At 37.6% G+C, this 121,896-nt stretch overlaps 12 protein-coding genes, 1 long non-coding RNA gene and 1 other non-coding gene across 27 annotated transcripts; 5 read left to right on the forward strand and 9 right to left on the reverse strand.

Moving 5' to 3' along the window:
- Positions 1–7,876: 7,876 nt before the first annotated feature.
- Positions 7,877–10,110, reverse strand: LOC106171829 (uncharacterized). Its single transcript, XM_013552304.2, has 4 exons — positions 9,949–10,110; positions 9,509–9,751; positions 9,269–9,345; positions 7,877–8,462 (listed from the first exon to the last, which is right to left on the reverse strand). The coding sequence occupies exons 1-4, from the start codon at positions 10,025–10,027 to the stop codon at positions 8,076–8,078; spliced, it is 786 nt and encodes a 261-aa protein (XP_013407758.1). The 5' UTR covers positions 10,028–10,110; the 3' UTR covers positions 7,877–8,075.
- A 3,999-nt stretch (positions 10,111–14,109) lies between these two features.
- Positions 14,110–36,837, forward strand: LOC106171815 (uncharacterized). Of its 2 annotated transcripts, XM_087015384.1 has the most exons (23): positions 14,110–14,235; positions 14,726–15,213; positions 15,456–15,512; positions 17,009–17,252; positions 17,572–17,717; positions 18,191–18,376; positions 22,512–22,755; positions 23,436–23,731; positions 23,889–24,074; positions 24,370–24,559; positions 24,927–25,039; positions 25,470–25,631; positions 25,965–26,177; positions 30,120–30,250; positions 30,565–30,725; positions 31,081–31,223; positions 31,601–31,782; positions 32,125–32,242; positions 32,476–32,669; positions 33,194–33,352; positions 33,802–34,017; positions 34,347–34,951; positions 35,247–36,837. In XM_087015384.1, the coding sequence occupies exons 2-23, from the start codon at positions 14,751–14,753 to the stop codon at positions 35,530–35,532; spliced, it is 4,695 nt and encodes a 1,564-aa protein (XP_086871510.1). In that variant the 5' UTR covers positions 14,110–14,235; positions 14,726–14,750; the 3' UTR covers positions 35,533–36,837. The 2 variants fall into 2 exon arrangements, with proteins under 2 accessions (XP_086871510.1, XP_013407741.2); XM_013552287.2 differs by lacking the exon at positions 15,456–15,512.
- On the reverse strand, positions 18,916–22,448 carry LOC147761060 (uncharacterized). The gene is made up of 2 exons (XR_015335039.1): positions 20,572–22,448; positions 18,916–19,712 (listed from the first exon to the last, which is right to left on the reverse strand). It is a non-coding gene; the product is annotated as an uncharacterized LOC147761060 (long non-coding RNA).
- A 71-nt stretch (positions 36,838–36,908) lies between the features above and the next one.
- LOC106171828 (scavenger receptor cysteine-rich type 1 protein M130) lies at positions 36,909–52,590 on the reverse strand. Its single transcript, XM_013552303.2, has 19 exons — positions 52,488–52,590; positions 50,217–50,561; positions 49,705–49,842; positions 49,114–49,296; positions 48,590–48,898; positions 47,901–48,242; positions 47,394–47,720; positions 46,646–46,969; positions 45,874–46,006; positions 45,196–45,380; positions 44,534–44,685; positions 44,133–44,346; positions 43,133–43,378; positions 42,476–42,694; positions 40,831–40,984; positions 40,152–40,272; positions 39,766–39,903; positions 39,105–39,348; positions 36,909–38,359 (listed from the first exon to the last, which is right to left on the reverse strand). Exons 1-19 carry the CDS (start codon positions 52,561–52,563, stop codon positions 38,082–38,084), a joined length of 4,128 nt encoding a protein of 1,375 aa, XP_013407757.2. The 5' UTR covers positions 52,564–52,590; the 3' UTR covers positions 36,909–38,081.
- Positions 52,591–57,099: 4,509 nt separating this feature from the next.
- Positions 57,100–70,824, reverse strand: LOC106171832 (histone deacetylase 11-like). Of its 11 annotated transcripts, none has more exons than XM_087015391.1 (13): positions 70,673–70,717; positions 69,171–69,217; positions 65,939–66,089; positions 64,779–64,940; positions 64,319–64,419; positions 64,006–64,038; positions 61,468–61,584; positions 61,047–61,226; positions 60,819–60,915; positions 60,555–60,624; positions 60,187–60,295; positions 59,469–59,655; positions 57,100–59,000 (listed from the first exon to the last, which is right to left on the reverse strand). In XM_087015391.1, exons 3-13 carry the CDS (start codon positions 65,997–65,999, stop codon positions 58,786–58,788), a joined length of 1,332 nt encoding a protein of 443 aa, XP_086871517.1. In that variant the 5' UTR covers positions 66,000–66,089; positions 69,171–69,217; positions 70,673–70,717; the 3' UTR covers positions 57,100–58,785. The 11 variants fall into 11 exon arrangements, 9 of the variants coding, with proteins under 9 accessions (XP_086871517.1, XP_086871513.1, XP_086871515.1 ...); XM_087015387.1 differs by having other exon boundaries at positions 64,779–64,945; positions 70,673–70,716; XM_087015389.1 differs by lacking the exon at positions 69,171–69,217 and having other exon boundaries at positions 70,673–70,824.
- On the forward strand, positions 70,757–75,251 carry LOC106178268 (protein lin-37 homolog). Of its 2 annotated transcripts, XM_087015397.1 has the most exons (9): positions 70,757–70,923; positions 71,345–71,423; positions 71,717–71,776; positions 72,155–72,273; positions 72,477–72,646; positions 72,929–73,072; positions 73,461–73,534; positions 73,807–73,885; positions 73,929–75,251. In XM_087015397.1, the coding sequence occupies exons 1-9, from the start codon at positions 70,896–70,898 to the stop codon at positions 73,938–73,940; spliced, it is 765 nt and encodes a 254-aa protein (XP_086871523.1). In that variant the 5' UTR covers positions 70,757–70,895; the 3' UTR covers positions 73,941–75,251. The 2 variants fall into 2 exon arrangements, with proteins under 2 accessions (XP_086871523.1, XP_086871522.1); XM_087015396.1 differs by having other exon boundaries at positions 73,807–75,251.
- On the reverse strand, positions 74,898–78,232 carry LOC106171834 (selenoprotein K). Its single transcript, XM_013552312.2, has 6 exons — positions 78,076–78,232; positions 77,296–77,383; positions 76,803–76,821; positions 76,436–76,491; positions 76,061–76,110; positions 74,898–75,752 (listed from the first exon to the last, which is right to left on the reverse strand). Exons 1-6 carry the CDS (start codon positions 78,092–78,094, stop codon positions 75,715–75,717), a joined length of 270 nt encoding a protein of 89 aa, XP_013407766.1. The 5' UTR covers positions 78,095–78,232; the 3' UTR covers positions 74,898–75,714.
- Positions 78,165–84,115, forward strand: LOC106178266 (uncharacterized). The gene is made up of 7 exons (XM_013561385.2): positions 78,165–78,251; positions 78,686–78,738; positions 79,119–79,348; positions 80,904–81,097; positions 81,517–81,630; positions 82,026–82,193; positions 82,613–84,115. The coding sequence occupies exons 1-7, from the start codon at positions 78,204–78,206 to the stop codon at positions 82,736–82,738; spliced, it is 933 nt and encodes a 310-aa protein (XP_013416839.2). The 5' UTR covers positions 78,165–78,203; the 3' UTR covers positions 82,739–84,115.
- LOC106178265 (pseudouridylate synthase RPUSD4, mitochondrial) lies at positions 83,996–89,764 on the reverse strand. Its single transcript, XM_024077439.2, has 9 exons — positions 89,636–89,764; positions 88,458–89,092; positions 88,055–88,099; positions 87,650–87,806; positions 87,394–87,519; positions 86,904–86,988; positions 86,201–86,333; positions 85,572–85,711; positions 83,996–85,201 (listed from the first exon to the last, which is right to left on the reverse strand). The coding sequence occupies exons 2-9, from the start codon at positions 89,029–89,031 to the stop codon at positions 84,851–84,853; spliced, it is 1,611 nt and encodes a 536-aa protein (XP_023933207.2). The 5' UTR covers positions 89,032–89,092; positions 89,636–89,764; the 3' UTR covers positions 83,996–84,850.
- LOC106178267 (protein LLP homolog) lies at positions 89,697–91,755 on the forward strand. Of its 2 annotated transcripts, none has more exons than XM_013561386.2 (4): positions 89,697–89,821; positions 90,217–90,451; positions 90,811–90,858; positions 91,192–91,755. In XM_013561386.2, the coding sequence occupies exons 2-4, from the start codon at positions 90,307–90,309 to the stop codon at positions 91,356–91,358; spliced, it is 360 nt and encodes a 119-aa protein (XP_013416840.2). In that variant the 5' UTR covers positions 89,697–89,821; positions 90,217–90,306; the 3' UTR covers positions 91,359–91,755. The 2 variants fall into 2 exon arrangements, with proteins under 2 accessions (XP_013416840.2, XP_013416841.2); XM_013561387.2 differs by having other exon boundaries at positions 89,720–89,826.
- On the reverse strand, positions 91,660–100,755 carry LOC106178264 (actin-related protein 8). The gene is made up of 12 exons (XM_013561383.2): positions 100,557–100,755; positions 99,408–99,578; positions 98,740–98,850; positions 98,248–98,352; positions 97,699–97,872; positions 96,986–97,096; positions 96,456–96,571; positions 95,789–95,942; positions 94,811–95,047; positions 93,428–93,716; positions 92,944–93,110; positions 91,660–92,582 (listed from the first exon to the last, which is right to left on the reverse strand). Exons 1-12 carry the CDS (start codon positions 100,614–100,616, stop codon positions 92,439–92,441), a joined length of 1,839 nt encoding a protein of 612 aa, XP_013416837.2. The 5' UTR covers positions 100,617–100,755; the 3' UTR covers positions 91,660–92,438.
- Positions 100,756–101,536: 781 nt separating this feature from the next.
- Positions 101,537–104,916, reverse strand: LOC106178248 (IgGFc-binding protein). The gene is made up of 4 exons (XM_013561364.2): positions 104,072–104,916; positions 103,275–103,555; positions 102,642–102,964; positions 101,537–102,321 (listed from the first exon to the last, which is right to left on the reverse strand). Exons 1-3 carry the CDS (start codon positions 104,208–104,210, stop codon positions 102,656–102,658), a joined length of 729 nt encoding a protein of 242 aa, XP_013416818.2. The 5' UTR covers positions 104,211–104,916; the 3' UTR covers positions 101,537–102,321; positions 102,642–102,655.
- A 674-nt stretch (positions 104,917–105,590) lies between these two features.
- LOC106178269 (tubulin alpha-1C chain) lies at positions 105,591–117,774 on the reverse strand. The gene is made up of 8 exons (XM_087015395.1): positions 117,613–117,774; positions 110,886–111,105; positions 109,459–109,607; positions 109,055–109,207; positions 108,254–108,557; positions 107,556–107,816; positions 107,050–107,190; positions 105,591–106,616 (listed from the first exon to the last, which is right to left on the reverse strand). Exons 1-8 carry the CDS (start codon positions 117,613–117,615, stop codon positions 106,492–106,494), a joined length of 1,356 nt encoding a protein of 451 aa, XP_086871521.1. The 5' UTR covers positions 117,616–117,774; the 3' UTR covers positions 105,591–106,491.
- Positions 117,775–120,567: 2,793 nt separating this feature from the next.
- Positions 120,568–120,641, forward strand: Trnai-aau (transfer RNA isoleucine (anticodon AAU)). Its single transcript has one exon. It is a non-coding gene; the product is annotated as a tRNA-Ile (tRNA).
- The last annotated feature ends 1,255 nt before the right edge of the window (positions 120,642–121,896 follow it).

Consider the following 121,896-nt stretch of genomic DNA (forward strand, 5'->3'; position numbering starts at 1 on the left):
GTGTAGGCCTACAAAGGCAGGGGACTCCTGTTTAAAATTTAAGGGTGTTAGGTGGTTATAAAAAAAGGCAGCGGGGACTATTTAAGAGCTACAGACCACTATGAATTAGCTGTATGTGACATTCTTTCTTTCTATCTCTCTCTCTCTCTCTCCCTCTTCTCTCTTTCTGACACACACACACACACACACACACACACACACACACGCACGCATACACACACACACACTAAGTTCATACATGTATAAACTTTAAAATTAAACATTCTCCATCGACAGCAACAAGACGCAAAAGATTGATGTTCAATTAAACCACGTGTCACGAATTAACATAAATTGGTAAAAGCGCGCGAGAGAGAGAGACAGAGAAAGACAGAGGTTTGTGGTTTAGAATATCGTTCTATTATACCTGATTGAAATTAATGTGATTCACTTGACCAGAAAATGCCTGACATCTTTTATTTCCGTATAATTTAGAGCCGTGATTTTCTGAGACATGGGGCAAACTCAGTCGGAGAAAAACAAATTTAAAATGGCATAAAGCAGTTTGGAAAGCAACCAGCTGATCGAATTTGATAACAAACGAGATATTTTACAGGAAACAAGATGAAACAATGCCTCCAACCATTGCCAATGCTTTTAACTGGCAAGAATACTGTATATGGAAAGTCTTGTGTCGATGAGCTTCTGTGGCAGAAAAAAAGAGCACACAAATTATCTAGACGCTGCTTAATCAACGATTTCATTGCCAGCGAGACAGGAAGGGCTCTCCGCTAGGAACCGTAGTCTGCTTTACTGACTTTACACGGGTGAAATTCTTCCCATATATGAATCCCTCATCTTCCGGCTTTCCCAAAACTGCACTGATCGTATAAGACCCCGAACTTCCATTCTTAAGACTACCATTCCTGTCACACCGGGTTATTAAAAAGTAAAATCCCCATTCTACCCACAGTGGCACGTCTTTGCTGAGTTTTTTCTAGAATCTATTGGAAAAAAAGTCCCATAGACATGTTTTTGTGTTTGTGTTTCAGTTGAATAACGTGCAAAAACAAAGTAGAGATACGGGGAATCTGATTCATATGTTAACCAAAGCGGAAAAGAATGCGGCCTTCTTGTATTGATTGTATAACAATGATGGTTCGGATTACAAGATAATACCGAAAAAAGAGGATTATGAGAAGTAAATGCGGAGAACGCGAAACCATTATTACCAGACATGGAAACTAATTATTTGCCGAAATAAAAGATCGACATGCTAGAGACACGGCATTACGTGACAAAAAAGATTGTAACAAAATATTTCATTTTTCAGAAAATCTTCATCCCGTGCCGTATCTTCACTTATTGGCTACATGACATTTAAGGCTACGAAACCCGCCTTGGTCTAGTTTATAGACAGAAGGAAAAGTGTTGTTGGGTCCGTTTTAAGATTTTACAGTACTGGCGCCAGTAAATAACTTTGTTGACGTGCATCATTGTTACTGAAACATGGCTTGTCATGTTTGTCAAGTGGAAATTCATAGCTTTTCATTTTAAAGAGGTAATAAAGTGCATTACAAGTCAAGATTAAAATTGAGAAACCCATAACATTTACGTAAAAGTGAGCTAGAGAATACGTTTTTGATTAGAATTTATAAAGAGGGCTTGTTTCTCGCCTCATGATTTACTGAAGATATACATGTTTGTTGTGATACTGTACCTATCCTTAAATGTGATGTGCAAGTATGGCATCTTGGACTGACCAAGTGCCAAGCTGAAAAAATACATTCAGTCCAAAAAAGTTTTTAAGATACTGTATCCAACCATCTCGCATTACAAAAAAAAAAAACAAACTCTGTCCCTTTTTCCTAATTTGCAAAACAGGCGCAACGCTTTATGCCGTAAAATCTGTGCAATGTTTAGGCCTACGAGTATGTGTACGGAAGAGAAAGAATCAATTGTTACCAAAAGTTGAAGAGCATTCGCATTCCTTGAGACACATTCAGAAATTTTAAATATTAACTGTTAGATCTGCAGATACTCATCCCATGGACCCTCAGAAATTTTGGTGTAGGCCTAGGTCTATAAACTTTAAACAATTTTAAAGAAACTGATTGATATAATATTTCGATAATTGAATTCTTTTATGTTATTCAACTATTTAAAAGAAGCGGTTAGATTTTATATTTAAATCAGTGAATTATTTTGTTTTAATGTCGTAATGTGCATTTGTAACTTTTATCACTCTTTTATAACTTACATGAAGGCCCTACTTGTAGTTGCAAGAATAAATATTATTATTATTATTATTATTATTATTATTACGAGCGAGACAATTTATAAAGCCTGTGTGGCACCTTTATCCTAAAGCTAATAGCATCTTCAATCATAATCACTATTTTTGTTTGGAAATCGGTGTTTTCAACACATATTTTATCACTCTCACGATTTTTGTCCGTTTATTTCTTGGAAAGCAATTTATAATAATGAAATTTCTCCATCACTTTTGTTGGTTGAACAAATGTAGAATTGTATGATTGATTTACATACTGTTTTTCGTTTGTCTTTTTGTGAGGACAAATGAACCTTAATGCAACTGATGTCTGGAAACGGATCAACTTTGCAGCGTTTCTGAGAACCCGTTTTAGAGATGTGAAATTTGTCATCAGTAGCCATGTTAACGCTCAAAAGGTGTTTAAGTGGATATAATTGCTGTATAAAATCATAACCCTACAGGCTATCAACCTGACATGCCTCTTGCCCAAACAACAATACCCATACAATGAGGAAATCAATAAACTTTTGTCTCCAGGGAGTCAAACCAGGCATCATGTCGCAGCAGCTTGGGGCATCATTAGGCCATAACTCAAAATAATTGACTTTCGTCACAGGAGGTTAGAAGAAGCAGCTTTGGGCTAACATCCTTCTAAGATCTTTATTTTATGACACTTCAGACCCATGTATAGGTTGCTCTAGTCGTGTGTGTGCGTGTGCGGGTGTGTAATTTTTTAATTGGGGGAGGGGGCAGGATTTAGTGAAGATGGAGTCAGAAGAATTGACAGGTCATTCTTTTCCCCTCTTTCTCCAGTCCTTGATATTTATGATAGGGCAAATAATATGAACAGAAAAGAGCAGTGCTTTTCAAACGAGCCAGTAAGTCGGTGGCGATTCAATTTAATTACCAATTAAATGAGTATTGATTGCCGCCTTTCCATGCACTTTTTTACTTTCTTTTTATCCGAATGCACAATTTCGACAACACGCTCACACAAATAAAAAGTACTCAAATTCAAAGGGCTTGTTTAACGGAAATTTCCTTCGTTTTGAATTGCATATCACAACAAATAAAGCAAATAGCATTCAGGGGACGAGGTCGAATATTTGCAATTAATTTGATCGATATGCCCCTCCTGATTGAATTTCATGGGTTCGAAATTAATGGAAGATTAAATCCAATTCAATCACTCGGATAAGTCACCGGGCGTTTTTTTTATCCCCTTTTGTAAACGTTTCAGGTCACCGATCAATCATTTTTACACTCAAATAGGGTAATAATACTGTTATCATTTTCCGCTATCTGAAAGCAATGAAAAGTTTAATTTCTGGGAATGGTGGTTTCGAACTGACAAGACACGACACGGGGGACGTGATTTGCGGTCCCTCACTGCATAACTACTAGATCACGTCTACGTGTTGAAATGATCAACTCTTTTAAAGCATTTGCTAATAAAATGTAGAGGAAACGCATACACTTTATCGGAAATATGTAACATGTTCAGATTTTCATTCGTTTTGTAACCCAGCCGTTTTTTTCTTTAGTACTCGTGCATCAGGCCCAAAGACCTCTAGTTTATTTTTCAATTAAAATGAAAATAATGAGAGGACAATCTGTTATGGACGTTATTTTGTGATTGTTGTGAAATCACACCAATCTGCAGTATATACCTATATACCTCTGCAAGGTGGGAAAACTATATGCCTATATACCTCTGCAAGGTGTGAAAACTATATGCCTATATACCTCTGCAAGGTGGGAAAACATTTTCCGTCAACCAGAGTTAAAGACGTGCCCATTAGTCTCTCATAAGATTAGGATTCAGCCACCACTTTCATAACGACTGAATTATAAGAAAACAATAAATGAGACAAGACATCAATCATTAATATGAGCAAGAGAGGTCAAAAAGTCTACGAAGAAATATAGGGGGAATTGATTCTAATGAATTGTATTGAGTAAAATGATGACTTATGTACTCTTAATGTCCTTTTATGTTGTAAAATCATTTGCCTGACATGAGTATATCCAATTTATTAAAAAAAAGTCACTCTGTGCTTTATGATGTTATATTAGAGTAAAAACACACAACGTGGTTTGTTGAACAGTTTCATCTGCAGTGTTATTCAAATGTACAATGTTATTTCATTCTGAACTATCAAAGCGTTGCTCAGATTATTCCCCTCCAAATTTTGTGTAATAATAAATGTAAAGATACATTTTTTGCTATGTTTGGTAATACCGTTATTTCTAGGGGAGTCAACCGGACGCCCTATGATTATTAAATAAGTCAAATAAAATGGTTACATAATTCTTTTTTTGAAGGAAAAAACGGAGTCATGCCTGTAAAGGTGTATTTCAGGTTCGACTGCCTCAAGCAGTTCACCATCTACTTTCACTCCGTTGTTTGTGGAGATGTCATGCTGCACGTCAGTTCGTTCAGAAGCGACAAGGGGATCATAAAGCTTAACAACCTGGGGCTTGATATGAAAATTTGCGTGTTGTGACGCTATATAGACAATCTAATGGATATAACTACAGTATACTTGAGATGGTGGCATACACGATAGAGCCCATTCTAAAAAAAAGGTGTCTTGCAAACGGATTAGCTCACATGCATTAGTTTAATCCAACCCAACTGTTTTCATAGCGTGCATCTACACATTTGGTACATACCTGGTACGTTATAAATGCATTCATTACATACGGATTACAATTGTCAGGTGCACGGTTAAGATGACTGCATTCTTCGTGCGAAAGCCAGATAAAACGAATACTTACCGGTAGTATAGGTCTTATTCACCTATCTTTCAAAATGCCTAACCACAGCTACCTTGCAGCTGGAACTGACTCACTGCCCTGTTGTCTGTTTTTCAGGCCCGTAACCAAGGGAACGGGGTGACGAACAAACAGCCCTTTTTGCCGAGAAAAGGTCCGCTCTGGGTAAAATTTGGCATAGGTACACGAAGGTGTCGTGTACACGTGGCGCTTAAATTTAAACCTTTAAGCTTTGAGCTTTATTCCAATTATCATGCGAAGTTGGAAGCAAATTCTAAGAAAGCGGCTGGGAATTCAGATAAAAATGAGCGACCAGGGGATTACTCCCACTCTTTGCCCTACTTCCTTCACTAATGGCTAACGTGGTTCAAAAATGTATGAGCTAATTCTTTTCCCAATTCCTAATTCTTTTCCAGCTCCAGCTTCTACGCATTTGTGCATCTTTTAAAAGCTACCAGCAACTATCACGCCAATTAAAGAGATTTTGAATATGCTCAAATACTCTGTAAATCTACTAATCCCCAACCCCCCCAAGTCAGACCTTAAAACGATATCATTAAAGACTCAAATTAAGGTTTATCGAAAGCGTACATATTGTACTCGATGTCGATACTTTCTTAAGAAAAGTCAAGAAGACACGACCGTCAAAATGAATTATGGTTCATTATGAACGAAGGTCTGAAGTGGTACAAGTTGAATCAAAGTCCAGAGGCAGATCGAGTAATGATTCATGAGAAGGAAAAATTTATTTTTATTCTCAAGGAAAATTGGGTTTTATCACGAAAATCCCATACAGAAATACATTGAAACACTGTTCAACTGGCCAATGCATGGATTAAGATATGCACACCCAACGTGACCTTGCATAGAAAAAAAAATAAATAAATAAACGATTTGATCTGCTGCCTTTTTGGGATCGAATATAATATTTTCTAACATTTACAATAAAAACACTGTCACGTAAGCTATTAGAGGGCATGTTCTGTTAAACCAGAAGCAGCTACTGTCTTTAAAATATTCATTTGAGCCTAATGTGAACCCTCTTTGTTAAGGGCACTCTTTTTAAGGACAAAGTATGCCTATAGATTTATGCTTTTTCAGAAGAAAGTTAGATTAATACCATTAATTACGTCAATTTTCGAGTTTACCAAGAAAAGCATCAGCAACCTAATTGAAATAATGAGAACGTATGTATCCCTGAAAGATTTTATCAAATCGCTTTACAGATTCAGAAGATTCGCTGGACAAAACAACGTAAATCACAGAAATAATATCTGTAGGTCGTTAACACATACCGAGTTGTTCAATCAGAAAGTTCAAGCATCCTCCAAGAAGAAACACTTCACAGCAAGATTAAGTCAACGTTCCCTAAAAAGTGATGCAATTCTGTTCGAGTATCCATCAAGGCGGGTCAATCATGCCATGCCCTCAAGGGTGTCTTCCAGGCTGACGCAATCTGCATTTAATTCTGGGGAAACACGACTGTGATAGTTACACAAGCGAATTATATATCTTACAAGCATGTGTACAGTACATGACAATTGCATCTATTGCGTTGAACCTTATAATGATGAACGATGACTGAATTCGGAGTTAACGCTGACGGCGGTGTTACAGTGGTTATGATATAACATTTATATATTCACTCTCTGTATCAAATTGCATCATGTATTTACTTCTTTATCAATTTATTTGTGTAATTGTAATTTCATAATTATATGTAGCTTGATAATACCATGTTCACTGTGGTTTTTATCAACAAGTTCTTCTGTAACACCTTGTCAATAGATGGATAGAATTTCAATTCAAAGGAATAAACAAAAGGCAGATGCCTAAGATCTACGTCATATTCAGATATGTTCAATTTTTTAAACAAACAAGATAAATAAAATAAAGACAGCAAAGTGAAAGATTCGGGACTGATTTAGTGCATCGGATATTACCCCCTAATCACTCATTCCTCGCGCACTCCGGGTTTTATTTATTTATTTATTTATTTATTTATTTATTTATTTATTTATTTATTTATTTATTTATTTTCTTTCTTTCTTTCTTTCTTTCTTTCTTTCTTTCTTTCTTTATCTATTTATTTATTTATTTATTTGTAAAGAATTTCCTGTCGTAATGAATTGTTCCTCATCGACTTCACATGCGGCACGATAAGTTTTGATCAACAAAAAAATAAAAGAATAAAAATGTGCTTACTTCCAGACAAAACTGTTTCTGGCGTGTTTTACGAAGTAACCAATGATACATATACCACTGATTAAACTAAGAATTTAAACGAGGGTTTTTCTTTTGCACCTAATTTTAGTGTGCTTATTGCTGCCAATTCAGAAACTTTTGAGAATGTTAAATCGTATGAAAATGTCTCAAAATACATGTATTAACCACGCACCAAGAATTCACCAAACATATCCCAACTTTTTTCAGACGCCTTAATAAAGCATTCCAAAACGCCCGAAGAATCTTGGCATCGGTATTGTCTGGTCTCTAATAAAGGTTTTAAAGTACAGAATTATTTGGGTTAAAGGTCCAAGAGACTATACAAACGTTTCCCGTAAAAAAGTGCCTTCGTTCCCAAGGCCAGTGTGTGACTGGGATGTGATGCTACAGATGAGAAAACACATTTGGACGACGTAAGCATGGTTGTGCTTTAACGTTTGATCTAATGCAATCCACATTTCACCGAATCATCCAACTGACGGTCATCCAATTTATGTTTCTTTATATTTCTTTCATTCTATATAATAATAATTATTATTATTATTATTATTGCCGTTGTTGTTGTAGTTGCTATTGTTGTTGTTGTTGTTGTTTTAGAAAGGAAAGGCACTCAGAAAATAAATTTATATATTCCATTTATTATCCCATGGAAAAATGAGTACAAAATGGTTATCAAGTGGTCTTTTATTAATCTGTAAATGCTGATCAAAGCGATAAAAAACACTGTATCGTATACCCATTATAGACTATTTTGAAATAAATATTAAATACCATTCATTATTTTTATAATGAAAAAAAAATCCCCTAGTAAGTATATTTAGTAGTATCCAACAGGGCCTGGAGCTGGAGCTTTCCTGGTTCCGTACTTGAAGGCCATGTTCAGGTACAGGTTGCCGTAGTAAGGCGTCTCGTCGAGTTTGGTATCGTATGCTGGGGAGGTCTTGTAGTTGTCGTAGGCGCGGTAGTCCAAAGAACGGGCGTTACAGGTGTAATAGCTGTGGGTGGGCTGGGAACAGAAGACGCGCACTTCGTAATCCTTACAGCCCTCGTAGTTGTCGCTGTTGAGGCACAGGAGTCCCTTACGGGGCTCACAGGCAACGGCCAGCTTTTGTCCGGTGGCCCACCATGGGATTTGAGTTTTAGCCTCTCTGCATTCGATGATTGGGCTCACCTCAGATCCGGGGAAGGCGAGGTTGCACATTCTCTGGAAGTACACAGATATGCATGAAGGACAACTATATAAGATCAGCGCGTTTTCAGTTGAAACTGTTAATCGTGCAAAGAGTCTTTAATATACAAGGCAAACCTAGAGATAAATTAGCATGTGTGCTGAATACATTATGAAAATTCAAAAAAAAAAAAAAAAAAAGCATACGAAAACTACTGGATTCGATAGTAATAATTAGCAAGCGATTTTTGTGCGTGTTCAGTCATCCCCTGTATTTGGAAGGTGGGTCGTTACCCAAATGTATGCGTTAGCTCAGAAAATATCCCTAATTTGTCGAGCACACAAAAACTCTCTCAAAAGTTACCAGAAACGCATTTATCTATGTAGAATGTTTTAAAATACCCCAACCAGAAATCGTTTTTATGCATACATACAATCATAGTATCTTTACATTAGTGTCTGTATTTTCTACTGCATGGTTTCAGAGCAAGATCACAATTCAATTTATAAGGGCGCCAATGAGTTCGCTAGCGTATAAAATTAGGGGAGGGGGAGGCTGTTTAGGTGAGGCTATTCATACTCATATGTAGGCGATAATTTATCACCATCTTTCATAATTATAAAAAAATTAATGCAAGACGGTTTTGGAAATGATCCTATCTGCAACTATTCTGACGCTAGTTCAGGAAACTCCGTCTGGCCATGACAAAGTGCCCTTGGGTGGCAAGAATGTTTTTTTGGAATCCCCTTTCTCTTCAAGAACTATTCATTTTTAAGTTCACTGCAAGGCTGCTGTATTCAAACCATAAGAACACGTGAGAGAGTACATGTATAGGCCTTACCTGTGCATCATGCAACAGCTCGTTGTCACCTCGGGATCCGTACTTTGGAGACTCAAAGTTCACCCAAGAGGTGAAGCCTTTAATATAAAAATGAGACGTTCATTAGCAAGGACGTACACACACATGTGCGCGCGCGCACACACTCTCGCACACACAGCCACTTTCGTCGGCACAATTTTTGAAACTGTTACGGAGATTTTACTTTCGTCAAAATTTTCAGCATTTTTAATGGTTGCCTACCTGAAGCTCTTCTGTAGCACTGGCCTGGGTAGTCAGCGGTACAAGCCTTGTCAATGACACCACAGATGGGGTACTTGGTGTAGGAAGGTCCACTGACGAATCCCTCGTCGGAGCGAGCGCCATTGGCACAGGACATCTTGCTGGCCTTAAGGTTGCCGAAGTTGTCGGCGTTCTCACAGCGGTAAAAGATGTTGGAGTACATGGCGTCAGCAATGAAGTCTCCGAGTTGGCAGCATTCAGTGACTGCAAAGAAAGTGCCAAGAATAATCAAGAACGCCTCTGTGGCAAATAAAGTAAATAAATATTTTAAAAATTGTTAAAATTGGAGACATACTTGAAGGTGCTAAACAAAAAAAAAAAATTGAATCTAAAACTGTGCGAGTGCGAATTTTTTAATAAATAGTTTTTTTTTTTGTTAGATTTGAAATAAGGTACCTTACCTGGATAAGAAGAAGGATTTTGCGCCTGGACGAACAGGGCAGCACTAAGAGCGCACAACAAGGTTGCAAACATGGCCATTTTTCCTCTCGCAGCGTCTGTCTTCTCAAACAAAAGCACCGGACCGAAGTGTCAAAACCGTCGCCTTGCTCGCTTTAAATAGACGCCTCGATGACAAAGAATTTGATTCGAAGTTGATGATGATTCGGTCGCCATGGCCCCATAAACTTCTGATGTGAATCCGACACGAATGCTGGTGGCCGTAAAAACACGTTCACACAGTGCTCACATTGAGCGCATGCAAAATGATGTAAATAACGCTTAGGCCCGATTCACTCGTGTCAACCCGAGCTATATCCTCTTCTCAGCAACGCCTCACTCTCAAGTCGTAAGATCAAGAAATTATCATTATATTTAGTTTTTTATTGGTTATTACAAATGTCATCGTCTACGTAATTTGGGCCTTCTGGTGTTCGGTCTATATTAGGCCAGTGTGAACGCACTTTTGTGGCTCTCAATCTCATCTGCATTAAAACAATTAGTCCATGGTGTTTGTAGGCCTATTAATGAGTTTCAGTCAAGCATACCACAGGACAGTCCGTCCATTTGATTTGATTGGTCGCATCATTGTTGTTAAAGGCTGTCAAGTGTATCGACAATGGAGAGCTCAGATGTACGCGACCCTTAACGTGTCCTTACACGAGAGACGCGGCGTTGCTGATTGAGGCGTATTGTCTTTATTAAGACCAGTTACCACTTGACACCTGTCCTGAGAGCAATAGACTATATACTAATTGACACGAGACGGCAGGTTGCCTCTCTCTCTCTCTCTCTCTCTCTCTCTCTCTCTCTCTCTCTCTCTCTCTCTCTCTCATAAGTTCATATACACTATTAAGGTAGAGCTCATACTGCTCTTTTAGTTCTTAAGTCAGAGGGCGTTCAAGCAGTACATGCCCCTCTGTTTGCACTGAAACCCCGCAAACACACGGTGTATCCTCTCTAGTGCATGTAATAGGTACGGGCCTATCGCCCAGTCTCTATAGCCAGGTTATGTGACGAAGTGGGGAGACGTGTGAATGATATAACCTCTTGTACTCTGAGATATCAATGGTTTGGTTGCATACAAGTGCATGAGCTGGCAATTGATTTATTGACTCTCGATACACAGTAATTTGTTTTGGGTCCATTTTTTGATGAATTTTTTCCCTTAATTCCATTTCCCAAATCTTCCTCTGCAGATTCCAATAAACCTGTCATATATTTAAAGCCCTTTGTCTTACTAGTTACACAGAAGTCCCATACAGAAATAAAAGGGTAATGTATTACCCCCCCCCCCTTCTCTAGGGGATAAGCTTTGCAGTGGCGGACTTAGGGGGTGTCATGGGGGGGGGGCTGATCCCCCCCTTCGATTTCTGGAAAATAAATCACACCAATGGTCCCCTCTTGAAATTAAGGATTTTGACTAGCTGAATCATAGTTCGAAACCGTACCAAATGGCGCCGTACGCCCTTTTTTCGGGGCCTTTCAGCGGGCCCCGAACCTCACGCCAAGAGGGTGGGTGGGGGTCGTCTTGCATACACGGACACCCCCCCCCCCCCCCCTTCAAATATCCCTGGATCAGCGCTGCTTTGGGCTGATGTGACACGGGATGTTAACATTGGCAAACAGGCCTCAATTAAACAAATCGGGTTAGGACACGTGCTACGTACGCCCGGTAGTTTTGACAGCCATCATATACATAGCCTCTACATTACTTACAAATTGCCCTAACCCGCGCGTCTCGCAGCTGTATAAGATCGCCGATAAAAATGCCCCAAAAAGGAAATTCATATTTTTGTTCACGAATGCGACAAATTTCCACACATGGCATCTCTTTTGTCTACATTAGGTTATCTATCTATTACACTTTGTAAACGACCATCATACGTGAATGTAGCTCCAAGATAAACTTACGATTCACAGTTCTTAATCTTAGTGTCACCTGAAATTTTAAAATAATTTTTAGCAGTCACGTCATTATTTTGCAGGAAAAGAGTAGAAATAATAATTTAAGAATGTAGAGGGGCCAGATTTACTACAGTTTGGTATACACCCAATGACATTTACACAATATGCATCATTTTATTCTATTTTTTCTCTTTTATTTTTCCGTTTATTTTATTTTTTATTTAACATGCACCATTCTTTGTAACATAATTTTAAACGTGTGTGTGTATAATTACATACTGCATATGATTTTTTGTTTTTGGAAATCCAAGTACCCATGTCTCTAAAAGAAATATGAGAGTAAGTCATCCCTATCGTGTAAGCGAGACATAAAGAAGAATAGGTCAACCTTTGTTTTCCGATACCACGTTAAAATTGTGGTAAGTACTTTTACCTTAATGATTATAGGCTGAGAAGTGTGCAGCTTTTACCGTCAATTATTTATTCACTGCACTATCATTTAGTTTTGCACAGATAGTGTCTTGGTCATTGACATGATATATACATTTTGTCAGCTCCTTTTCCTGCACAATGGGCTCATTTATGTCCACTAACTATAGTAGTGGTTATCTATTCATCCATTATTCCTGTTTTTTATGAAAGATAAACACTAAGTTCATTGTATTGATGTTAAGTGGGGTTTCCCTGCATGACATCGCACTTGATCACGTTTTATGAAATGAATATCTTTGTGCTTTTTTACTTGCTATATACTGAGGATACGACAGTATATAGTAGTAGGCTTATATCAGGGGCGGATCCAGCATTATTTGAAGGGTGGGTCCGCGGATGGGTGGGATTTTAGAGGGAGAACGGTGCCATTTGGTAAGGTTTAAACTACATGTATGATTCAGCTAGTCAAAATTCTCATTTCAAGAGGGGACCAGATCGAAGTGGGGGGGGGGGGGGGGGGAGGCAGGACCCCTCCCCCCCTCTAAATCCGCCACTGTAAATACATGTATAAAATTGCGCAAAAGATAAAAAAAAAAAAACGATAGGCCTACAGAAATTGGCAATTTTGGCATTTTTTCAGTTTGCACAATTGAATCAGATTCAACTCCTTAGAGAAAAATTTAGCCCATCAACGAAGACCAAATGTAAAAAAAATGTTGATAGTCCCTATAAAATGCTGCTCTATACACCAACGATCGTACGCCAGGGAGTAGGCCCTACTAGCCCTACATGTACACGTATAGTGGAGTAGGGCCTACCGGTACCTCTATAAAAAGGGCACTTTCCCCCCACACCCATGGCCAGAAAAATAGACAGCATTAGTGAAAGGAGTTAGATGATCTCCTTTGGATCCGTTTATGTTAATCATCGCATACAAAATAAAATAATAGAACTGGGTACATGTATAAATAAATAAATAAATAAATAAATAAATAAATAAATAAATAAATAAATAAATAAATAAATGGATAAGAAAATTAAGTAAATAAGTATATGAATAAATAAAGTAAAATAAAAAAACGAAGATTGGGAAAGCATAATTAAGTGTAATGTTTGAAAGAACTATTACATTGACAGTAAGTTAATTGACTTTGGTTTCTAAGAGAATCGGGCAAAATATTGAAAAACGCTATAATTAAAAACATTTTCATTTTCGATTCCCCCTCTCCCCCCCCTTTATCGGTGGGCAGATCAAGGGGCAGTGTGGTGGTACAACAACCTGTACTCCCCCCTCCCTTCACTAAAAATTAAGCAATTTATTTGTCCCTGTAATTTATGTACAGTGTAAACTTTAACCTCACCCCCCTCCCCATCCCCCCGCAATAAAAAGCCTGGGTCATCCCCTTGATATCTGATATCAGTTCGATGACAATGTTTTTCATTTTGAAAGTAACATATCATAATGTTCCCATTTATATGTGATAATTTTATCAACACAGATATCATAATTAATTGTAACATCAGCTTTTACTTCGGAAAGTATATTATCATTGGCTTATCTTGATAGCCGCGCCATCTTTTGGATGTTGTGTTGTTGTAGCAACACACTCAACACCCATGTTGTAAATTATTGCGCATGATATATAAGATTACAAAGTTTGTTATTGAAAATGACGAGAGCTATCCAATACATAATAAAATTACAAGAAAATGTAACTTTTACTACTTGCACGTAATATTGCCGAAAAGATGCGACCTATATCTGGGAACTATTTTGTTGAACGGAACGTTCGATGTTTACATGATAGCTGTGGTAGGGTCACAGGCGGTGTATGAAAGTTTCGACAAAATGAATAGAAGATGACCCCTAAAAAGTAGCTTCTACTCAATAGTTTGATTTGATATAATTGGTAAGTATAAAGTTTGTAACAATGTTCCTGTGCATCAATGTAAATAATATTGTTTTAATTATGTATGGTTTATTTTTTTGTACAGAAAATAGTGGTAGCTTGTACGGTCATAGCCACTGTTTTTGCCACTGGCTTATTCGAGTAGGGGAACTTCACCAACATTACCCCTGTGAGAACTTAGAAATCTAAGAGAGTTATGTGGGGAATCTTGCTGTTAGGGGTTCGAGGGCTATGTTTTTTATTCAGCAGAATATGATTATTGACACTAGTACTAGTAAACGTACACATAGATTTACAACTGTACAGTGCATGGTGACTATACTGCGTAGCATTTTACATTAATGTTGAATTATTAGCATGCAGTACCAGAAGAATGTCACTGTTTCATTGTTGATTGAGATATGGGTTCTTAAGAAGCGGAAATATTAATTGAAAGGTTACTGACACTGGCAATAATGGCACTGAGTACTAGTATCATATAATGTTTCAGGAAAAAAAAAGAATAAAAAAGAAAGATGGAAGAAGAAAAGGTAGAATCCCAAGAAGTTGATACTGACAGTGCTAATCCTGAGGTTGCACCAGAGGAAACAGAACAAACTGAAACAAAAATCAAAGATGATGAAACAGCTTCTGAGAAAGCTGTTATCGTGTCTGGGGAAATTACTGTTGAAGAAGGTGCACTAAAAGAAACTGTCAAGGATGCTGATCAATTAAGTGATGTTAAATCTACCAATCTGGATGAATCTGTGTCCAGACCAGAGAGCCCAGCAAAGACTGCATCAAGCCGACCAGGAAGTCGCTCAAGTCGAGGGAGAAAGTCCCCTTTGTATGACGAAGCTGAGAGCAGTGTTGGGCGACAGAGTCGTGCAAGTGGGGAGGCTGTATTTGAGGCGCGCAGACGAGGCAAAAAGGGACCGTTACCTCCAGATGCTCACAAAGTGACTTTTACAATAGCTACTGCTTTAGCAGTGCCAACAGGTAATTGTTTCTGTATAAAAATTCTGTATGGTTGTATTTATAAAAACTTCTTGATACCTCAAAAGCTGTTCTCATTTGGAATTGTACTGGATATTCAACAATCTCAGAAATTTAAAATCACAACATGCTCAGCTATATTATTATTATTATTTTTTCTTGTATGGCTTTTATGGCTTAACATCACAATAAATTTTTAAATATAACCTGGACATGTAAATATGAACTGTTATGCATTATTTTAGTCGAAGAAACACAAGAATCTGACATAGGTTCTATGTCAGGTGACCAATCCAGACAAGGTAGATAATCTCACGGGTGCCATATATTATGTTTTAAATAAGTCACATGCCATGTCATGTGACAGGAGTGTTGCACATTTCCCTGAAGTGATATTTGTAGAAGCACAACCACGGGATACATTATATGTAATATGAACTGCTCTTTTTCAGCACTTGTGGTGGGCTTTTATTTTTTCAACTAGGAAGTGAATATTAAACTAACTCAAAACAATCACACAGCACATTTTGAATTGGTTTATGCACTGCTATTTCAGACACCAAATCAATACTAATAATCTCTCAGCACTCTTTTATGCACTGCATTAATTTATAATTGCTTTTGAGGGGGAAGAGTGCTACTCATGCCATACGCTGTGCTTTCATTTACTGTCAGATTTATTTACTTCTGCATTAAGATTTTCAATGTTTTTTTAATTATTTTTTTTTTATTTTTTTTTATTTATTTATTTTTTTTTTACAAAAAGAACACCACACAGCCAAACTGTCTACTTTCCGTATAGGTAAACATAAAGAAAAGTCAACATGAACCTACATAAAAAATTAGTTGCCAATGATTATGCTAAAACAAAAATGGCCCAAAGTCTGGCTTTCATCACATTCATCGCCTAGTATTCCTTCACAAAATCATTTTATATTCATTTTATGTTTTACCAGTCTGTTAATGAACATTACTGTGTGCATTTTACGTACCTGAAGTAGATCAATAAATCACAACTTCTCTGAGCTGCAACTATTATAATAGCAGCACTCTGGGAGGGGTGTATTGATTGGTGAATACACATAATGTTATGGGCAGGAACAAAGTAGTCTTTGTGATTTGTAGATTGATTCATGAGTTCCTGTAGATGGTAGTGTGCCCCAGGGGTAGGTCTAGATATCTAGACTGGCAGACATCTACAGCAACAAAGTAAACAAACCAAATAAAGTAAAATACTCATTTTTATGTATTTGAAAGTTTTTTTTTAAATAAAACTGACCAGCATTGAGGACATGTAATCTAGATGACTACTAGCATAAGAACTGTACAATGTTACAATGTCCTCTAAACTCACAAGGTTGAGTTATTTGTTGGTAATTAATACATGTAGCAGCTTTTTTAATGACCTGGGTTGAATATAATGTTTTATCCTTCTTGACTATGAGATTAAACCAAATACACAAATAGACTGCTCATAATAGAATCTGGTTTGCATATGCATAAAACGAAACAAGTGGAAAAGTACCAGACAAAGATTTACTCCAGGATGCTATTATTGTGCTTGATGTTTCGAACACTGCCATAATGTCACTCTTGGTTTATTTTTGTATAACTTGAGAAAAAGAAATAAAAAAATCCTAGTATTATTAATTCATTTTATATGCAAGCAATTTTATTCTTGCATGATGGTTTTGGTATACCAACAGTGGACACCGAAAAAAAAGCCAAAATGTTTGAAACACAAAAAGTATCATTGTGAGATCATTTTATAGAACATTTCACATGGCATTTATTTCAGCTGACGACGAAGACATGCCAGATTTCACAGACCTGGTGCGACGCAAAAAGCGCATCGTGGAGGCACCGCGTGCACAGGGGTACTACCACTGCGAGTATTACCTGATGCCCGATGATGACGAGCCGGTCAGGATTGACGTGGTCACTTACGGGATGGCCGCCAAGATCTACCCGGAGAACCTGGACGCTAAGGTGGTCAAGACATGGCAGGATGGGGAACAGACATGGGTGGCCTGGACCTTAAAGTGAGGACTGATTAAAGTCTGTTTGATTGCAGTGATTGAAAAAAAGTGCTATTTGATATCTATTCTAAAGAGACTGAGTTTAGTTGTTTTAAGGACTGCCGTCGACTGCACAACATCATTTGATTGAAACTGTAGACTATCCGTTTTCTTTTTTTCTTCATTTTAACTCTAAAGAGAAAAAACAATAAGATAATATTAATAAATAAAAAAATGAAAAGTCTGCATGTGATGTGAAGTTTAAAATTAAAAAAAAAAACAACTGAAACAAACAGGAGAATGAATATCAATAAATTAATGATGCATGTCTTCTTCTGTTAAGGCACACTATGTACCTGACCAAGGACTCCCTTTTGAAGCTGTATAACCACACCATGGAGCTCAGGATCTGGGACACCAAGGACAAACTTGGCATGAGAGCCAGATATGACAGACCAAAGGCTTTCAAGCTTCCCACTGCCAAACCAGGTACTTTTGCCAGCAGAAATTGTTCAAAAGTCTGAATATTTTGGCAATTTTTTTATTCCATAATCATTATATTCATAGCCACTCAAGGTCAATATGCCCCATTGTGATTTATTTTATGATTCCTATGTGAACTAGGGCAAAACTGAAATGTGAAGAAGGTTATATTGAATCTAGATTTTTCCTCTTATCTCATCATAAATCAGAGAGACTAACAGCTTATTTCAACTGAACAAAAGTATCAGTAAGATTTATGACAGGCACTCATATCCCACCCTAGTAGGAAATTGAATTAAGTATTTCTTCAGATATCATATTTCAAAGACAACATCTACAAACCTTAATTAAACTTAGATCATTAATTGCCCCTTGATAAAGGTACGGCCACCAGCATAAATCCTCTGTTAATTGCCTTGATCAATACTGGTAATTGATACCAGCCCAATTTTTTCAAAACAATTTGCTTCTTAATTCAGGCACCAGTCCAGATGATATTGGAGGGGTGAAGCAACTGGTGATGAAGCAGTCCAACAACTACCTGAAACTTCAGCCCAAGAAGCTGTACTTAGACCGTCCCTTGCCTTCCCAACCTGAGCTCAGGGCAGAGTGGAGAGAGAGCAGACTCATGAAGATGGAGAAAGAGAAAAACAGGAAGAACAAAGGTGGGTATTACTTGATTTGAGGAATGAGTCAGACATTTATGGCTTCTTTTGTAAATTGATTGTAAATTATATTAAATGAATATTTAAAAACCTTTCATCATTTAAGTGATGAAAATATTTGAAGAAGTAGTTTGATTTTATATATTGCATTGGGTGTTTGTAAGAATCCAAGGGATATCAAAGTCAATACAGAGCTAGAGATGATGGATTGATTTCTAACAACATAAGACCTAGTGCATTTAGAAACATGAATATGAAGAAATGGCAGGTTAAATCAGAGGAAACAGATTTATTGAACTTCAAAAACTTATTCTTACTGTCTCAGTCTTGACTCAACAGACCAATGTGTTATGTCCCTTGACATATACATATGAGATGAATGTCCTAAACTTATATAATTTTGTACGCTTAATTCAAGCGTGGGCTCGAAATAGGACATTACGTTTTAAACTTACTCAGTGGATAACGCAATTCGAAATTCCACGGTTCGTGTCAGATTTACGTGATATCGCGCAAAGAAAACCCAAGTCCACATAATGACCTGTTTAATGGTTTATTAGTTGATGATCCCTAACTACATGTTCTACGTGAAGCCTCCAAGCTCTAGGCCGTCTCCCATAGCTCCGTCGAGCGGTCTCCTTCGAGTATTCTTCAGTCTGTCCCCTCAATATTATTTCTAGACGTCTTTTATACCTATTTCTTATCTATAGGTGGATTCTGTGCTGCAGTATTTGGCGGTACATATTAATTTTAATTATTCAAATTGCACACGTCCACTTAAGTTACATAACTACAGGTAAGGCCATAAAACGAGTCGAGTGCACAAGCAATCGACTCTAATCAAATTAATTTACATGTCTGGGAATTATATTTGTGAACACTACACGCCTTCCCTTTTTACCAGAAAAAAAAATACATTTTTTTTTTCATTTACCACGTTGGAGACATTCACTCTACATTATATTTACAACATATATATATATATATACAAAGCGAAGCACGTTAATAGAAGAACACGTTACAGACAGGCCCGGAGGAAAACCAGAGATAAAACCCTTTAATTTATATCTTTCTTTATCAATTTAAGGAAAAATAGCTCTGGAAACCGGGCAAATGAGCGCCTTATATTTTAAAGTCTTTAAAATTCATTTGAGTCTTTTAGTGTTTAGTCTTTCAATGGAATCATCGGCAAAACGGCGGGGTCCACCACTCTCGGCTGTAGAGTTACTTGGGTTCCAAGGCGCAGGACGGATCGGTCTAATGGATCAGCCTTGGATGCGCGGCGGGTCGGAGGCGATGACTCAGGCACGGCGATGCAGGGACCATTCACTGTCACCTGAAACGAGACACAGGGGAAAATAAACTTTCTTCGTTATAATAAAGTTTCATCGTCTTTTTGTTTGTTTTTTTTTTTTTCATACTTAAACCTCCCTTCGGTTGTATCTACGTTCAACATACATCTTCCATTACTTCTTTTTTTTAATATGCATATACCGTATAAGCATTAATTCTAGGGAAAAAATTCTAACCCATTTATTCCAGGGAAACAATTCGAATCACAAGCTCGCCACAATAATAATATTAATAATAAACAAAGTCAATCAGGGCTAATATGAAGAGGAAAAACACCACCTATCATCCCAGACAACAGGAAAATCCACAGTTAGACCTAATCAAGCTACCAGCACCATCACGACCGTATCAAGCTACCAGCGCCGTCTCGGCCTGCCTCATCAGCAACACCTGGCCATATGCTGCAGATAAAACTGTGTGAGCTACCAGTGCCGTCATGGTCTGTCTGCCAGCAATATCCGGCACATATTGCCAGCAAAACTCTGTATGTTTCCGAAGTCACAGAACACCCGTCGTATCGATCATCATGGCTGGTTACTCAAACAACAACAAGATATTAGCAAGACAAAATCTCTACCCAGTTCCCACAGAACACGGTTCTGCTACCTATCCCTTCGTGGGCAGGCATCAACATAAAAAATACCTGGTCTAAAATACCAGTCCCGACACTCCAACGTGGAGCATGGTACCCTTAAAGAAATTATCTGGTCTAACTTGCATTTATCCATCGGTGGACCTAAATTAACAAGCAGCCCTACGTCGCTAGGAACATACCAGAATTTTTCGCTCCCATACGGAAGCAGGGAACCATTTTAAATAAATAATAAAACATCTGGTCTGACTTGCATTTATCCATCGGTGGACCTAAATTAACAAGCAGCCCTACGTCGCTAGGAATGTACCAGATCTTCTGCTCCTATTACTTAACAGCAGGATAACCTTAAAAAATAAATACTGGGTCTCTAACCTCACTTCGAGATAAACTAACCTGTTTTCGCCATATGAGCCTCCTTCCTTCATTACCCGTCACGACGTTTAATTGTCCTCTCGCATAATATAAAAGTCCAAAAGTACACGTGTTTGTCTGTCTGTGTGTCCGTTTTTAATTACTGTCTGCCTACGCACGTGCCTTGCCTAAACCAGTTCGGTCCGGTTTATTTCGACACCCGTTTTTAATATTCCCATTATAGACCAAAGCTTTGATATTGCCTCTATATTCAAATTTGCCTAAGAACACGTTCCTTATCACCACGAATGCCGCTTCTTATCTATGTTACCAAATTCTGATGTAATCTCCAACTATTACATGTAATTCGATCGACGCAATTAGCAAACACTTGAAGTTCTTTATCTTACCGCTTGCCTGTGTCGGCCCTTGCGCGACAGTATAGGCAATTATAATTAATAGCACAATAGCCTGTACATCTGAACGTTACAAATTTAAAAATCCGATCAAGACCATATCAACGTAAAACCCTTATTTTACTACGAAGAAATTTCGTCAATCACCGAATCAACGCAACAATAACCCGAAAACATGTTAAAATACAACAACGACACCAAAAGACGATATATACTACCAACAACGCAAAACTTATCTTAATTTTTTTTTTCCGCTACGCAATCCTGAATATAACCCTTCTACGACTGCCACGTAACGAACACGTAGCTTTTCCCGAAAATTGCATTTTTCATGCACTAACGATCTCTTGCGTCTTACAAAAAAAAGTAAGCAATCTGCCTAAACATTTCATGTGCCGTAATTACGTGGCCCTTAACCAACAATTTTGCAATTTACATATTAAATCGACTTAAATTGGAGGAGCCGTTTATTCCTCTCTTACTATCAACATTTTACTTAAAATCGGCAAGTCACCCCTACTTTGCACTGAATTTGGAAAGTTTTTAATTAATCTTAACATGAACAGGCCCTACCACGGCACGAAAAACCGTTAAAAACTAACAAAATTTTACACAAAATCCGACATTAAAATACTTGTTACTGCAAGATATAAACAATAGTTCATACTTACCGGCCGGTAGGTGATACTGCCTGGCCGACCGATCTTCGCTGCGCGAAGACATAACCTTTCTATACTTACCTCCCCGTCTGGCCATTTTGTGTCTAGTCAGGTCTTCCTTGTGCGCATTGGAACGTAAACTGGCGAAGCTCGGCCAAATATGTTATGTACCTTGACATATGCATATGACGAATGCCCTAAACTTATATAATTTTGTACGCTTAATTCAAGCGTGGGCTCGAAATAGGACATTACGTTTTAAACTTACTCAGTGGATAACGCAATTCGAAATTCCACGGTTCGTGTCAGATTTACGTGATATCGCGCAAAGAAAACCCAAGTCCACATAATGACCTGTTTAATGGTTTATTAGTTGATGATCCCTAACTACATGTTCTACGTGAAGCCTCCAAGCTCTAGGCCGTCTCCCATAGCTCCGTCGAGCGGTCTCCTTCGAGTATTCTTCAGTCTGTCCCCTCAATATTATTTCTAGACGTCTTTTATACCTATTTCTTATCTATAGGTGGATTCTGTGCTGCAGTATTTGGCGGTACATATTAATTTTAATTATTCAAATTGCACACGTCCACTTAAGTTACATAACTACAGGTAAGGCCATAAAACGAGTCGAGTGCACAAGCAATCGACTCTAATCAAATTAATTTACATGTCTGGGAATTATATTTGTGAACACTACAAATGCTTTGATAGTTACCAGCCATCAGTAATTCAATATTTTTGACTGTTTCCTGATTTCTCAGCTGCCAGAGACAGGGAGCAAGGGAAAGACCAGCAGCAGCCAGTGCAGGCTACAGGAAAAGTTGAACTGTCAGTGACTAGGGCTGCATCTCCTGCTAACACCAATACCAGTGCAGTCACACCTAGTGTGCCTGTCCCCCAGCAGGGGGCAGCACCCACAACACAAGCCGGGACACCTGGGACACCTTACACACTGGTGTCTGTGAAGAATGAGGAAACAAAGGAAGATGAAAACCAGGAAATGAGGTTTGAAGCATTTTTCTAGTGTAAATATGTTATAAACCCTACAATAAGAGCCGTGTTGTTTGGATTTCATGATATAATGCCATAAAGCAAAATAAGTGAAACCAGAAACCAAATTAAAGAACCAGGAAATGATATTTGAATCTTTTTTTTTTTAATGTTGATATATTATAACCCCTATCATAAGAGCTGTGTTGTTTGGATTGCATGATATAATGCCATAAAACAAAACTAGTGAAACCAAAAATATTTGTATAAATGTGTACAGTACATGTTATACAGCTGTATGTGGTACGAGATTTCTGAATCAGATTGTAAGATCATGTACAGAGGTTACTGAGAGCAAGAGATGATAAAGAATTCAGTCAATCCAACTTTAAGTTATACAAAATAGTACTTGACACATAATATTTTAAGTCACTCTATGAACATTTACATGACATAATATTGTATGATATTTTTCTGATTATTTTGAAAAACAAGTAGAACATACAGGTAATCTATGAAGCTTGTCAGTGTACTGAACTCAAATACACCTTTTCTAATAATAGGGGAGTAATAATTTATTGTAGCTAAACACACCTCTGCTGTAATGATTATATACAATCCGTAGGCATAATTATCAAGTGAGCTGAATCAAAGATTAAACCAATATATTAATTTTAAATACTTAATAATCACAGGTCATATAGCCGACTGGGCAGGCTGGCTGGAGTGGACTCTCCCTCAGCTGCTAAAGAGCTGAAGAAACAGAGCCCAAAGAAACCCAGGGGCAGGGTGTCCAAGAGTGGACATGCAGGGGAGAAGGAAGAGCCCAAGGGCCAGACCAGAATGTCCCGTAGCCAGAGCTTACCTCCTCCAGACATGAAGAAAGATAGAGCTGCATCTTCGTCGTTGTCGCCATCAGGGCGCCGTGAGGGACCGTCCTCAGCACAGTCCTCACACAAGACACAGGGCAAGTCTGTGGCTGGCAGTGATAGTAAGTGTCATCACCCCCATCTGCCACCCTCCCACCCACCCATTAACATGTATCAACCTGTGGCACCCTGTATAAGCCAAGATATGTACCTAGTGCAATATATGCAAATGTATTGATGGGTTTATAAGTGGCCTTATACCTTTCCTTTCCATTCCAGATGGCACTGCTGCACCTAAGAGCCCAGCAACTGTTGCCACGACGGCTGTCTCTAAGGACTCTAAGGAGGGAGAGGCTCCCAAACGGAGACGTACCAAGAAAGCCGAGGCAGAGGCTGCAGCAGCCGAACTGGCAAGGAAGTTTGGAATATGCTGTGTGCCAGTTAGAATGGCTATTCTCTTTGGTGGTAGGTATAAAAAACTTGCTAAGAACTCATATTGATTGTGTTAGGTGAGATAAATGTTGAACCAATTGCTGTGGTTGAGATGTACTCATATTTATATTGATACAGTGTTGATTGGATATTTAATATAAAAATGAAATTGATTTCAAACTAGAAATGTCTCTCTTATGAGTAACTTAAATGGTAAATCTTGAAAAAGTAATATGCTGAAATATGAGGTTTTTGAAAAAAAATCAAGTAATGACCACCAAACCGATGGCTCTGTTTAAATATAAAGCCATGTTGTCTACCCTGTCAGGTATGAAGAGCCTCACCAACAGAATAGGGACCCCTGTCCCTGGGGTGGAGGACCTATTCTTTACTGTGACAGTGGACGGTCCACTCATGTCCGAGGAGCAGCACCGGGCACTTAACCCTATGATTATTAAAGTGCATTCTGCCACCAACATGCCTGAGACCCCTCTGACTTATTCACAACTCAAACAAAAGTAAGTCTTGTTTTGAATCTGGATAAATCAAGTTTTGCATTACTTATTTGCTTATTTATTTTTTATGTCTCTTGTTTTGAATCTTAGTAAATCAGTTTTATTTATTTATTTATTTATTTATTTATTTATTTATTTATTTTACTCCATATCAATTACCTCTCTGTTTAAGAATTTGATTGGAAAATGTTGCTATAATTTTTTCCTCAAATGCACCCTCAATTGTGAACTGTAGTCTTGATATTGAAGGGTCTCTGAGAGACAGCAAAAAAACTTACTTTACCCAAATTTGCAGTGATTTTTCAAAGTTAACAGTATTGAAATGCACATGCTTGTCATATATACTGTATTCTCTCTCTCTTTTTCTCAGATGTGATCCAGCCTATATCAAGTACCAGTTTTACAAACAGCCGTGGCACCTGAGTGTTGGGAGGGAGCAGGGAAAGAGCATCTACTGGGATGACCTCAATGTGGTCCTCTTAGGTGAGGAATTACTTACGGCTAGTTTACTGCACTTTTTTGTGTACTTGTGCTAAAAAATATAGAAACTGTCATTACAAGAAAGTTAATCATCTAAGTGAGATGAATAATGACAGTAATTTTTTTTTTTTTTTGTATATTTGTCTGCCACTATACTGAAACAAGATGAACTGCTGAGAAGCAAGATGTAAAACCTTCTAGGTGGATATAAATAACAGTTAACTGCAGTGAAAATGACATACTTTTTTATATTCATATAAAAACAAAGTTGTGATAGCTAAATATACAACTGTTATAATAACATCACAAGCTTTCAAAAGCAAATCAAAAAAATTTTTTTCACCCGCGTTTCCCCCGTGAGTAAAATCTTCAGTCCTTCAGTGTCAATACTTAGTTGCAAGATTGAGTTTCACCTCCATGTTGTCTTTGCCAGGCACAATTCCACCTTGTGAACTGAGGGAGCTGCTGAATGGCCCTCCCCTGGAGATAGGAGTCCATGACAGAGACCGCATCATTGAGAAGGAGAAGTTGAAAGCTACCTTATTCGGTGATGACCTGGAGGATGAAAAGATCAACAGTGTAGGAGCAGTCTCAGGTATGTATTCTATAAACTTAAGTTGGTGAGTCGCTGTTGTCCTGATAATTTGATTTTTACTCATGTTATGAATTAAGAAAAGCCATAACAATTATAATGATAATTTCAAAAATTTTGTATTGAATGATAATTGATGTTTTTTGAAATAAAATGGAAGATTCAATATGGACCTTCTTTTTTTTTTATATCCAAAGAGCTCAGTTTTTGGCATTTGGTGTGTTATTTGTCTTATCTAAGATAAAAACTGATGGTAAAGCTTTAAACAACATGAAACTGACTCACTTGAAGCAAACAAGTTTTACAAGTCAGAATAAATTCATATAATAATTCCAGGCAGGAGAACTCTGTTCAACCCCCTGAAAGGCCGCCCCAAGCCCTGGGACCCGTACGCCGTGGGAAAGTTCGACCTGTCAGAACTCCTCCTGGGGGAGAGGGTGATGAATCTTAAGGTGCCCCTACACAACTGCCCCCCACCTGACCTCCTGGGTATGAAGAACACAGAGGAAGGGAAGGTGTTTGGTGTGGAGGGGGCTGTGGATGGACCAGGTAAGTTGGTGTACAGTGCAGGGATATGGTGATTCAAGTGATACCCTGATGACAGAGGGTTATATTCTGACCCAAACACATGGGATTGCCTTGTAATGCATGGAATTTAAAAATTTTCCCTGATTTCGGGGGTCTTTTACTGATTAATTGTACCACCAGCGTAGGCGCTGGCGGTACCCATGGTTTTAGTCCCGACCCGTATGTTCCGCCGGCTCCTGCGGCTCCTGCGGCTCCTGCGGCTCCGCCGCCAAGTCACCGTTACCGCTTCTCCTCCTAGACGGTAAGGGCCCCTGTACCCATCTCTTGGATTTAGGTCACCTATAATCTCAACTCGTTCCACGTAAAATTTGGGCTTTGTCGGTATTGGGGTCTAGGTGTGGCACTCATTGCAATGCACCCTTGTCTAAAAATGGCAAAATTAAATGCTAATTATCTACCCTACGGAAGGAGTAATGGGAAAAATTTCTACAGACAGCTTTCCAAAAGTCATATGTGTAGATTTCAAATATGCCCTTGGATTTGACCTTTGACCTTTATTTCAAGGTCAAACGGGCCAAAATTTTCAAAAAAATGAAATTTTTTACGAAAAAAATTTTTTTTGCCCTGTTATTCAGACACCACATAGACTTTACCAATGATATTATTGGAAAGTGTTACCCTTCGGGTCATCTTTCATCTCCGTGAATTTGGGGTCAATCGGTGCATTTTCACGGGAGTAGCGGCCATAAAGTACCTAAACTGAAAACTGTCTCTAATTTGGGAACCGTTAATGCTAGAGACCCATTCTTTTTTGCATTTTGTAGAGCATGTAAAGCCCAACACTGGAGGTGGTCTCCGTTTTTTTGTATTCCATACGGTTTTCAAGTTACGCTGTATAAAAAAGTACATATTGGTGGTGAAAGCAAAATGTGCAGTACGGTAATGGATAATAAATTTTGAACTCTGGAAAAATAATACAAAAGGCTTGGCAAAGCAGACAACTTGTGGTCAAAAATGACATTATTTCATCAAATTTGAACTTCTGGAACTTCAGAGCACCTCTTATTTTAAGAATTTTGACCAAAGTGATGTTTTCTTTATTTTAGTTAATTTTTTTCTGTAGGAAATTTATGGCACATTATGGTAACTCCAAAATTATAACAATTAGTCCCTTATGTCTCCAAAACTGGCAGAGATAGGTCCATAGTTACTATTAAAGTTGAATAGGAAGTCATATAGTGGCAATCTTACTGTGACCTTGAAATTGACCTTTGACCTACTTTTCACCATGAACTGAACTTTGCAAATTTTGCTTCCCTTTTATCTCCAAAACTGGCAGAGATAGGTCCATAGTTACTATTGAACTTGAATAGGAAGTCATATACTGGCAATCCAAATGTGACCTTGAAATTGACCTTTGACCTACTTTTCACCATGAACTGAACTTTGCAAATTTTGCTGCCCTTTTATCTCCAAAACTGGCAGAGATAAGTCCATAGTTACTATTGAAGTTGAATGGGAAGTCATATACTGGCAATCTAAATGTGACCTTAAAATTGACCTTTGACCTACTTTTCACCATGAACTGAACTTTGCAAATTTTGCTTCCCTTTTATCTCCAAAACTGGCAGAGATAGGTCCATAGTTTCTATTGAACTTGAATGGGAAGTCATATACTGGCAATCTAAATGTGACCTTAAAATTGACCTTTGACCTACTTTTCACCATGAACTGAACTTTGCAAATTTTGCTTCCCTTTTATCTCCAAAACTGGCACAGATTGGTCCATGGTTACTGTTGAACTTGAATAGGAAGTCATATACTGGCAATCTAAATGTGACCTTAAAATTGACCTTTGACCTACTTTTCACCATGAACTGAACTTTGCAAATTTTGCTTCCCTTTTATCTCCAAAACTGGCAGAGATAGGTCCATAGTTACTATTGAACTTGAATGGGAAGTCATATACTGGCAATCTAAATGTGACCTTAAAATTGACCTTTGACCTACTTTTCACTATGAACTGAACTTTGCAAATTTTGCTTCCCTTTTATCTCTAAAGTTACGCTGTATCAAAAAATACATATTGGTGGTGAAAGCAAAATGTGCAGTACGGTAATGGATAATAAATTTTGAACTCCGGAAAAATAATACATTAGGCTTGGCAAAGCAGACAACTTGTGGTCAAAAATGACATTATTTCATGAAATTTGAACACCTGGAACTTCAGAGCATCTCCCATTCCAAAAATTTTGACCAAAATGACCTTTTCTTTATTTTAATTAATTTTTTTCTGTAGGAAATTTATGGCACATTATGGTAACTCCAAAATTATAACATTTAGTCCCTTTTATCTGCAAAACTGGCAGAGATAGGTCCATAGTTACTATTGAACTTGAATAGAAAGTCATATACTGGCAATCTTACTGTGACCTTGAAATTGACATTTGACCTATTTTTCACCATGAACTGAACTTTGCAAATTTTGCTTCCCTTTTATCTCCAAAACTGGCAGAGATAGGTCCATAGTTACTATTGAACTTGAATAGGAAGTCAAATACTGGCAATCTTACTGTGACCTTGAAATTGACCTTTGACCTACTTTTCACCATGAACTGAATTTTGCAAATTTTGCTTCCCTTTTATCTCTAAAACTGGCAGAGATAGGTCCATAGTTACTATTGAACTTGAATAGGAAGTCATATACTGGCAATCTAAATGTGACCTTAAAATTGACCTTTGACCTACTTTTCACTATGAACTGAACTTTGCAAATTTTGCTTCCCTTTTATCTCTAAAGTTACGCTGTATCAAAAAATACATATTGGTGGTGAAAGCAAAATGTGCAGTACGGTAATGGATAATAAATTTTGAACTCCGGAAAAATAATACATTAGGCTTGGCAAAGCAGACAACTTGTGGTCAAAAATGACATTATTTCATGAAATTTGAACACCTGGAACTTCAGAGCATCTCCCATTCCAAAAATTTTGACCAAAATGACCTTTTCTTTATTTTAATTAATTTTTTTCTGTAGGAAATTTATGGCACATTATGGTAACTCCAAAATTATAACATTTAGTCCCTTTTATCTGCAAAACTGGCAGAGATAGGTCCATAGTTACTATTGAACTTGAATAGAAAGTCATATACTGGCAATCTTACTGTGACCTTGAAATTGACATTTGACCTATTTTTCACCATGAACTGAACTTTGCAAATTTTGCTTCCCTTTTATCTCCAAAACTGGCAGAGATAGGTCCATAGTTACTATTGAACTTGAATAGGAAGTCAAATACTGGCAATCTTACTGTGACCTTGAAATTGACCTTTGACCTACTTTTCACCATGAACTGAATTTTGCAAATTTTGCTTCCCTTTTATCTCTAAAACTGGCAGAGATGGGTCCATAGTTATTATTGAACTTGAATAGGAAGTCATATACTGGCAATCTAAGTGTGACCTTGAAATTGACCTTTGACCTACCTTACAATAAACTTAAATTTGATTGTACCATTTTTAGTTTCATATATTTTTTGCATATATTGAAAATTCTTGTTGATTGCATGTTTACAGCTTGTCAAGCACAAGACTGGGGGCTGTGTCCCTTATTTTGTGTATGTGGGGGTCTATACGAATGCGCTTGCTCCAGCTGGTGGTACAATATTCGGAGGCGGTATCGCCTCTCTGATCCTCTAGTTCATTTTTAGATTCACAGTATATAGATTTGCATTAATTATAAGGTTATAAGGTTTTTCTAATCTGTGAACTGCCAGATGTGAATTTCCATCTTGATAATCATTTTTCTTCATTCCTTCCTTATCAGCAAGCTTCTGCTGGCCTAAACATCCCATGCTTATAGTATCCTATAATCTTTGAACCTCAGGGTGAACATTTCCAGTTTGATGACTATTTTAATATCATATTCCTGTTTATATATTATACTATTTTTGTTCCTTCCAGTGGACACTCCTCTCCCTGTGGGCCACTATCTCCAGTCTCACGCCATGTTGAAGGTGCGCTTTGAGCTGGCCTACCCACTGGTGACTCCATCTGAGCTGGCAGCCAAGGGGGAGCTGGAGACAGCATTTGAAGTGAGTGTAAGAGAACATTAAACAAAAAGTTTTAGGCTGTGTTCAGAATAGAAGATATTGTACTATCGTGCCAGACAATAAAACTGATTACATTGACTGGGCCTTAGTGAGATTTACTGTTGAGATAGGTTGATCCTGCTGGTGTGATAACTGCTTAAAATGTTAATAAATAATAATGTAATTTAATAAGTTGTTAGTTAAAATCAGATTAAACACCCCACTTTATTTTGAAACCTACAAAATAGAAAAAATACATATATACATTGTGTTAAGTCATTAATTATACAGTAACTGTTCTTGTTTTTTATCCACAGTGTCCATTTGGCAGAATTGTGTTCATATTTGACTACAAAAATGTCCAGTTCCTACGGAAGCTTCAGACACTGGTCACTGACATCAATGCCAAGGCTCTGGAACTTGACACTATGCCACAACATGTCATTGATGCTGCTCTGTCAACTTACAAGTTGTCATTGTAAGTATATGGTCACAAGACTGCTCTTTTGATGTTTTTAAATAGCCTGTTTAACACCCCCTTCACCCCCCCCCCCATATGTAAATATATAAATAAATAAATAAAAAGGGTGTCATATGACTGTTTCTGGTCAAGTCCATGTTTTACCAGAACCCTCACTATGACAGATAATAGCATACTATACAGACTAGTGTAACAATTTTGCGAAATACCCCTCCACCCCCCCACCCCCACCCCCCCCCAAAAAAAGTTAAAATTTTCATAGATATTGATTTGATAATATAACAAAATGGCATGCTAACATGACCCAAGCTTCTCCTGTTCATTCTATATTGTTTGTGTCATGTTACTTCAGGGGTCAGCAGAGGAGTCGTCACCTGGATATAGTGACTGGTTTCCAGCTGATGGACGGTGTGTTCCATTTGTTTGTGCTGGAGGGTCTCAAGGATGGGGCCATACAACAGCTGTGGGAGACCCTGCCTAAACCTGAGAATGCAGGTGATTAAGCAGCTTTCAAGATTTAGAATTAGACTAGTCTTGTTATGAGGAAAAGTAGTGATTTATGAGGCTTTAATTTTGACTATTTCAGTACTTTTTTTTTGTAAGTTTGAAAGCAATAATGACAACATACTATATACAATTGCTTTTTCTGGATCATTATATATATTTTTTTATTCTATCAGATTAAACAATTGATTACAGTATTATTAAGTGTGCTTGATTTTGTATTTCAAATTGTTAATTATTTATTTATTTGATTGATCAAACATTAAGCTTTTAAATATCTCTGTTTTACAAACAGATGTTATGCATACTCTTAATGCATTTTAACAAACAAGTATTCTATTGTCTATATATAATGATTTGTGTTTCAGAAATTGAAGTGCTCTTTAACTCTGACCTGGCTTTTAAAGAGAGGCTGTACGGGCCACTGGATGTGGATTTGTGCCGCGTAAAACTGCACGAGCCTCTGTCCGTAATCATGCAGCAGCCATTGCTGTATGTGCGTGATATGGTGCCTAAACCCTGCTTTGAAGCCCTGGTAAAGTTAGATGAGGTATGTAGGATTTAATAGCACATACAGCAAGGCTGAAAATCTGTTTCCATTGGTTGTCGCTTTAATACCTCCTGAAATATACCTTGATAATGATGCAGTACTTTGATTAAAGAAATAAGATGGAGTATTTTAAAAGAAAAATGAAAAATTTCTGTTGCCTGAGTTTCAAAGTGCTGATGTTCACTTTCCTTTGCCCACCATAAGATTATCATTACCATTTCAGTAAATGTCAATGGTAGACTGTTTTTTAAAGAAATTTCTAAAAGATCTGGAAATCCTGAATTTATGACTAAACATTACTGTTTAAATTAATATGTAAGCTGTAATATTTTATCATTGTAGCTGACAAGGATGAAGATGTTAAGAACAGCTGTTCGTAATGACCTCTTCCCCAATGCTGAAATGATCGTGTCCATGAGCAGAGAGTTTGGAGTCCCTCTTACAGCAGACGACCTTGCAGGTAAACAAGTTATTCAACCACAGGGCCAGCTTTCAAAAAGAAACTTAAGAAATAAAGTTTGTCCAAATTTAAAGATAAAAGAAATTTAATTTACTCCAAAAGAAAGAGGGTTCTCACCAGACCTCTAAAATATGAACTTATCAGACAGAATGTTGAAATAAAATGAAATAAATGTGAACAAAGAAACACACACACACTTCAGTATCTTTAATCACCTGTCCTTCACTCCGCAGATCTTGGTGAAGAGACTCAAGACAAGGTGGCAGAAGACCACCAGGACATGGTCAATGACCAGAAAGCAGCTGACCAGCCCAAGTCCCGGTCAAGATACTGGCCGCCACTGGACAACTACAACATGACCTATATGGAGGTGGTGGAGGAGAGAAACATGCTAGGAAGCCATCATGATTACGTCAGAGAAAATATTGTAAGCTTTATCATGTTGTTTTCTATTACATGATACAAGTACATGTAACTAATAAGTGGCAACTAAAGGAAGGGTGTATTCCCAGAGAGTTAGATCGATCTAGAGATTAAGATTTAGATCGACCTAACTCCCTGGGGGTTCACGCTAGATTGCAGTCAGCCGAGCACGCACCATAGTTAATTACCCCCATACAGCTTTCAGTAGGCGGGACAGACGCTTAAGCCGGCTAAGCTGACAGTAATCTAGTGAGACTCCCACAGGGATAGATCGATTTAAAATCTATGGAAATGGGGTCTAAGACATGTTTTGTAATTGGTTAGCTTACCATGGTTGAGTGACTTTTTTATTCTTTTTTTTTCTGTTACATGTACTTTGCATGTAATATGTTGTTAAATGTTGTTGAATCGTTAATATGTCATTAAATGTTGTCAGATTACTGCCTCCTAAATGATTTTTTTAATTAATGAAAAAGGGTTCAGATAGTTAATTAGCAAAGCAATTACTAATTGTTGATGTTCCCACAGATCTCCACCAGACAGACCAGTGAGAGAAATCGCAGTCTAAGGACACGTTCCAAGCCCCCTACAGTACGTGCCAATGTGCAGGTTGCTCACAACTACAGTACACAGTCACTGAACTCCACAGAACTGGCCAAAGAGAAGTTACGCCAAGAGCTGTCCAAGGTAAGACATACATTATAACTATCAAGGAAGAGGTTTTCCTGACTATCAGTGGATTCCTGACTTTTTGGAAGCCAAAAACATCATTGGCCTAGGCATTCCAGATTTTCATTGGACCCCATGTCATATTTTTAGACTTTTTCATTAATGGCAGTCTCATTCCTGAACTGTAATAACCCTCATTTCAAGGTAAATGGACAACAGACACCTTTTCTTTTGTGGCCTTTTGTTTGACCTCTCCAAGGATCATACCCATTCCATAGAAGCATTCTGCCACAAGGTGATATTGTAATCAATAAATGCTGTATGAATAAAAGTATTGAATAAGATATTATAGATATGCCCTGAAAACAACAAACCTATAACTATTTTGGTGTTCATCCAAAAAATACCCATGGTGATAACTCACTTTAATTATCAGATATTTCATTACCCCTCTGTCTCTCCCTCAGAGTGCAGACCACCGTTTCACCTACTGCCAGGACTATAACCACTCTATGACAGTGGTCCCAGTCAGTGTGGAGGCAGTGAAGAGACAGGAGACAGTGGATTCCAAGGCAGCCTGGAGGACTGCACGTGGCTTCACATTCCCAGGGGTGAACAACCTGCGCATGTGTAACCAGCACCCCAAGAAGCCAGATGTGGCTAGAGTGGATGAGTTGACAGAGGTAAGTGAGGAATGTGTTAGGTGTGCTGGGTGTGATAGTGTGCTGAATATGTTAGGTGTGCTGGGTGTGACAGTGTGCTGAATGAACTGTGTTTGGGACATTTGCCATTGATGTGACAATGCATTGGAGATGCCTGGAATGCGGCAGTGTCATAGACGTGTAACTTAATGTCACAATGTAATAGATGTTAAGTGAGTTTGTTTGATAGCAATGTGTAAAACAATATGATATAATTTTCAAAAAATAGAGTAAAAAAATGCTGAATGTATCCTTAATATCATTTGTTTAGAACAAAATAAAATTATTCAACTTTTCCTTTCTTTATTCAGCCATGGCGAGAGAATACCATGCATACAAATGTGCTAGATCCTACACTGGACAGGGACACTTACCCATGGCACAAACGTAGGGAAGATCTCGATATTTGGCGTAAACCTTTGCCTCACTTTGGACACATATTCCCAGTGACCATTCACCAAGCTGGCGACAAACTGCACGAAGAGCAACGAGAAGCAGCGAAAATTGACCAAGAAAAATGGCGGTCAAGAATAGTCATCGATGACCCCAGATTTTACCTACATCGCTGCAATACCGTCACAGAGCAGAAAGACGCTGGCCCAAAATCAAATAATCAAATAGCAAAACTGCAAGGCCTGCTGAAAGATGAACCTAAAAAGTTCAGTCTGAGGAAAGACCCCATGAAACTCCATGATGTACCCCCTCTAAATGTGGTTCTCAATCCCAGCGTGGACACTGCCAAGAGGGAAGCTGGCCTTCCCATAGTTCCTGCTGTGGACGGGGAGTTTGAGGAGAGGGTGAACGGGTTTATGCCTGGGCCATATGAGGAGCACAGCTGGCTGCTGGAGAGAAACAAGATACCCGTCAGAGACTATGAGCACCATAAATTTAACTTAAGGAAAGGGGGTGACTTTAAGTAAGTGTGGTTTGAATTTGTGGTTATTATAAAGCAGTAGTTTCATTTGAAGCAAATTGCTGTAGTTGACCCAGATAAAGATGATGTTTTATAGAATTCTTCTGATATTGTATGCTACATATTCATATAAGGTATTTTCACCTAGCAAAGGCTTATAATCAACTGCATCATTTTGCTCAATATTTTAATGTTTTTTTATATATTTTGACTTGAAACTTTGAAAATAGCATAATGTAATGAGCTATTTAATATTTTTTATTTCAATCTATAAAATATACTTTTTTCTCTCTTATAGTGTTTACCACAAGGAAAAGAGTGCCCTGTCAAAACGAAAGCTTGTCCCATTAACAGAAAAAGAAAAAGACAATAACTTGTTCCAAAGCTTAGATGAGCGTCTCTTGCTTCAACAGCAGACGATGTTCAGCGACTCAGGAGATATGGGCTTGGCTCCCAGCTACAGGTCGTACCCCCTCAGGGTTGAGGTACAGGAACCAACAGACCTCACAGAAAAGATGGAAAAACTAAACTCTACTCTTACACAAAAGACAGATGACTCTAAAGTGGCTCTTGAGGCAACATAGCACACAGTTGCTACATGTATAAAACAGAACTAAATTTTCACATTTCAAAAGGAAACAGCCCGTCAACATCTAGAAAGAAAAAAAGATCAGGATTCTGTGTTCTCATTTTAAGGAGTTTTTGCACTTTATGACAAGGGATTTATTTTTCCTTGTTTACATGAAAGATATTAACGAAAAAAGACGTACATACATGTGATATCAATTAGATCACACCACCTTGTCTTGTTGTGAAATTCCCAAGCAGTTTGATGTAAAATATCCGAGGAAATTATTATAATTTTCAATATCAGAGACGTTTTAGACAAATAAGTCATGTTGCCACAAGATATGTACAGACATGTGATATTGCTCAGTAACAAATAGGAAGAATGCCATTTAGCATGTGCTAGTTTTCTTTCAAAACTGTCCACATTATTTTGACTGTTGGGTGATAAAGTTTCGTAACATGCCTGAGCAGATCTGCTGGTCATGAACTGTCAGTTTGTGCTGTAACTTTTATGCTTTATTTATTACATGCTCAAAATTGTAATTGGAGGTTCGTAGGGTCAATGTTTTTGTTTATATACTACATGCATTTGATAGGTCTGAGGACTGTCAACACAAAATATACCATAGAAGGTCAGAACTTCATTAAATTGCCCCAAACAAAACCAATTTATTTGAACTGAGATTCAAGACTGTGTTCTCACATGCAGTTTTTTGTTTGTATTATTTTTACATCCAGATGAACTTATTCTGCATTCTGCAGTTTTTTTGTGTTTATGCAATGTTAAAGCAGAATTTCCGTATTTCTGTCACATCTGTTGAGGAGCAGTTGACAGTAGTCCATCCATCCAAAGTTGTTGTTTTTTTTTAATTTGTTTAAGTAGACATGTATTACTCCATCTAATCTTTGACCTCCTATTTCACTACATTTATAACCATAATTTAGTAGCCTGTGATGATTTCAGCCAAAATGTACCATAGCATTCAGCAAAATCCATACTTCCATTAACAGTGTCATTTTATTTTCATAACCATGTGATATCATGTGCCTTGATTGAATTTGTGTTCTTTCAATTTTTGCTGCTGTGAGAAATTACTGCATAATAATATGTTCATCCTTTATATTAATTAAAAGAATTAATTTTATTATAATTGTGATAGTATGCTGATTAATAATAATGATATGATTTGTTCTGATTATTATATTTTTGGTGACAGGATTATATTCTGGTGATAACAGTGATAATTTTAAATTTTGTAGACTTCTGTTGATGCCGTCCAACTCATAATGCCAAATAAATCTGATGGTGTAAACTACAACTTGTTTTTTTTTATTCTAAAAATTGTATAATTTTTGCAGTCTGGGCATTTGGGGATGTCATTTAATATTCACCGCTAAAGTTAACCAAGTTGTGAACACGATTGTACTTCTTCTAGAAGGATATCTGGCTTCCTAGTTTGCAGTGTTAGAAATGTGTTTTCATCATTTCTTTATTTCATCCCTTGTCAGTGGTCCTCCATAATCACTTTTGACCCAAGTTAATCTTCATTTGGTTATGGGCAAAACATCGGTAGGTAATGTTTTTTTAAGTCTCCCTGTATAAACAGGCCCGTAGCCAGCAATTTCAAAAGGGGGGTTCTTTTTCTGAAAAAGTGGACCTTTTCCCATAAAAACTTCATGTACCTAGATCAAATTTTACCCAGAGTGGACCTTTCCCAGCAAAAGGGGCGGTTCTTTCGAACCCCCGACCCCCCCTGGCTACGGGCCTGATAAAACGGGGTAAAGAATTCTGAAAAAAACCCCAAGTACTCAAATTTTTACTTAATGTTGAAAATGGAACAATAAATAGGGTTTACATCACTGTGTGTTTAGAAAATAATGACAACTCTACAAACTGTATACAGTTAGACACATGTATACCCGATACGCACGGCTAGATATGTCTTTTTCCTCGCGCCATATTCGATATCACTCCTTTTTGACCCCCTTTAAAGTAGCTTTTTACCCACTGTCGGTTCCTATTTTTACAATAATTCGTAATTCAATTATTCATTATCCAACAATGTTTTCTTTATTGATGAACCTATGGGGATTTAAAAAAAAATTCTTGCCACAGCTGCCTCAGGACGGTAGACAGGGGGGTTTGGAGGCTAGGTGTAACGAAACTGAAGGTCCGTGTAACAGAAACTCCGCCTCCATTTAGTTATAATGGTTAGGGTTAGCCTGACCTAAGTGGGTCAAAATCTAGGGCGAGGCTTACCTGTGCAAATGAATGGGAAGCGGACTCTCTATCATGGGGGAACTCTCTGTCACGTTACACTGGGTTCAAATGATTCAAAACAACTTCCCCTGTGGTCGGAAAAGATCCGCCCTGTTTCCAATTTTGATCTACTTAGTGGCATTTACCAGGTTGGGTCAATTAAGGAGGTACAAAGGTTCACATTTTTTAGAAAAAATACATGTTATTGCTGACTAAAGATGATCTACAAGTCTGTGGTTAGTATGTACTTTAAAGGGAGCCAAGTAACGATAGATGGATGTGAACACACCCTGTACATGTGTTTCACTGTTCCCAGTCAATATCACCTTCCTGGAGTCGTACATATACATCCCTATGAACCTCAGAGTACAGCAAACTTCCAAATAATTGTTCTGAAAGCAGTTCACAATTCATGGGCTTCACTTCAGTTTTTGGTTGCCAGTAGAAACCAGAACATCCGTGCAAAACACAGAAACTCATGCAATCGAGTACACGTGTCGAAACTTTCGTCTTGGTGATATCTGCAAATCGAACGGCGGTATCCGGCAATTTTTTAAACTGCGCAGTGACGCTTGGAAGACCTGAAATATATATTTATTTAAAAATGCCACCTTTATGATAATCAATAAAACAACATCAAGTACATGTACTTGAAATCGATCAAAAAACATCTAATTTCTTAGAACGTTGGGACTTTAAATGAAAAATAAATTTTATAAGAACATTCAATTTGTTCCGTTGCTTTACGCTTTTGACAGTAACTTCGATAATCAGACGTCAAAAGATTTCAAAAAGAAGAATGACTTATGAAAAAAATATTGACTGCTGTAAAAAATGTCCACAATATATTTGAGTTTGATCGGCAAAGGTGTTTACTCTCTGTTTCAGTAAAATGATGCAAAACAAAACACATACATGCTGTTTTGTTATTTGAATGTCGATATCCTGACGTCAAAGGAAGTCAAAATAGGCCTATGCTGACTATTGGACGAATTTTGTAACTGGAATGGAAGTCTGCTAAGAACCGAAGTCCGTTCCCACTATACTTTGTACAGGTGACATCCGTCCCACATACTAACCCCAATACTCCCTTTTCTGTACTAATATACTTTCCATCCCATATATCAACCCTTTCCTGTACTAATAGCCTATACTTTCCGTCCCATATATTAACCCTTTCCTGTACTATAGTAATAATCATATATAATCATACAGGAGCCCTGACTTCCATTCCTAGAACTACCATTCTTGTCACTGCAAAAAATGTTTCCAGTGTGCTTGCAGCAGAGGCACACCTTATATGTGAACGTATTTGATAACACTCACTATGTTCACATTTCTCCCCGTAAAATCCTTTGGCACAGGTGCAGGTGGTGTTTCCGTTCTCATACCGGCAATGGCCACCATTTGCACAAACGTTGATCACGCATTTTTTATCCTTATTAGCGGTGGTGGGGGTCCTCATCCACAGAAAGATGGTGTTGGAGGCATCCGTCACCGGGCTGCTGCAGTTCTCGCCAATATATGGCAGGCCACTGATGTTCGATATGGCGCTGATGTGGGCAAGGCTCTGGAAGAACAGTGAGAAGGGGGCACAAGAATAAACAAATATGAAACTAGAATAAGGTTAATTTTTACTTTGACATATGTAGGCACAAGGATGAAAATCTCGGTTTTTGTCTCCATTTGTGGAGAAAGTAGCACCTCAGAAGCAATTGGTGGGGGAAGGCAGAACGGGGACAAGTGAACCACTGTAATTTGTATGTGAGATTGACCCATGACTGGGTAAAAATTGGGACACTCTCTTTTTTGTGAAAGTCTCTTATTCACCGACGAAACGGTTTAGCTGGGTGCAAAATATCTGATGGCTAAGTCTTTAACTTTTAGATCCATCTAATTTTGTTTTTGAATTTGACTCGTAATGCGAATAAGAATCCCGCTTGATGAATACAGTCTTTCGCCAGGTAACGTTAGTCACATTGATTACCTGTATATGCCCTCGTGCCATGCCAAGCATTGACGTCACTCCTTCAAATGATGTCACTGTGACGTCATTGTAATCTGACATTGTGTTGGGCACCATCCACGTGCTGTTCCACTGCCTCCCACTATCTTCCAACAGTAACTTTAAATAAGAGTATTCGATGTTGACGGTTTTTATACAAATGTACTACGAGTACATTTTCTTAATTTTTCTTAATTTTGATGTGATTTCATGGAAAAATGTCTTCGTAACGTTAAACATAAATTATGGCTTAATACATATCATTGTAAGAAAAGTTTTGGAGAATAGTTCATCATAACTGTAATTGCCGTAATTATAAGCAAATGTGCAAAATTATGCCATTTTGCAGATGCTCTACATACACTCACCTCATAATAATCAACCAACGTCCTATCTTTAAAGCGCAGAAGTTCTTGCAATATCGAAAATTCCGACTCTAGTAATGAGTACTGAGACACAGGTAGCTCAGACACAGGTGAAGTGCAAGACCTGTAAGTGCATTGAAAACATTTTTACAGTTACCATCTTATAACCATTCTTAAAAGTGCCATACAAATTAGGTATGCCTGTTTTGCATCATGTTCCAACGGGTTTTGAAGGCGACTTAAATTTTGCTTGATACTAGGAGCTCACTCACACTGAAGAGGCCTTTGTCTCACCCGTCAGACCGGTAAACTTAGGTGGTTTAATGACGTGATATAAAAATTCCAAACTTCAGTGCAAATATAATATTCAGCAAGGACAATTACTTTTCAATTTTTTCAGTAAAATCAATAGGTTTTTGAATTTAAAAACCATTTCAAATTTATGAATATGAATTTAAAACCAACGTGGTTAGAATGGAATGCTGTGATGTTCAACAAAGTACTTGTCTATCTCTTGTTTTGTCAATTTATTTACAGTTTGATGAACGGGGAATTTTAAGGTTGGAAATAATTTTTTCTAATGTATTGACAGTTACAGAGCGTCAACTAATCCCAAAACAAGTCGTATTTTGACATAACAAATTCACTATTTCATAGATACAAACTGTACAATTTTGAATACCTTGCGCGTTTCGCCATCAGTAAGGTCCATCCTCCGCCAAACCTCAGGGCATCACAGTAAGTAAAGACTAGCTGACCGGTGGCTACTTTCAAACCATACCAGCCACTGGTGCCGTTATTGGCCAACACTTCTGCACACGTCTTGGGAACAGTGGCTGTAAGGAATCGCCGAGAACGCCGTAGTTAATCGGATTTATTTTTCAATGAAAAAAATACACCTGTGGCGTTTTAAAAGTCGAGCGTAAATTCGTATCGAAAAAGTTGATGAAAGTGCTGTGATGTATTCATTAAACAAAATATGCAATGAAATGATTTAATGTATAATTTAGTAGTGAAAACGTGTTATGCACAAGGTATATTATAATGCATAGATAATAAGATGCAGTAATAACGATGAAATTGCACAACGTTCAGATTAGTAATTAGTAACCAAAATACGATGTTTATGAAATGTAAAGACGAAAAATGTCCACAATTATTAATCCAGGCCTGGTGGGGATGACAAGATTATTTACAGTAGTTAAGGGTTATATAGCATGTTTAGGAATAGTTTTCAACAGCATTTTCAACCAGGCTTTTTAGATCTAAACAAGCACAGCTTTTGTCACTTTATATCGATTTCAAACACCACTAGCCCGTGGACGTGTACACAGCATTTAGTGCCGTAGATTTGGCCGTGTTTCTGTGTACCTCAGAGAAAACAGACAGTTCCGCAATTTGCCTTTTTCGATTTCTGCCCTCGATCATAAACTGCTTTAGAAAGCCTTCAGTCTTTCCTGACTGCCAAGTGAGTCTGATGAAAACTTCCGGAAATATTGAAAGCCCACGAAGATAAAACATCAAGTCCGTGTTAAAATCGAAACTCTGAATTGCGCACATTGCTTTGTTGGCATCAATGACAAAAATGACATCAAACACAGTGTGCACACGAATTTATGGTTCACTGCCAAAACCGACCTTATTAAATCAATACCAAGCTCACTAGATGTTATAATAGCCTAATCAATGTACAATCGAAAATATGAAAATGTTTACCTGCCCACAGATTTATGATGTAGGCCTATCAGGCGCCATACTGGTCAGAAATACTCCATTAAAAGAGATTTGATCGTAATTACAATACTAATTGCTAAATGGCATAGTATATATTCTCGCTACTTCAAAACGCCTTGCGTAAACGCATTGTATAGATAGATTACAAAACTGCTATTAACTACAATTGAAATTCTGCCATTTCTGAAAATTAAGAGACCACTTCACGTAATTCATGGCATAAGCCTAGTGTATAAATCATAACACATAAAACATTAAATAAATACTTATTTACAAGAATATCAATATTTGACACAAGAAGTGCATTGATTTTGTGTACTTTATCCAGACACTTTTTCCGCGTGAATGAGATGTATCTATATGGCGTAATCTAGAAAACTGCCACATGCATTATTGCTCATGATAGTTGATGGGCAGAAACAAAAACGAAAACCGAAGGCAACATAACACGCATACAAAGACATTACCAAAATGGATGTCGGTCACGAATTTAAAAGCGTCCGAGGGCGTGAAGTAGCAAAGTGAAACAAAACAAGAAAAACGGTCAATGGAGTGACATAAACATTAATACACACAGAAAACAATGCACCTACTCTCATGGTACACAGTGGATGACTCTAACGTCAACGAGGTATCAGCAGAATTGACGCTGTGAAGTGTACACTTCTTGCTGCTGGCGTTGTAATCGATTGCCAGACAAGTTGGCCTCATTCGGCAGGAGGCTAGGCAATTGTCCACATTGCTGGTGTATTCCACCGCAAGCTCTTCGCTGCGTATAGCTCTGTTGTCTTGCGTTGTCCATTGGTGACCATCTACGAAGTAATTTAATAACGTATTACGCAAATAACTAAACAAAAACATCCAAATTCAGCAAATCAAGTAAACAAATGTGTTGTGTACTCAAAGATACATTGGTTAGAACTCAGAAGTGTAGCATTTTAGATACTGGAGCCTCATTCCCTAATAAAGACAACTTGTCAGACACTGTAATATTCAGGCCTACCCAACTCCCAGACTCGGCACCGAATGATCCTGAATTCACCGGTAAATCGGACCACACTACCCGTTTTCAAGGTGTGTATCAGTACGCATTTCACAGTATCAGACGCGACACCGCTCTTGCCTAGTACGCGATGTGATAGGGACGATTCTCAGCGGGGTTGAAAAGCATTGCATCACCATTCAAAATTTGTTCAGGGTATGATACTGTGTAATGCGTACTGACTCACAGGCATTAGAGTTATACCTACTTATGCATTTTTTCTCATACGTCTCCAGCTCCAATCCACTGAGGCTGATATTTCGGCCATAAAACGTGGCCATTTTCATATAACATGTTTCATTTGTGGCATCGTAGTACACCTTGAAACAGAACTGATGCTGATCACACTCCAAGAGACAATTACTGGCGTTATTGATGGACCGGATCATAAAGTCTGTGCCACTGAGATCGGATGTGCTGTTTACTTTATTCCAGACGGTCGCACCGCTGCAGTCTGGAAAACAAACAAACAAACAAATAAAATAATTAGTAAAACATGGGTAATGGCCTCGTTTTAATTCACCTCTCTGTTATAACAAAAGATGTCTAACTCCAAAAAATCGTTTTACCTTGACACACATGAATGATGAAATATTCATGAGGAAAAACATAATGATTAAATATTCATGAGGAAAAAGAGATGCATTATAATGCAGCAGTGAATCGTTAAGTGTGAAGGCTATCCTCCCGAAGGTGCCCATGCCAGTCAATCACCTAAGATTTTTGTAGATTTTTGTAGTTACTAACGCGAATACAAAGGGTCACCACGTGAAAAAGGAAATACTGGATCACTATTTTCGAATTTTCGTCAAAACAATTATTTCATTTTTTTAAGGAGGAACTAAGAGACAGTACAAAAACGTAAATTCTACTGTCAAGCGTTATCGATTTGCGCCTGTATGCATGGGCAATAATGGGCATGCATTGATGCACATCATTTCTGTCTTTATATTCTTTTGTTTGCTGAGTAAACTTTCACGAGAACTGTCACATATCTGGACATAACAGACTTGTAAAATTTACACTAGTACATCATTTCATATCTTATATTGGTATCTGCTTGCGTTCACCAAGAGACATTATTTCCGCTCATAACAGATAGTTTAGATAAAAGACTATTGGGTTGGGTTTAATTATCTGTATTATGTTTCACTGAATAAGAATAGGAATGTTTCGCTAACGGCTTACAAGAGAGACAGATGTCTTACCACTGCTGAAATACGCAGCCATTCCACCGCTAGAAGTCGCTTCGTTACTCCGGAAGTGGACAACAAGACGGTTAGTTGTAGAAGTTAGAGTGCCAGGGTTTGTGGCACCGCAATACCGTCCTATGACAGCAGCAGAGGTCCAGTTCTCAAATGAGCCCATCCCTATGTCTCTAACTTCCACGTAGTCGTTTTCACAATCCACAGAATCTTCAAGCTGGAAGATAATATTCTTCTGAAACTTTACCTCATTACATATTTTGAGCAATTAGTAAATAAATTAATGGATGATTTAACCGATTGATCATTTCCAACACCAATTCCTCGACAAAAATTTGCTCATTTAGCCTTAAATTTTAATCGATACCGTATATAATTAATCAACGTAATTAATTAACCCTTACACTGAAATCAGTAAATGTCAGTCTGACGGCAAAGCCCTCAGGGACGGTGATCCACCAGGTACAGTTCAGGTTGGGTCCATACTGGGTGGTCGGGTGACCAAAGGAACGCAAGTGACCAAAGTGGCCAGTCAGAGCCGCTGGAGCCTCACAGGCTAAAACGCGAATAATGGGTGATAATAAAAATTTTAAAAAGCTGTTATTCTTGTAATAGCCTTGCCAGATTCCAACGAAATAACGCTGTTTCTACATGCCCAAACGCCACATCTAATCCGTTTAATTGTCGTGTCTCAAAGTCAGCGTTATACTTTCACACAGAAAATTTGATTTTCCTGGAAATTTAAAAATATTTCTCTAAAAAGTCATCAAAGTATACCACATCTTAAACTGTTGACAAAATGCCGATAAAAATAGAAAATAAAGGCTCAAAAAACGTGTATATAGATTGTATATTTCTTAACAGTTTTGGCTTTGGAGTATTTTGGTGATAAAAGAAAAACTGCTAATTTTTTTTAAAAAGTCAGCTTTGTTTCTCCTTCTCTTACATATATATAGAGGAGTCGAACACACTTTTGTCTGAATTACGTAGCATGCTTTTATCGACCAAAGATGCAAAATATACAGCCACCATTTTCAGGTAAGAAATTAGTGAAAAGCAGCCTTACATGCATTCGTTATGTCATAGCAGTATATCCCAATGTCGTGACCGTGTCCACAATGCGTCATTCCAAAGCCGTATCTCGGGCAGTCTTGGATGTGAGCCAGGGAGCAGGAATCTCGTAACCGCAGCCACACGTTCCCCGAGCCTGACGAGACGGTAGCAAGTTTTCCGTCATCAAACCCAAGCTGCCTGTGGTGATAATAAGTGTACTTTTGTACGACGGAACAAGTATATATAGTGATGTACTTTTTAGGTAGGACTACACCAGCCCGTGTATGTTTATATGCCAAAGCAAGTAGCTTTATTGCGAGGTACTTTTACAATTACCAATTTTTTCATTTTGGCAATGTGGATCGTATGATTTAATGCAACCAAAAAGTCCAAAGTAATTTACGTACCGTTTTCTTCGCGTGCGCGTGCACTCACTCAAGTTTGATTACTTAGAGCAGCTATCAGTAGTATGGCAAGAATAGAAGTCCGCTAGGAACCGTAGTCCATTCCCCATTACTTTGTACAGGTGACACTCGTCCCATAATCTATCCCCAATACGCCAACTTACCCCTACCTGTACCAATCATATGGGATCCCGGACTTTCATTCCTATGACTACCATTTCTGTCACACCGGTACACGCACCTGCTAATCGTCACAATTAAGAAAAGTTGAAATTAATCCAGTTTACCTGCAAATAATACCAGCATGCTCCGTGGTCATTTGGACTTTACATACAGTTCCCCATATCTCGTCAATGGACATTTCAACTCGGCCTTCATATAAATGGCCGTGGGCCAGTCGAAACTCTATCCCGCCATAATCTAAAAGATTAAAACAGTAGACTTTAGAATAGTTTTCTATACCTTGTATTTGTTTAAAAAAAAACTAATTTGCGTTAAAATTGTCTGTTTCAATACATGTCTTCTATCCCATCTGCTTCCTTAATGATAAAATTAATAATTATAATCATCAGATTTTTGCTGTCGTCCATCCAAAGTATTGATCTCAGGTCTCAGGAAAGTAATTCCCATAAGACATCAAAGTTCCCCTTTAATTAAGACACAGTTCATAAGATGTTTTGGTTTATCAAACCTTGTAATTATTCTTTCAAACATGCTGTAATGACGCCTCAAACGATATGATAAGTTATGAAAAACGAATTATGTTTTGAAGTGATAGCAGTTAACTTGGATATTATTCACTGGGAAATGATAAATCGCTACTTTTTGTTACATCTTATTTCTTTAATAAGTTCAAGCAAATGATGGGTCAAACAATGAATTATTTAGTTAAGTCTAAATAATAAACTGTAACAAGAAAGCGAATAAAAAATAGAGTTATATATTTTCAGATGTGCTTACACTAGGACTATCTTAGACCGATAAAAGGCTACGCCAGGTGACTACATGTATTTCCTGTCTAAACTAACCCACACGTTGAGTATTACTTTCAAAACGTACCTGATTTCTGGAAGCAAAATGCCGCAGCAGGAGTTGAAGAAGTTACATCGCAGTATCCAGGTTCGGGGCGAATATTTCCAAATACCTTATCACAGTCCTTAACGCTGGATTCGGATCCGTTGCAGGAGACATTGACGTAGTACACAGGGTAGTTTGCTGAATATGTTAATTCGGGATCGCTCATTCCTCGCTTATAGCCAAAGTTTCGGCACAAAACGTCGGCGTCGACATCGTCCCAGCCTTGCTTGCATATGACCCCGGCATACCGCCCATAGGTGACCTCGACACGGCCGTAGTAGGAGCTGTGAAGTCGAAAACTCGGCACTGAAAATCGCAATCGAAATCGTAACCGTATCAACAGGTTTTATTGAAATAGAAAAATTAAGCATTTAAATAGAGGAACGCCTTCTTCGTTCACACAAGTTGTGTGCGCTTTCCATTCACGTTCAAGTTAACTTCAGATAGTGATTAAATAGTGCTTTGATACTTGGATGTACTAAAATCATATCTGTAGCTTAAGAAGAGCAGCTATTCAGAAATATTGATTAGACAATGATTAAAAACTACACTTTCACTCAAATTGAATGTTATGATTCACCCAATTTTTTTTTTATATAAAATAATGAAAAATTGAATCTGAAACTGGATCTTACTTGAAACAAGTTATACTACGTTTCGGCCTTAACTCCTGTGATGACCAAAGTGTCTTATTCGAAGAAGTCATCATCAATATCCCAAGCTGTCTTACCTGGCACCGAGTCGCTGTTCCAGCAGTAAAGAAAGATGTCGTCATCGTTGGACCATTCATTTTCTTTTCCCGGCGGTTCTCTGGTACAGTTTTGGAGGGACAGCTCGTCGCCAGTGCAGGTAACGTTATGGTACCAGACGGGCCGGGTGCTTCTGCTGTACGGATTACCGTGGATGCCAATCCCGACGTCATAGCCGAGCTCCCGACACGCTACTTTCACCAGCTGCGGAGATGGCCTTGGGACACTGACGGCCCCCCAGTCCCCGAACTGCATGACTTCCAGTCTCCCGTATGATGCAGTGTGGGCAAAGTCGCTGAGCCTTACATCTGAAAGAAGTAAACAGCTTTAGGTGATTTACTGGTAAATGACTAGAGACACCAAGACAGGAGTTGCGGAAAAAGGTGACAATTTCTTAACCTATCATCGCAGAATGGATGAATGTTTTTTTTTTCGTGAACGTGAGCATGTTACAGGATCTAAACGCGTGTTCATACTGCCCAACCTACCGAACTGTCCCACGTTATTGGACTGGTAACAGAAGACACCGACCGAGCCGTCATTCCAATGGCATTCCGGATAGAACCCACCGCCCACTCCAGCGGAGGGACACTCCAACAAGGTATCCTCACTGCCAGCGCACACGGGGTCCTTCAGCCAAAAGATCTTGTGGCTGGAATCACGGCCGTAGAAACCAGCGGGAAAGTTTAGGGCGCCGTCGTAACCTAAACTGCGACACGCGACCAAGGCGTCCTCCCGCGTCCAGTTGGTATCGCAGACAAGTCCTTCAACGCCTTTGTAGGTCATGCGCACGTAACCGTAACTGCCATGGTTCAGCGTATACACTTCATCTGAAGAATTGTAAATTAGTGTAGACTTATATTACACAATAATCACTGATTGTTAGCCACAATTCCTATTTCATAGATCTGGACGTTAAAAATTTAAGCAATGACCCCTTTTTTTTGCTGATAATGGTTGGTAAAAGACTATTCATTTATACTTTGAACATATAGTTTTTGCGTTTCCAATTGGAATATCCCAATAATATTTTAATGATAAGCTTCTTTTAACTGTTTTTCAGTTCGGTTTGTTAATCCAGGTACATGCATATGCAGCACTTAGAAGATTCCCCTGCTCTGCAATTATATGATCAAAATATGACAGATGAATTTACAGCAGCGGCAGTCCTTAGTACCTTGTGGTATAGAACTGTTGTAGCACACAACACTTGCAGAGTGGCCAGATGAGCATGAAGCGTCGGTGTGAGGGCAATCCAAGAGTCGAGCTTCGTTCCCCGTGCACAACCAATCTGTTTTTGAGTCAGAGTGACCCCAGGGATCGCTTGACCCACAACAAACGGCATGTCCCGCGTTGAAGCCTCGCTCTCGACATACCACTGTGGCCTCGATGTCAGTAAAGTTCCCATCGCAAACTGGTCGTCGGTTGTTCCAACTTCCTTCCTTCCAAAATTCCACTCTCCCCCAATTTTCTCTGTAAACTATACCTGCAGTATGCAATAAATAACCAGAATATTTGACAGCTTGTGACGAAAAGGAAAACGTAAAAGCTGAAATGCATCAAAGTTCCAAATAGTTCCATATTATCTGTAGATTTGCCAGTATGTATTTCTTGGTGAATAGTGAAACTTCTTCTTTTGTATTCTTCCAGTAAATACAAAAGGTTTTTGAAAGAAAATAGCGAAGTTTGCAGGCTACCTACTGTTGTTTACACTCTCCGAACAAAACACGGCGACGTCTTCGTGGTGACCACACAAATTCTCAGTCGGACCATAATAACGGCAATTCAAAATCGAGTCTTCTGAGCCCGAGCATTGTGGGTAGCCGAAATAGGAGTTTCCTGAACCTTGACCATAGATTGAACTACTCGAAATTGGCATCCCATCTAATAATATAAAAGGTACGTGAAAACACGACAATACAAAGATGCTCATTGTGACTAGTAAAAGTGCTGGCATGTCTCTAAAACAAGTATCCGCAACCTGGGTGTAAACATGGGCATCACCTGTCACTTTAGTCAACAGGAAGTGTCTGTTCTTTACATTATCATCAATTAAATGGAACTCCAAAACTTTCATTGTCATACCAGGATGCATTTCTACCGCGGACAACAGATTTTTAGAGAATATTTATTGCCTGCGCGGTAAATATCACAAGGTCGAGAAATGGAAAGAAAAAAGTTTGATTTACAGAGTTAAATTAACTGTTCTTAAGACAACAGTTATTCAATTGGAACAAAATCCAGGGTCAAAACCCATTTACAATATATGCCATTGTTTTTGTCCTTCATTACCTATAAATCCCAGTTCCTTGCACAGAACTCTTGCGTCCTGCCAGTGCCAATGTCTGGAACAAATAGTGCCCCAATTTCCATCAATGGCCATCTCCACGCGGCCATAATTTGGCCCAGGAACTAGACGAAATTCCGGTTCTGGGAACACATTTGAATAATTCATAATTACCTACTGGTAAAAACTACTCATACAACAGTGATACCAACTGACTGCATGGTAATATATCCGAATACACGTACGGTGGTTTAAAAACTATTGCTTGATGTTAGGTTCTTCAAAAGATGGGATGCTTTTGACAGCATTTAAATTACACTCTGCGCCAATTTTCACGTAGAGAAACACCATCTTTGCTTTTTTGCATATTTCAGGACAACTTTTTTCCTTATGTTATGAAGCTCATTGCACAATTCCACATTTCAATGATTTACTTTAAACTTTTTCACAAATTAAGCTGACTGTAAGTTCTTTAGAAAAAAAAACAAGAAGTAAGGGTCGTTAAAACAAAAACTACCTGAGACATTCCAGCAAAAAACAACTGCATCCTCACAATTCAATGACGAAAAATCTCCCCATTCGGTGATATTTAAATTGTCCAATGGAACACCTCCATACAAGCATGTCCCGATGTTGTCATGTGACCCATTCCCACATGACACCTGGTCAAAGTGGATTGGTCGAGATGCTTGGTGAAGCCACGTGTTCACGGATTTCCCTGTAGCGTAATTCAGCGACTTGCAGACGGCTGCTGCTTCAGAATCTGTGAAATCATTTCTGCATATTGTCCCCCACTGGTTGGTATCCTGACGCAAGACTTCCACTCTTCCAAACCACGACCCACTCAGCTGTGTTTGGATGCCTAAAAGAGGGTAAAATATATCAAATGAAAAAAAAAACAAAAGAAAATAAAAAAGGAAAAAGAATTTATTAATTTTCTTGGCGCAGAAGACTATACTTCGACAAACGTGATCAGTCCTATTAAAGAAAACATTGCTTGTTTAAAATTATAAAAGAGACACGGCAAATGCCAATCATTACTGCAGACTTCTGTGAATAAATCTTGAACTGAAGTAGACCAATTTCTTTGGCTTATTAGGATTAGACCAATTTTCAGGCTCAAATTTTGTTGCACAGGCGTATCCAGACCAACCTGGCTAGTAATGCAGAAAACAATACACAGCATAAAAATTAATAAAATTAAAAATTAAAAAAATCAAGTTTACTTTTGAAAAAATGTGTCAATGTGAGCAGCGCGATATTTTAACTTGGTGAGTTTCCTTGGCCTACAGATTTCAGCAAGTTCACACAAATCAATGACCATCAACTTTAAAAATGGTCATAGCCGGAAGAAAGGCATATACTATTACAATGGTGTCTACATACACAAAAGGGGCAGATATTGCTGTACAAACTTACTTCTCTTTTTCAATAAAGTTTGTACAGTAAATTACACAGCTGATGAAGTTCTTTGCGTAGTCTACTTATCTTTTCAGATGAAATATGAAATGAGCTTCAAAATTATAAGTCAACAGAAAAATATGACTTGTTTCTCTTTTAGTTATAAGATATAGATACTTTGAACGTTGCATCTGACGAGACTTCAGGTAACAATAATATTTATGATACATATATTGACTGAGAGTCAAGTAAGTCTTTTGTCCCCTGTAAAATTGCGGTGATGACACGCACTCACAGATGTACACATTCATCAAAAACATTTTGAGTAGTTATTTCCATTGAAAAAAAATAATAAAAGGTAATTGATGTTGCCTGAACTTCCGTTACAAAGCACAATTAATGATTTACACTCTAAACTATCCATTTTAGGGCCCCATCTGGGACATTTTTTACTTATGCCATTCTATACATGTTACTGGAAACCATTCAATTTCTATAATTCCGTTGTTTTATGACAATTTAACATCTGAACCTTAATATTCTTTCAGCTAACCAGCTGGTCTAGCCATTGCACTGACCGATGAATTTTACTAAGAAATTTCGATCGAAAATCGACTTCAAGTCCAAAATATTCGTTTGCTAAAATAAATAAATGAGACAAATGCTTTTTGTGGGCATGCCATTCCATAGAGCTCAAGCTGCATTCAGTACTGTTTTAACAAAGTCTGTATTTAGACTCATAACAGGAAGTCTGATTGCCTCGTAATCCCTGCCAGTGTGACAGGAATGGTAGCCCTAGGAATGGAAGTCCCGAAGTCCCATATTAGTACAGGTTAGGGTTGGTCGAAATATTAGGGTTAGTATATGGGACGAATGTCACCTGTACAAAGTAATGGGGAACGCACTACTGTTCTTAGCGGACAACCATTCCTGTAACACTGGTTTCACTTACGACCTTTATTCCAAAAATTGCACTGAACTCCAAGACGAAAATTTTACTCTACTTTGGCCCGAAATAAATCCATAGTACAAAAGAAAAGTAACTGCCAGTTATGAAATTAGTCGTACCTTTCTATTTATAAAACAGGCGCGATATTTTAAGTAGACCAAAAAATAAATCAGACGTTGTAATTTATATAATCAAAACATAAAACTGTTACTTTCATATGTGAATTAAATAAATACATGCCCTACAAGGTAGTTCTGTACAAAAGTCATGGTTACGCAATCAGGAATTGTACAAAACATAAATCTGCTCATTAGCAAATCGATTTCGGTAGAGCTTGCCGCAAAGTGTTTCACCGCAGGGTAGTCTAGTCGAAGGGTTAATTTGGAATGCAATGCAAGAATTATTTCGTGACTAAAAGTCTTTAATATTGGTACATACCGTGAACATCCTGTGAAAGAAATGCTACTATACAAACAACTAGGACTGCACACCATTCTGAGTCGGTGCTTTTCATTTTGTTCTGAAACTAGAAGATAAGGCGTATTACAGGATGTGGTTTTGACCAAGGGATTATACAGTATATATATATACCAGTAATATTGTATATATTATCATATATAATTCCTTGTTTTGGTGTAATTAATGCAAGGATGTGCTAGTCATAGAGTACAAAGCAAGACGTTGGCGAAAATTGTTTGCATAATAACTGGAGGCAGTACTCCGTTTGATTGCGCCCATTGTTATGTAAAAAAAATGGGTCTGCTCTCGCCGGACAGCCATATAGATCAAAAATTGACATTTGACGTAACAAGCTACCGGGGTAACAGGAGCGTGTGTTCTCGTATTAGGCTCGCCTATGTCCTCCAAATGGTGCAATAATGTCAACCAATAGGTCTCACTGCGCATTAAAACACCCTTTGAATCCCTTGTCTTGTTATATTGAACGTCACAGTTGAATCCACGTTTACTCGATGTTATCTGAGTACATCCTTATGTAAATAGCTGAAAAATTTAATATGTGTGTTTAACTCCCCAAAATATCATTATTAACTTGTTCGTTCTCCAGGGTCTGTACAATCACGGCATACCTATTTTGGTTTTGTTCTTATGGGAACAGTCAAATCCCAACCATATGTTATTGATTAGAAACACGGAAATATCAAATACTAATACAGATATTCATTGTTATTTGATTGTAACATTACGCCAGTAAAAAAATATAATGAATAATGTGCCATGGTGGATAATTCATATAGCCATATTTCGCCACTTTGTTTAAATTCATACGAGCTGGATTTGATTTAATCCAAAGGCCATCAAAGTCGTGTACACGTTATTACTGTTTCCCATTATTTGCCTGAGACGAAAAGATAAGATGGGGGCCATGCGGAAGGTGAACTTTATATTCACCCTATTAAGTCCTAAATAAATAAATAAATAAATAAATAAATAAATAATTGATGACTACTCGTTACGAGCAATGTAACAAAATACAGCTCGCTGCCTGCAATGCAGAAAACAATAATTTCTCCCATCAGCGATTGGTTAATCTGGCTTATGAAAAATTAAGTTAAAAGAATACACAGGGGAAACATTCTTGAGTTTGTTCCTTGCGTGTTTGTACTTCCTATAGTTCTGAATCGTTAAAAATGATATGGTGTGCACATCTTTGTTTTTATTCAAAATAAATGTGTAAAAAAAATAATAAATAAATAACCGAAACTCCTACTTTCATGTAACCCGCACAGTTTTCATATCTGACCTTGCGGTTCACAAGAAAAGGTTCACAGTAGAGTCTAATTTACCTGGAGTCAAATAAACTTTATGGCAACGGCATTCTGGGCTATTGCTATGTAAAAAAAAAAATGGGTCTGCTCTCGCCGGACAGCCATAAATCAAAAATAGACATTTGACGTCACAAGCTAACAGGGGCCAAGCTCAATAGCTTACTTCAGGCATTTATTGAATTGTAAATTTCTAGTAGGTGAAAATGTATTATTTGCTTCTAACAAAAGGGAAGATTTAAACAAAGTTTAAAGTGTCATATTGGGGCACGGCTTGGTTATCGTCTAAAGCAATGTGGTATTTAATTAAGGTTTGTAAATAACGAAGTATCTCAAAAAAACCCACAGTCGGACTGCAAATAATTAAAACCTTTTGTCGAGCATATATACCCTTTCAAGTAAGGTTAATATTTGCGCAACATTTCCTTTTCATTCAAACTATCGATATCCGGTTAGTAAATAGCAAAGAATGTAAAAAACCCCATATCTTATTCAAAAATGTTCCTCTTGTTCTGAACATACGCATCAATCAATTCAAGCTAATATTTTTGCAAAATGTTTGCTTAAAACAAAGCAAGACATAAAGGTGAAAAAATGTCCAAAATCAAAAACAAAAACAAACGCATCAAAAAAAAACAAAAAAAAAAAAAAACGTTCAGACTACACATACATACTTGTCCAGCATTAATGTATACTCATCTAAAAGAAACTATTATTCGTGCTGTTTCCTTTAAACGTCAAAAAATAAAAAACTTTGTTAAACACGGTATCGATGAGAAGTTTGTACACAACAAAAACTGAAAAAAAAATTAAAAGTCTAACAGGAGAATGTTCCCCTTGCCCGTATATTTGTCGAAAGAATTTAAACCTCAAATCTCTCAAAATCTTCTTTTCAAACAAGGTATTGTTTGTATTGTTTTGATTGTATTTGTTGTGTTTTACGTGCGCATGTGGCACATTCGGTAATTCTTGAAAGCGGTCCTTTGGATTAATATACTTCACGTTCAAAACTTAATGAACTGTTTCAATTATGTAGCAACAAAGAAAATTAACATGAAAATGCTGTGAAGTGATATTTGGAATGTTTATACCTAAATTCCATTGGTAACTAGTTTAAGGACAAAATGAAAGCTATCTTGTCTCATTAAAAATCCTATTGAATGTGGGTTAGCGCGTGCATTTCGAAAATTTCTTTCGGAGATCGAAAAATATAAGAAATGAAATATGGAATGGAGAAAGATTCCATTGGAATTTATAAAGAATGCAAAAGAATAATGTTAATCGTTGAGGTAAAAACGAAATTTGGAGTTTGCGAATTGACCATAACGACGATCGATTCCGTTCTAACAGAACGAAATTAAAGATTGGTTTTAAAACGTATTTCAAACAGCGTTTTAAATGAAGGAATAGGATTTTTAACATTGTGCATTTGTAGAAAAAGTATTTAAAGGTATCATCACCCGTCAATACTAGTTTCAATTTACATCAATATATCAGCAACTTTACAATTAAATTCATGTTTTGTTTTCTTTGTCACTAAAAAAGTAGTACTTGTAACACCCAACGTAATTCTCAAATGCAAGATTTATCTTGAACTTACTCACGTTTTCTTATTATGGGCGGTTGCCAAACTATAATCCCTCAGTCGTCAAAGTGTCGTCCACAAAATCGCGTCTGTTGTTATTCAGAAGATTCCAATGAGTGGTCGTTGGCTTCCCTCACGCCTAAGGCACGTTTGACACTCGTTGTCTGTAGCTACCGAATAATCATATAACGCATACACTTCTGTCTAGGCATCCCGTTTAGGAGTTTCAAATGTCGATAAGGTATTATCTCACGAGTCGCTTGTACTCGCGCATCAATATTCCATTTAGCGTATCAAAATCAGTGCACAAAGGCATTAGCTTCATCTAAATGGATTCAGATTCTAAACAAGTCGCTTCCTTTGTTAAAACATAACTTTAGACTAAAAGCTTCGTAAATAAGCAGATTTTAATCACTGAACCGAAAATCTATTTTTCAAACAACCGTTTAACTATATGAATGCCTTCGGCCGTGGTCAACAAACCAAGTGGAGCGAGTTTGCATAGTCCCTGCTCGTGGACGCCTCTGTAGGGGTATCGAGCGATTAAATTGGTCGACTTCCTGTATTCGTTCTATGGGATCAGACTTCAGGAAATCCGCAACGTCATAACGTCATGGCAACTTGGTGGCCATGTAACGAGATATTCTATAGGCACTCTGTAGGACTAAATCCAGGAAATTCGCCAGAGAATTATCTCTCTTGTTCGCCTCGCGTTGTTGAACTGACCAGGTAAAAAGATATATATATATTTCTTTAATTGGTGTACTCTGGCCAGGTAGATCCTGCTTCAATACGTTTCTTTGAAAGAAATCGCGTTCTTGTATATTTTACGACCCCTGAAGATCGTGGTGACCAATGTAATTGTCAATTTTATTGATAGTATTGCATGGGAATGGGATTACTAAGTTTCCCGATTAATCAAAACTAAACTGAAACAAACATATCGAGGACGATGGGGCTGTAGAAAAACAACAGCAATTTTGATACTACTCACAATAAACTTCTATAATAGTGAAATGTATTCATTTTCGCAAGCCGGTGGTACAGTACGACCACATATATATAAATGTGCTTAACCATCATTACCCATATACAGACTGTGTGCCCCTGTACATACCCTCTGACATCACAGAGGCCTCTAGCGCAGTATGCAAAATTGAAGAAGAGGTTGATTCACCAAATTGGGAAGAGACTACTAGCGACCCGGGGTTCAGAGAGTACCTTATACGTACACTAATACAGATTGATGGATTTCATAAGTTTAGTCACCTCAGATAATGCAAATCAAGCAGGGTTAGAGGTCTATGCTGTCATTAGAATTCTGTTGAATACCCTGACATCCAGAAGTCAATACAATTTTGTATAACCGTAAATAAAATATTGTTGTATTTCGAGATTTCCGTTGCCTAACCTGGTCAATGTACGCATTATGCGGGGAGAATTTTCAATAGGGTCGACGTCTCGTTGACAAAACAGGCGACATACATGTTCGATAGCAGTTCCGCCCATTTGAATTACCGAACATCTGAAGAAATAAGATAAATCGCCAACAGGTTGGCGTTTTCTAAATTCTTTCATTTCACGCATGCGCTACCTCAATTTATCATACCTTGGTGATAATTTGGTACTGGTATAGACGGAATTCTGTGAATTCTGCGAGAACAACAGTGAAACAATTCAATTTAATGATATTTTGTGTTTTATTACCATCGTTTAATGTTCCAATTTTTCAAAATATAACATCACTAAATTTCTAAAGTAAGATTTGGTAAACATAGCTGTGGCTAACTGGCAAATACTAAACAAACGGAAATGGCATATTCAGGGAAGAGAAAACATACATTAGATCAACTCAAATGGCCTTACACGTCAAGCTGAATTTTCCAATACAGTACATTTAATTCAAATCATCTGAACTCGAATAAAATCTAATAAAAAAAAATGAAAACCGGAAGTGCTGATCAGTTATTTACACAAAAAATACATAAAGTAAATAAAATAAAATAAAAGTACACACAGCACTTAACTGGTACGCTGCATTAGGCCGTCTGTACTAAGTACATCAAATAATAGCACTGTGACAGAAATATATACAATCATATTCACAAAGTTAACGTAATCACATTAAGTTCAATTACTTGCCGTGAACTTAATAATTCACTAGACTACATAACTTACAAATGTACAGAAATTCTACAAAAGGATCCACTGAACTACATGTAGTAACTTCAACAACGGTTACTGGAATAGCTAGGAGACAGAAGATCCCAATACACCAGACTCAACACAACTCGAACACTCTAGAACCGGGAAATGTGTTCCTTTACGCAAAGAATGGAGATAGACAGTGTTTATATACATTAAAGCCAATATCAAAGAAAATATCAGTATCCAAGCTAAAATTGAGATGAATGAGAATTTAATATATAATGGACCAATTAATGCGGGGCCTATACTGTACATCATACATATATACATATACTACAACGATATGAAAACGAACCCCCAGGTGGATTTTACTACCCTGAGTGAAATGACATTCTACAATTAACACACTTCAAAGTCTAGTGTTTTATTTCAGTGTTAATCTGCTAAAGACACACTGTCATGACAATCATGATATATAAACTTTACTTTAGATCATAGTACTTACATCACTAGCAAGCCCAGTTACCATAAAATCATGCAGTCAAATGTATCTCCGAATGTTCATTTATCTGAGATATGCCCACCAACTTGATGAAGTCACACATTTTATTGCATGTGGAACACTGTTGCCACATAATGATACCTATCCATTTTGATAAATACACTCATTTGGTGCACCTGACATAGAAACCATACTGCCAGAGGATGACAATTTCTTTGAAGACAAGTTTATTATGCACTTTGATGTTGTCACAAGGGACTGGAAATACTCTATGTTACCCAGTGTATGCAGGTACTAAATTGCAAATAAACTACTCATGTCTGGTTAGACCTGCGGGTAGGGTAGAGGGGGGGAGGGGGGGGGGCAGTGGGTTTGAACAAACCATCCTTTCGGCCAAAAAAAGTCCATTCAGAAGCAAGAGTTAATTCTTCATGTATGCCAAAATGTTAAAAGGTTTTAAAAAACTGGAAAAAAAATAACTGGGTATAATCCTGGTGACTGTTCCTTTTCCTCGTTTTAAACTCTCATTCTATTATAAATACCATGACACACAACAGATGTGCACTTTTCAGAGAGTATGATGGCAGGTAAAACGGTAATGCTGATTGATATTCAACCTGCCAGCACATAACACATCTGCTTGCTTCCCTCCCCTAAAGATATTCCAAATGATACACAACCAATGAAGATGACTGATACATGTACACAAAAGTATTCTCAATCTATTTCTGTGTCTTTCCTGTTCCTTCTGCCAAGATCCTCGCTCACGGCGCGAGGCATGCCTGTCTCTGCTCCTTCATTTAACTCTGTGGGATCATCAAAGTCTTCTTGCGTGGATGAACGCGTGCTCGTAGCACAGTTACGACGTAGCTTCGAAAACCATCCTTCTCCATCGCTGCGGCTTTTCAGCAGAGCTTTCGATGAAAGAGGCCCTGAAATTTATAGATAATTTTATAACATATCTTAGCGATAAATAATGTTTGGGCACATCTTTCTATCCAACAGAAAGACATTTAAAAATGTAAGCAAAAGGCTTGCTTGCATCAAAAACAACATCCCAGCAATAAAGTAATATGTACAGTAATGAGGGAAAAATTATCAATCTTTATACATATAATTTTGGAATGAATACAATCATATTTCTGTTTAGCACTTGTGAGACTTTATTTACTGTACAGAATAGTATTACAGGGAAGCCTGGCAGTGCTTTTCAACTTTGTTGCTACCATTCAATATAAAAATAAGAATGTTCTAATCTTTAAAATTTACTTCTTACAAAATACAGTTGCTGTATCAGATTCTGTAAAATTTTATAATTTTTCCCATTACAAACATCAAGCCATTACTGTATATTGATTTTTAAATAAAAATCAAACAAACAAACAAACAAAAACAATCACCTGGATCAACCAGAGGGGCATTTTCGGCAGCCTCACAGCTGATGAGGTCCACAGCCCTGAGGTTGAGCAGAGAGTCGGCTATAATCCTGGCAGTGGACCTCTGGTAGCCGCCACTGGTCACCATCATGATGGGAATAGAACGGGTTCTGACTTTCTGGAACACTATCTGGTCACGTTCAATGATGCCCTGCAATGAATGGGAGGATGCTGAGATTGGGTGACGAATCTATGAGTAGATCTGATAATTTGCATTTGTTCAAAACCTCTACCAGTTGGCCCATTTGCAAAATGACTTATGGAATAACTGCAGGGAAGAACATAAGTTTTAATGGCCAAGACATCTGGCCATCTTTTCTAAATAAGACATACACCTACAACATACTTATCACTTAGGCAATTTTCACAACCAGTGGCCTACCTCAGCCATACCAGTACACATAGAGAGGGTCTAACACGTAATTACGGAAGAAGTTTTTTTTTCCGTCACTTTCACAAGTTGGCTTCTGTTTGGGAGGAATTTGAATAATCAGCTGTGTTGAGCAAGAGGGTTTGATTTGCTTAATACACAATAGCCAGACTATTCAGTAACAGCTGTCTATATCTAATAGTGTACAAGTAAAGCATACCACTCAATGTGAGAAGGACCTTAGCCGACTTTATTCAGATGTAGCCAACTATTTAGACCGTTTGTCTAGCCCCAAGGTTTATCTTTACATACCTGAGCAGATATGGACAACATTCCCAGAGGATCTCCATCCAGTATATCAGTGCCAGCATTGTACACAACTAAGTCTGGGGTGAACTCATTCAGCGCACCTTCTACATGTCTGCAAGGAATTATAATTTATTTATTTATTTTGTAAATAAAGAAACTGACTACATATAAATGGACTTGAACCAATTTACAATTGAAGGTAATCAAATGTCAACTTTTAAAAATCATAAAAGTTCATTTTAAGTAACAACTATGAAATATTGAAATAATGTCAAAACTTCCTTTAAGTTGACATAATGTCAAAACTTCATGGTGTTTTGCTTAATAAGCACTATTTACAGAATACCAAATAAATGTCTGTGTTCCCTTACCTTCGAACTAATTCCAAGTACTGACTATCTTCAGTAAAATGTTGAAGTTCTACTTTTCTTGTAATGCCTCCTGAAAAAGTTATTATGAACATGAAGCCAGACATTTAATTCTTAAAGACTTTTAAGGGGAGATATCTTAATATAGAAATAATACAAGTTTTGTGATAAGTGAGCAATTTAAAACTATCGAAATCAAATATTGGAGGCTCATGATAGATATATTAAATGTAGGTAGACTTTCCCCTGCTGGCAAATGTCACTTACTTTTAGCATACCCATCATGTGGATAAATTCCTCTGTTGTAAATGTCCAGAATGTAGACCCTGTCATCTGTCATGAAGTCTCTCTCATGCCCATTGCCCTGGGGAAAATATACACTAAGTAAGTAAATAATAATAATAATAATAATAATAATAATAATAATAATAATATATAGCATTTGGAAATTTTTTTCATTTGGTAAAAGTAAGCTTAGTGTCAGACTTCTCTAACCTGATGTGCATCCAAGTCTATAATCATGGCCTTGCTGATTCCACAGTACTCAAATGCAAATTTGATCGCCAGCGTAATGTCTGCATATGCACAGAAGCCTCCGCCATGACTGGCTGAGCAGTGGTGAAAGCCGCCACCGATGTTAACAGCCCAGCCCCTTTCTAGTGCCAACTTGCCTGCCTAGAAATCATATTATAATTATGCAATGCCATAAGTTATTATACGTGCTTATTATGGGTCGTACTGAAAATGTCCTTTTTGACCTAAAAATATTCTTTCTGACAAGAAAACAAAATGCTTTCCAAAGCTTTTAAATCAACATTTGAAATATAACCAAATTAATAAAATTATTGTTTTGTGGAAATCTATCATATTTTTAGTCTATTTTGCTTAAACTTTACAGAGTAATTCCTCTACCCACCAATATAGATCCTCCAGTCTGGTACCTGAATGGCCGCAGTACCTTGCGTTGGACCAGGAAGTTGGGGAGCAGTGCCACTGGTGGCACCTCTGTTATACCAGCCACAGTGATGCTCCACTGCAACATAGACAGACACATGGGATGGATGAAGAATTGTAGTCTAGACTTAAGCTTAGCAAAGTGAGTGAAAAGTGTATGGCATTAAAGATGACCAGATCAGAAAAAGAGATTTTTGAAATATGGTCAATATTTAGGGTGGGCAGACATTTTCAAACTGTAGAAATGAGAATAAGTAACAAGGATGGTAAGCCATCCTGAAAAAACAGTGTAAGTTGTATGTGCAACAACAACAATTATGTACACGTGCTAGACAGTCACATAAAAAATGCTTAGCATTGAAAACTAACTGTTCACTCTATGACAAGCTTATGAACAATAAACTACATTTTTCTACAGATACATTTAGCAAGTAAGAACTAAAAATGTCTATACTCAGGCCCATTGTTGGGGGGGTCGGGGTTTTAAAAAATTTGATCTTGATACAAGAAGATATCATGGTAAAAGGTCAACTTTTTCAGAGCCTTTGAAACTGCAGGCTGTGGGCCTGAATACTTCAATGCATAAGACAAATACTACATATTAAGCTACTCTTTCAGTAAAATGTAGTAAAAATAATAATAACAGTCTACCACATATACCGTACACATACTACAATACAAACTGAATACCAGTCATAATATTCTACCATGTACAAAAAACTAGATTTCTCTTTAAAGTATGCTATATGTATGTACTAAGTGTCTTATTCTACATTTCACTACATGTTAAAACTGAGCATACACTGTTAGTCAATTTTATCCTTAGGCTAGTTATCATGCACTGACAAGGGTTTCCCTAGGATTTGGGGTACAGGGTCCCATATGTGAATCTGTAATTTGGTCAATTTACAGGGAGGCCCAAGCAAACTCAACTAACTGACTTGAAAATTTTGAAATCCGTCCATGGAAATATGGCCATCTTTTGAGGCTAGCAGCAGTCCAAATTACAGCTGCATGGCTCTCTGGAGAAAGCCTTGTGCACTGGTATATATCTAAAGATATGCCAGGTAAGATTTATTAGTTTCCAATACTAGGGCATGGAACAGGAGCTAGGCTCATGCATGCATATTAATTTTTCTCTACTTGCTTTTATTAGAAATTATCCACTAAGGCTTAAGAAATTAATTCCTAAAATTTTTCCTTTTCTAACATTATTGTAATTTATTAAAAGTAAAATAATTTTCTTTGTCAATTTGAGTATTATTTAAATCATTTATATTCATGCTAGTGAGACTATATGTACAAATGCCATGCATAGTACTGATTTCGAAAAATGCTTTTTCAACACCAGGAAGAAGATTTGTGTGCAGTTAAGTACTAATATTCAGCACAAAGTGAATGGAATGGTTATAGAAGAGAAATAACACAAGCTCCCTGGGATGGTCAAGACAATTCACTGAAGCAATGTAACCATTTCCTGGCCCCTTTTTTCACAATAAATCTTGATTTACAAATTTAGGCAACTTTAACATTGTTCTCAAACTGTATCTTACAAATGGACTCGAATGATTAAATTACCTATAAGACATTGCTGGTCATGACCATACATGTACAAGCACTATATAAATCTGAATAAAAGCACTATATCAAAAGCCATGCTTCATTGTGGGGTACACTGTCACAGTGGTACACAATAAGTACAAAATAATGCTGGGAAAAACTGTGTCAGCATCTTGATTTCCTGAACTTCAATTTTCACACTGCTCTGAATGTTATCTCATCTCATACAGGTACAGTTGTATATGTGTACAACTTCGTCTCAAAAAAGCTTGACTGATTGGAGGAGAAATTACTAAGTAAGTTAATTCATGAAAAAAGTTATATACGAAACATTTATAAACAGTAAGTTATTTAATAAGAGTAAACTGATCCATACAGCGACTGTTGATACATGTGCATGCAGTAGTATGGAGAGGGATGTTGTCGAATTAGCATTTTGCTTCCTTTCCCAAAAAGATTTCTTTAATATTTTAGTAATGAGTTAAATAAATGACTTGGTAAGTATGAGATGAGCAACAATATCAAGGCAGAGGATTCATATCAAAGAAATCAAGACTGCAATGACTGAACTGGGTATTCAAAGAGAGATAATTTGTACAAGTTTTTCTTTATTTTAATTTTTTCAGGATAGATACTGATAAAGAACAACCTTCATTTGCTGATAACTGTCAGGAAAAATCTAATTTTCTTTAAAAATCAATTAACTGATTGTAATACTCTAACCTAGATATATACAGAAATAATTCATTAGCTGATGTTAGTAAATTCTTAATTTCAAAAGAATACCACCAAAGTCCACTATTCCCACAGAAAACCAGCTTCAGTCCATCTTTCATTATGCTGACACTTAGAATTTTTACAACAAACCTCCTACAGGTCAGAATATTATTCAAATTCTCCAAGAAAGAAAATTTAAATAACATTTTTCCCTTCCATATACCTCTGTGATAATACCATCCACAATAGTAGCAAGCTGTCAGAAAGCAAAGAGAGAGAGAACGTGGCAAAGGCTAAATAATTAAAATAAACAATTTATTTCAAGGTCAATCAGTTCACCTTCTCCTGTCGCTTAATTAACAGCTACTTAGCATAAAGGAGCAAAATTTTAATTTACAGTAGGCTTAAAAGTCATGCAATACCCTCATGCCAAAACAACTTTCCATAATCTGATTAAATTTTTTTTCAGGGTCAATCCTTACAAAAATGGCTAAAAAAAATCTATCCCTAGACTGCGGTCAGTGAGTTCACATTACCTTCAGACTGTCCAGATATCTCTTGGGGTGGACAATCATCAGGTCATCTGCAGAGGCTTCGCGTGGTCGTACAGTGGTGTCATCCCTGATCATTCCTGCCTCTGGAACAAGACAATAAGAACAATTACATTATATATATTATATTTCATCACATGCTTCATCAATCTAAAACATACATGACTGACTGGTGCAACAGCTAACTACATGTAGTACTGGCACTAGTACTTGTGCAAGGTGCAACTACCCACTGATTCTGTAGGTGGAATTTGACAACTGATTTGCATGTAAACAAAGAGATTGTTTACTAGTAATTTACAGTTAAGTTCACGAGAATCTTACCATCTTAAAAATCTTACTTTCAGTAGTTAATAACATTTAAGTTTAACTTGACAATTTAGAGATTGTCTGAAGTGAGACTACCAAATGATGATATTATACAAGTATTATACAAGTATATCACCTTTAAGAAACTCATAGACTCTCCCCCACTTCCCAGCATCAAATGGATGCACTTTCTCCATGCCCCAGAAGCTGATGTTGTACTCTGAGCAGTAGATCAAAGGCCAGCATGTCTCCGCCACATCAAAGTATAGCTGAGTTCTATGGTTTGACAGTGCACTGGCTGCTCTTCAAGGAGAAGACAAAAGAAAATTTTAGTATCCTATGAATGAAACCCAGAGTCTGCCACTGCAAGGACAACTTAATAACGTGTACTTAAGATTAATGAAAAACATTTAAGTTGGAATGTTCTACTCATATACATAACTGTGCATGACCACTCCTATGCTTTGCATAGACTTGATGAGGACAAGATTATAACAAAATACAACTTTCTAGGGCACTCCCCTTCAGTGCACCCTGAGCTTCAGAGATAACTTGACACTAACCTCTTCACAATAGCCTATCTTCATCGTGTCAAGTTACCTCTGACGAAAATAGTTTGACCTAGTTTATTTAAGCCAATCGAATCCAAATTTCAAAATTTTTCACCAAAGTTTGGTGAAAACGCTGATTGGTTGACCGTTAATCGGCAATCCTCGGCTGATTCTGCAAGCTCTATACTTACAACAAAGTGTGCGGAGACATCCGAGTAGTTCCGAGTGCATAACCGTACACGAGTAACTACATAAAATAATGTGTTAAGTTATCTCTTGATTCTTTGCAAAATATGAGTATATTGGAATTGAAACCAGAGCAGTTTGAGGCACTGCATCATTATCTACTGAGGGATGATGTATTTTGCGTGCTGCCCACAGGTTACGGCAAGTCCCTGATATTCAGCCTTATCTTTGATTGGTCCGGATTTGAACCAAGCGCGCTTTGACTCGTTCGTGTTCATTGGCTAGATCGTTCAATGAGTTATTGAGTGCGGGCTTTAAATTTGATTGGCGGGCGGCGGGGGCAATCGAATGTGGTCAGAGGTAACTTGACACGATGAAGATAGGCTATTGTGAAGAAGTTAGTGTCAAGTTATCTCTGAAGCTCAGGGTGCTTCAGTGTAAAAAATAAAAATAATAATAATAATTCAACTTCTTTTTTTTTTATTTCTCCCAAAATGTTAAAAGAATAACTTAGTAAAATAACAACATTACCATTAAAATGTCTACAAATAAAACTCACCTATCCAGTTTGTTATGTTTATCAGTTTCACTGGGATTTTCATGGTCAGGTTTGTCGTCATCAGCCATGATGATGTATTGCTATGGTGATAGCTGCCTGTAGGCTTTTATGGTGATGAGGGGGTGAATTCACATGTTGGTGTTTGTTAATACTGAAAACAACAGATATACAACATATACCAGAATCTGTCTGAATTTGTGCTATAGCAGTCCCTAGGCCAGTAACTTCAAAAGGGGGGGTCTTTTTCTGAAAAAGTGGACCTTCTACCATTTTCCAGCAAAAAAGGGGGTTCGTTCGAACCCCTGGAACCCCCCTGGCTATGAGCCTGTATAGCATGTGGCTTATTTAATAAATAATCAGAAATTCACTGTTTCCACTTAGTGAGTGAGATTACAGATCACTGTGTGTTGCCACTATATATCTATACAGATCTTGATCTACAGGAACATCCTTACAAGGATATCTCAGGTGTACACAATGTGAGGGTGTCACCTCACCACCTGACCTGTGTGTAACTCACCTCAGTATAAAAAATCTTGGCCCATGAAGAGCTGACCAGGTGAAGGAAAGAAAATGCTCGATCACAACATTCCCCCTACTTTTATTCAAAAAGAGTCAAAATTGGGTTAAGTTTTGCAAAAATGAATTAATACTTGTTTAGACATGTAAAAATTATCACATAAATGAAATTGTAATTTCCAGTCGATAGATTTGAGCAGACTGATGTTAGCTGTTGTTAATGCTAACGACATCACTGGAGTGAAAGTCTGCCAAAAATAAATTAATTATTTAATTTAAAAAAAAACAAAAAAAAAAAAAACAGAAAAGACTGTGATAACTGTTAACTCACCAGTTAGTCACATCACTCATTCAGTGATAGTCTATTCAAATAAATGAAATACTGGAAAGTCAAAAATAAAATCAAAATAGGCTGTAGTCATATGATACAACTGTCCACTACATCACATAGTGATAATCTATTATACTGTGCGGATTATTACCTTCTATAGACAGTAATACCATTTTCAGTTGTAACCTTTAAAACATGGCCCACATCCACCCCTCTGTGCCGTGCTAGAATATCTGCCGTTTCATAAATGATATAGTGAGTTGAGTGGCCCCCCTTTGTGGCAGCAGTATAGGGGGCATCTGACTCCAAGAGAAGCTTAGAGTCAGGAACCGCCCTAAGTGCTGCAAGTTGATGTTGGTTAAAATTAGCAGCAAGCCGGGTGAAACCAAAGTAAGTGTTTGGCTGCTGCTTTCTCCAAATTTCCAAGAGGGACTTGGAGCCTGTGAAGCAATGAAAGTGGATTTTCTGGGACTGTGGAACGCCACACAGTTTTAGATGAAACAGAAGGGAACGTATGGCAAACTCACCACCTTCAGAGTCCCCTTTCATGCCTCTACAGTGTACCACTAGGACGTGCCTAGGTTCTAGAAATGGCAAAATTCTGTGTAGCAACTCTACCTGATCCTGCCATTTTGACATGGGTTCAGTATGATCGAAACCTATCAGGCCAAATGCTGTCACTGAAGGTACCTTGACTAACTCTGAGAGAGCTTTAATGGCCTGGGTCAGTGTGCCCTGGGAAAGCTTACCAGCTAGCTTCGGGTGGAAACCGATGGCTATGTACTCGACCTTAGACAAAGTAGAGAGATACCCTTTAGAGGGATATGTCTTGGGATCGCAATACACAGCCACCGTTCCCAGCAAATCTACCTCTTTCCCAGAACAAACGGGAGCCATACCTCTAAGATTTTCCAACTTGCCCGAGTGTGGAAGACCAAAGGCAGCAATAGATCTATCTACGCGATAGTGGCTGTCAAAAGCTGGCCATACTAACTTTCTTGGTTCCCCAGCCTCCAGACCAGTTTCTGGCCCGCTGAACCCTCTGGTCCACAACAACCTCTGCTGCTCCGTGATAGAAGCAGACAGCTGTGTGAGGACTCTCCAGTCCAGCAGCACCCCGACAGAGTTGGCAGGGTATAAGGTGAAATGTGCTGGGACTGGCTTATTAAGGAATTTGCAGAAATTTTGCATGGCAGAAATTTGAAGTGGTGAAAACAAGCCATGTTGCAAATCTAATATATCAGGCAAGGCTGAAACAAACTGGTACAACGAATCCAGCTCTTGCTTGAAACCAAAAATGAAAATGGTCACCATCTCCAATGCCTTCACTATTATGCCCAAGATATTGGGCTCAAGGTTGGCCCGCTCACAAAAGATAGATGGAACATGCAGACCCAGTGAATGTTCCCTGAGCATATGTCTCTCCAATTTCACCCCACACCCAGGGACCACACAAAGCATCTTCGGGTGATCTTTTCTGGCCCTTTTGGGATCAGGTCCAACCACTCGAGATGTCATTTGGAGAAACCTTTCAGTATCCCTAGCTGAAGGAGGAGGAAGCTCCACTGGACCAACACGTTTATCAACTTTAGATTTCGCCGCAGCTGAAACCTTGCCAGTTTTTTTGCCCTGCCTCCACCAAGGAGCCCTCTTCTTCCCCTTTCGCTTACCGCTCCCTGTGGACTGATTCGATTCAGATCCAGAAGCAGAAACTGGAGTTCCTGCTGGAGCAGCAGCTTCAAAGTGTAAACCCGAAGAAGAAGAAATAGAAGGGTTTATTGGGATGGCGGTATTCTGCTGCAAGTTTGGGCCAGGATTAGAAGTATGAAGTAAACCGGGAGGAGTAACACTGGGCTCTGCTTCCCTCGGGACTCCTAAAATTCTAACCCCCTGACTGCAGTGAGGGCTGGAGTTGGGATCGATATTTTTTGATCTCACACCAAGTTCAGACTGGCCCCAGTGCGATACCCCCTGCATTGGCTCCACTGGAAAACCCTCATCGACCACCTGGGTAACAACAGTCATGTTTGGACCTGCTCCAGGCCTGAAGACATGGGATGATCCGCCACACACCTCAGAGGGTGCAGACTTCACAACCTGCCCAGGTGGTATAAAGTTCTTGGTAAGGCGCCACACATTTTTGTCAATCCAAGTTTTGGATGCAAGGCCCCTAGATTGAAGCTGGTAAGCCACTTGCTGCAACCATGCTAAAGCCAGGGCAGACCTAGCAGGTGAACGAAGCTCCTTTTTATAAATGGCAGCCATTCCTGACACCAGGGTTCTAAAATAACATTGCTGATCTTCCCCAGGCAAAACCTGAACCAAGTCCTGCACAAATTTTGTGCCTGGGACATGAATAGGATACCCATGTTGTAATCTTACATTCACTTCCTTTACAATTGGTGCTTGCTCATTGTTGCTTGCCATATCTGTAATAACAATGTACAATTAGGATTAGATTTGACAGTTTGCACACGTGTTTGTTGACGTATAATGTTTCTGTTGTTGTTTATTAGCAGCCAAATATGCCTCAATCCAAGAGGGAATTTTTCTTTCCCTACAGGGCATTAGCCTGTCATGGTTTGTGACAAATATTACATATTTTAGCTTTACTTGATACAAATAGACAGACAATTTCTTTTCAATGATGGTGGCCCAATGAAAAAATTTTTTTTGTGATTGCCTTTAATTGTTGCCATTTCCAAAACATAAACCAGATCCTTTTAAGCATAAGGTCTAAGCAAGATTTTAAGGTCATAAACTTGTTTCAAGAATTTTGAAGTTGCTTTTAATTGGCTGTAATATGAGATAATTTTATTCTTTGGACTAATTTTGAAATGTATTCACCATAAGAAGATTTTTTTAAATTTCAGATTTGGAACTGTTCACCATAGTTTTGGCTGGATTACCAACTTTCTTCCAAAGCATGTGCATATAAGGGATATACCCATACCTCTGTTTTCAGAAGCATACAATGCACCTGCAATTTGCTGGATATATTTGTCTCACTTACAAAAAAAAAAGTATCCATCAGGGTACGATTGAACCTTTCATCCTAACCAAATGGTTGGTATTGGAATAGCCTGATTTGTGTACATATGTAAAGCTGTACACAAATCCACAAACAACCAACTCACAAAATTCTGCCCATGTGTGTTTTTTGTAATTATGTCACTTGATTTGAAATAAGACACACATATGTAAGGTTTCATCTGGATCCGATCCAGAATGGATTGTGTAAATTGCAAGATGTACTGGTAACCCTTACGCAATGGCCATTGTACTTTTGTAAGCAAAAGATAAATTGGTATTAAAAAAGTTACACTTATCAAAGCAAATTACACCACCATGCTTAGATGGAAAATTCACTATGAATAGAATCCAAATACATACAATTAATTAATTTGGGAACAAAGATTTTGGCAAACAATACAATAAATTCAAACCAGACAAAAATTCTGCTCAGAATTCTATCTAAACTACAAAAGAATATTAAGCAAATAAGGAAAGAAAATGCTAGAACACAACAGTAAAATTAATTTTCCATAAATATAATTATTTCTCTGACAATTCTTTGACCCTTTTCACTTGATGTAATATTTTTTTTTTAATGTCACATATGTCAACGACAGCGATGCCATTTTCAGCAATATAAGAGAGTAAAATTAAATTCTTGGATCCAGGGTAATATGTGTAATATTACACTGCAATCAAGTATATTTCATTGTTCCAAGGTTCATGCAGAGTAAAACGTAATTTACAGTGAAATCTATAACAAACATATCCGGTGCATTTTCACGTATTGCCTACGCATCTGTAACGTTTTATTCGATGCACGGTCATTAAAAACTGAGTTAATGCCATAGGATTATCTCAAAACTCACCAAAAATATAACACCCTACAAAATATTTGCTGTGTACTCTTGCCACTTCCGGTCTCTTCTGTTTTGACTTAGAACGAGGCACATCCGGGCAGTTCCGCAAATGGCGTGCGCTTTGAAGCCGCGAGCTGAGTTGATACACAAAACTAACCAGTGATTATTATCATATTATAGCATCATATGAAGTGGGTTTGCGTCAGGGTGCTAAGCGAATTGTCAGTTGTGCATGAAAATGAGTTCAAGGTCGAGATCAGGTATGGAATTATGCATTATTATTTTGGGATTCGTTCGCTGCTCTGATCCTGTTTTGACTCGAGTTCTGTCCAAGTTCTAAGCATTTTGAAGACGTCTAAACCGACATGTCATATGCAGCATGCCTGTGACATTTGTGTAGACCTATTGTGTTTGTGTGTGAGTGTGTGTTTGTTTGAATATATATTGCTTAAATGTTAAAGACAGTACCCCTAAAATTTCAAAGAAACGATTCCACTAAAACAACATGCAATAAAAATGAAAATCTGGTCTCATCGAAAATTATATTAGATAATTAAAAATGCAGTTCGCCCACTGTCATTCGAATTAAAAGTATTAGATTCAGAGGACATTGTGTGTGACTGATTGGTTTTGTTGAATTTTGTTTCATTTTCTTTTGCATTGTAACCATTGTTTTTGTAGACAACAACACAGAGGTTGTTACTGCAAGAAGTCGCCTGGATGGAGTTTTGCAGACACTTGTGGATAAGAAGGACGATAGGTAAAGAACATTAAAAAATTCCCCCACGTTGTTGTATTATGATGAAATTCCTATTATCAATTTATACTTGGATGTAGTTAAAACAATCAGAATCTGTCACTCCTTTCCATTTTGAAATCAGATTCAAAAATTTAATTTTGTTATTTATTATTGATGTAATTATTTTTCTTTATAGAAATATTTTCTTCAGTACCCAAGATATCAATTTCTATGTTGTTTATGCTTGCCTTACTTTGGCATGCACTGTCTTTTTTCCCTTTTTGTCTGTATTAACTTCTCTGTTGATATTCCAGCATAGAGATAGATGTTGACATTCAGATCAAAGAGGAGCCCACTGAAGACTCTCCAGTCAAGTAAGCATGCCATATTCTTTATCATCTGTTTTGAATGGTTTTACTAATGTCTGTATATTGGGACCTAGTCCAAAACAAAACACATTTAATTTAATGATAAGAAACATTGACAAATAAAAGCAAAAAAAGAAAGAAAAAAATGAAAATCATTTTCAATTATCTATATAATTATACTAATATTTATATAATTTGACTTTTAAAACTTCTATTTGCACTGAATATGACTACCTTGGTTAAACTTAAACAATTGCTGTACTTATTTGTAAGTAAAGATGTATGTCGTTCACAACTGAACAACCTGATAGAAGCTAAATAGAGGTGTGTGTGTGTGTTAACTCTGACCAAAACTACATCTATTTTTCTGTTTTCTTTTTTCAGAGTGAGCACACCACGGAAATCTACCATTAGCACACCAGGCAGCAGTACAAAGTCCCCAGCAGCCAAGAAAAGAAAGAGAAAAGATGATGGGCCTGGTGGTGAGGTGGGCCAGTATCACCGTAAGTACTGTGATATATGATAATTATCAAGCATTAGTCAATATACTTTTATATCTTTAGCTTACCTGGACATAGGCCTTCATCAGTCTGATGTGAGTAGATGTTGTTACTCACTGACCACTAGGTACTATAGTGGCCTCTCATAAATGTCAGGTAGATCAACAGATTTTGCTCCTGAACTTTAGTTGAATGTTTGCTTTCAGACACCTATGTAATGAAGCTGTTTGACCGTAGTGTGGATCTGGCTCAGTTCACTGAAAACACCCCACTGTATCCTGTGTGTCGAGCCTGGATACGCAACCAACCACACAACAGAGAGCTGGGCATCAAGAGATTAGAGACGCCTGAACCAGAGGAGTTGAGCGATGAGGAGGTATTAAGTTTTATAGACTTTGCTGAGCCTATATTCAGATTAAGCACTGTACCTCATGATTGTCTTTGTGAAAGTGGCAGTCTTTTTGTGTGTGCAGGCTTCATTCCAGTGCTCAAAGTTAACATACTATTTATTTATACTTATTTCTGTCCCAATTGTAACTTATATGGTAACTCCATTTTATCCTTTAGTAACATCACTAACATCAATATAGAATTATATTTACCAAAAAAAAAAATGAAAAAAAAAATCTTATTATTTAATTTTCTGTGTATTACTCAGGAAGCAGAAGGCCCTAAGAACGTGTATCGTCTCCCTGCTGCCCTTGGTCCAGTAAAACGTGAACCTGGTCATGCATTCATGCACACTGACCTGAGAGTGCCCTCACCAGTACCTCAACCTGATCTGCCTCTGGATGTACATGCTGTAAGTACCTGTACTCTGGGGTCTTCTTTACAAACTGGTGAACGGTTTCATCCAAGATAGAATTCCTGTGTCATAGTAGTGATGATTGTTATTTTTTAAAGAATAAGATAAATATATATAAATAAAATTATAATTGTTATTATTTATTTATCTGTTTAGGTTTTTATTTTATTTTATTCATTAATTTTTTTTTCTGCGATGGGGGGTGGGGGGGGGGGGGGGAGAACAGATCAAAATGTAATATGCTAGCTCAAGCACCACAGGGGCAAGACCCTTGAGATCGATGAAACAGTTAAGGTCAGTTTTTCATTTCAGTTGAAACCTGGCCTTAATTATGCATGAAAGTTATTTAGTATGATTGATTCAGAAGTTAATTTTTTTGTTTCAGGACCAGGACCAAGCCCCTCCAGCAGAACAGTTACTACTCAACCACATGGTCAGATGGAAGGAGATCAGACAAAAGTAAATACTGCATTGCTATCAGTACAAAGAAGGACATTTTGGTCTTGTAGGAGTCTCAACACTGAAAACTACATTTAAGTGTCAGCTGCCATTTTAAGATATGATCACTTTTGATACAGTCTGATTTTGCGTCTGTTATTAGTACACTGCAGTGGGTTTGAGTGTTGGGTTGAATTCAGCTCTTTTTTGTGCCATTATAGCAACATACTGCTGGGGATTTTTTTTTATATTTGGGGTGCATTTAACGTTTAAATATATTTCATGTCTTTTAGGTGGAAAGTGCAGTCCATAGTCAATGAAGCTCGTTATGCAGAAAGTTTACATGTGATCAAAGATATATATGACTACCAGATGCAGCAGTAGAACATAGTTACTGAGTGTGACCAAGATACATATGCAGCAGTAGTACATCACTACTGTATGTGGCCAGGGATATGGAACTGCATGATGCAGCAGTAGCATTCAAGAAATGTGTCAGAGGATATATAGGATCACCGAGCGCAGCAGAAGTACATCAGAACTGTATTTTGCCAAGGATATAGATGACTACACACTGCAGCAATAGCATATCAGAAACGTGACAGAGGATATATAGGACTAGCGAGCTGTATTTGGCCAAGGATATATATGACTACACAATACAGCAGTATCACATGAGAAATGTGACAGAATATATATATATATATATATATATATATATATATATATATATATATATATATATATATATATATATATATATATATATATATAGAACTAGCAAGCACAGCAGTAGTCCATCAGAGGTGTATTTGGCCAAGGATGCATAGTACTAGAGGCTGCAGCAGTAGCACACCACAACAGTGGCCAAGGTTCAGACAGAGATACAGCATTATAATATCACTATCAGATGTGATTGGCAGAATGTTTGACCACCAGATGCTGTGCAGCACCAGCACAGGAGTTGCATGTTGAAGTGGTGATTTATAAAATGCTTTGTGCAGTATGACGACTTTTATACTGAAAGACCTGTCCTTGAGGACAAGTCCTTTCATTGGAGAATTTAACCACATGAATATGAATAAAACATTAGTTTTATTTTGCTTTTGTATTAACTATTCCTCATATTAGTTCACATTTTGAAAACAAAACACCAAAGACAGGTTATTTTAACCAGTGAATTGTTTTGAACATTTAGCCCATATGAAATCCAAGGTGTTCATTCTACAGGAACTGTCTGTATTTAACACTTGTTATGCTGGCATGATTGAGCCTTTGAAGGTAGCAATTAAGAAAAAACAGTTCAGCTGCAGTTAAATTTAAAACCTGCACTTTATTTAAATATTAAAAACAGGAAATGAGAACTCAAAAGATAGGTGAACAATACTATTTTATGCTTTTTTTATTCATTTTTAGTATCATTTTACTAATAAAATATATTTAAATATTGTATTAAATACTGTAGTGTACATCATGTTCATCAGACTCTCCCTTCCCTAGAGTAGGTTTTGTTGGAGATTCATCATAATCTGTGTAAAGCACAGTCAATATCCATTTTCTTTCATGATATCATTTCATTTGCAACAGAAATGTGACATCATAATGTTATGTACAAAACTATTGGTGGGTGTTTTACACAGGCATAACATACACTACAGGTGCCAAGACATTACCTGCACTTCCAACTAACAAGAGAAAAATAATTATTGCACAATATCATTATACTGTAGCCCCTCTGTGAAGAAAATTTTGGTTGTAGCATCTAATTCTTGCAAAAAATGGAAAATATGAAGTCTTGTAAATCTATAGTTATATCTAAATAGTTAAGTCTAAATCTATAGTTATGATACATTCTTTAAAATCTGAGCCTCAACTTTTCCTTGCTTAAAAGTGAGTAATGCAGTAGTTTCAGTTATCAAATTGCATCTGTTTAGTAACAATGTTGATGAGAATAATGTTCTTATAGGCAGGACCAGATACTATCATCTGAGAAGTGTTTCACTGCTGGGATCCAAAAACGAATATACATTCTTTGCAAAAATAAATGAGAGACTGTTAGAGACAGTTCTTTCTCCAACTGTACATCACCATCTGGCAAATCTTTCGAGTTCTCTTGCAATTAAGTGCATGGTCTGTCTTGACAAAGTACTGGTTGCGCACCCTCCGGACTGAAGACGGTCACTAGAGGGCGCTTACCTTCCTCATCCACCACCAGCCATGGGAGGTGGTGATGGCCCACCTGGAAATTAAATCAATTTTCACCTCACTATAATATTTTAAATAATTTCACTGATGCATCAAGAATATGGACATTTCGTGAACCATTGACTATAAATACATCATTTAAAACAATTTGATTGAGTTTTCCTGATACTCAATTTCTTTTAAAAAAAAGAAAAAAAATACCTGGGTAAAAACAGATGGAAAATCTACCAAAAGAAATAAATTATCTTCTAATATTCAACTCGGTAACTGTAAGATTTATTTGTCAATGAATACTATTTAGTTTTTTAGGACACCTTATCAATATGCTATTCTCTTACTTACCACCACCCCCTCCTATTCCTCCCATTCTTCTCCTGGGGGGCCTTGGAGGGCTGTAAAGAATTAGAAAGAAATAAGCATGGGGCTGGGAGATGGTGACATTCAGAAACCAAAATCTTATTACTGGCCTTGCCATTGTAAATCCAATGTTAAGCAACCTAGTCATCAGACTTAGGTTAAACTATTTTATGTTCAAGTTAGCCCTTGACAGATTACGAGTCTGGTTGAGATCATGGAAAACTTGGTATATAGTTAGGTAAACAAAATTCTAATGGTGGTCATTAAATATAATACAGTGATATTAAATGTACTCGTCCCTTTGCTCAAACTTTATAACTTATGTATTTTTAAAAGTTACAAGTAAGAGTGCAAACTTACCCTCCACTGGGTCTGTAGTCTGAGGTGTACTGGCTGCCACGTTTTGTCATTGATGGCTAAAAAGATACAAATTATGAAAAATAATAAAAAATTACGACACAAAATGCCATTAATAACCAAAACTGACACCAAAATGTTTTTAACCTTTAAGATAATGCTAAGATGCAAAATTACAGGACTGGTGCTTTCATGAAACTTATAAATTAGATTATTTCTATTTTCCTTTTAAATGTAATAACACTGAATTTCACTGTTTTTACACTGAGTCCAATAAGAAAACCAAAACATTGTGACATGTTGGAGTAAGTTTTATAATATCAATTATCATATGAGTTCATTAAAATTGGTTTCAATGTCCCAGCCTTACCGAAATCATCGTCCTAAAACTGAAAAGAGAACAAATCAACAATGAGGAAACAAAATACAAACAGCACTTACTTCCATATAATTGGTATTCTTTTTATACAAACTTCAAATTCCAATTCATAGTGCCTGTTATTAGGAAACTTCAGAATAAGTTTCAAGCTATATAATTAGTAAGTGGAATGTTCTCAAACCATCTAAAACATTAAACCAGCATAATATTTACTGAGATAAAGTTTCACTTTATTAAACAACAACCAAATAAATTAAATGATCAATTTTATAATAATATACAGTATATGCACTCTGGTAACTTTTAAAAGTAACTGATTTTTCTTTCCTTTGAAAATATGTGCAAATTGTTTTGAATGTAGTGTTGCAGCAACTATTTAGTAGATTTAGATGTATTTCAAATCACTATGCTCTAGTTTAAAATATTTAGCCACAATTAAAACCATTTGCACTTCTAATCCTTAGTAAAATGTACATATACATACAAAAGAACGAAGAATTCCACCACAGCCCAAAACAGCTCTGGGATGTAGGACAGCCTCCAGTTGGACCTACTGTCCAAGACTTCCCCTCCTTCAAATCAAAGAAATTACTTATCAAATAATGAAGTAGGTAAACAGATAAATAGGGTCCTACGAAAATACGAAAACTGCGAAAACCAGAAGTTGCTAGGCGAAAACCACACTATAACTAGCAACTTCTGGTTTTCGCGGTTTTCGCGGTTTTCGTATTTTCGTAGGACCGGATAAATAAACATAAAATACAACATTCGCCTAGCAACTAGGACCGGATAAATAAACATAAAATACAACATTCGCCTAGCAACTTCTGGTTTTCGCGGTTTTCGCGGTTTTCGTATTTTCGTAGGACCGGATAAATAAACATAAAATACAGAAGATACTCGAAGATCTTATTTTTGAAGTTATTTACGGACAAATTCAATTATGAGACAAGTTTTAATACTGCGCTGCACTAGAACCAGTGCTTTACTACAAGTTCCAGGAGGAATGGTAATTGACGTTTTAATAAAATAACAGTAGCAAGTAACAATTTTTAATTTGTTACTTGCTACTGTTAATTAAGACACTTTTACGATGCTGAGTCAGCGTCAATTACCATCGAATATATTGCAAAAATCAAACGTATATATCAATAAAAAGTATCATAAAGCAATACATTAGGTCTTAACTCAAATAATCATCAAGTGTAGAGTTTACAAAAGCTATCATAACTGAGATTTGTAAGATTTTTTATCTTTTACTTACCTCCCGACACGTAAGGCATTTTATCCGTGTGTGAAATACGTCACAATTTTTGTGTAAATATCAGGCTCTTTCGAAAGCGAGGCTCTTAAATTTCCCAAACTCTGACGTCATTTCCCCGGCAACCGCATATGACAACAATCATGGCGGCACAGGGAGCACCTTCAGATAAAAAACAGGTATATTTCACTAATTTATGCGCCATGGTCAGTCATGATACTCGCATTACCACACGATAAATCATTTTCCAACATTCAGGCGTCTCAGTTTAATTCAACTTTTATGGTATATTTTTTCAGATATCATAGAAAATTGCAATGTTTATTGACAGTTTCAAACGTGTATTCAACGTTAAACACTTAAAACAGGAACATATTCTAGCATTGTGAAGTATTACACACAGTCAATGACAATGGGGTGCTAGTAATTTAATCAAAAATTGTCTTTGTGTATAAGTGTACGTAGGTCGTTAAGTCTGAATTGTTTACTTTTGGTGTCATATAAAAAAGGTTAATGAGTATCAGCGCTTTTGCAATTATATATAAATGGCAAATACAACTTTTTGGAATAAATAATGGTATGTTTCTTTATGTTATTTTCTTTATGTTTACAGGACCAAGCTGCAGAAAAACTAAAGGAAGCAGAAGAAGAAGAGGAAATATATGTGTAAGCAATCACATGTTTTAATTTGCAGTTTTAGTTGGATATCATATACTGTACTGGTACAGTATATTTAATTTTGTCTGCATTTGTTGATGAATGCACTAGCTTCTTACTAGTACTATAACTGTAGCAGAGGGAGTGTAAAATATATAACAATTTAACATTAAATTTTCATAAAATTGGCCATTGACTTAATAGTTGAACATGGGGTTGAACATGGGATTTCAAATTTTAAGACATTATAGAGGTCTGTAGGAGGGTGTTAAAACTGTTACATGTTAGAGTATCACTCAGGTAAGCTGCTTCTGTGTCAAGTCATGACTGTTCTGAAAGCATTTAATACAACATTGTAAAATGCCCATCATTTTTTTGTTAATTTTTAGGCCTAAATTGACCCCTGAAGAGCAGGATTTGGCATATGAGCTGAAGGCAGTTATGATGAGAAACATAGCTGTGCAGCAACAGAAAGTGAAAACTGAGCTAGCACTGCATGGCAAGATGGATGAGATGAAGAAAATGAACTGGCGGAACCAGAGACTGAAGCATGAGTGCGAGTTGTCCAGGACTAATGCAATTAAACTCATGAAGATGTTTGAGAGGAAGGCAAAAGAAGGTAATGATTGAAGTTGATATTTTTCCCTTGGATCACTCTGCACCACTGCCCTACCCTTTATGCTCAATTTTTAAATCTTTTTATTTCGATTAAGGCCACACTTTTTTATTTTTATGGATGACATCCTCTGGGTACCCCAAAATCGGTGCGAGAGGGCGAAAAAAAAAAAAAAAAACAGTCCCAAAAAAAAACTGCTTAAGTAAAGGAATGCTGTCAGTACACAGCTGGAAACACAAATTTAACCACAGAAACACGTATCAAACTAACAATAATATGTCTTTTTCCATGCTCTCAGAATATTAAAGCATTGTGAATACTTCGTAGAAATGTAAAAAAAGTCATGAATTGATATACTTCATATTACCAAATCTATTTAAGGTTATTTCATGCATTCATTTGGTATAGCAATCAATAAAACAAATATCAATCAAACAGCGTGTCTTTATTTGTATTCTCAGAATATTAAAACATTTTGAACACTTCACATAAATGTTTAAAAAATGATGCAAAGATATGCTTAATACTTCCAAATCTATTAAAGGTCATTTCATACGATGCCATTTTGTCAACTTCAACTCACACGAGGCAGCTAAACTGTCAGGTGGCCTGTCCGACCTTCAGCCCACCAAATACCTTGACGCCCTTGTCGACCCTTTTTTCGCTACAGAAAACCTGGTATTAATGTGCTGCTTTATACAGAATGTCACAGAAATGTTTCGGCCGCCGCCAGCCTTTCGCACAATTGTAAAAAGGTGATATCTCCATGCCCAATATCAATGGCATACCAATCCAAAACGATGGCGCCCGTTCTCTTTATGACTTTTATTGTTGTGTAATTTGAAAGTAATCCTAGAGATGAATTTGACAGCAAAGTGGCCGCATTTCCACGTGGCGAAAATACGCATGCGCAGAAAGCTCATTTCCTTGCAAATTCAATGTTTGCGACAACCGACTTTGTTGGGGGCTGGGGGGGGGGCTTTTTTTTTTTTTTTTTTTTTTTTGGAGAACGGGCGAAAATCCGTGCGCGCGCAGGATGTCATCCATAAAATTAAAAAAGTGTGGCCTAATCACAAAAAAAAAAAAAAAAAAAAAATCTTGAAGTGCGTTCAAGTTGGGTAGAAAAATCAGTGGTACTGGTAAGTGTGAGAAGAGAAAAGCACTATTCAATGACCCATGTCAAGGCATTTTTGTTTGTTTGAATGTTTGAGTAAAATATGAAAAATGCATAAAGACTAACAAGAAAGAATGGCACACTTAATAGCAATTAAGAACTGACCTATGTGTAACAATATATAATTATTTACTTTTAATTCTGTCCATTGGGGATGATACAAATATAAAATCATGAAGCACACTACTTTTATTTAATAATAGTTTTCAATATTTGTAAATAAAATATAGAAATTTTTAGTAAATAAATTTCAATTCTGTCATTCTCCCACCCTATAATAAAACCCTGGATATTCCAAGGCTGTATTATGACCAAAGGAATATTTTGTTTAAGCTATTTAAATTTAATGAAAAAAAATTTAATATTTTTGTGATGTTACTTTAGCTGATGTGAAGGTGCAATCCATGGAGAAGGAGCTGCAGAAAGCCCAGGAGGTGGCTAAGAAGTACCAGGAGTTATATGACCAGGAACGAACCACTAAAGGAGTAGGGGCACGCCCACCCAGCAGGGCCGCCGGAGCTGACATAGATAGGCCCCCTTCACCTATGAAAATCAAGGACATAATCAGGAGGAATGAGGTCAGTGTAATACTGGACTCAGTCATGGCTTTTAAGAGTTATTGCTGACTGGTGTACAGGAGTTACCCAGATTTTTAGGTGAAGTCCAGTTTAGCTCCTTCATTTTCAAGTTTTGAAAATGCCCAATTGATACACCCTTGAGTTTCAGAGGACACTGAAGACTCAGCTCTCCACTATCTCAGCATGGTACTAAACATGTTGATAGTAGAGAAGTGGGTTTCCAGTGTCCTCTGAAACTCAGAATGATTTGATATGGATCAAGATATGAAAATGAAGAAGCTGGCACCCATCAGATGTAAAATGATCGATATTATATATAACTGGTGAGGCTATGCCATGAATTAGTTGCCTGAAAGCTTTGAATGAATAAATGTGACTGCTCAAATAGAAATTCTATAGCAAGTTGTGTTTTCTTCTAGGTGTTGGAAGCTGAGAATGACAAACTGAAAAGGGAGGTGCATAGGTTGAAGCAAGACAATGGGGAACTTATCAAGAAAGTGAAGGGTGCACAGACACATGCCATCAATGTGACAGTGAGTATGGTGGTGGTACCAGTTTATAATATTTTTACAATAAATTTACTTGTGCAGAATACATTATGATGAGTGAGTTGAATTACTTGATTTGCAGAAACTTCTTATGGGTAAACATGATGTAATTATGCTGTTTTTATTTGTTTGTTTATTATTATCTTTCTTTCTTTTTTTTTTTTTTTTTTTTGAAAATACATTTCCTTTTGCAATAAAATGCAACTTTATAACTCTTAGATTGATGAATACTGTAAGTCATCATTTAAACCTATCCAATGATATCTTTCTGAAAGGGTAATCTGATATACTTTTCTGCTTGCCAAACTGAATACTGAGATAAGTTAAAGGTAAGGTAACTTTTTCTTAAGGAAATGAAAATAATTTCAAATCCATTTCAGAATGCACTGGGCACAAGTGAAGCTGCCAGAGCAGAGCTCATAAAGCGTCTGGACAAAGAGAAAAAGGAACATGATCGCCTAAGTCGAAGTCTTACTAAACAAGCATCAGACTGGATCTACTCCAGGAAACAGATGCAGATGATGGACGAAGGGACAAAATGGAACCAGGTATATAACATGTCATTTTATGCTTAAGATTAATGCACAAAAGTGTAACTGTATGCTAGCACCTGTCAATATACAATATGTGTATTTCATCACTTTTCTATAACAGTCAACACCTCATTTCTCATAACATGCACTCTTGACACATTCTTCACACGTGGCCCAATTACACCAAACACAACCAACAATGAGATTCTCCTGTTCAGTGTCCTGTAAAAAGACCATCTGAATTTTCAATAAAGATTAATTTTTTTCAAAATCTTATTGTAATATTTTTAATCCCTTTAGAAAATAATTTATAAACTCAAGACTATCATTTGCCTGTAAATGTACAGCATTTCAGTTCACAGCCATTATTTACCAAAGCATTCTTTTCTTCTCCATGACTATATACTTTTACAATACACTTTTGATGGTTTCAGGTGGGTCATGTTGACGTGTTGGGAGGAGAGGACCGCTTGTACAGGCACCCAGTACAGAAAAATGTGTACACTCCTAAAAAGATGTTACCAGTGCAACAATGGGCCTCTGCTAACCAGTCAAGTTGAGGACTTTAAGACCAATTATTACATCATGACAGTGTAACATATTAGGCCATTTTGTTGGCATGAGCCAAGATTGAAAACAGAAATCTCTGAAAATTGTTCTTAGGACCAAACTCTTCAACATTTGAAAATTAGGCTAGGGTTCAACTACCGAGGGCCTTATCAGAATTGAATTAAAGCTCTTAAAATTACGTCAATCCACAGAATATCTGGTATAAGACATTGCAATGTGCCAGCTGTGACACAAAGGTATTGCAGTGTGTTATATGTGACACATTACAAATACATGTTACAACAGTATACTGGGTATAATTGCCATAACACATGCCATAGAGCTAGCTATAGCATTCAAGGACCTTATAATAAGTTATGTATCAGTAATTTATTTTAAATTCTTTTAAATGTGTTCACAAATATGTTGATCAGCTGTTCTAGGTCTGACCTGGGGCACGGACAACTACATGGCCGTGATGTCTACTTTATGTCATGAAACTTACAATTAAAGAGTAGAGGTGGCATTTTTATGTAAACATTTTCTTTAGATTTAGTGGATTTTCTTGTATCATACAACAAACAAAAATGGGACCTTAAACTTTCATTTAAACATACACTTCATTGTTGTAATGACATTCATCAATCATTATGTTCTCTTTATTTTTTATGACATTTACATGTAGAAAGTATTAACTTTTATAATTCATCACATATTTAATCATATTGTAATCAGGAACTTATATATCAGCTTAGACTTAGAGGACTGCCTTTGGTCTGAAAGGAAGGCAACTTGTATTGAGATCAAGTTCTGAGGTTGAAAAAATTACAGTAATGAGGTCTGAGAAAAGCAAACTGTTTTGATCACTATCTATGCAATATAATTCATACTCTGTCATAGAAATTGAGCTGATGTGTATCCAGTTTTAAAATATTGTGTAACAGTTGCAAAGTATCAACACGAATAGTAAACCAAGATCAGTTTTTTGCAGTGGGGTATTTTATAATTGAAAAGTCAGAGTGCTAAGGAAGGGGTTAATTTGCCATGAAATAAATTTAACATTTTCTGCAGTGAATCAGTAAGGAGAGAGAACTGACTGGAACTTAGATATTCAGTCTTGTTTTTCTTATGTATATACCTAGTAGTTAATTGTTTTAAAATGAGGGAGGTATGTATCACTGTCTCATAATCAGAATCTCACTATTCACAGTCAGAGACATATCCTCAAGGTGCCAAAATTGTCTTTATGATAAATCAAAACAAACAGGTAATGAACATGACTTTTATACCATTTAGAGTATTAGGACTTTTCCAGATATTATTCTTCTAAATATGTCTTTGCATTTCTTCTTCATAATGCAATAAATTCACACTTTTAATTCCCTGTACGTGTTGCTTTTTCCTTTTAATCAACTTCAGTTGGTTTCAAAACTAAAGCAATCAAGCAAGTTTCAGCATTATCTGTTACTTAAGGCAGAAATTTAAACAAAAAAGACATTGCCGAAATGCAAAAAATATGAAATTCTGCATGAACACATATTTTATCAGGAGACCATGCTTAGTTCTTCCATCACTTTGTTGTGATCATGTGATTAAGATGTCACAAAGATGTCACAAAGATGCCACAAAGAAGTGAGCCACTAAGCAACCAGCAAAACTCTAGCCAGAATACAGATTAAAGCTATCTCTGGCCTGGTGTGAATAATGAAGTCAATTAACTATAAGATCACTGATGTACTGTCACTGTGCCAGATTGCCATTCACTAAATTGCTGACCTCACTGCTACTGAATGGATGATTACAGGATATGAGTGAAGCACTACAAGTTGCAAAATTTAACTAGGAAAATTCTTAAAAACACTTGTCAGAGGCATTTTATAAAGGCACCATCTCTATGGTCTCGTGGATGCATATTGTTGTGAGGAGGTGGCACCTGTTGTCTGCTATGTTGACACAGTAAAACTGTAATTGAATTATGACTGAGAATACCCAGAATCAAGCATAAGTGGACACGGCCATCAACCTGAGTGAATGACTTTGCCGAAGGCAACCAGCTTTGGGTACAACATAATGCTAAAGAATCTAAGAATACTGGGTCCACTACTGGTGCTTAACTGGGGTGGTCACTGGTCACCACTCTGGTCACCACTCTGGTCACCAGTATTAAGACCAGCTTGTCCATCAGTGGCATGATCAAGCTCCTGAGTACTAGTGTCGCCATCTGCAATCTTCTCAACCACCGGACGCCAGCCCTCGGGTGTTTCTAAACCCAGCTGGTCAAGTGTCCAGTAAAAATAATCTGGCATGGGGGCCCTTATGGTCACCCACATCCTGCTGCGCATCTTGTTTGGGAACTTTCCCTCGGAGTTCAGCTGTGGAATGACCAGCTGATTGCAGTGTAGGTGCAAAGGGATGATGTCTTTTTCGCGAATAAATCTCATTCGTAATTGACTCTCTAGAAGCTCCGGAAGAATCTGTAAGTAAAAATGTCAATAATGTATGCGGTCATTATTTAATGGGTTTACTGAAACATTAATAAATGCACACATACTTATTGCACAAGGATGCAGAATGAACATATCTTACACAGTTATGAGCGTGAACACATGCCAGGTTAACATGTTTGAAGTGTCTGGTGCAGTAAGTTTCAGCAGTTTCTTCACAATAATGACTTCTTTAGAAGATGGTGACAAGAAAGACGCCAACAAATTTGACCTGAAAATAACTCCCAATTTTTAGTCAGTGTTGTGCAGAAACCATCATCATAGCTGGGATGCTGTATACTAAAAACCCTGATGTAACACTTTAATTACTGGACAGGTGTGGTCAATTTTGGTCAGTTACCTGTGGTTTTGGAGTGGCTACTGCTGCATTGACCACTGTTGGCTTGCCCATCATGTATTGAACTCTGGAGGAGTAGGTGTGGTCTCCAAGGACAGGTGACAACATCCGGGCCAGATGCACCTGGAGACAGTCCCACTTATCTGGAAAAAACAACAGTTTATCAAATAAACTTCAAAAAGAGATCCTCCAATGTGCGAGTATCTTAACGGCATACATAGAGTGAATTTTTGTGTTATATAAATATTTAATGAAGTAATTAATTAAGTATTTAAGGCTATTTATATGCATGTACATTACATAATATTGTGTTGTGGAGAAAATTAATGAAATCAGAATTTACTCAAGGTGTTAATAATGGCTAGAGATGGTATACTGAATTAGGTGTATATAAAAATTAAAATTTGAGTGTAATTATAACTGAATCAAAGCCAAAGCATGTCACAAAAACATCTACAAAATTTTTGCAAAAATTTTTGGAGATTCTTTTGAGTTCATCTCTTCGAGTTTTCCATATTTATACAGACCATCTGATTTCATTCACAATAGGTGCAACCCCTCAAAGTTCGACTAAATTTATTGTTTGTTAAAATAAAAACTGAAAAATTGCTATTCCTGCTGGTAATGCTTACTATTTGTGGGCTTCAGCTGGACCAAGGCACTGCCAACTTCATTGTTTTTGGCCAGAACTGTGTGAGCAATAGTAGGCACCATCACTGTGCGGTTCTTCCTTGCCTTAAGGGAGCAATTTCTGGTCACAAATGACTGCAAACAGAACAAAGTGGCAAAAATGAGAAGGAAGACACAATGTTATACTTTAAGGAAAGACTGAATGGTATTTAAATTGTTCTCCACATATATCTCTAAGTCAGCATCATTTGTGTACACTTGCTAGATTTTGTGTTAGAGTAGGCCTAGCATCTGTTCATACTACCTTGATTTTATGAGTGGCCTACAACTGTGGCAACAGACAGGTAAAAACAAATTCCCTGATGCTAGGAGAAGAAATTTAATAAATTGAATGAATGTTTAAAAACAACAAAAGGGGACTTATTCAAAAATAATCCCAGTGCCTGCTTTAGAGCTATTCAACTGTACTTTTCTGTTCTGTAACAAATTCCAAAACTCTTTCTTCAGTTTGCCAATCTAATCAAATTTGGACCAGCACAGAATTGGGCCAATCTGCAGAATTTTTGTAATGCAGATCCTCTAGACCTTCAATATCTCCAAAGTTTTCCCTATGTCTGTTACACTGTAGTAATGTGTAATAAAAATAAGATATGTCACAAAAGGAGGGGATAACATAGAAATTTTTTCTGTTACCAGCTTCCTTACCAAAACATTTTTCTGAAGTTCTCTCCTCTCCAGTCCAAGCTCTTCCACACCTTCATCTTTTGTAGGAATACCAACTGTTACTGCCCTGTTTGTGAAAATGTAACATATATCACAATAACTTGTTTCTTAGACATTTAATTGGTAACAATTTCAATTAGAGTAACTGTTTTTTTTACTTTTCACATACCTGGTCCACAAAAAAACCTTTAAATATAATAATTACAATGACAACTGTTACAGCAATAAAATATCAGGGCCCCGTGTATTGCGAATCGCTATATCAAATAGAGGCTACAATGTATGGTATGGGACGAGTATGGGCTAGTTATTGAATCGAGATGCTAGCGCATGTGCGCAACATAGCGAACATTTTCAAGATACAGAGCCCAGACCTTTTTTTTTGACATGGTAAATATCTGTTAATAATAATTTATTGAATGAAAACATTTTTTTAGTTTTAACTGGTTGGAGAGTGGACTGTTTCACTTACCAGAATGTCTGTGACTCCAGTTTCTGGGACACAATACTCTGAGCATATTTGCGTAGCGCTTTATCTGCCTCCAATGACTTGACAAACAAAAGGACACCACTGTGCTTCATATGAAATTGAGACTCCCTGGATAACAATAAAAAGTGAGGTGTAAGAGCAGAAAATTAACACTCTCCTGTGTTAAGGAAAAATACTAGATTTCTTATGAAATTCTGAAAAGAGAAAAATGACAATGCTATGCTCCACATACTCATACCTACAATCCTTCTGATAACAGGTGAGAAACATGTGGCTCTGATTGAGGCTGTCTTTCAATTCTGGCAGAACGGACATTACTGATGGTATCTGAGAGGGATGCTCTATCGGGTCCTCTGGAATGGCATCTCTCTTCTTTTTCTTGTCAAGATTTGGAGCTAAACAAATTAGATTTATATTAAAGAAAATTTTACAGCTTTTTTGTGATTCAGCATGCACAGCATGTAAGTGAAAGATTATAAGTAAAACCACTTTGTTATTAAGTTTTTGCATTAAAAAAGTATGGAAAACATTTAATATTATTCAATATTAAATGACGGCTTTTAAAAGCCAGTGAAGACAATCCATATATTTACATTCATGTTGCAAACTTACAAGTGTCTTTATCACCCAAGGTATTACTTACTAAAGATGGGGACATCAGCTGGTTTGTTAAAAGCTATGTAATGTTCTGAAATGATAACATAAAAGGCTTTTACTTCTTTGGTAATTTTCGCAATCAATAGCTTACTTTAAGTTAGACTTAAAAGTCATATTGTTCAAATAATCTGCCCCTGATGAACTTCCGGGAGGAATTGGCTTTTGTTATTCTTTCATAGGTTTTGAAAGGAGTATGTTGAAAATGTCAACAACGTTATTAAAAAAATTTAGTGCAAAACTGAAATTGGGCACATTCTGTAAGAAGATTTAAAATTAAAGCCACTGAAAAAAGGACCTACTTTAACTAGCACTACTATAAAAATATTTTTCTGACCACTCACACTATTATAGTATATATATATTGAATTATTAGAAAAGTCCACACTCACTATCCTGATAGAGAACATTTTGTAACAAGTGTTTTGTCAGAGCCTTGCTGTTCATCCATAATGAACGTTCAAGGTACGGGTGTTGTTTTGTGTGTCCTATGTTTTTATTTTCCTTGCGTGTCTTAACCCTCTGCCTCTCCATTTCTCTTTCTCTTGCCATAAATTCACTGTCATGTCTAGGTCGCCTGGCACCATGAACAGGGACACTGTTTTTAAAGTTATCTTTCCTACTAGGCTGGACTCTTTGATTTCTCCTATACTCCCCCGTTGAAGAAACATCATCAGTGAAACTCCTGTCAGGGCGATACTGATGTTTTGCAGGCTGTTCATTTTGCACCCTGGTAGTTTTATCAGAAAAAGCACCATTTCTGTTCATATGTTTATTCTGTTTTTGTTTCAAACTGGCTTCAGTCCTAATATATGTTTTGTCCTCATTGATATCAGGTCCTGATGTCACTGTTCTCGTCTTTGGCACACCTAGTAAGGGCCTTGGTTTAAATAAAATACCTCGTCGGAGAGCTGTTCTTGATGAAATGCTCCCTGTAAAGCCTATTAACTTTACTAAATGTTCCATGACTATTCTTGGTAATAAGAAAAGTAAAGTTAATTTTCCATCTCAGGCACTCCCAGTCTCACTGCAAGAGAAAATTTTATTTTATAAACAATAATTTGAACTCATTTTATAAGATCTTGTATTTTTTTAACAACTTGAAGGAAATGATGTAAAACTATTACATCAACTGCTTACTACTAGACTGCATTATAATCAGCTTCCATCACTCCTTTTATTGAAGTTTCTTATTGTCACTTTTGTGCTGTTATGTACCACTACAGTACATTTAAATGCATAAAATGATAATGGGACTGTTGGTTGCCTCAGTTTCTGAGTTACCCTGCATGCACATGCTATGCAGTTAAGGCCTCAGAACACCCTGGCAGTGTGTTTTGTAAGGGTACCGTTACCATGTAAGGCTGAAAACTGAGGCTATGATGCCTCACCCCTCACGCCGCCCCCCCCCCCCCCCTTTTCACACACACACTCACACACACACACACACACAAACACACTAGAACGTAATTAATTCTCAGCTGCAGTTTCTGACACCTACTGGCTGCGCTTACACATCAAATGAAAACTTGAATGGAACCTGATATAATTACAAAATGTAGTACATTACCGGTTTTATTCGAAGCACGCTTGATTCATAAATTTAGACTTGCATTAAACGTCATCAATCTATGAGCACGGAAGTTGGGACGGAGAGTTGGTGTGTAGGTGGCAGTAAAGTCGACCATGGAGCATTTTAATGTGAGGCAAGTGCGACATCTATAGCTGTAACTTGTAAATACACGTGTTGTTATAGGTAAGGTTAGCAAGTGTTTCAATTCTGGTTTTCTTTTGATTTAAATCACTTAATATGTTTTATTGATTAGTCATTTAATTTTCTGTGCGTAGAAGGTATAATTCTAAATCTTTCTTTCAGTTTAAATCCAGTTTAAAACTAAGATAAGAGACTACATGTATGAACAGAGAATGTGGATGTTTGCAATTTTGTCTAGAAGTCCCAACTAAAAAGCTCAGTCTGATTAAGGCTTCGCCCTGGTTGGCCGTAAGCTAGCGGTATGAAAATATTTCGGCTTGTGTTTGATAATTTTCATTTATGAAAAATATTATTTTTGGGAAGGGCGGTAGGGATTGAGGACAGAAGTATAGGGCATCACATAGTTTGTATTTCATAACATTACATCTATATTACAGATTCAAACACCTTATACTGTGTGTAAATAAAAACTGCTTTGACTGACAACTGAAACGGCCCATATCAAGTACAACTAAGGTGCCTTAGCCATGGCAAAGAGCCTTCGAAGTAAATGGAAAAGAAAGATGCGCGCCGTGAAGCGCGTGAAGAATGCACCAAAGGAGTTGGCCAAGTTGAAAAAGATACTTGGTACAGAGGCGCAGAAAGACGTAGACATGAAAGAACTGTATACAGGTACAGTTAGAAACAATTTTATGTGAAAAAGGCAGCCATAATAATAAGTTTCCACTCTCAGTGTCTTGTATTTCAAGGGAACTGATGATTACCAATCAGTAATAAGTGCTATCAGTATCCACTAACAACACCAGACAAATACCTGACTAGACCAGGGATCGAACCTGGGATGCTTGCTTAGCATGCAAGTGCTCTGACACTGAGCTGTTGAGCTGGGGTTTACTCTGGCCAGTCATCACAAGACTCTTCTTTCATTGATTTATTATCCTCACTATTAATTTTCCTTAAAAATTCAAATACTTATTTATTTTTGTAACTAATCAAAGGCAGATATTCTTATTTGTTTTTCATTTTTCCAGTAACAGATGCAAGTAACATAAAGAAGAATAAAGAAACCACACCAGGAGGTATACATTTTATATGTAATTTCCAATGAATTTATTGTTTTATATTATTTAAACTCCAAAATGTATGACTGGCAATGCAGATCCATGATTTGATATAATATGTATATAGCTACTGAGTTTCACCTGCTAGACAGATACAATACAATATGATAACATAAATCACACACACACATCATTGACTTTTGGATTTTTTTTTTTTTTTTTTTTTTTTTTTTTTGAGACATCAAAATCAGTATTTCAGAGTTTATTAATTGGTTTATTTAGGCTTTAACAAAAATGACTTTAATTAAAAAGGTCCACTGTGCTAATGTTTACATTTATCATACTTTTCAGAAACCATGGATATTGACCAGGCTCCAAGAAAATATGATAAAAAGACAATGCGTGATGAAAATGGACAGTATCCAGTATGGATGAATAAGAAAGCCATCAAGAAAGTCAGAGCACAGGTGAAAAAAGCAAAGAACAAAAAAGGAAAAGGAAGGAAACTGAAGTGGTGACAATTTTCTTTTCTTTTTGTAAAATTAATTCAATCAAATGCTCCTCTAACATAGATGGAGTGTTTAAGTTTTTGACCAACTGCTGTAATTGTGGACAGGAATCTGAAAATTGCAGCCAATGTGTGCGGTCTTCAGAGACAGAAAGAAACAACGGTGTCATTAAAACTTCGAGAAATATGACAAAGAAAAAGAAAATAATTTCTTCTTTTGCCGTGGTCGTAAAGTTTGGGTGGTGATCATGCAGCCACTGAAGATGTAAAGCTTTTTTTCTTTTTTTGAAAGATTCTCAACACAATATAAATATATTGTATAAAAGATATTTATTTACAGTATAAAAAATTGAAATCAGTCTGATCTATAATCATGACTGGTACAAAAAAATACATTTTTAAAACAATTCACTAGTTTGTTGTGTATGAACTTAAAAACCTATGAAGTGGTTTTAAGTGACTGACTGAATCTAGAGCACGCCACATCCATATTTCGCCACACCAATGGTGCTCTCTTCCTCTCCACAGGTTCTAGGTTCCTCTGGGTTCTACGGTTCTCCCTCTTTCATATACTTTTCATGCTTTACCATACAAACCATGCCCTCTCTACAGTAACCCAATTTCTACAGGTTTTCAATCCTGCTATCAGATTCATAATTTTCACAAATAAAGTTCTTTCCCACAACAGCCAAGGAATGAGAGTTATATCTCTTCTCTTACTGTTAAGTCAGTATGTCCATATTTCACCATATTATATCAAACAGTTCTCCACTCCCCTTGTGGTCTCCGAACATAACCAAATAAATGCTGCTCTGTCCCACTAGCTCAGTTTTCCATCCTCGCTGTAGTCTCCATAATTTACCACAGAAGTGCTGCTTTCTCTCGCAGTAACCTAGCTAGGTCCGACAGTTCTCCACTAGCACTGGGGTCTTAAAATTTCATCATACAAATGCTGCTTTCTCTCCCAGTAACCTAGGACCGACAGTTCTCAACTTTGGCTGTCATCTCCATATTTCACCACACAAATGCTGCTCTCTCCCGCAGTAAGCTAGGTCCAACATTTCTTCACTTTGGTTTTGGTCTCTGTATTTCACCACACAAATGCTGCCCTCTCTCGCAGTAACCTTGGTCCAACAGTTCTCCATTCTCGCTGCCGAATCCACATTTCCTGTGATGTGTCCAAACAGCTCATTATGGCAGCTCCTTTCCAGCAGGTTATCCTGGGATCAAGCTCCTAGAAATATTATCAATGCCATCCATTAATAGATTCTATAAAAAGGTACTCTTAGTAACCATACCTGTAGAATATTTTGCTTCAAGTTGTCTGGGGTTTCTTTATCAGAACAGAATTTTGAAAATGTCTGTTAAAGTGATATTGTTTGAGGTACAATATAGAGATTTGTGCTGTTAATTGGATTTTACACCTACGTGTGATACACTCACATTTTTAAAGTTGATAAAAGCAAATGCTGAAAAATAATTATCTAACCTATCAATGGGCTGAAAATTCCTACTGGCTGAATATTTCAGCTACCTGTAATAAAATATAAAAGTGCAAGCTAAAATTAGCCCTAGGACAAAAAGGAATACTCTACCTTGGGATTGGTAATCACATCCATAGTTTCCAAAGACAACCTCATTGCGGCTGGCATCTGGACCCACACTCTATACTGTAGCCAGCTGTCAGCTGCCTTGAACAGTGACAGCCCCCCACCAACTACAACTATACAGCTATACATCTTCTTCTTGACATCCTCGGTGTCTGAAAGATCACAGCATGTGTATCACTGACCTAGAGTATGTATACTATCATAATGTTAATACAACATTCAAGAATGTACAAGGATAATTACTGACCAAGTGAGATTGGTCTTAAAATTTCCACAAATAATTTTTTGTCAAGAAAAAAAAAGAATTTATACATGGCACCAGTAACAATTACTGTATATCAAATAGTCAAATATGTAGTAAAAATGGATAATTTTGCTAAATAAAATAATTGCTGGGGTGACCCCAAGATATGTTTCAACTATATGCCCCATTCAAGTCATCTACATTAACAAATACATATACACATACCACATTTCTCAATACTGTGAAGTATGGCTTGTTCAAGGCCCAAAAGTTTATCTGTGGCCAGCTCCTCTTCTGGCTTTTTAGTCTGATTTGATGCTCCACTGTTCTTGGTAGACGGCGTGTTGCTTGCAGCCGCGTCCATGGAGAGACTATCTCCGGCATCGTTGGAGTCTTCATCAAAGGCCTGAGTGCTGAACTGTGTGTCATCCATCTGGCCGAGGGAGCTGTCTGGAAGAGGCTGTGAGGACTGGTCTGTGGTGCCTTTCTTTCGTGCTGCGACAAGCTTGGCAGCCTAAAGCCAACCAACAAAAATGAGGGTGACAAAACATGAAGTATAAAATACTGCCCGCAATATCAAAGGGGGAATCTTTTTTCTGAAAACATGGGCCCTTTTACTACTTTAATTTACCCAAATAGAAAACTAAAATAAAATCTAGTAGATCAAATTTAATTTCAGAGTAGATCTTTTCTGGCTAAAAGTGGCGTTCTTTTAAACCCCTGGCATCTCCCCAACACACACACACTCGCCCACCTTTGGGCCTGCCATTAAAGCAATACAAGGAAGCAACAATTTTACTGATCTTTCATGCAGCACATATAAGTAAACACATACATAATTTGGGATGAGTGTCAAGCATATAATTGACAGCAAGTTGGACAACAGGGTCATATATAATACATGTGTTTGTTTTGAAAACTGAGTCCTATGTCCTCAATCATGCTGGTAGGGATAGCAGGTTTTTAGTGCAAATGTCCTGAAGTATACAGTGGCAGATTTGAGAAATGGCAGTGTGAAGGCTGAGACTTGCCAAGTCCCATTCACAGCGGTTTTAACTAAAAAATCACATTATTTTTGGACCTCAGCCACCCCCCCTTTCCTCCCCACCATCCCTCATCCTCTCTATGATCCTTTTTTACCTTCATAATTCTGATCTCTTCTCTGGGATTACAGGATTGGGATTTCTAATCAGGCACCTCATTTAAAAAATATAAACTAATAAAATCACCTTTTGGGAAAACAGCTGTAAATGTCAATGACTTTTTACTGAGCAAAATGTAATTGTGGTACTAGCTGGGCATGTGTTCTATTATTTCTATATTTTCATCATAAAGCATAGTTTTGTCTGTGTGTGAAATATGAGAGTTTTCAAAGGCAGATCCAGGTAATGGCCCCTCATAGCATGATCAAATCAGATACATTACAGCCCTGTGCGTACGTACACACACACACACACACACACACACACACACACACACACACACAGCAAAGTCAAATACCACACTACTATTAACTTTACTGATGGCTAGTTTAAGTCACTTTTCTAAATTAGAAGTAATCATGTGTGCTAAATTCATGCACCTTATCCTTCCCCCACTCCACCTCACCTGTTCTTGTTTGCTCTGAGTCTGTGCCAGATAGTCATCATCAAAGATATCTGCCGGGTCGCTCTCCCCCTTGGGCTGTAGTCTCACCAGATGAGCACCCTTCAGACCAAGGAGATCGGGGAAGAAGGGAGACATTGCCGCAAGAATGGTTTCATCTCCCACCTGCATGGAGTAGTTGACAATGGGATGCCCGGGGTGCTTGATCTGGAAGTGGTAGTCACGGGAGCCAAACATGTCCTGGAGAAAGCAAACATAATTTCTCGATAGGTTTGTGACTGAAGGGGAGGAGGGGGGGGCGGGGCAGGAATAAAGGGGTGGCTGTTGGGGTGGGGGGAGTTGTGTGGAATTTAAAACTGTCATCAAATGCTAAAATATTATTCATTTTTGATGGTAAATTTTTCATTAATTTGGTAAATTCTTAAGAAGACATTTAAAGTGTTGAAAGTAAATGCTATTGTGCAAATGCAGACATTTATTAGAAATATAAAGCTTATTACAATGCTTAAAGCAATAATAACTCTTCGTTTCGGCCAAAAAATGAATTTTCCTGGAGTAAACAACAATTTTCCCATGCTTACCAATGGTTAATGAATCCATTTTTATATTCAAAGTTAGTCCCTGGTTTTTTTCTAAAAAGTTTGGTTTTTTGTTAAAATCTCTTAAGAGATTTTAACAGAGTATAGACATCAATGGAGGTCACGTGGTCTAAAGACAAGTTCAAATATCAGAATAAAAGCTATAACTGCTGTTTTTGTGGTAAAACAGAATATATTTTATTTCTATGAGTTATTCACAAGGTTTTTTTTGTGAAATATAGATCTCATACAAAGAGTTATTATGCCTTTAAGTACATATGTACACAGCTTGCCTATTAAAATGAATGGACCTTGGATAAAACTTCCAAGGCACTGTATAAACGCGATGCAGTGTCTATTAGCTTAGCCTGTAGCAATACCAATACATGAAGCAAGAATCTACCTGGTCAAGATGGCATTGTCTTTCCTTCAGTTCTTGTATAAACATGGCATCTTGTAGACTCTTTAAGTTGCATTCTTTGTATGGAAATCCTGCTCGTTTAAGTAGCCAGTGAAACGTCCTGCTGATATCACTGCCACCATACTCCATACACACTCTATGTTAATCAAAGATATCAATGAATAAAAATCGAATTTATACCCTTTTTAAGTATTGGAATAGAGAGTGTAAGTCCTTAAAAATGATTTTAAATATTGCCAGTGTTTTATGATAAACAGCATTATAAAAAGATGCGCTTGTCATGAAAGTGTGGTGGACCAGCGTTACCTTCTCTTTCTCCCAACACACACATGAAAGTGTTATTCTCTCTCTCTCTCTCTCTCTCTCTCTCTCTCTCTCTCTAGACACACACATACAAACACTTAAGAGGTTCTCACCTCTCTCTCTCTCTCTCTCTCTCTCTCTCTCTCTCACACACACACACAAACTTCAGTTTAAACTTTTTTGACAACAGTTTAATTGTTATGAAGTAGATAATAAATCCCCCTCTCCCTCTCCCCCCCCCCCCCTCTCTCTCTCTCTCTCTCTCTCTCTCTCTCTCTCTCTCTCTCTCTCTCTCTCTATAGAACTCTATATAAGCCTCCAGCCTGTGACTCCACACTGTTGGTACCTTGTTGTGACCTGTGACACGCCGTCCTCCACACAGCAGACACTGGTCTTCTGGTCCCCCATGTCCACCACACATGCTGTGGGCACACCGGCCCCGAATACTGCACACACAGACTCCTGTCAGATGAAGTGTTAGATTACCTCTTTTCATATATGGTATAGATATAATCTTACATTTGGTATTATTTCCTGTACATGATGCATTTGCATCAATTTTTTAATTCTCGATTCACACACACATGCACGCATGCAGGCACAGTCACATGTAATATGGGTAATGTGGTACATGGATAATTTTCACATGACTTTAGAATCACACACACTCTACTATATCAATATATTTCACACATAACCCATTAGTTTCTATTATTCCCCAATGTTACCCAAGTTTCATCTTCAACATGTGGTTTCTTCTGTCATTATCATAAGACAAATTATAATTCCAGTGATAACAAGAGTTAATGGCCAATTTCTATCACAATATTAATATGCACTTTGGATATACTACATGTAGCATTCAAAAGTATGTACCTGATGAAGAAGCACTGCAGCAAAGCCCAGCCTGTCCAGAAGCATGTTCACCATCTCTCGGACATGCTGACGATTGTAGATATCAGGAATAAGCAAGATGATCCTATAATGCTGTGATGTAGAACAAAAATAAATGTGATGAATATGATAAATGACCAACAGCATTAAGGCATGAATACATAACCACTGCTTAAGTCTGATTTCTAGACCTTTAAAGTAAAAATAGTGCACTGCTGATATGGGACTGGTGGTTGCTGCCATGCAGCTACACAGAACATGGATAAAAAGTAAAATGTTTCTAAAAGAACTAAATGTGTTTTCTACCTAAAAGTCACGATGTTTCCACCCTTCATCAAAGGTGTCTTGACCTGACTATATGTCAATGTGAGCTCCACAAGTTAGGAATAAAACATAAAACCTAATTTTAAACACCCTGAAACCTCTCATAGTATGTCCAGGCATATAAAACATGAAACCTTTAACTATATCAATAGCAGAGAGGCAATACTGCCTCCAGGGCATGTACCACCAGCTACGTTAAGCTCATCAAGGGAATATTATTACACAGAGATAAAAAATAGTTATTAATGACAAGACATTTTCAACTCTGGCACATGATGGCAGGACATTTCTGTGAGTATTTACCTACTGATCACTAACTCTTTTAGAATAATGAAACAACAGTGAAAAGATACAAGTTAAATATGAATTACCTTGAAATCTCTCATGGGTATATCCAGGCACTGCTCAATGGCATTTCCCCAAATGGTCTCCAGGTCTGCCATTACTGCAGTCAGTGAGCCTGCAGGGCCGGAATGGATGTTGAGATGGCCCCTCCGCATCGGCCAGTACACGGTATAACAATCTTGTGGGTGGATGAATAAAGCCTGAATTTCAAGGCAACTCCATTGCATATAAACTGTATCATGAATAAACGTAATATACATATGTGGCATTCTACTCCAAATTGCCCAAAATTTGAGAATTTTATAAGGTGACCACATTTTGATTGAAGTGCATCATTTCCCATTTTCCAATGCCCTATTGGATAAACTGACAGACATAATTATTTTTAAAAATTCTAACAATTTTCACCATGCATTCCAATGAGAAATGGCACATTAAATGAATGAGCCCATAAAAACTAAAGTGACCACTATCAAAAGCTACAAAGAGTCTCCGCACTGAGGTGGCTTTACTTCATACCCATTATGAAAGCAGCAAACACAAAAGTTCATTAAAGAAAATAAAAAAATAGCTACCTCCTCCCCTATAACGTAATCTGGTTCTGTCTGCGTGCTGGTCCACTGCTTCTGTGGCATGACTTCTGACACATCAGCCTTTACTTTGTTGTTGAAATGGCATAGCTACAAGTGAGAAAATATCTTCAAGACTGATACTATTACTATGCCCATTACTGTAACATTCATCATGGACCAAAGATTTGTGAGTCAAAAACCAATACTGTATCAGCAATATCTACTTTACTTAGTCAAGTGTTCAATTATAGCTGCAGTCTCAGTATTGCTATCATTTGCATGATTTATTAATAGTGACAAGTTTCCAAAAACAAGTAGAACTTAATGACATTAGATATTTGATTTTTAAGCATTTTCAGCTATGCCTAAAAGTCTACACCTTTTGAGAAAAACGCCCAGGCTCTACCTCATTAATCATTGTTGTCAATTGTTTACCTCCTTAGGTAAGAGTAAATACTGTTTTGATAAACAAACCACATTCTTTTAACAAATTACCTGTTTATGATTTGTTGGCTGCCTGTATTCCCCCCTGGACATGGGTCGACTTAGAACACATTCCTCAACTTCCTTCAAACCTTGCAGTCTTTGCTTATCACTACCAGGATGCTAAAGAAAGCAATACTCTTAGCCTCAGTCACTTTCAATGTGTGTGTATTTGCATGCATTTGACAGTGTGTGTGTGTGTGTGTGTGTGTGTGTGTGTGTGTGTGTGTGTGTGTGTGTGTGTGTGTGTGTGTGTGCGCGCGCGCACTGAGCAACTTTTAACCAAAAAGGCCCTTCAAAGTTTGTATATCAAACATTTTAGAGTGTCTGAGAGAGAATGATCATGTACATTTTAAAACTTGTCTAATATTAACTGATAACTGTAAATGATCTAATACTGCTTTATAATCAAAATTTTAATTTCATTTAAATGTTCTTAAAACATTCACAAGATTAACCCTTGGAGGGCCTTGTGAACATGTTTTATTTAAAATGTTCTACCCTCCTTAAATTAACTTTATTATTTACACCATTATTGTTATTACTATGACTGCAAGAACCTCTACTATTATTATTACTACTACTACCACTGTTACTACTACTACTCCTACTACTACTACTACTACTACTACTACTACTACTACTACTCCTACTTCTACTCCTACTACGACTACTACTACCTCTGCTTCATTCCTGGCCACCCATTCCTCCTCTTTTCTTGTCTGCCCTGCCTCCTCGTGTCTCCTTGCTATACAGTGTGGAATAGTGACTGGAAAGGTGTCAGCAGCACGCCCTATCCTCAGGTTCAGGGAACCAGGGTGAATAACTATGATTGTAGTGCCCTGGAATGTCTGGAAACAGTTGACAATGAACGGTTTCATGGATTGAAATCAGAAACGATGGTCAAAGAATTTAACAGAATCGGTTTACCTATTCTAATTAGTAATTTCATTTCTTAAAATTTATTTGTGTAGTATTTTGCAGACTAGAGTGGTATTCTAAATTTTTATATGGTATTCACATTCAATGTCGAAATTCAAAATGAGAAATGAATTTTGGTGACAGACAAATCGAGTGTGTAAACACTTTAGAATTAGGTATATATATCACAATCCGCTAGGGGCGCTACAGTAGTAACTATCCAGGGGCAGTGAAGTGTAAAACTGATATCGGCCTGCTGACAGCTCGCCTATGGCCCCCCTTTTCAAATCTCTCTTTTAGTGCTGTGCAAAAAAAACTAATACAAGCCATTAACTAAATAAGCTGTAAATCAAAGAGTAAATCCAGTCACATGATTTTCCTGTGTTGCAGTCTTTGAGAAGTTTCAGTTCAGGGTGTTTGAAGTTTTGTCAGGGAAGTACTGGTTGGAATTTTTTTAAATTTATAGCGAATAAACTTTATGAAATTTGCAATATTATGTAGAAAAATCATGAAAATTAAACCATGCGAAGTATAGTTTATTTGATGTGCAATATTTATAGTACATGATCTGCACGGAAGTTTGTTTCCGGGTCATTAGATTAACATACTGCCCTAATTGCCCTAATTGGTCACAAGCAATTTGAGCTGCAGCTCCAGCTGAGTGATCACCGCTGGTCAGTATTCACAGGTTGTTAGCTAAAGAGTGTGGACACTTTTGGTGAATTGTTGCAGTTAAAAAAACTTCAATATCTTTGTTGCTTGTAGGAATATTTAAAAAAATTCCAAATGATTTCATACGGTTTTTGCATTACCTTTCAGATGATTTAAGTATTATAATTTTCTGATCAGTTTGAAATTTTTTCTGATATACCTATTAAAATACGCATTGTGCAAATGAAAAAACTTACTTCCTGAGGCGGCTCTGGGGCTGACTGTGGAAACGGTCGCTTCCCCGACGTGGGTGGCATTGTACCTCAATCAGCTAAACATCCCAAACACACAAATCAACGATGAATCCCGTGGAGATAGACCTATTCCAACCTATTGAAGCTTTATTTCAGTCATTGCTTGCATGTGGATGCGTAGTACGTCATCAACTTATGTATACTTTCAAGACAGGCTATTGTAGATAGCAAATCACTTTCCTTTCAAAAGACCAAGTAAAAGACACATCTTATGAACTCGTCCATCAAAAATAAATTCTGAGTGTCTTTTTTCGCGAACCCCTTGCATAATTACTTGAGGTGACATCTTTCAACATGTCAATACCCGGGCTGAAGACACTGCCCTCTAGTGGCGAAGGAAACTTGTCTACTCGCGACAGATATTCAATTAGCAATTATGAGCAAACGGGCATGCCTACAAATATACTCACAGAGCGTGCATAATTTCAACTTTCAAGAGTTTTCTCCTTTTTTTATTTCTCCTTCTATCTTTGTAATGTAAGTGAAGTGTTTTAAACATGACATGGGATGGCAGGCAATCACAAATTATCTTTATTTTGAGAATTGGATTTTAAAAAAATCCCTTACCGAATATTTAGAGTTACATGTACGGATATAGAAGTACACGATAAAATATATAATTAAGTGACCAGTTAGTGTAAAAAGAAATTTAAAAAGGTTGTGTTCCTCTTTTAAATCAGGCAGAGTGCGCGAATTTTATTAAACGAATCATTTCCTAAATATAAACTTAAATCGGCCTACAGGGGAGGGTCCAGGTTTTTTTTTGAAGATCAGTGAAAATACCTATTACGCTGTCCAAGCGTTACACTCAAAATTCAATAAGGCCCGTCTTGGATGACCAATTGATTAGTGGGATGGGCACAGCTCGTTGACAGTGCCCTCTGACGGCATAAAAACCCATGACGGTGAATTTAAAAACACAATTATATTTGAACCAACGTTTTATTATTCCCCGTGGTTATAAGAAGAACCCTCGATAAGTTTGCTGTACCACAGATTAAAAAAAAACCCTTACAAATGGCAAATGTTACAATCACACATAACTGAGGCGCAAAATGATAATACCAAATTAATACAAAATTGCCCATCAAAATATGTCTAAATTTGATCAATGATATAAATAAGGGAAATGGATAAGTGATCTTCCTGATCTTCCAAGAAAAAAAAATGAGGTAAAATTGAAGGAGAAGGTTAAAATAGGCCCCAGCTATTTATAGAAAAATCATAAACTAAATGCTGAAACGAGGAAAAATCTGAAAAAAAACTTGACTGGGCTTGACTACACCTAGTAAGAACCAAAAATATTATGTACACTTTAACATTCCAATAAATGACAGAAAAATTGATCGATATTTGAAAAAAGAAACGTACTCGTATCTGAGATCATTTATATACAGCTGCAGTTTACGGTACGTGTACCGAGAGTAAGCCATATAGGACGAGTACGTGCACTGTAATTCAAAGTATAGTTTCTCAAAACAAGGTCTTGTTTAGCGTTAACAGTCTCTGATGATTTCATGTCGAAGGTAGGGTTTGACCGAAGGTTCCCGAAGTGAGGAGCACAAGTCCTGATTCGATGTTGAACATAGGATTAGACCGAAGATTGTCAAATGTGAGGAGCACAAAGCTTAATTCCGTATCGCCTAACGGTATGCTTGAGTAGAGAGGCTACATCCTGGACTTTCGCTCCACGTGTACGCTTTCCGAGCTGAAAGAAGAACAAAACACACACAATTGAAAATGCGGTGCTTCGAAAATAACCATCTACCATCTTCTAGATTCGGTTTCCCTCGCAATCAGAAAATAGTTAATAATAATACTGCATGTACAGTTGCATTTGACATCGTTTGGTACATGTACAATCTTAACTCGTTGGTTATACTATATAATATTTTATCATTTCTTTATTTCTATTCTAATTTTAGAGACGAGAGGGACACTGAGTTTCACAGAGTCAAAGGTACTTAGGGGAACGCCCCCCCCCCTTCCACCACCCCCTCTCCCTGGCTCACGCTTACCGAAGCTCACCTTAGTTATTCGATTTATCCTCGGTTTCCATTTTTGTCATCATCCTTCCAACATTTTTGATTATGATGGGTGCAGTCGTCCGCACTGTAGCCGTTGTAATTTGCACACTGCCCGCAAATGTTGCCACACCCTAACACAGGGGGAAAGGACACGAAGAGGCATCGGTATGGGAAATGAGCTACGCAGGCAGTCACCACCAAGCCCCAGGGGGTGCTGACTTCCACGCACTTGGTGAACGAATCACGATCAACAATTTTGAGCACCGCACGAAGATGGTTGCCACTCATAACATTATCAGGAAGTGTCGTTACGGCATTATTAATCTGAAAACGAAATAAATAAATAACATAAATAAATAAAATAATTGAAATCTCTCTCAATACTTTAATGTACCACGTTTAATATTTCGTAGCTCAGGTCTGTGTATTAATTATCCAACTAATAAAACCTGTTTCTACTGTATATTCGCCAATTTACCAAAAAATAACTGATAAAATAACGAACAAACCTGAAAATAGACAATTCAAATAAAATCTACTGACAGGAATACCGAAAGAAATTTTTCACAAGGGCAAGCTACCTGGGTATGGTAAATAGATTGGCCCCTTTTAGGACGCTACCACGTGTACTGACCTTTACGATCGCATCATCTGGATCTCTGGTTGCTTCTATGTCGACCCTCTTAGTCGGCCAACTCCCAGTAGCATCATACGGCCTATGCAGAAAGACTGTGACATTGTTGATAACGCGTCTGTTGGAGTTTGACGGTATTGTGCGGAACTGTATGGAGAATTGCTTTTGCCCAGTGCACTGCTCGGCCATGAAGTTGTTTCCATCATTCCCTTGATATGAGAACCTCTGACCATCACATGACGTAAAGTGGGGGTCGCCGCATGCTTGACATTCACAACTTCCTGGAGGTACATGTGTAGGTAATTAAGTACGATACATGAAGATAGCGTGTGTGTCAGGTGTGTGTGTGTGTGTGTGTGTGTGTGTGTGTGTGTTTTACTCTTGTGTTATCAATTTTCATTTTCATTGTCTGTTCTACTGAATACTTCAAACAAGTTTTTCAAGTTATTAAAATAAAATAAAAATCGATAAAAACCTGACTGTTAATTAACAAACAGGAAAATATATGTACTAGTAAGTATTATTTCTGCCATCGTGGGCGAATATACCAACTTCTCCTTAAACTCTGACAGTTTTCCTAAAAATACTACTCTTTAGTTTCAACTGCTCATCCCCAATGGTTTTATGGAGCATTGTCAGTACTATCTTGAAATAAGAAATACCCAGTGCCCACTACCAGTATTGATTGATCTCATAAACTAAGCATCAAAATATGACCTACTATTCATTGTCGCTTTCTCTGAGCAGTTTTCATTAAAAATTACAAACAAAATTACTTCAAAGTATTTTCTACTGACTTGTGCAGTTTGGTTGATTCCCCGGATTCCCTTGTCTGCTCCTGGAATACCTTTCCCGATCACCTTTTCCTTTCCCCTGCGCCGACGTAACCACGATCCCGGTAAGCAGTAAAAGTAAAACACCAGCAAAATAAGTCATTTTGGCTCCTTGTTGTTCTAGATCTGCTCCTTTCGTTCTGGCTCTCAAAATGCTCTTGCCAGTTCTGGAACCGTATGTTTATATCAGTGACCAGGAAATACCCATGTGAATGACACGCCTTCGTTTACGTGCTCAGGTGGCGAGTCTTTCTGGGAAAATGTAGACGATGACAGCAGCTCGATAGACACTTACGAAAGAGGTAAGCCCTGCCTCGGAGAAAATTTCAATCAAATTATGGCACGGGATGAAATAACTGTCTATTTGGAAATGATAAAATAATTCTCATGTACTGACAACCTTCTGAAGACAGACATACAGGCACCAGCGTATTAGATGTATATATATTAGTGAACTGTACTGTAGTGCGTTTGATACTATCCTGCATAAATCTCTATTTGTCAGAGCAATATAGCTGTTGATTAAAAATTACCAAAATTGCATGTGGAGATATCTAATTAAAATGAAATGAAGGATAAAGTGAATTCTTAAATGTACACGCCCGTTCTTTTCTAGTTAACATTACTTGAACCAAAATATTGCATGAGATGACCTTCCAAAATTTGGAGTAAGAAAAATAAAGTTATTTATATTCAATCAACTGTTAACATTGAAATTGTTTAGCTTCAATATTTCAATGTCTGATTTAAGCATCTTTATCAGGGAATGAGGCTATCCAGATGAATTGCCTCTATTCAGGAGATATACCCCCCCCCACCCCAATTCAGAAAAGTATACTAATTTATACAGGTCTCTACTACGTCAGTAAAACGCACCATCTGGACATCAATTAACTGTCACCAAGCATGAATAATAAAAATAAGCATTCAACATGCCAAAGATGCATCCCTGTGACAAGCCGTAGAACGTCATAATTTTGTACTTCACGACAAGTGGCAGCCACTCAGTCTGGTAGACGTTTTGCGTCCATGTGCACTAGTGTGGCTCTGGGGAAATTTCAGTGCTTTACTGGTAGATTTTTCAAACATTACGTAAATATCATTGCTCAATATTTTTTAATGTTTATCACTAAACTACTTCACCTCTTTTAACAGAGGGACCTTTAACAAATATGACCAAATTTCGAACATCATACTTGAGTTTGTCCTATTCTTTTAATTGGTATGCCATATTATTTACGTCGGTTTAGATCAGATCAAAGCACTTACACTGACTTGACGCCCCCTCCCATTAAAATAAAATGTAAATAATATCATTGCTGTTCTCATATAATAAGCAAATGGAGATGAAAATTTTGTCTGTTGATCCTGGCATTATTTTTTATTGTTATTTATGGGACACAAAGGAAATATATTTTCAGGTTGTTAACATGTTTGATCAAATTTTATTTCTTGAACAATACTAGAACAACACAGCACAATATAAAGGAGTTACAAATATTCTTTATTTCTTTATGATCAGATTGATACCGATGGCTCAAGCCTGAGTGATTTCTAATGCATCAATTCCCACTTCAGAACCTGAGACGAACTCAGATAACAAACGTAGAACACTGTAACAGAGAAATATACCATTGCACAAAGCCCAGCAGCGAAAGTATTCGTTTTTGTTTTGGGTCCATTTCCCTATAAAATAGCGTCCATGATTCAGGAAAATGACATCTATCGGTTCGCTACAAGTCTATATACATTTTTGGCACAAATGGCATCAATAATATTGATCGCTTTTTCTAAGTTGATATACCCCGAATTCCAAGCTCTTGGCACTCTAAGGCATAAGGGGTGCATTTTGTGTTTCCAAAATACCAGTTTTGTGGCGGATACCAATTACTGTATATGTCATAGATATGTCAAGTTCAAAACACTTTAATTCCCAGATTGTAAAATGCCTCGAAAGTCAAGAATGAGTGTGGAGAGATGGTTAAAATGATATACAGTAGCTTTTTTAAAAATACAGAATTTTGAATGAATGCAGACGGGTATGAATTGAAAAGTATCGATAACGCGATCTAACCCGTTACCATAGAGTGCTTCTTACTTACACCCGCTATGCCTTGATTGCTCCGCTTGTTAAAAATCACTACAGTATTAACAAACACGGTTTTGCAAAATACTAAGAAATCCAGGGTGATTGCGTAAGCCATAGCACAGTAAACGAAATAAATAATTAGATATGTTGTTTACAGGTGAATTACACGGAAATACATTGTTTGTATACGCAATGTTCTCAGGGAGAGAAGCGCAACTTAGGAGTTACATATCTCAATCAAGAGCCACTTGCAGGTGGGAAGAAGGTGGGGGCGAGGGTCCCCGAGATCAAATTTCTAGTATTCCTCTGTCTCATCTTCATAGACGCCTCCGTCTAAAGATTCTACGCCGACCTCTTCGTAGTCCTTTTCCAGAGCGGCAAGATCCTCTCGGGCCTCTGAGAACTCCCCTTCCTCCATACCTACATTGACAAATAAAGATTAACTTTAAAAGGCCTGATAGCGTAGTCGGCAAAATTGTTACCCCGGACTGTTTTTACAGGAATTTTTTTTTTCGAAAAGGGCTCTTTGCCGGTGGATAGGTTCAGTTATGGATTGGTGGCTACTACTGAACCTCATTTCTCAGAATTCATAAAGACTCCCAGTACGCAAAAGTCAATTTGTTTTAGATATAGAGTCGCTCTCATGCCTTGCACATTATTATTTCGAATCCAAGTACAGGGCCAGGGCAAGTAATGTTTCGTGGATAGGAAAAATTGCGTTTTCTTTCGATTTGGCTAGAAATCCTGCATATGATACCTTTAAATCAATTACTGCCTAAAGTTATTTCTTATTTACGGACAGACGCAGTATTAAAAATTGCCCATAAATCCTCTATAACCAACCAATACGTACCTTCACCCACATACCAGTGGACGAAAGCCCTCTTTGCATACATGAGATCAAACTTGTGGTCCAGCCTTGCCCAGGCCTCGGCAATCGCTGTGGTGTTACTGATCATACAAACAGCCCGCTGCACCTTGGCCAAGTCACCACCTAAAGAGACAAGAGAGGAAGACCCAAGATGACATGCCTAATGGTGGGATTGTGTCGCTTGTCGAGGACACATTTTTTTCATCGACTTTGCACGCGTGAATTAAAACACTCTCTGGTTTGGAACCTGCGTCGAAAAAATTGGACTTACAAACGTGAAAGATAACCCGATATGATAATGATAATAAGTCGACGCCGTCTTTTCAGAAAACCGTGATGGCATCACGGAAAATAAATGTACTTTTATGCTGCTTGTACTTTGTAGTAAGTCATTATATTTGCTTTTGGACTTCAAATTAGACCTGTTGCAAATGAGTCTGTAGAACAATAACATGAAAAGGCACAGCTTCAGGATAATATACTATTACCTGGCACGACTGTAGGCGGTTGGTAGTTGATACCCACTTTGAAACCGGTTGGGCACCAATCAACAAACTGAATTGTTCTCTTGGTCTTGATGGTGGCGATGGCGGCGTTGACGTCTTTTGGAACAACGTCTCCACGATACAGCATGCAGCAGGCCATATACTTCCCGTGGCGAGGGTCGCATTTGACCATTTGGTTGGAGGGCTCGAAGCAGGCGTTGGTGATTTCTGCCACGGTCATCTGCTCGTGGTATGCTTTCTCGGCTGAAATTCGAGTACACAAAATACAAAAATAAGAAAATAAGACAGTATGTAGAAATAAATAAACTGTTATATGAAAGAACAGCTTCCTATAGCAGATCTATCAGACTAAAGTCTGATTAATAATTAATTTACGTGTACATTCACGAGTGTATGAATGCTTAAAAACGCGAAACATGCAATGCCATGGGGAACAAAGTTTCCCTTGTTTCCCTAGCCCACATAGCTATAATATTTATAACAATAAAATTCTCCTTCCAACATCACCGCAACAAATTGGATAATAACTGCTTGAGTGGACATCTCAAATTACAGAGGCATTTCCCCTATATGAGTGAGCTAACTACGAAAACAGTGAAAAATTTTTAATAAGACATCGTCTTATTTCCAGAGTCACAAAGCATGAATTAAAAGCGTTTAACCACTATCCACTAACATACCAGATATGATTGGCGCATATGTGACCAGCGGGAAATGAATCCTGGGGTACGGCACCAAGTTTGTCTGGAATTCGGTGAGATCAACATTAAGGGCGCCATCGAACCTCAAGGACGCAGTGATGGACGATACTATCTGACCTATGAGACGGTTCAGATTCTGGTACGTGGGGCGTTCAATGTCGAGGTTGCGACGGCAGATGTCGTAAATGGCCTCGTTGTCCACCATGAAGGCGCAGTCGGAGTGCTCCAGTGTGGTATGGGTGGTGAGCACGGAATTGTACGGCTCAACTACCGCAGTGGAAATCTGAATGGATATTTAGCATTGTGGTGAACAACTACCGCAGTGGAAAATTGGATTGATATTTAACACTGTGGTGAACAACTACCGCTGTGGAAATCTGGATGGATATTCAGCAATGTGATGAACAAATATCGCTTCGAATAAATGCTTCGTATTTTGATGAACATGTCCACCATTGCCCAATACAATAAGGTAACTATCTCCTTCTATACTACTATGCAATTTAAAGCCACTTAGTAGGTCCCTTCTGCTTTAAAGCCACTTAGTAGGTCCCTTCTGCTCTCGTTAAAATATCTTTAGGTTAGGTTGAAGAAAGATGAAAGATGAAGGTGGCAGTATCAAAGTTCGTCATGAACAAATAATTCACCTCCATCTCTCGCCTTTGTGCCTCTATTCTTGAAATCGAATTTTAATAGGTATAATATGCATAATTATGGCACATTACGTTCATCAATCAAAAAAAAAAAAAAAAAAAAAAAAAAAAAGAATCCTCGTTTTACCTGTGGTGCTGGGTAGATGGCGAATTCCAACTTAGATTTCTTGCCGTAATCTACTGAGCAGCGTTCCATGAGCAGAGATGTGAACCCGCTACCAGTGCCACCACCAAAGCTGTGGAAAATGAGGAACCCCTGTAGACCTGTGCACTGGTCGGCCTGAAGAAATAGTTGAAAATTATATGAACAAAATCAGAAGTAAGCATATTAGGCGCTGCGACACTTATTTTCATAAGAAAAAGAATTCAGAACACACAAAAAGCGCCCCTATTGGTGAATTCCGTAGCTTACTGGATGCGGATTAAAATACGGGAACAATGATGGTGTTTCTTATTAAGGCAAAGACACAATATCGCATATGGCCAAAAAAAGTCTTCATTGTTTCGACTAAAATTGAGATATATACTGACCATCTTTCTGACCCTGTCCATGACCAGGTCAATAATCTCCTTGCCGACCGTGTAGTGACCCCTAGCGTAGTTATTGGCGGCATCCTCTTTGCCGTTGATCAACTGTTCCGGGTGAAACAGCTGCCTGTACTTCCCGGTGCGGATCTCGTCTGGAATGGCATGTATTTGTGTATTACCAACACCACATGTATGCCAAGGGATACTTTGAAATTGACAAAATAATTTTTGGACAGCCGTTTATTTAAATATTGCCAGATATACATGTTTCAAACTAAAAAGGGTTATCCCAGCTCAAAAGGTGAATTTCTTATTTTAAATGAATAAAAATAAGCGTGCCTAATTTAAGGTGGAAATAAGCTGTCTCGAGCATATGGGTACATATTATTTTGTTTCAGGCCATTAGAGTTATGGTTGGCAAATATCTTGTTCTGGAAAATTATGAAGATCTTGAGACATTCATAATGCTCTTTATTGTAAGATTATCCCACACTGGCCTGTCAAAACTGCCTGATTTCAATGAATTGCATATCACCTTGAGGATATACTTGCCATTAAAAAAATTTTAAAGCTAAAATATACATGTATATGTTAGCTTCCGATTTCTTATGCAAGGAAGACAAATTCTCATGTATAATACAACACAAAGATTACTGAAATGTTTACTATTGTTGAAATTAAATATTAAATCTGTACCTACAGAGAGACAATAAAACAGACCATGATCAAATATATGTATTTCAGCAATAATAATCATAAATAGACATTTCCATCTCTTTGTTAAGATTCACTTAAACAATACAGCTATATTCTCTGTACTTTTATTTCTTCCATATGCCATTAAGGAGGTAAGCCCTATTAAGCGATGGTGATTTGTAACTCCATAAACCACCAAAGATTATTCATTCTTTCGTAGAATTTCATCAGCTAAACCGTCCGTCTGGTGACTTCTATAGATTCTATGAGCTGTTTATGTTTAACGTTATGCCAAGTTTATCACTGATGTCCCTCGATAACGATGAAGCGGTCAGAACCCTATGCATTCCGAGACAAAAAAGCTGTAAAATATCGATTTAGGGACTCCTCGGCTCTCAAAGCTCATTTACAAATACATGGCTCGTCTACCAAAGCATATGGTAAAGAGAAACTAGTAAGTCGTGACGGTGCGTTTCGTATAAACTATGAAAGATCTCTAAGATATGTGTAGACACTTTCCTAAATATAAAGGCAAAGGCAATGTCCATCTTGACTAACTGATTCTAATTTCATATTTGTGTATCTTTGACTTATTATTATATCCCTGTTATTAAGAAACTTGAACTACATGTTATTGCAGTTTGAAATGAAAATTGTTCCATTATGTCTAGAACACCCAACTTAATGCGACGGCAAAGGCACCAGATGGTCGTTGTTTACTGTGAGATGCTTACCAATAACAGTTGGCTCCAAATCAACGTAAACTGCTCTGGGGACGTGCTTTCCGGAACTTGTCTCACAGAAGAATGTATTGAAGGAATCGTCACTGTTTGATTTCTTGTCGGATGGAATGTGACCGTCAGGCTCAATGCCGTGCTCAAGGCAGTAGAGTTCCCAACATGCATTGCCAATCTGGCATCCAGCCTGACCCACGTGGATGGAAATGCACTCTCGCTGAAAGATAGAAGGCGGGACATTTCATACGGTGGTCTTTTTTTTGTATTCAATTTCAGATAAATATTTATACGAATATATATATATTTTTTGCAAGAATGTAAAAGAAAGAACCCAGACCAGACCCAGACCCAGAACGAACGCTTGGCTCGTCAGGACAGAGTTCTCTCCATTGGGTGTGAAGAGATCTGGACATGTGAAACAGGCCAACCATAGAGATTGTTGTTTATTTAAAACAGTTTGGAGATATCTTTTCAAATAACCATTGACATCCACGAATAAACGGCTGAATAAACATTCCTCTAGTTTAAAACTTCCAATTAGATTTTTGGTATAGGCCAACAATACGCAAAGAAATTTTAAGGTGTTATGGAACATTTGCTAATCATTTTCTAACTTTTTAGAGGACATGGTTACTCATAGTCCCGTATAACAAAGGATTGGCAACGCTACGTATTTCTCTGTCAATTTACATTGTTTGCAGTTGGTAATTAACAACTTGCATTTGACCAAAGTGTTTAACTATTTCTAGTGCCAATTGGCTGTGGAAAAATAGTATCTCTGCTTTGGTATTCGATACATTATCTTAACAATGCAGACAGCACAACAAAGTGATACATTTTATCGGAACATAAATAAACTATTTCAACAAACATTAGCATTACATTATTACCATCTACTGCACACCGACGGCGTGACGGATTTTTAAAGCAGAAAATGAAATTGCGACACTTAAAATTGAACTGACTTAACATGTACATTTAAGTAATTTCTGTAATTATAGAATATATACAGAATTATTGCACAAACTATATATGAGTAATATATATATATATTTGATTTTCTCCCAGCTGTAACTGATGTGCACCGTTCCCTTTACTTATTATTAATGTAGCAATAACCTAGACAATAAAATCCTCTTTCCCGGTGATAAAAAGTCAACTCTAAGTTAATCCCTTAAAACATTGCATGGAATTAGAAAAAAAGCTCTTTTGTGGACATGTGTTGAATGTTTTATAACATAGGAAGTGCTCCAGTTGTAGTGGTAGTAGTGATTTCTCATAATACCTCGAAAATGGCAACAGATTAGTGAAACTTATTTTTGGTTAATGAACAGATGTGAAATAAACGGCAATATCTTTAGATTCGCTGACAGTGGATTCAGCGAACGTTTCAGACACTGCTGTTGCTCTTCCCTCAACCTGGTTATGCTGTAAATAAATGATGAAAATGAACACAACTCCCTAGTAGGAAAGGCCAATACCAAAATACATGCTAGTGAATAAATCATATAATGCGTGTTCCCAATCCAAATAAAAAACACAAAAAACAGTGTCAAACAAACAAATTAGTACTAAGAGACATAATCTGCTCAGAAAACGCTGCTGTTTCTTGACGTACTCCCTCTTTGGCACGCTTATCCAGTGGTAGTCCTCGGATTACGTCACTCTGCGCCTGTGTAGAAAAACAGGTTTTAAAATTATAAAACACTAAGATACGAAGCTAATAATATAAAACACTAAAATTTATGAGTACAAAATTAAGGAGATGTTGGTGATATTTCTCATACAAACAATTGCAGCTTAGCAGGTCACGCATCCCCATTAATAGCATGACGTCATTTCGACGTGAAAGGGATGTCATGTTCTTGCTGCGCGCGCACTCTCAATAGGCCTGTTCGTTCCTTGCTCGAATCTCTGCTCTTCTGGCTGTTTGAATATAGAATCAAAAAGAATAAAGCAGAATAACCTCGGTATGTAGCATTCCTACACTACCCACCCAGATTGCGTCACCCCTCGAAGGCATCAGGTGCGGACACCGATCATCCTGCGCACACGCATGCACACACCTATACTCGCACACATAATGTCACATTCCCATGAGTATCAAGAACGTCAATTTGATTAAAAGTATTTCCGATATCAAAACATTACATCGTTTGTCATGTTTATGTGTTTGTTTATCTGGAGCTAGCGATCAGTTCTTTTTGAACTTATTCGTGTTTAGTTCGGGCTAGAAAACGCAAAAAAAAAGGACCATTTCATTGCAATTTTGACTCAGAGCAGCGGACCCTTTCCAGGCCAAAAGGGTTGTAGTATCGACCCCCCCCCCCTTGCGCTGTAATTTTCTTGAAATGCGATCTTGTGCCTGATTATCTTTTATGATTTATCTGCAGGAGCGTCTTCTAAATTTCACGCAAAACCACATGAGTCTCTCACTGTGCCAATTCTTAACGAATTCTGTCTGAAGATTGATAAAGGACGACACAAAAGCCTTTCTTTTCCTATCACGTTTTTGACTTGGCCTCTGCACAGGCGAAGACATCTTTTATAAAATAACTATCATTAATGTACAAGTTAAATGCAATATAGAAAACGAGGACATTAACTTGAAAACTTAGCGTTGATTCCGGTCTTTTCTGCACTGAAAATATATTCCAATGTTTGCAAGATGCAGTTTTAATTATAAGACATGTAGGTCTACAGAATCGCAGAATCTATCATCAGAATATAAATAATAATCGTGACATACATTTATGCAAAGCAGCGCGTGCAAACGATCCGCCGTGATGTTTTGCGGTTGCCGTTATTCAGCACTGTGGTTAATTCACAGTAGTCTTATATGGGTACAATGATATTATAAATCACAGCAATTTGATCTATGTTCCTTGAATTGACAACACTAGAATAAACCTTACAATGCATTTAGACACGTTTATACAGGAACTTTCGTAGAGCTGCGTACATGTTTCATAAAAAATATAATTCAAAAGTCTTCCAGCCTTTAGGCCAAAGTTTTAGCTAGCCTTTGCTTGATCCAAGATAAAATCGAAGTGGCCTGCTTGATGTTTCATAACGACAACGAAATGGATAATGTTTGATATATATATATATATATATATATATATATATATATATATATATATATAGGCCAATACACAACAAGGGGAAACTTACTTTGGGATATCATTTTCAATTTATTCGCCACGGCCTAACAATTAATCAAATAAATCTACCATTAGAAGTAACAGAAAGAACCGCGTAAATGTTTAAAAAATTACAGATCAGCTGCACTAGTGTAATCTTATCCCAGAGAAGGCTGTTCCTTGGAGTTGTGTTTATCTTTGCCCTTCGTTCTCGTAATCTGCACGCTGCACGCGACATAGCGGGGTTTGTGGTGATAAAACAGTCTCCTGCAAACCCCGAAGAAGACAGACAAGCGTCGAGTTTCATAGCCCATCAACAAAGAAAACTGATGGATTCTTAGTTTCTTATGATCCCATTAAAACCCCGCAGAGCGACAAGTAAAGCTTTCTGGAAATACTACATATACTGCTGAAAGATGCACAGTCGGTAAAGGTCATCACGAGCATCAATATGATATCAAGCGTCTCCACTTCACGCATAGTAATGGTGGATATTTTTCTTTTTGGAGTTTTCGAAATAAAATACTAGGTGTGCGGCATACGATTCCAACCACCATTGGAAGACCCAGGGGCGTAGTGAGAGTCGGTTGGTATTGGAGAAATTAACATAGATCGAGGGGCATCCACGCCTTCTCGCTTTCCCCGAATGTTTTAATCTACCCCTCCCCCCCTTATCCCCCGCCCCGTGATAACATTCAACCACGCCCCGGATCCATCTCTGCCCCCCCCCCCCCCCTCCTCCTCCTTCCCTGCCGGAAGATAATTCCGCCAGAGTGCCACCACGGTCATGCTAGCACCGACGTTGTTCAGTACATAATCGTCTCTGTTAATATATTCCGGTCTCCTCACTCAAATTATCCCCAGTGTTGAAATGCCCGTTTATCACATGCCAACACTCGGGGAAAAATGGAAGACGAGCAACGAAAAGCAAGGTTAATTGCGATGATTGATAGCAATTGTCCAAATTAAAAACACAATAAGTGAGAAATATGTTCCTCTCCCATGACCTCGCTGCGCTCAAGGATGAGTCGCAGGCTCTTTGTTGTAATTAAAGAACATATCCGCAATTATTCCGGGTCACATCGGGAGGAAAATAGTGTGGGTTGGGGTAATGTCTGAGGGCCTTAAATAATGACCGCATTAACAGAACACGCATTCGCTTCAGTCTCTGAACTCTGAGTGTGAGAAGTAAGAAAAAATTCGATTAAACAGACATACTATTAAAGAAGATGAGAATGAGATCATGGGCCACAGGTGCAGCATCCGCTGATTTATCGCTCTCTTAAGTATTGAAAGATCGTCGTCTGGTAAAACAGACGTGGTATTTCTTTGAAAGAGAGAGAGAGAGAGGGAGGAAGGGAGGGAGAGAGAGGGAGAGAATGAGAGAGAGACAGACAGAGAGACAGCGAGAGAGATGTAAAATCAAGCGAACTTGACGCGTAAAATCAAGCCAACTTGATTTTTGAATATTGCATAGATTTGTCAAGGGTTTCCAAAGTATTTTCTTAATAGTAAAACGCGTGGAGTTATACGACTGCGGCTTAAAATGTGAGGTAAAACTGTGTATCTTGCATTTATCATACAAGTATTTCAATCTATTTGTCATTTAAATGACACGTCAAGAATGCATGCATGTTAATGCAAGCTCAGCATTTATCACATGTAATATAAAACTCGCAAATTTAGAGACAATGAATAAAAATCACCGCGGTGAGTTATCCTATATCTTCCCACAGCACCTGGTACACTTATCAGCCCTGAATTTGAAAAATAAAAAACGTAAGATTACTCATTCATACCCGTAAGTTAAGAACACCCGCCATGAAGTGACTTGTATCTCCTGCAAGCCTGCATGACGTGAGGTAAACAGTATAAGAAGTCAATCATCCTCTCAAATACACGGTTTGTTAACACGCGAGCAGATGAGCATTGTTTGTTTCAGAAACGCACCAGTGTTACCCCTACCAATACGCTAGTTAGAGGTGACGCAGACGTCAGTGCTTTCTAAGCGATTTGAGCAAATGGATATTAGAAAAGAAATAGTGACCAATTCACACAGACAGAAAGCAACTTATGGCAATTGAAAAAAATACTCGACTGCTTTGAAAATCACCCCATTCCAAACGGCCTGAACACGTAATATGCACAGACAGTCCGCAATGGGACTAGTGTTCAACAAAATGCACTGTAACGGTATGAGCAAGGCGCGATCTTTATCACCAACCGGGCACAAGAAAACATTGATCCGTGTGATGGAACGTGAGTTACATATATAAATTGGCTGGGAATATATCCCGATCGCGAGTTGTTGGGAATGCCTGATGGATAACGCATATTTACAAGCAGCATACCGTGCATCTGTCGCGAGCACCTGCGAGGTAGATTCGCAGTAGAGATAAACGGTTGCGGGAGATTACGGTCCAAACTGATTAGCGTGGATGTGAACAATATGTGTTCAAATAGGAGTGGAAATTTTGCCATCTACCCAGTAATTCTCATGTATGATTCACTTAATTCTATTTTTAGGATGGAGAGGGATTGGGAAGGTGGCGATGGGGGGATAAACTTTTTTCCAGTGGGGTATTCTCATCCGACCAAGAAGCTCTTTTCTTTTTACTATCAATCCACCCCGGCGTATCGTCTATTTTTCTGTTTAGCACTAAAATGAAAGAGTTAAAGAAACGGTCAAAAATACAGGGATGCGTTCAACTCCGTCTCAATGTTAATTTCACTGATCACGTCCATTCAGAATCTAATGCATACCTGATAATTTACGGTAGCAATGGAATTTTATGACATTGGATCTTGGATCATTCTACTTGCATCGATATATCTAGATTTCCAAGCGTATTTTTCACTTTAATTTATCGTATTGACTCAGAATAATTCGAAATTAATAATAATAAATACTTAATCGGAGGTAACTTATAATAGAGATCATGACAAGATGGCTTATTTGGAAGCAAATATGCAGTATTGCAGAGGGTAACCATACAGGAAAAATAACAGCGCAAGTATGACAAAGAATGAATTGGATTCCGTATGACTAGGCCTGAGTTTGCGGTGTAACATTTTGTATTCCACGCATTCTCAGCACAGCTTAGTCAGTTACTGCAGTTTGATTAATGGTAGAAACCAGCATGTTAAGGATGTTTAAATAAGTCATCAGGAAAGATTGTGTTCGTAAGAAGAATTTTAATTAAGTGTGTTTCGTTTATATATAAATAAAATGGCATGCTGAATTATCCAACACAAGGAGTATTCGTGCCAAACGTTAGACATGCCTAAGCGCCATTCACGTTAAAGATAACCTCTTAAAAAGTCCCATTGATTTGATGGATCCAGTGCCGAAATTCCATGTTTTCAAAACAGATCATCAAGGCAATATGACTTAAGAGGTGGAAATCGAATTATAATTGAACAATCGCCATTTTGTCTGCCCTGTGTCATCAACAGTGGTAGCATCATATGACTATGTTTAACATTTATGATTAACAGACAGCAAACACAGCATTAAAACGCAGTCTTTGTTATTACAGCAAGGTATCATAACAAGTAAAGCTAATGTTTCAACAACTCACCATTTTGCCTTGGTGTGACTTCTGTTGTGCTCACTGAATCTTCAAAGGAGGACTTCCTGTAAGAAAAGCAGTCGTCTCAAAGCAGTGTAACGCACTTCAGACAACGCTCGAGACTGAGGAGCGCACGTGCAGGAAGAGTTTTTATACCGCTGGGCGCTAGTATCTGAGCATGACGTCATCACTCAACAGACTGTCGAGGAGGGGCGGGTCATCGGTGAAGATTAACATACAAAAGTATACGGGACGTTTATCTTTTATTTGATAAGTGGTTATGCATTGTGCAGCAGAAAAAAGATGCATATGGATTTCAGGCCAAGGTTTTGATTGATTTATCATCAATAACTCACACAGCTGAAAATATGTCCTTGTGCATATTTTTATTGCCAGAATTGATGGAAGTAGAAAACACAGGAAGAAAGGTGAAATCTGTGAAATGGGAGCACAGGCGTGCGCTTAAGGACAAAGACGCGCTCATTAATGTTGTACATTCTCATATGCGAGCGTGTCTGCTTGCATGTAAGTGTGAAGGTTTCTGTGTGCGTGCTATCACGCGTGTTGTAGGACTTCGTACAGGCTGTTACACGGAGGATGACACAGTCTAAAATAATAGTCTTGTTTCAATATTGTGAGATAGATGAAAACGATAAGATTGCATAGAATGCCATTGTAAACGTAAACAAAAATACAGAGCTTTGTTTATTGAATGATAGAGAACGCAGCAAATTAATTCATAATTGGGAGACAGAATCATGAGTGCACTCGCACTACCACGCACACACAGATATAAACACACGCACACTCACGAAGAGAGAGAGAATCAAATGGCCTGAAGACTGAAGCATCTACTGTCTAATTAATATTATAAACGCGGGGACTTAATCATGACCCGTCCTAAGTTCAAAATAGTTGTTATCTTATTTATACATGTACCTATTTCGCTGCAATTGTTAATAAATAAACACAAGCCGCCAATAATAGTCCTTTATCAAACAGATAGCGTATAATAGTATTGTATATTTTATCAAAAGATACGACGTACAAGTAATCCCATGCATGTATATTTTTCTGTTTTCCTATGTGTCTGCCCGTCCCGTCTTCTTGTCTGTCTGTCTACCAATCTGTCTAATTGCACATCTGTCTATCTGTCCGGTTGTATAAGACGTTTGCTTGTTTTCTGGCCTGCTTATCTGACTTTGTGGTTGAGTATCTTTGATGTCTAGTATTTATTTTTAGTATTGGTCCCTTTGTTCTCATATGATCTATATAGAAATGCAAGCTTAAGAAAAGACTGGTAAAGACCACCTTCCTAGAGCAACCGAAATGAATATGTTAGATACGCTCTGCATTTTGCGGATAATTGGTGCGCTTGGTATGACTAGTTCAATGTATTTTCAATCACTTACCGTTAACCGTCACGATCAGTTACTCATAAACAAACAGACCGCGTTCAGAACGGTTTTTGGTTAAGCGAAATGTTAGGTCGGACTTCATTAATTACACGATTGATCACGTACCCCCCCCCCCCCCCCCCCCCCGTAAATCGGCTGTACACCCGAGTCAGGCCGAGATGAGCTATGATAGGATTCACCAAAGGGGAACAAAGTGAGGGGGACTCTAGCTTCTTCTTAGTGAAATTTAAACTAAAACGGTATTTCCTAAATTCGCTTTGAATCCGACCTACCCGGCGTTACTCACCATTATATGCAGATAACATTGCAGCACCATCCATATACAACAATACAGAGGTGAGTTCACACGCGCAAAAATGAAGGGTTCTGAAACGTCTTATTCATATGTACTTTATCGTAGCCAGGTAGCATCCAGCCAAGCAGTAACCCACCTGATTGAACAGAATGTACAGTTCTAATGGTTATGAGGCGCTGAGCTGTGAAATCATTAGTAGTTGTCTAAGGCTCTGTTCTCACAACTTTTAGATCGATCTATCACCGCGGGGAGTCTCACTAGATTACTGTCAGATAATCCCCCTTAAGTGTCCGTCCCCGCCTACTACAAGCTTTAAGGGGTATTTAACTTTCGTGTCCGCCCGGCTGACAGCTATTTAGCGTGAACCCCCAGGGAGTTAGGTCGATCCAATGTAGGTCGATCTAATCTATGAGAATGGGGTGTAAGGCTCTGTTCTCACAACTTTTAGATCGATCTATCACCGCGGGGAGTCTCACTAGATTACTGTCAGATAATCCCCCTTAAGTGTCCGTCCCCGCCTACTACAAGCTTTAAGGGGTAATTAACTTTCGTGTCCGCCCGGCTGACAGCTATTTAGCGTGAACCCCCAGGGAGTTAGGTCGATCCAATGTAGGTCGATCTAATCTATGAGAATGGGGTGTAATTCTACTGTGTAACGTAATATAGAATGCGTTTATTTTTGCTTTCGTGAACGCATCTCTTTACATCACATTATCAACAGCGGTAATTTCTGTCAGAGATGAGTCATATCAGTGCTAATATATATAGGGTTGTTCTCATTACACCATCATTACGGCTTCCTTGCCTGATACGCCTAAAGATAATTTTCAAGGATCTGAACGAGCATTGTCCAAGATGGCTGATCTTTTCTGTTTAATTATTCACAACTTAAGCTGTTTATTTTCATGAAAAGGGGTCTGCGAAATTTCACTCATATTACATGACCTTGTAAACGATGGGAAGTTTCAGAGAGCACTCATGACTCGGCAAAGGCATTTGTACAGTATGAATCTTATAGAAAAATAAATATAGATATAGTAATAATACTGTATATTGAAGCTGATGGTTTTAGCTCGTGGTGTACTCGGTACAATGTCGGATCAATAATGTAGGTTATTTAAGGAATTTTATTTATGTATTTATCATCAAGCCTTAGATGTATTGGTGGATATTAAATAAAACAATACGTCTTTTGATAAAGCAAGACATCACATTCAGAATATTTAGGTGATAACCTAAAGCGACAAATAGGGCCTGATAGCTCAGTCGGTTAGAGCGTCGTGCTAATAACGCGAATGTCCTGGGTTCGAGCCCCAGTCGGGCCAGTGCGTCTTTTTATTTTTACTCATATGCAGACTGAAAAATAAATTGCTTTAGATAGTGTGTTGTCCAGTTAGATAATCCACAATATAATATAAGTAATGATATGCAAACGACGAACAACGAATACAAACTAGGTAAACCTTTCTGACGAGGCGCACAAGTACCGTGTCTAAATGGTGTGGCACTCATACTTTGTACTCTACTTTAGAAGTCACTGATATCAGAGGGAACGAAAACCACGTGCGTAGATGGGCATATTAGAAAAAAAAATTATAGGCATTATGTACCAGCATAAGAAAATAGATTTTACAACTCTAAATAAAAGACATATTACAGACCATGGGCCATTTTATTGCTGATGACGAAACTCTTGTCTGCCATTTTGAAAATCGTCATTTTACCGAGCTACATGGTTGATGTGAAAAAAAGTTGTCACATATGTGTTAAGCATCAATTTCTACCATAAAAATACCTGTCAAAACATTTGAGATTCGACCAACCTTGTTAAATATATGCGTTTCCAAACCTATTTTTCCCTTAAAACACCCGTTCCCGTAGAGTTTACCAAAAAGTTATTATTTACCTAGCTTAACTACTATCTAAAACATGCAATTTAGGAGTTTTTATCTTATCCCGACCGTAACCTTAGCGCTTTGGCGATCACTTAATTGCACACCACACTCAGCTACGATCTTTATCTTAGCAAGCAAAGAGTTTTTTTGTTAGCAGAAAGTCAAGCACAATAATTACTCTACCGAGCCGGGCAGGGTACTATTGTTCAAATGAACGGAACACCGTACGGACGACAATGTTATTTTTTCATTCCTACCTCGAAAGGGCGCAAGGACAACCTGCAGGGTAAGTAAGCTTACGGCGTAATAACTGGGTTGAAATGGTGACAGCCAAAGCACTATACGTTTATACTTGTACATGGTCCGTGTAAGGGTAACATTTTAAAGGGTGGTTCTGGTACTTTGCTTGAGAATAGCTGCAGTAAAATGTATCAAACCAAAGTGCATGTACGTCAATAAGAGCAATGGATAGTTACAAAACATCCCGCTGTGTCCGGAAAGGGCTGTTGCTTTTAACATTGATTGTATTGCTGGCTTGGGTTTGCTATACGATTTTATTACAAGCATCGTTAACAAGTAAACAGCAAGTTATCGACAGCAGTTTGGAAATCGGAATCAATGAGTTTAAAAACTCCACATGCATGCTAGAAGTGCCTGTATGCACCTTCATAAAGCAGACACGTAA

The sequence above is a fragment of the Lingula anatina genome, chromosome 6 (genome assembly GCF_051362555.1).
Source record: "Lingula anatina isolate TDL-2025a chromosome 6, LinAna3.0, whole genome shotgun sequence".
Lineage (NCBI taxonomy): Eukaryota > Metazoa > Brachiopoda > Lingulata > Lingulida > Lingulidae > Lingula > Lingula anatina.

Excerpts from the sequence above, each read along its gene's own strand:
- LOC106178264 (XM_013561383.2), bottom strand. The coding sequence starts at position 100,616 with ATGCCACCCACGTCGGGGAAGCGACCGTTTCCACAGTCAGCCCCAGAG. Across the intron at positions 98,353-98,739 it reads AGCCAACAAATCATAAACAG|CTATGCCATTTCAACAACAA; the intron begins GTAATTTGTTAA and ends TCTCACTTGTAG. Across the intron at positions 95,048-95,788 it reads GACAATGCCATCTTGACCAG|GACATGTTTGGCTCCCGTGA; the intron begins GTAGATTCTTGC and ends TGCTTTCTCCAG.
- LOC106178266 (XM_013561385.2), top strand. The coding sequence starts at position 78,204 with ATGACAACAATCATGGCGGCACAGGGAGCACCTTCAGATAAAAAACAG. Across the intron at positions 78,739-79,118 it reads GAAGAAGAGGAAATATATGT|GCCTAAATTGACCCCTGAAG; the intron begins GTAAGCAATCAC and ends GTTAATTTTTAG. Across the intron at positions 81,098-81,516 it reads ACATAATCAGGAGGAATGAG|GTGTTGGAAGCTGAGAATGA; the intron begins GTCAGTGTAATA and ends GTTTTCTTCTAG.
- LOC106178268 (XM_087015396.1), top strand. The coding sequence starts at position 70,896 with ATGAAAATGAGTTCAAGGTCGAGATCAG. Across the intron at positions 70,924-71,344 it reads GAGTTCAAGGTCGAGATCAG|ACAACAACACAGAGGTTGTT; the intron begins GTATGGAATTAT and ends TTGTTTTTGTAG. Across the intron at positions 72,274-72,476 it reads TGAGGTGGGCCAGTATCACC|ACACCTATGTAATGAAGCTG; the intron begins GTAAGTACTGTG and ends GTTTGCTTTCAG.
- LOC106178267 (XM_013561386.2), top strand. The coding sequence starts at position 90,307 with ATGGCAAAGAGCCTTCGAAGTAAATGGAAAAGAAAGATGCGCGCCGTG. Across the intron at positions 90,452-90,810 it reads CATGAAAGAACTGTATACAG|TAACAGATGCAAGTAACATA; the intron begins GTACAGTTAGAA and ends TCATTTTTCCAG. Across the intron at positions 90,859-91,191 it reads TAAAGAAACCACACCAGGAG|AAACCATGGATATTGACCAG; the intron begins GTATACATTTTA and ends CATACTTTTCAG.
- LOC106171828 (XM_013552303.2), bottom strand. The coding sequence starts at position 52,563 with ATGAAAAGCACCGACTCAGAATGGTGTGCAGTCCTAGTTGTTTGTATA. Across the intron at positions 49,297-49,704 it reads CAAGGAACTGGGATTTATAG|ATGGGATGCCAATTTCGAGT; the intron begins GTAATGAAGGAC and ends TTATATTATTAG. Across the intron at positions 45,381-45,873 it reads CATGCTGGTATTATTTGCAG|GCAGCTTGGGTTTGATGACG; the intron begins GTAAACTGGATT and ends TTATCACCACAG.
- LOC106171829 (XM_013552304.2), bottom strand. The coding sequence starts at position 10,027 with ATGGCCATGTTTGCAACCTTGTTGTGCGCTCTTAGTGCTGCCCTGTTC. Across the intron at positions 9,346-9,508 it reads GTGCTACAGAAGAGCTTCAG|GCTTCACCTCTTGGGTGAAC; the intron begins GTAGGCAACCAT and ends TTTATATTAAAG. Across the intron at positions 8,463-9,268 it reads AGCTGTTGCATGATGCACAG|AGAATGTGCAACCTCGCCTT; the intron begins GTAAGGCCTATA and ends GTGTACTTCCAG.
- LOC106171834 (XM_013552312.2), bottom strand. Across the intron at positions 76,111-76,435 it reads GACTACAGACCCAGTGGAGG|CCCTCCAAGGCCCCCCAGGA; the intron begins GTAAGTTTGCAC and ends AATTCTTTACAG. Across the intron at positions 75,753-76,060 it reads AGGAATAGGAGGGGGTGGTG|GTGGGCCATCACCACCTCCC; the intron begins GTAAGTAAGAGA and ends TTTAATTTCCAG.
- LOC106178265 (XM_024077439.2), bottom strand. The coding sequence starts at position 89,031 with ATGGAACATTTAGTAAAGTTAATAGGCTTTACAGGGAGCATTTCATCA. Across the intron at positions 87,520-87,649 it reads TGTTATCAGAAGGATTGTAG|GGAGTCTCAATTTCATATGA; the intron begins GTATGAGTATGT and ends ATTGTTATCCAG. Across the intron at positions 86,989-87,393 it reads CTGGAGTCACAGACATTCTG|GGCAGTAACAGTTGGTATTC; the intron begins GTAAGTGAAACA and ends TTTCACAAACAG.
- LOC106171815 (XM_087015384.1), top strand. The coding sequence starts at position 14,751 with ATGGAAGAAGAAAAGGTAGAATCCCAAGAAGTTGATACTGACAGTGCT. Across the intron at positions 15,214-15,455 it reads TGCTTTAGCAGTGCCAACAG|TCGAAGAAACACAAGAATCT; the intron begins GTAATTGTTTCT and ends GCATTATTTTAG. Across the intron at positions 24,560-24,926 it reads TATTCACAACTCAAACAAAA|ATGTGATCCAGCCTATATCA; the intron begins GTAAGTCTTGTT and ends TCTTTTTCTCAG.
- LOC106171832 (XM_087015385.1), bottom strand. The coding sequence starts at position 66,006 with ATGGCTGATGACGACAAACCTGACCATGAAAATCCCAGTGAAACTGAT. Across the intron at positions 61,585-64,005 it reads TGGATGGTATTATCACAGAG|TGGAGCATCACTGTGGCTGG; the intron begins GTATATGGAAGG and ends TCTATGTTGCAG. Across the intron at positions 61,227-61,467 it reads AGACTGGAGGATCTATATTG|GCAGGCAAGTTGGCACTAGA; the intron begins GTGGGTAGAGGA and ends TATGATTTCTAG.
- LOC106178248 (XM_013561364.2), bottom strand. The coding sequence starts at position 104,210 with ATGACTTATTTTGCTGGTGTTTTACTTTTACTGCTTACCGGGATCGTG. Across the intron at positions 103,556-104,071 it reads GAATCAACCAAACTGCACAA|GAAGTTGTGAATGTCAAGCA; the intron begins GTCAGTAGAAAA and ends ATGTACCTCCAG. Across the intron at positions 102,965-103,274 it reads CAGATGATGCGATCGTAAAG|ATTAATAATGCCGTAACGAC; the intron begins GTCAGTACACGT and ends TTTCGTTTTCAG.
- LOC106178269 (XM_087015395.1), bottom strand. Across the intron at positions 109,208-109,458 it reads TGGACAGGGTCAGAAAGATG|GCCGACCAGTGCACAGGTCT; the intron begins GTCAGTATATAT and ends CTATTTCTTCAG. Across the intron at positions 106,617-107,049 it reads CCACTGGTATGTGGGTGAAG|GTATGGAGGAAGGGGAGTTC; the intron begins GTACGTATTGGT and ends TTGTCAATGTAG.